We start from the raw sequence: 108681 nt of genomic DNA on the forward strand, positions 1-108681 counted from the left end.
CCGGACGGCGCCAATTTCGAATAGGACTGTGTGGGAGCGGCGCATGCGCAGTTCCCACACAGACGCCGTACACGGCAGTCAATGGGATGGGAGCCGTTCGCAGTCCCTATGGGACTGTGGCTGCCGTATTCCATGTCTGTGTGTGTCGTTAATCGACACACACAGAAATGGAACAAAAAATGGCAGCCCCCATAGGGAAGAAAAAGTGTAAAAATAAGAAACAGTAAAACACAAACACACAAATGAAAATAAACGTTTTTATTAAAGCACTAACATCTTTAACATATAAAAAAATTATTTGTGATGACACTGTTCCTTTAAAGGTAGTAGAGGAAATGCGTGAAAAAAAACCTGAAGGAGCATTTCTCTGAGGATAACCAGGAGTCATGGTGGGGAAACACCTTTCCTCCCTCAATCTTGCAAACTGGTTTAAGGGCCTTGCAGGCTGAATAATGGCTATAAGTACAGTCTGTGTTTCAAATATTGCTGCTCTGTCTTGCGGTCTATGTATTAATAAAATATGTACTTGCATGCACTCCATATATGCTTAAAAAATGTAAGAAAGGAGCTTCAAAAGTAATAAGGGTGGTTAAACCTAGAGAACCCCCTTATGATGATGTATAGCCTTTGGAACATAAGACACCTACCTATGTTTCTCTCAGCCCTAACCAGGAGGAATGGAGTGAAGGAAAGTCCTGTTTAGAAACTAGTTCTAGGCAGGTGAACATAAAATTATTCCTTATTGAGGCAACTTGAGAGATGTACTTGGGTAAGGGTGATCGTATGAATGAAATAGGGGAAATGTGAGATAGTAGGGTTAATGTGTTCATGTCATCACATATACAGCGTTACATCAGTTAAAGTAAATGTTTAATGAGTTAGCCTAAATTCCCTAAAACCAGTTTTAGACTGGTTGTAGTCCATGCTCCAGCCATATAGGCATTCCCTTTCTATGGGGGATTTCAGCCTTATTGGGTTAATGTTGATTGGATCATTCCGGATAGCCAATAGAAGTTTAGAATGTGTTGTTGCTTTGTAATAGGTTAATGTTTGAGTCCTGCTATGTTAATGAGGAAGCATACAATGGGTATAAAGTTACAGGGTGACGGCTCTTCAGAGCAGACACTTTGACAAACTATCAACTTTGCTCTGTGTTAAAACTCTCCAGCACGTGATGGTGACCAAAGCATCCTTGCCGGACGTTGTGGGCTCCATGGGGAACGGCTCTGTGAACTATTCATGGAGCTGGCCCGATGGCTCAGTTCGTTCTCGGGTTGACTTTGTGTTCACCTCCCAGGCAGTCAAGCAGCATGGGCACTCTATGGTCCTGTGCTTCTTCTCTGTCCACAGGGCCATTCTCTTCCAGGGTGCCATCGGCTACAGTTTTCCTCCTGGCCCTGGCTCTGGAAGCTGAATTTCACCCTGCTGGAAAAGGAGGAAGTACTGGCAGAACTTAGGGACGGCTATATGGTTTGGCAGAAAGACAACGTTTTCTTTAACATATTCCCACCAGTCACAGGTTTTGTTAAAGTTGAATTTCATTGTTTCTTTCAGCCAATAAGTCAGTAACAGGCGTGTGAGAGGAAGAGAGACACATCAGAGAGATGCAGCATCAGCCGCGATCCCTGCAAGACCTCCTTCAATGTGGCTGGAACGTCAGGAAGGAGCTGGAGGCCAAAAAGGGCCTGAAAAGGCACAGAGGAGGAAACCAAGCGAATTGTCTTTCGTTCCAAGGTGGAGAACCCGGAGAAGGGTGAGAAACGTAACTCGTTCTTTCAGGAAACTCCATGCCGGCCATACACCCCTGAAGGAACTTCGAGATGAGAACGGAAACATGCATTCTGTGGAGGTGGTGATGGGAGTCGCCATAGACTACTACCGAAGCCTCTACTCCCCGAAAACCACAGACCCTGAAGCTGCCGATAAATTCCTGTCAGGTATCACTAATCATCTTGATCCTGAAGGTACGGAGGCTATGGATATCCCTCTGATGGTGGAGGACCGGCTCTCTGCCACTAAATCCTTCAGACTCAGCAGTGACGGTCTCCCAGCAGAGCTCTATGTAGCGCTGCTGGAGCTCTATGGGTAGATGGTGGTGGAGGGCAGAATGCCACCATCATTGAGGGAAGGCATGATCACGATCTTGTATAAGCAGAAGAGATGGGACGCCAGTTTTTCAGGTCACATCTCTCTCCTGAATGTAGACTACAAGATCCTCGCTAAAGTATTGGCTAACAGACTGAAGCTTGTCATCAGACGGATCGGACCAAACCTGCGGTATCCCTGGCCATAGGGTGGCCGACTGTCTTGCCCTTGTGAGAGACACGGTGCAGTAGATGCAAAGCTGCCGTACACATGCGGCCCTGGCCAGTCTTGATCAGGAGAAGGCTTTTGACCGGGTCTCTCACTAATTTATGGGCAAGGCTCTGCGTAGGCTGGGGCTTGGCAGGATGTTCTGTTTGTATGTTAACCTGATGTATTCTGATATTTACAGCACGGTGTTGGCGAACGGCTGGAAGACTGACCCCTTTCCTGTCCTGTCAGGGGTTAGACAAGGCTGTCCTCTTTCCCCCTCCTTTTTATTTGTGTTATAGAGCTCTTCGCAAAGGCTATCGGGCAGAATGGAGAGATCAGAGGGATCACCGCACCAGGTCCAGGACACTTCGAGGTCTAGTGCTTGCTGTACATAGATGATGTGACCGTCTTCTGCGCTGACCAGCCTTCAGTGACTGCACTCGTCCAGACCTGCGAGGAGTTGGGACAGGCATCAGGGGCAAAAGTCAATTGCGGGAAGTCAGAAGCTATGCTCCCTAGGAACTGGCACCGGTCTTCCTCTGCCCCCTTCCCATTTACCATCAAGACGGACTTTACCAAAATTCTAGGAGTCTGGATCAGGAAGGAAGGTGCAACCCTGAAGTCGTGGGAAGAATGCTTGGTCAAAGTCAATCAGAGAATCAGATGGTGGAGCCTCAGACAATTCACTAGAGGGCAAAGCACTGGTTCTGCGTAACGAAGTCTTGCCATTGCTACAATACACTGCGCAGGCATGGCCCCCTCTTGACCCTGTCTCGAGGGCCATTACCTTGACTGTGTTTCGCTTCACCTGGGGCTTGAAAATAGAGAGTAAAGCGGACTGTTATGTACAAGGAGCCCCGCAAAAGTGGGAAGTGTATACCCGACATCCCCGCTCTGCTGTGGATTGCCTTTGTATGTGACGGTATTTGTAGGACTCTAAGGACAGCAAACAGCTCTGCGGGCAAGGCCATGTCCCATCTCCTCCTCCTTCCCCTGTGGTGAGGTTTTGGCTGGGACAAGTGGGACAGCTCCTTCCCTTACCACTGGCACACTCCCCAGTTATATGGAGATGTTGGCCAGTTTGTGAGTGAGCATCAACTGGAGGTTCTTAAGCCCGACTTTTGGAAACCTAAGACGATCCACAAGCACATCAGAGCAAAGGACTTGGCAGAGTCGGTTACAGGGCTTCATGCCGACACGTTGGAAACGGTTTGGACTAACGTGTCATCTGTCAGGTTGACCAACGGGCACAAGGACATTTCATTGATGGCCATCCAGGGCGGACTGCCTTAGGTCATTCATGCACGCCCCCAACCTGTGCAAGACCCTGTACTGCCCCAGGTGCCCCTTCACAGAGGAAACATCTTTGCACATTTTCTGGCAGTGCCCCTTTGCACAGGGTCTGTTGAAAGACTTGGAACACTAACTCTGTTGCAAGGAACAGACTGTCGTACCTCTCGGTACTTTATGGAATATATCCTGGGATTAACACTGATGGATCAACCCTGGAGGCCTGGCGCCTTATGGACTGTTTTAACCCTTTCAGGACCAAGGGTCATCAATGTCTCAATAACCAGCCCCTATTTTTTCAAATCGGACATGTCATTTTATGTGGTAATAACTCTGCAAAGCTTTTGCCTATCCACGCGATTCAGAGATTGTTTTCTCGTGACATATTGTACTATGTTAGTAGAAAAATTGTCAATAAATTCATAGCTTATTTGTGAAAAACACCAACATTTAAAGAAAATTTGCAAAAATTATAATTTTTCTAATTTTAAATGTAATCTACATGTAAAACAGATGGTAATACCACACAAGATTGTTGCTAATTAACATCCCCCATATTTTATATTTGCATGTTTTTTTTTAACATGATTTTATTTTTCTAGGACTTTACAAGGCTTAGAACTTTAGCAGCAATTTCTCATTTTCAAGAAAATTTCAAAAGGCTATTTTGTCAAGGACCAGTTCAGTTCTGAAGTGGCTTTGAGGGCCTTATGTACTAGATAGACCCCATCACCCCATTTTAAAACTGCACCCCTCAAAGTATTCAAAACCGCATTCAGAAAGTTTATTAACCCTTTAGGCGTTTCACAGGAATTAAAGCAAAGTAGAGGGGAAATGTACAAATTTCATTTTTTTTGCCTAAATAAATTTGTAATACATTTTTTTCTGTAACACAGAAGGTTTTACAAGAGAAATGCAACTTAATATTTATTGCCCAGATTCTGCAGTTTTTAGAAATATCCCACATGTGGCTCTAGTGTGATAATGAGACAACCTAAAAAAGCCTCACACCAAAAATATGGCGTATATTGGGGTCCCTTATTGCAGGTAGACAACCTAAAAATGAACCATAAAGGGACATAGCCCTAAGAGAAATAGTATACTTAAATAATATACAAAAATGCAAACAAAATTCTTTATTGAATATAAATAGACAATTACATATGATGAAAAGAGAATGGGATACGTCATACACAGAAATACAAACAACAGGGTCAGATGGAATGAACCATGACAACAGAGTCAATCATCAAAAAAATTGACCAGACCACGCTCCAATAGTGCATATAGCAGAATTATACACCTATAAATATAGGTAGTAAAGTCCACACATGATATAGTGCTACCAGCTAATAGCGATATACAAAAGTAGACAATGGATAGTACCCATGCCCACTATAGCCTGCAGAATATGTAGTTATACATGAGAAGATGAGGTGTCCAAAAAACTCAAATAGTATCAAAAAATAGCCAGAATATAGACTTTAACAACGACTAGGACACAATCATGTGAACAGCTAGCACATACCCTGGGACATGATGCAGAGCACAGGTGGTCAGGAAAGATGAATGGCTGAATGAACGCCTCGACGCGCGTTTCGCCCTGTGACCGGCTTCCACTATTGGAGCGTGGTCTGGTAAATTTTTGGGATGATTGACTCTGTTGTCATGGTTCGTTCCATCTGACACGGTTTGTATTTCGGTGTATGACGTATCCCATTCTCTTTTCATCATATGTAATTGTCGATTATATTCAATAAAGAATTTTGTTTGTATTTTTGTATATTATTTAAGTATACTATTTCTCTTAGTGCTATGTCGCTTTATGGTTCATTTTTAGGTTGTCTAGTGTGATAATGGACTGAAGCACCGGCCTCAAACGCAAAGGAGCACCTAGAGGATTTTGGGGTCTCCGTTTTTTAGAATATATTTTAGGCACCATGTCAGATTTGAAGAGGCCTTGTGGTGCCACAACAGTGGAATCTCCCCAAAAGTGGTTTTGGAAACTACACACCTCAATGAATTTATCTAGGGGTACAGTTAGCATCTTGACCCGACAGGTCTTTTGCTATATTTATTGGAATAGGTCTGTGAAAATGAAAAATGTTTTTTTTTTTTCAGAAAAAAAGTATGTAATTTTTACAAGGGATAAAGAATAAAAAGCACCCCAAAACTTGTAAAGCTATTTCTCACGACTACGGCAATACCCCATATGTGGTAATAAACTGCTGTTTGGACCCACGGCAGAGCTCAGAAGGGAAGGAGCGCCATTTGGCTTTTGGAGCGCAGATTTTGCTTGGTAATAGTGCTGTTTGGGGTTTTGCTGGTATTTCAGTTTCTAACGTGGTGGCATATGTAAACTTGGCAGAGTACATCAGGGAATAATAAGAGGGTATAATAATGGGATAAATAAATAATTTATAGATGTGTGGCCGGTGTCGCACTGATAAATGGTGCCAAATATTATCCGCTTTTGGACACTCTGCAAAATTTCTGTCACTATATACTGAGCGACAGAACTTTTTTAAATTTTTTCTCCACCGCGCGAGGGCTTATTTGTTACGTTGCAATCTGTCGTTTTCATTGGTACTATTTTAGGGTACATGTGATTTTTTGATCACTTTTTATTCGATTTTTTGGCAAGCAAAGTGACAAAAAAAAACCATACATTTTGACAATGTTTTTTTTCTTTTTTACAGTAATCACTGTGCGCTATAAATGACATTTTACTTTATTCTGCAGGTTGGTACGATTACGGCAATACTATATGTATATAGTTTTTTTTATTTTTTGGCGTTTGCGCAATAAAATCACTTCTCTATATAATTATTTCTTTTTTGTGTCACCATATTCTGAGAGCCATAATTTTTTTCTTTTTCAGTCAAAAAAGCTGTGTAAGGGCTTGTTTTTTGTAGGACGGGTTGTGGTTTTTATTGGTATTATTTTGGGGTACATGTGAATTTTTGATCACTTTTTATTCTATATTTTGGGAGGGGTGTGACCACAAAAATTGTGATGCTAGTATTGTTTAATTATTTTTTGCGTTGTTCACCGCACGGTTAAAATACTATAGTTTTATAGTTAAGGTCGTTACGAACGCTGTGATACCAAATATGTGTACTTTAACTTTTTTTTTTCCTATAATAAAAGACTTCTTAAAAAATAATTTTTTTCCTATGTTTTTGTAACTTATATCTTGTTTTTACACTTTTATTACTTTTTTTTTTAATTGTTTTATTTGAAGACCTGCAGCACTGATGGCTGCTATAATACACTACACTACCTAGGTAGTGTAACGGGTTATATATAAAAAAAACGGTCAGTGTGACGTTGACAGTCACACTGACAGGAAGCCTATGAGGACCAGCTGGTCCTCAGTCTTCCGTGAATGGCAGACCCGGTATGGCCTCCGGTTTTGCCATGCAACCGAAGGCAGCACCCGCAATCAGTCCTCGGAAGTTTGTTGTAGCAACAAACTTTCCAGTTTATTGCTACAACAAACTTTCCCTGCGATCACATGATCGGGACCTGAACCAATCAGGTCCCGATCATGTCTCCGGGACCAGAGGCAGGGTTTAACAGCGCGATCCGGGTGTTAGCACTACACAGACACCCAGATCGCGCTTTTAACACCCACTGCGAATTCACATCGGTGCTGCACAGAGCCCAGCAAGCGCTGACGTGAATTTACTGTGGGCGATCAGGAAGCAGTTAATAACTGTGACCATATTTTCTGTAGCCGAACCAATCGGTTTGGCTGTCAGTGAGCAGGTTGCTGGGGAGCCGGGGACACTGACATAGCCGGCGTCCGAGCGCTTTTCACAGCGCTATGCTGGCTAGAGCAGAGATCTGTATATTCACACCCTGGCAGCACGGGGTATGTGCAAAAAGGACGTGAATCTACATATTGTCTGCATGAAAGGGTTAAGGACACTATATTTTCCAAGGAATCGTTTAATTTTGAGGAGTTTGTCCGTCCAGGACTGCCGCAGGCTGAGCCACAGCCTGCTGAGAGACTATTCCACCTGGGACAGCCCGGACTTCGATGAAGAAGAGGACTGATCCTCCCCTTTCGCCCCACTTGTGCGTAGTCTCAAAGCTTCGGGCCTGTGCTTTCCCCTCCCTATCAACTTTCCCACTCCCTCACTTGTCTGTAATGCTTTGTTGATTGATTTTAGTGAATGGAAGAATGTTAGTGTAGCATGTGGTGTGATGTATAGCATAGGTTAGCCTGTACTGTGTGTCATACTATGTTCGCGATTATTATTTACGGCTTCATGGCCTGCGCTGCGTCACAGTAATGTTTGTATGATGACGACTGTGAATAAAGCACTTTCAATAAAAAAAAAACAAAAAAAAAAAAAAAAAAAAAAAAAAACTCTCCAGCACGCTGAACAATTTGGAATATCTGACCGACTCGGACTTAGGGTATGTTCACACGGCCAAATTTCAGACGTATACGAGGCGTATTATGCCTCGTTTTACGTCTGAAAATAGGGCTACAATACGTCGGCAAACATCTGCCCATTCATTTGAATGGGTTTGCCGACGTACTGTGCAGACGACCTGTTATTTACGAGTCGTCGTTTGACAGCTGTCAAACGACGACCCGTAAATTTACTGCCTCGGCAAAGAAGTGCAGGGCACTTCTTTGCCACGTAATTTGAGCCGTTCTTCATTGAAATCAATGAAGCACGGCTCAAGGTTTACTAGCGTCTCAGACGCCTCGTAAATTACGAGGAGGAGCTTTTACGTGTGAAACGAGGCAGCTGTTAACAGTCTGTCTTTTCACACGTAACTGCCTCTCAGCGTGTGAACATACCCTTAGATAGCCGTTGTCCATCACTTAAAAGGAGGATACTCTAACAGTATATAATTTCGCAAACCACTTATGAGCACAACAAAAATGGTTTAATTAAATTTTGTTAAAATATTCTATGTAAAACTAGGTGTCAAAGTTCATGTTTTCAGAAGTAATCAAATGGCACCCTACAGTTACTAATAATAATAATAAAAAGACAATTATTTTAAATCATTAAATTTATTTGTTATTTAGACAATCAGTGGATCATGGTGATATGTACCTGGATTTAAGGGGACAGGTCTGGACATTAATGCATTTTGTAGATCAAACATTCTATTTAGACTTAACAAAACCCATGATATCCCCAGTTTGTGGATTCAGTCCACTATGTTGAAGTAGCCATTTTGTTGGTTGAGAAATACATTAAGAAGCCTTAAAGCCAACTTGTGGACCTACGTGATCTTACCACTGACAGAGCAACAGACCACATGTGACTGATCAAAACTCCTCATGCTCATACAACAGGTGCTCATGAGCACGGAGTTCAAAGCGGCAGTGACTGGCAGATTGACGTGGAAAAAGAAATACACACAAGCATACAGAGCTGGGTTGATAAAAGCAGAACAATGTGTTCAAAAAGATGTCCCATGCTCCACATTCCCCACCATAAAGGACCTTCTCTCTTAAAATTTCCCTAAAGAAAGGGCAAATTAAGAATGGGGGGTGAAAAGGTGAAAAAAAAAAAAACATTAGATGGTAGTGCGAGTTGGTGTACTTGGCTGACGCAGACCCAATGTTTTGCACAGCCAGCCAGCAAAATCAACTTCTTGGATTTCAGCACGCTTAATGAATGTGTGGGCCTAGGAAAAGAAAAATAGAAATAAGTTTGTGGCAAATCTCTGAAATGATGAATCAATTAGTACATCTGCAAACACAGAATTAGGGTATGCTCACACGCAGTAACCAAAAACGTCTGAAAATACTGAGCCGTTTTCAGACGAAAACAGCTCCTGATTTTCAGAAGTTTTTGTAGCAGCTCGCCTTTTTCGCGGCGTATTTTACGGACGTTATTGGAGCTGTTTTTCAATGGCTCCAAAAACGTCCCAAGAAGTGCCGTGCACTTTTTCGCGGGCGTCTTTTTACGCGCCGTATTTTGACAGTGACGCGTAAACTTACACCTCATGGGAACAGAACACCGTAAAACCCATTGAAAGCAATGGGCAGATGTTTGTAGGCGTAATTCGAGGCATAAAATGCCCGAATTACGTCTGAAAACAGTGCGTGTGAACATACCCTTACTGTATATCAAGACATATAAACAATATGTGCTGTGAATACCTGAAAGAACATGGTATGTGCTGTTTATCTGAAGTTTGTAAATTCTCATATCCATATATCTGGTGCCAATTGCTACTACCGTGCCTTTTTATTTAATAGGGTCACTTTTTGTCATACTTTTAAGTATATTAAATTATGAATATTCATATTACACTTGGTCAATATGTATGTTTTTGAGATGTACTTGCCATGATTAACTGTATTGTCTCTGGGGAGGGATTCCTTATTATGGGCATAACCAGTATACTATGCACGTGTTGAAATTATGTTTTAGCTTGCATGGATTATACATAAAAAACACTGATACAATTTTTAAAATGTGTGTGTGCAATGAATATGGTGTCTAATTCCTTTTTTAATGCATTTTGTGAGGACACCACCGCATCCCTTGTTCTATCTGGCGGCACCCATCCACTCCCTTTTAATTTTACATTAGAATCATCTTGACTACCAAATTTAATGTATTGGTATGAAGTAAAATATTATCCCATCCAATCACAAATTGGCCAAAATATTGTGTTGGCTATTTTATGAAATTTTCCATATTTGTGTATAGCAGAAACAAGATCTCTCACCATCAGCATCTTCAGGTCTGCTCGCTCAGCTGGATTCTTTAGAAGACTGAGGAAGAGAGAATTTGTTAAGTGTGCACACACACACACACACACACACACAAAATATAGCCTCTGGCAGGGCTTCAAAAGGAGACTGTCAGTATAGAGAGATACTGGAATACAGTAGTATTGCAGTATATCATGCAAGTGATCCAATGATCACTGGTTCAAATCCCCTAGGGGGACGAAAAAAAATAATAAAAATAAATAAATAAAGTACAAAAAAATAAAATATGTGATCAAAAAGTCACATGTACCCCCAAAATGGTATCAGTAAAAACTACAGCTCGCCCCGCAGAAAAATTACATGGCTAAATGGACTGAAAAATGAAAAAAAAAAAAAAAAAAAAAAAAAAGTGTATGGCTCTCGGGATAGAGACACAAAAAAGTTATTTTTTTCTATAAAAGTGGAAAAGATAAAAAAAAAAATATATATACAAATTTGGTATTGCCGTGATCGTATCAACCCCTGGAATAAGGTGAACATGGACAATGTAAAAACAAAACACCCCAAAAAGTGGCATAATCGCTGTTTTTTGCCAAGGTCACCCCACAAATATATATTTTTTCATCTTCCCAGTACATTATGCGGTACAATAAACGGTGCCATGAAAAACTACAACTTGTCCCGCAATAAACAAGCTCTCATATGGCCATGTAGACAAAAAAATAAAATAAAAAATGTATGGCTTTTGGAAGGCAGGGAGGAAAAAAAAACCGAAAGAAAATACGTAGATTTACCGTATACTTAAGGAGTTAAAGAAGTACATATCAGAAATGGAAAATTTGACTTGGACACAGGGGCATCAATGACCCTTGGTCACAAAAGGGTTAAGAATAAAACAAAGGTAATATATCTTTCTTTATAAATAAATTACCAAGGAATGTATATTTCACATTTACATATTTTTTCTGAATTCTTTACAATAAGAATTGTAATATCTAACGTTTTTAGAACAATGTAGTTCTATGGCCATATTCACACAGCCGTGAATACTGGCCGTCAAAAAAATAGGACATCCTATTTTTGGCCGTTTTCACGACCAGACGGTACCCATAAAACTAGTTTTTAAACGCATCAGCTGTTACAAACTGATCGTAGCCAAGAGGACTGCCAGGGCACAACGCTACTTTAAGCGCTGAGCCTGGGGAAGCCCTTGATGTCACTCCCAGGAGCCCCAGCCAGAGAGTAGTCGATGCTCTGGCCAGGGATTCCACTCCTGGAGGAGCCCCTGGCGTCACTATCCATATATGTTTAGAAACTCAAGCACTCCTTTAGGTGAAATATGAAAATATGTGATTTATAAGTTATTGTTTAGAGAAAAGTAACGTGTCGGCCACAATCCGGCCTTGGTCAAACTGTGCAAATGAACGCAGAGACTATATATTACAAGACAATCATGTACAAGAGCAAAAATGAAGGTCACATGAGCATTGTAATGTATAACAAGTACGAAATGCAGAAAAATAGAAGGGCCACACATGACCCTATACGTGATGATTTATGTGGCCTAGGAAAAAGGAGAACATAAGACAGTGGGATAAAATAGTCGAATAGCTGGCTGGGGTGAAAATGAAAACGCTTTGCTAAAAACAACCAAAGCCAAGAAAATTACTGCATATATTTAAGTACTCTGGTCCCTCTTCTCATGGCCAAAACTTTACTTTTCTCTAAATATTGGCTTATTCAAATAAATCACCTTTTTGCATATTTCAAATGAGTGCTTGAGTTCATCTTCTAAACATTTACTGGGTGGGAACCCTACCTACAGCACCCGGACAACCTGCAGAGTGCAACAGATTTGATCTACTATTCATATATGGACAGTGACGTCAGGGGATCCTACTGCAGCGGAATCCCCGGCCAGAGCGTCTGCGACGCTCTGGCCGGGAATTTCGCTCCTGGAGTGAGCCCCAATAGATGGTGGGGGGATGTCGTGTGGCACTAGTTACGTGGGGCCACTGTTGCGCTATGTTGGCACTATCTACACTGGGCACGGACTATCTACAGGGGCATTGCGGCAAGGTCTACAGGGGGACTGTGGTGTCTTCAGGGGGTTTAGACAAAAAAAACAAAACCCTGGCAAATTGAATCCATCAGTTTTTTTTTGTTGTTATTTTAACGGCCATTAAAAAACAGACGGACGAACTGGTAATGGATGAAATCTTGGAGACACTGATGCAAAATGGCCATGAAAAACTGACAGTCTATTAGTTTTTAATGGCCATTTATTTTCACTATTGTGTGAATGTAGCCTTACGCCTCATGCACACGACCGAGTGTGCCGTCAGAGTCCCGTCAGTGATCGGAAACATGTCCTATCTTTCCTCGGATCGGAGACTCTGATAATTTTTCACGGACCCGATTCACCCGCTAGAGTGAATGGCGAATCGGGTGCCACTCTGATGCCATCAAAAATGGCCAGAGTGGCACAACGGTCATGTGAATGAGGCATTATTGTACATAATTTGAAAAAGCAAAATGAGTTCCAAAAAACAAAAACCTCTCAAATGAGTGACACTGGAAGCAAGATTTTACTGCTGCTGACAGTACATGAAGGCTACATTCACATGACAGTGAAAAAAAAAATGGCCATTAAAAACTGATCAACTGTTCGTTTTCCATGGCCATTTTAAAATCAGTGTCTCCAAATTTTCATCCATTTCCTGTCCGTCTGTCCGTTTTTCATGGTCATAAAAAAACTGTTGGATTTAATTTGTCAGGATTTTTTTTGTCCAAACCCCCTGAAAACACTGCAATGCCCCTGTAGAGTGCCACAGAGCCCACATACATAGTGCCAGAGCCCACATAGTACCCATGTAGATAGTGCCAGTGTCCCCTCTAGATAGTGCCCATGTAGATAGCGCCACCAGACACGCGGCCCTGTAAACAGCTACGCCAGACACCGTCCCCTGTAGATAGCGCCGCCAGACACCGCCCCCTGTAGATAGCGCCGCCAGACACCGCCCCCTGTAGATAGCGCCGCCAGACACCGCCCCCTGTAGATAGCGCCGCCAGACACCGCCCCCTGTAGATAGCGCCGCCAGACACCGCCCCCTGTAGATAGCGCCGCCAGACACCGCCCCCTGTAGATAGCGCCGCCAGACACCGCCCCCTGTAGATAGCGCCGCCAGACACCGCCCCCTGTAGATAGCGCCGCCAGACACCGCCCCCTGTAGATAGCGCCGCCAGACACCGTCCCCTGTAGATAGCGCCGCCAGACACCGTCCCCTGTAGATAGCGCCGCCAGACACCGTCCCCTGTAGATAGCGCCGCCAGACACCGTCCCCTGTAGATAGCGCCGCCAGACACCGTCCCCTGTAGATAGCGCCGCCAGACACCGTCCCCTGTAGATAGCGCCGCCAGACACCGTCCCCTGTAGATAGCGCCGCCAGACACCGTCCCCTGTAGATAGCGCCGCCAGACACCGTCCCCTGTAGATAGCGCCGCCAGACACCGTCCCCTCCATTGGGGCTCCCTCTAGGAGTGGAATCCCCAGCCAGAGCATCAGCAATGCACTAGCTGGGGATTCCACTCCAGGAGGATCCCCTGACGTCACTGTCCATATAGGGCCAGTGATGTGAGGGGCTCTCTCTAGGAGTGGAATCCCTGGTCAGACCATTGCGGACGCTCTGGCCAGGAATTCCAGCAGTGACGTCAAGGGCTTCCCCAGGCTCAGCGCTCAAAGTAGCGCTGTACCCTGGGAGTCCTCTTGGCCAGGATTAGTTTTTAACGGAAGTCAGTAGGATTGATTCCTGAAAAACGGTGGTTATAAAACTGATTCAATGAGCTCTATGGGGGCAGTCTGGCAGTGAAAACGGCCAAAAATAGGAAATGTACTATTTTTTGACAGACCGTATTCACAAGGCATTAAAAAAACGGCTGTGTGAATACAGCCATAGAACTACATTGTTCTGAAAATGGCCGTCGTTCACGGTCGTGTGAATGTAGCCTAATAAGTTTACATTGTTAAAAGGGAATGTATAATGCATGTGGAGGAAAAAAATTAGATAATTGAAATTAATACTATTTATTTTTTAGCCTTATTAGATTTTTTAATTATTAATCATATTCCAATAATGAGCCTGGAGGGCAGAAAAAACAGAAACCCATGCTGTGTAGCAAATCAACTAAAGACTGCTATACACCATGGGTCACTCCTCTCTCACTGTAACAGAGAAAGACTTACCTCCCATCAGGTCACACAACAGGAAAAAAACAGTCTCATAAATGACAGAGTAGGACTGCGCTGGTCAACTCAAAAACTGAAAGAGGGGAAGGGAAAGGATGCCAACATAGAATAGGACCCCTAGAAGAGAACACAATGCTACAAGGACTATATAAAAGTCACTATTTAGAGAGTCCGGGAATACACCCCCCACTGTAGATGGCACCACACACAATCCCCTGTAGATACCGCAAATGCCCCTATAGATGGCAATCCCCCTGCTGTAGATAGCATCGCCCCCACCCACTGAAGATAGCGCCATCTAAACCCCTTCTAGGAGTGGAATCCCCGGTGTCAGATCGCACTGGCTGGGGATTCCGGTTCTAGAGAGCGCCCCTGCCGTCACGGTCCATTTGGACAGTGACGTTAGGGTCTCTAGGAGCGGAATCCCAGGACGACACTCTGGCCGGGGATTCCGCTACTGGAGGAGCCCCATGCGTCATTATCCATATATGGACAGTGACATCAGGGGCCAACTCCTGTAGCGGAACCCTGCTTCGGCAGGGGATTCCGCTTTTAGAGTCAACCCCGGACATCACTGTCCATATATGGACAGACATCAGGGGCCCCCTGTAGGAATGGAACACCCGGCCAGAGGGATTCCGCTCCTGCAGGGGGACGGACAGGACGTTGCTATCTGCAGGGGGACAGGACGACGACGATATTGCTATCTGCATGGGTAAAATGGCATTATATGGGCACTGCCTACAGGGGACATTGGCGCTATCTACATGTGCACTGTGTGGCACCATCTACAGTGGGAACTGTGGCACTATCTACAGTGGGAACCGTGGCACTATTTACAGTGGATGCTGTGTGGGCACTGGCACTATCTATGTGGGCAATGTGGCACTATTTACAGTGGGATTGCGTCACTATCTACAAAGGCACTGTGGAGTTGGGGAAAAAAAATAAATATATAAAATATTAATTGTTAGTTTTTCTTTTTGTCCCAACTGCAGTGCCCATGTAGATCGTGACGCAATACCACTGTAGATAGTGCCAGTGCCCATAGACAGCGCCCACTGTAAATAGTGCCAGTTCCCACTGTAGATAGTGCCACACAGTGAACATGTAGATAGCGCCAGTGTCCCCTGAAAGTGGTGCCAATAGAATGCCAGATAGCAATGTCCCTCCCCCTGCAGATAGCAACGCCCTTCCCCCTCTGCAGGAGCGGAATCCCTCTGGCCGGGGGTTCCACCCCTACAGGGGGCCCCTGATGTCTCTGTCCATATATGGACAGAGACATCAGGGGCCCCCTGTAGGAGTGGAACGGTTTATGGTATTTTGGACTGGATCAAAAATTATTTTTGAACAAAACCAAAAAAATAAAACTATAGAATAAAATGTTTTATATTGCTCATCTACGCTACTGATAATACAATTAAAAACAGGACACATTCCCTTTAGGCTGGGTTCACACGACCTATTTTCAGACGTAAACGAGGCGTATTATGACTCGTTTTACGTCTGAAAATAGGGCTACAATACGTCGGCAAACATCTGCCCATTCATTTGAATCGGTTTGCCGACGTACTGTGCAGACGACCTGTCATTTACGCGTCGTCGTTTGACAGCAGTCAAACGACGACGCGTAAATTGACTGCCTCGGCAAAGAAGTGCAGGACACTTCTTTGCAACGTAATTTGAGCCGTTCTTCATTGACGTCAATGAAGAGCAGCTCAAGATTACAAACGTCAAAGACGCCTCACATATTACGAGGAGGAGCTTTTACGTCTGAAACGAGGCAGCTGTTTTCTCCTGAAAACAGTCTGTCTTTTCAGACGTAAAAGCCTCTCATCGTGTGCACATACCCTTAAAGAGAAACCCCTTTGAAGGTTTTAAGACTGCTATGGATGAGAAATTGTGTTGTAATATCCTTTCCAACATGATAAACGTTGACTGGGTAGCCACCTTCTCAGAATTTAACACATTTAAAAAACATACTGTGCACCCTTCTTACCATTTATGTACAAAGTCTTGAAAATCTGCTGTAAACACTCCAGATGGGAGCTTAGGAGGGGGCTACATAAAAAAAACAAAAAGACAGAAGATAAGACACGTAGTAATTAAAAAGGCACATATTTAGTTTTTTAGTTTTGACAGAACTTCTATATATAGGCTGGCCACTTTAGGCTTATTGTAATAAATGTGTCGGAAATACCACTATACATTATGAAAGTTAGTAATAGAATTCCGCGCTAAATGTCTAGTAAGAATCTAACGTTGTTAAGCCATGCCCCCTTGTTAATCAAAGCCTTCTCCACAGACCACACGGCACTCCCGTCTTGAAAACGTCCGCTGATGGATGAACCTGTGACCTGACATGTCAATCAGCAACCTTCGTTGAAAAACATTGCACACATGTGCAGTGTTTTTTTTAAACAGAAGTTGTTGATGGACGTGTCTGCTCACAAGTCCATCCATCGGCGGACATTAAGATGGAAGCGCCATGCGGACCATGGAAAAGGCTTTGCCTAACAAAGATCGAAAGAGAGATAGAGATGATTGTCAATTAACCCCTTAAATGCGGCGATCGATTGCGATCACCGCATTTAGGGGGTTTGTAGCACATCGGCAGCCCCCATGCAATTGTGGAGGTTGCCGATTGTTGTGATGGCATTCGGAGGCCAGACAACGGTCTCCGAGTCTGCCAAGTATGGAAGGCTATGAGGACCAGCCTTTGGCTGGTCCTCATAGGCTTACGGTCAGAGTGACTGACGTCACACTGACAGTTGGAATACATTACACTACTAGGTAGTGTAATGTATTCTAGCAGCGATCAGAGATGCAGGTTAAATAAAAAAAGTGTAAAAATTAAAAAAAAAAAGTTAATAAAAATATTTTACAAAAAGTGTAAGAATAAAAGCTTCTTTTACTAGAAGTCTTTTATTATAGTAAAAAAATGAACACATTGCAAAACAGTACACATTTGCTATCACCGCGTCCGTAACGACCCAAACTAGAATGTTATTTTTTCCCGCACGGTGAACACCGCAAAAAAAAATAAACTAGAAACAATGGGAGAATCACTATTCTTTAGTCACCGCCCCTCCCAAAATATAAAATAAAAAGTGATCAAAAAGTCATATGTACCCCAAAATAGTACCAATAAAAACTACAACCCATCCCGCAAAAAACAAGCCCTTACACAGTTTTGACGGAAAAATAAAAAAAGTTATGGCTCTCAGAATTTGGTAACAAAAAAAAATAATATTTATAAAAGTAGTCATTTTATTGTGCAAATGCTGCAAAACAAACAAAACGATATACATATGGCATCGCCGTAATAGTGCCGACCAGCAGAATAAAGTAAAACTGTCATTTATATAGAGCATGATTAACGCTGTAAGAAATAAAAGAATTTAAAAACGCCAAAATCCTTTTTTTGTCAAGTTAGCTCTAAATAAAACGTAATAAAAAAGTGATCAAAAAGTTGTATGTACCAAAAAAAATTGTACCAACAAAAACTACAGCTCGTCCCGCCAAAAATAAGCCCTCACACCGCTCAATTGACCAAAAAAAAATCAAAACGTTTTGGCTCTCAGACACAAAACATTTTTTTTTAACAGTTTTTTTCTTTGTAAAAGTAGTAAAATATAAAAAAAAAAAACTATATATATTTGGCATCACCGTAATCGTATTGAAACGCAAAATACGTTGTAAAAAAAAAATAAAAAAAATAAAAAACACGCGCAAAGAATTTTATTTTCGGTTTCCCAGTACATTATATGGTACTCTAAATGGTGTCAATAGAAACTACAACTCTTCCCGCAAAAAATAATCCTAATTCCATTGAATTCTGCAAACAACCAGTGGGGTCAAAATGCTAACTATACCACTAGAAAAATTCCTTGAGGGGTGTAGTTTCTCAAATGGGGTCACTTTTGGGGTGTTTCCACTGTTTTGGTCCCTCCAGTGCATTGCAAACGAGATATGGCACTGAAAACTATCCCAGCAAAATCTGCGCTCCAAAATCCAAATGGCGCTCCTTCAATTCTGAGTACGGATGTGGGTCCAAACAACAGATTATTACCACATATGGGGTAATTCCATAATTGGGAGCAGATGCTTTACAAATATTGGGGTGCATTTTATTCTTTATTTCTTGTAAATATTAAACATTTCTATGTTTTTTCAGAAAAAAAAGTGTAGATTTTCATTTTCACAGAATAACTACAATAAACATAGCAAAATACCTGTGGGGTCAAAATGCTAACTATACCCCTAGATAAATTCCTTGACGGGTGTCGTTTCCAAACTGGGGTCACTTTTGGGGGGGTTTCAACTGTTTTGGCATTACAAGACCTCATCAAACCGGACATGGTGCCTATAATATAATCTAAAAGAAAGGAGGCCCCAAAATCCTCTAGGTGCTCCTTTGCTTTGGGGGCCGGTACTTCAGTCCATTACCACATGTGGGATATGTCTAAAAACTGCAGAATCAGTTACAGGGAAAAAATTTATTACAAATGAATTTCGGCAAAAAAAATTTAATTTGTAAATTTCCCCTCTACTTTGCTTTACTTCCTGTGAAACGCCTAAAGGGTTAAGAAACATTCTGAATGCGGTTTTGAATACTTTGAGGGGTTGTTTTTAAAATGGGATGATTTATTGGGGATTTGTAATATATAAGGCCTTCAAAACCACTTCAGATCTAAACTGGTACCTGTAAAAATAGCCTTTTGAAATTTTATTGAAAATGTGAGAAATTACTGGTAAAGGTCTAAATCTTGGAACGTTCTAGAAAAATAAAAGGATGTTCAAAAAATGATGCAAACAAAGTAGACATATGGGAGATGTTAACTAGTGACTATTTTGTGTGGTATTACTCTGTTTTACAAGCAGATCCATTTACATTTAGAAAATTGCAAATTTTGGAAAAAGTTTGGTGTTTTCACTAATAAATATTGAATTTATCGCCCAAATTTTTCCACTAACAAAGTACAATATCTCACGAGAAAACCATCTCAGAATCGCTTGGATAGGTAAAAGGCCTTCCCAAGTTATTACCACATAAAAAGTGACACGCCAGATTTAAAAAATAAATAGAAAAATAAAAAATAAAAATCGGCTGTGCCACAAGGCCAAAACAGGCTGCGCCCTGAAGGGGTTAAAGGCAAAATATAATAATGAGGTAATAATAGTCTACAAATGTATTGAACAGAGACTATTGCAGAAAATACCAATTTATTAGCTTTCATCTCTGAAAATAGTTTATAGATCCAGATTATTTTTGTCTAACACCCTGATCAAATTAAATTAAACTGCCCCCAGTGTCAGAATAAAAGGATATTGACATGTAAATTTCCTGGTTATAGCTCAGAATTTCCATAGTACTCGAATATATTTTGTTTTAAGTAATAAAGCTTTTATATGTGCAACTATACTTATCGGTGGTCAATACATATCCTTAAATGGGTTATTCAGGTTTAAAAAAAAAAACGCCCACACTCACCTTTTAAGGGCGTATCTCATAGGCAGGAAGGTAAGTCAGTAGCCAAGGACATAAGCATGACATCCTTGCCACAAAAAGCTCTAGCTCAGACGGATCACAGCTAGAGCTGTGATCTAGGTTAGGTCTTGGTTTAAAAGATAAGATTCTTGGTGCTCTAGCACCCACCCACATTATCAATCAGAGAGAATACTTGCTTTAGGATTAGAACATAAGGGGAGACAGGAGGAGGGGGGGGGGATTGGTTTCTCTTTTTTTTTCAGAAAAGGAGTGAGAAGATCAGTAACTTATCTAATCACCCTCTGCCCCTAATTAGGCCATTTATTGGCTCTACAACCTGGACGTTTACCAGCGTTCGAATCGTGGTGTCAAATGCGCAAACATGGATAAAGTTTACACATTTTACACTGTCCATATCTGATCTTAAGCATAAAATCTGCTGACCACTTCCCTACTAGCAATGCCAGTTACACACTTTAGTCATAACAATAACGATCATCACTAGAGAAGAATGTCTAATACATTTCCGATGGATGGAAAATATTTTCGTCAGTCAGAAAATAGTATTCCATTTGCCGTTGGTCGCCATGAACAATTCTTAGTTAACGCATTAGATTGGATTCCGGGATTTGTGATTTGGCGGTGTTCCAATGTTGCGGTCAATTTGTTTTTGAGAAAATCACAGCGCAATGACTGCGCCGCAAATAAAGCATTAGAGAGTTTGTATAGGAGATGGAAAATCATATACCTATATAAATCCCCAATTTATTCTGCATGCAAAAATCGATTGGTGCGTTCCTGCAGTCTAGGCTTTTTTTTTTGTATGTATGTATGTATGTATGTATGTATGTATGTATGTATGTATGTATGTATGTATGTATGTATGTATGTACTCTTCACATCTTCGTTTTTGCAGAGTACATTTTGTTTGCATGAAGGTCTCCTTGAATACACATTTTAGTTAAAGTTAAATCTTCGGGAAATTTTTGATTAGGATCACTGTTTGATGCAAAGTTGCATGAAGGCAGTTGTGTGTAAGAAATAAAGTAATTTTTACACAGCATGCTATGCGCTATAAAAAAAAAATATATATAATATCGATTTTGGGAGCATAGTACCAGTGTATCGTGTGCAGTATATAATTTTAACACATTGGATGACAAACAAATAATGCATGGCCTCTGTTACAGCGTTTTTGAGAGCACAAGCTCTTGTTAATTTAGACGTTTGTGATATAAATGAACTTCGCACACCTTCGTCTGTTATTTTTACATAGTTTTAGTTTGTAAACCTCTGCTTGAAGGAGTTTGAGGCACAAACGTATGTTTATAATTATAATTCCGGTTTGTCACAAAGTTCCGTGAAGGTGGACATAGCTGCCAACAGCTCGACAAGACAACTGCAATCGTCAGGTTGGCTGAAGCTAGTGATTTCCGACTATGAATAAGAAAACAGCATAGCTCACTGTAGTTATGGAAACAGCGTAACTCACATGCTACGCTGCTGCCTTAACTATCATTTCACTATTATGGGAGTTATGGAACCAGCGTAGCTCAGAGCTACGCAGTTTTCTTCTTAATAGTCGGAAATCAGCTGGAACAGAGGTAGAAAAGGGTTTAGGGGCCCCCGTTCCAGACATAGGTGTGGGTCCCAGAGCTGAGTCCCGTACCTATCTGACATTTATGACCTATCCAGTGGATAGGTCATAAATGTCCCTGATGGGGAAAAACCCCTTTAAGTAAGTCGGAACAACCTACTGCTGCCAGCAGTTCTTTTCAAAACGTACCATTGCAAAGAGTCGACCGCTCCAGACTGACCGACGCAATAGCAACATCATCAATACCGACTAACATCACACGGCTCACCAAAGAGAAGCATTTCCAGCCATCACATTAGGGGTCAGTAATTAGAGGTTTGACCAAATATAGCAGGGTAACTTTTAAGTTGATAATTTTGTATTGCCCGCGAATGGGGTTATAAATATCCAAATGGCCTTTGGCAGAAAAAAGGTTCCCCACCCCTGGCATAGACTATAATGGTGTCCGTTAAACAGATACATCTTGAAAGTTTGCGATATAAAATTCTCTTATGGGATTCCATTGTATGGAATAGCGTAGTCTACAACGCTATTCCATACCAAAACGACGGAGGCCAAAAAGGACACTATTTTGGCCTCAGTGGAGCGAATAAAGTCATATGTACACGTTTAGCATGTACGCCGGGAGTTTTCCCAACGTACATGCTAAATGTAGTTCAATAAAAAGATGTGAATTAAGCCTTATTTGTACATGCCAAGAGTGTGAAAATGGTCCTTTCTACCAGAGACTCCGGCACTGTCGGTCCAGGTTTACATTGGCTAAAGCTGTGACATACCATACCAGAAAGTGTTCAAGCACATCACTAGGCATACTTACGGAGATCACCAAAACAGTCAGTGATTGGTAGCAGCAGTCACTTGTCAGTGTGGCATCACAGCTTAAGTCAATCTAACCAGTGACTGTCAGGGGCCACAGATCGACAGGGAAATTAAAAAAGGGAGTGCTTTTTTTTTTTTTTTTTCTAATTAAAAGCTATGAAACCCTTTGCACCCATTTTATTTAAATTGCTAATTGGTAATTATAAACATTTTTCAAATTTACATTTAATAAAAAAACCTGTTTTATCGTTTGAGATGCAGCTTCTATGTACAAAGAAACTGCATCATAGAACGAACGGCTCACCTGAGCGAGGCTCTGGTGTGTCTTCAACATACAGGATAACCCTAATAAGCGATCACATCATAGTTCATTGCTATTAGGCTGGGTTCCCATGTAACAAACACTGCAGAATTTCCACAACAGAGTTCTGTGCGGAAATCCCGCAGCATTTAGAGTACCAATAAAGTGAATGAGATTTAGAAAACCTCGTGCCCAAACTGTGGGGGGGACAAAAAAACGCAGAAAAGTCATGCAGAAAGTGTTTTGCAGTGCAACTTAATTCAACGGGGAGCATAAATTCTGATATAAATTTGTTTTTTTTTATAGTGTTAACACATATACAGCACCATTCTATAAATCAAGGATTAAAGATAAATCTGCAGGCAAAAAACTGTTTCCGCTGCAATATGCTCTGTAAAAACACACTATTTGCTACGGACAAAGATATGTACAAAGAATAATATCAAAATATTCTTCAAAACTTCTAAGCATTTACAATACTATACACATATTCCAAGGACACTTGCCTCATTTACAATATAATCCAACAGTTCGAATATAGCCATAGCTGGTCGGCTGTCCATACAATGACCTATAAAAAGAAGATTGAGGGCTATGTGAGAGAAAGGGCAATTTTTTACATAATATAATAAGCAAAACAGTAAACTGGGCAATTAAAAGAGAGAAACAAAACCGAAACTCAGCGCAGATAACCAAAGCTATATCGCACATTTTTTTTTTTTCAAATCTTTTTTCCCCAGTTTCGAATGCATCTGTATAGTAGAATCCAAATGGTAAAGAAGGGAGCCGGAAGCTCCCTTCTCAACCATTTACTATGCAACACTGGCGGCCACTGCTAGGCACAGACAGGTGCAATGTCACTGTCTCATGCCGGTCTGTGTTGAGGTGTAAGCGGCTCAGCAGAGAATGGCACGTGTCAGTGACATCGAGCCAGTCTGCGCCAAGAACACAGACCGGAGGAGCAGAGGTATCTCCTCCACTTCTGGTTTATACTGCACGGGTCAGCTATGGGGGCATTATACTGCGTGGGGGCAGCTGTGGAGAATTATACTGCGTGGAGGCAGTTACTGGGGGCATATTATATACAGTAGTGTACAGCAGGCTGAGGGGATATATGTTAATTCCATGGCGTGGCATGCAAAAAGGTGTGGTCTAAAAAAAAAAATGTGTTTGTTAATCGTAATTGAGGTTACATGTTCAATCAATTATGATTTTGATTTAAGTCAAAATCGGCCAGCCCTACTGTGAATGACAAGCTTGCAGAAGCCAGCCTACCACTAATTGGTCTCCCAGGAGGCCTTGGACGAGGAGAAACGCTCTGAGCTTCTCCATCAGCTCCATCCAATACAGGGCGCCCAAATATGGCTTCCAGCTCTTTGCCATCTGGTGGTGGTATAGGATATCTTCCTATTGAAAGTTCTACCAATGACAGACCCATGCTCCAGACGTCTGACTGTACAGAATAATGGGTACCCTGCAAGCGTTCTGGCTAAAGACAAAGAAAATAAAATGTTATACAATAACGCTAGTTTCATTAAAGAAAGGCTAATAACCTGTAAAGCATCCAAAAATTAGGAGCTCTTTCTGCACAAAGTTCTTATTTTAAAACAAACCCATACTTACAGACATATAGGACCTGGTCCCCACAAAGGAGTTGGCCATGGAGTCAATGAGTTGTCCACTGACACCAAAGTCACACAGTTTGATCTCTCCCCGGGAATTCACTAGTATGTTGGAGGGTTTCACGTCTTTAAAAAAAAAAAAATGAAAAAAAAAAACTTAACAGGATAAACGGGACAAAAAAATAAACACGTCTGACATAAATGTAATAGCAAACTCCTTAACCCCTTCCCGATATTGGACGTACACTTATGTCACAGCTGTGAAGGGAGAGTATGTAGCGTGCTGAGGCTGCTGCATAGCAAGGGGTCTCGGCTGTATACTACAGCCGACACGTCATCAATGGGAGCAGAGATCACACCTATCCCAGGCGCTAAAGTACGCAGATGCCATGGTATTGATGTTTTTAGAAAGAGGGGGGAGGGATGGGCGGAGACACACACACACACACCACCCCCCCCCCCCCACACACACCTCAACATTGAAATTGCAACACCAAGGAGGAAAAGTTTTGGAATTGTGGAAATCACTGGATTGGTAGAAATGTTAAATGATTTATAGGAAAAAAAAAAAAAAAGGGGAACAGAATATTCTAAACATTCTGATTTATTCAGTATCGAGTAGGAGCGCCTTCAGAAGAAATACAAACACTTACATGCCTTGGTCTGCTATCATTGGGGTTAATTAATGGTTGTGTGAGGAATGCTATGCCACGCAAATCAAGATTGGCTGCTGCCAGCTCCCTTTGCAATTGCTGACCAATGACGTCCCAGATGTGCTTAATGGGAGACAAGTCCAGAGATGCTGCAGGGCATGGTAGCACATTTAGGCCACGGAGACTGCTCTCCATAGCACGAGCAACACGCGGCCTGGCGTTGCCCTGTTCAAAAACCGCTTCTGGGACACTTGAGAAATGTCTGTCGCACTGGTTCCACGACCAAATCAAGTTAACGCCGAGCTGCTCGTATACCTGAAAAGAAGACTAGAGGGGTCCGGCTACCATATATTATGCCACCCCATACAATAATCCCGGGAGCAGGACCGGTGTGACGTTCCCTTGTGAAGGCTCTTCATGTCGTTGCCCACGCGGCCTCCAGACCAATCTCCGGTTATCAATGCGTCCGAGACAAAAGCTGGACTCCTAGCTTAAGAGGAAAGACCTTCATTGCCGCATGCTGTGCACCATGAAAGCCTTTGAGAGTGGCAGGTGGATAATGGAACACCTGTACCTAGACATCTGGCTCGTAGCCCATTGTCGTGCAATCACCTTCTGATGGTTTGTGTCGACACTGGTTGCTGCCCTAGGCAATACAATATACCACACACACACACACACACACGTATTACAAACATACATCACACATACAGAACACACAAAAAAATAACATTTTTATTAAAAGTTCAGAGAAAACAAAAAACAAAAGAACTCCTTATTTTTCCCCTAAAGTGACGTAAAAGAAAAGCTCAACTTTAGAAAAATAAATAAATAAATAAAATAAACCCTTGAAACCATTATATCACCTCGGTGCATGATCTGGTGTTTTTCTCTCAGGTAAGCTAGGCCCCGTAGAACTGCAATGCTGACTTTTCCTAGAATTTCCTCTGGTATACGGCGGGCTTCTTTAAGAACTTGGTCCAGAGATCCTCCATCCTGTCAGCACACATTTTTTTATTATATTAGACAAATGATAAACACACAGTTCTGTGAAGAATGATTTGCCACTCATCACATTTCTTCTATTTTTGCTTGTCACATTTAATAATAATAATCTTTATTTATATAGCGCCGACAAATTACACAGCACTTTATAATTTAGAAGGAACCTGAAACAAATAATATCAGACATTACATAGTGACAAAGTTAATTTACAACTCAAACCTGAGGAGTGGGGACCCTGCTCGCAAGAGCTTACAATCTATGAGGAAATAAGGGAGACACAAAGTGTAATAGTGTTTGTTCAGTACAATAGTCCAGCCATTTTTATATACATGGGGTGGTGCACATAGAGGTGCATGAGCCGGTCACCAGCCAGTATCCGTGTATGACGGACATGAAGAGGAGTGTGAGGGAATCTTATTCTGATGACTAATCTAAAAGGAGGGCCATGGAAAGGAGTCAGATTAGGGAATGTTATAGGCCTGTCTAAATAGATGTGTGTTCAGGGCACGTTTAAAACTGTGGATATTGGGAATTAATCTGATTGTCTGGGGTAGCACATTCCAGAGGACTGCTGCAGCACGAGAAAATCTTGGAGACGGGAGTGGGAGGTTCGGATTATGGAGGATTTTAATCTAAGGTCGTTAGCAGAATGTAGAGCCCGAGTAGGGTGGTAGACATAGATGAGGGAGGAGATGTAAGGAGGTGCAGCACTGTGGAAAGCTTTGAGGGTGAGAGTAATAAGTTTGAATTTTATTCGGAAGGGGATGGGCAACCAGTGCAGTGACTGGAACAGATTAGAGGCGTTGGTGTAGCGGTTGGTCATGAAGATGAGCCTGGCTGCTGCGTTGAGGATATATTGGAGAGGGGAGAGTTTGGTGAGGGGAAGACCGACTAGTAATGAGTTACAGTAGTCAAGACGAGAGTAAATCCAAGCAACAATGAGAATTTTGGCGGTTTCCTCAGTAAGAAAAGGGCGGATTCTGGAGATGTTTTTGAGGTGAAAATGACAGGAGCGTGAAAGTGATTGAATGTGAGGAGTAAAGGAAAGATCTGAGTCAAAAATAACCCCGAGACAGAGGGCATGCTGCTTAGGAGTTATGATAGTGCCACACACAGATATGGAGACATCAGGTTTACGGAGGTTGGTAGATGGTGGGAACACAAGGAGCTCAGTTTTAGAAAGATTCAGTTTTAGATAGAGAGAGGACATGATGTTAGAGACAGCGGACAGACAATCACTGGTGTTCTGTATTAGAGCAGAGGTGATGTCATGGGAAGAGGAATATAATTGGGTGTCATCAGCGTAGAGATGGCACTGGAAGCCAAATCTGCTGATGGTTTGTCCAATAGGGGCTGTGTAGAGAGAAAAGAGGAGCGGACCTAGGACTGATCCCTGAGGAACCCCGATAGCAAGTGGAAGAGGAGAAAAAGTAGAACCAGCAAATGACACACTGAACGAGCGGTAAGAGAGATAGGAGGAAAACCAAGAGAGCCGTGTCCTTGAGGCCAATAGAGTGGAGCATGTTAAGTAGGAGTTTGTGGTCTACAGTGTCAAAGGCTGCAGAGAGATCCAGAAGAATCAGTAGAGAGGATTTACCCTCCGATTTAGCCGCCAAGAGATCATTTGAGATTTAATGCTTTCAGATCATCCAACTAATTTTAATATAAGATAAAGACAAACACAAGTAAACACAAAATGCAGCTTTTGAACGATCATTCCATTTATGAAGCATAAAAATGTATTCAAAACATAACACCTATGGAAAAAGTAACTGTCCCCCTAACCTAATAACTGTTGTGCCACCCATAGAGAGAGTAATAACTGCAGTCAAACGTTTGTGATAGTTTGCATTGAGTCTTTTAGATCGCTGTGGCCTACTCTTTGCAGAATTATTTTAATTCAGTTACATTGGAGGGTATTAACAGGGTTTTAGAGTTATAAGAAATTGATGGCCTATCCTCAAGATAGGCAATTGATACCTGATCAGCGGGGGTCAGACTCTGCACCCCCACCGATCAGCTGTTTTGAAGGGGCCATGAGCGCTTCTTCCCCTTTATTTCTGCAACTGCTCGTACTGTGAATCGCCGACACACTTGTAGCTGCAGATCACAATTACAACCTTCTCCCATTCACTTGAACAGCAGGTATAGAGCGAGTTGGACCACCACTGATCAAGTACTGATGGCCGATCTGGAGGACAGGCCATCAATTTCTTCTAACTAAAAAACCCCGTTAAAACCCTCCAACATAGCCGATTAAAAATAATTCAGCAAAGGATCGGCCAAAATTCACCAGTCAAAATTAGTTAGGAAACAAAGCGGCACATCGCTCACCCGAGCACTTCTGCCGCTGCGTTTTAGGGATCGTGGGGGGGGGGGGGGTTTCTCCATGCTCAGACCCCCACTGATCAAAACGTCTGACATGTCACAAGTTTTTTTTAAAGTTTAGTTAGTCCTAGTTCACACATAGTATTTTTGCAGGCAGAAAAAAATCTGCCACAACATTCCTTCAGGATTTTGAATTGGCAATGTTTGAGGGTTTTTCTTTCACGCTTTTTCCCTGCGGTCGTTGAATGTAATGCATAAACCGTGGGAGAAAAGGTTTTTTTCTGCCTCCCATTGATTTCAATAAAAAGGTCAGAGGCGGAAACTGCTCGAAGAAAGAGCATGCTGCTTTTTTTTTTTTTCCCCCGCGAGCGGCGTAAAGCCGCCCAGGACAAAAATATGCCTCTGCCTCTCATTGAAATCTATGGAGGGCAATTTGACCCATTCATTAGGTCTGATTCAGACGCAATCGGCGCAAAAAAAACTGAACTGACCCTTAAAGGGCTTTTCAAATCAGAGACATTTATGACATATCCACAGAATATGTAAAATGTCAGATAGATGCGGGTCTCTAGAATGCAGCCCCCTAAACCCAGCTCTACTGCTCTGTGTTGTGGCCAAATCGTGTGATTTCTGACCATGAATTACGGAAACTGTTTCCAAAACCCCTCGAGTAGTAAATGGCAGTTACAGAGCTACGCAGTTTCTGTAACTACCATTCAGTTGTATGGGACTTATAGAAACCGTGTAGCTCAGCGAGCTATGCAGTTTCCGTAATTCATGGTCAGAAATCACATGATTCAGCCACAACAGAGCAGTAGAACTGGGTTTAGGGGACCCCGTTCTAGAGATAGGTCTCACCTTTGGGACCCACACCTATGTGACATTTATGACATATATCCACAGGTTGTCATGAATGTCTCTGATGGGAAAACCCCTTTAAGCTTTAAGTTCTTGCCACAGCATCTTAAAATATTGACTTCAATCCCATTTAACGTGGCCATTCCAGAACCTTAATTTTCCTTTCTTTTGAACCAGAGGTAAACTTGCTTGTGTGCTTCGGATTATTGTCCTGCTGCACATTGGTGCTTGAGCTTTAGGTCACAGAAGGACAGGTGGACATTCAGGATTTTTTGATAGCCGGATAGCGTATAGTTCCATTAGTTAAGACAGGTAGACAGGTCCTGAAGAAGAAAAGCAGCCCCACGCCATCACGTTTGACTGTTGGTATAAAGTTCTTATGGTGAAACGCGGTGTTAGCTCTCTTTAGATGTTAGTTTGGGTTCTTTTGTGACCTCCCAGATGAGTCGCCAATGCGCTTTTGGTGAAATTTCGGTAGGCCAGACACTCCTGGTAAGGTTCACCCCTGTTCAAGTTTTCTCCATTTGTGGATAATGGATCTCACTTATACAATGGCTTTGTAACCCTTTCCAGACTTGTAGATTTCAATGAATGTTTGGCATCTGTATTAGGATCTCTTTAAAACGTGTTTTAGCCTGTTGTGGACCTGCTCCACAATAGTACGGCACATGCTGCTTATTGAAGCAGCCCTGCGCCGTACTATTGCGGAGCAGGAATAAACGGTCACTATGTGAAATCACATAGCGATAACACAGAGAGGGCAGCGGTCATTGATAGCCGAGTTACCGGGCTGGGGACCAATCAGCATGTCCCCATGCCAGCGATTGGTCAGTCTTCAGAGACTGACCAATCACAGCCATCTGACAGTCTACAGGAGAAAGCTCCTGTTGCCGTCTCTGAACTCATTTCTGTGAGATCGGTGAGGAGATCAGAGAAAGACCTACAAGTGGAAAAAAAAAAAAAAAAGTCTTTATTAACCCCCTTCCCACAAATGGGCATACAGCAACGCCCTGAGGATGAAGCGGGCACAGAAGGAATATAAAGCAGACATCCCACTGCAACAACAGCGATCACAGCTTTCCATAGCGACAGTGGCATTTAAGTGATTGACACAGAGAGAGGAGGCTCCCTCTGCACCCCCACAAAAAAAAAACAATCGCGGGGTGCCGATGGTTGCTATGGCAACCCGGAAGCCTAGCAACGACTTCCTGGTCAGCCAGGTACGGAAGCCTATTCGGTCCTGCCCAAGGCAGGAACTAATAGACTGACTGTCAGTTGTAAAATGGCAGTAACAATACACTGCACTACATAAGTAGTGCAGTGTATTGTACTGGGGATCAGAAGATCAGATCTTCAAGTCCCCTAGTAAATGTAAAAAAAAGTTTTAGAATAAATAATACATAATAGTTATCGCCACATTCGTATTGGCCTGAACTATAAAAATATATTTATCCCGCACGGTGAACACGGTAAAAATAGACAGACAGAAATTATTTTTTTGGTCACGTGGTTTCCAAAAAAATGGAATAAAATGTGATTAAAAAGTACCCCAAAATGGTACCAATAAAAAATTGTTTGTCATGCAAAAAATAAGCCCTCACACAGCTCCTTCGACAATAAAAAAAAAAAAATTTGAAAAAATAAAATAAAATAAAAAAGTTATGGCTCTCAGGATATGGGGACACTAAAACATTTTATTTAGTAAAAAGTGTTTTTATTGTGTAAAAGTAGTAAAACATTTAAACCCTTTATAAATTGGGTATTGTCATAATCTTATTGAACCGCAGAATAAAAGTAAACATGTTGTTAATACTGCACAGAGAACGCCATTTAAAATGTATAAAAACCAGTGAGAGAATTAGTCTTTTTGGTCTCTTCACCTCCCCAAAAAATTTAATTAGAAGTTATGACCCTCTGAATGCAATACGACGGCCCAGACTAATTTATATGTGCAGCAATTCTTCGCCTAAAACCCCACGTCATCATTTGCAGCCCCCACTGGTAGACCCTGTAAATGCAGCGGAGAAAATGACATTTTGGGGTCTGTGCTACATATGAGGCTAGTGAAGAAGTCAAATGTTAGTCAATACTGGAGTATGGATATTTTGTACAATACCACGGACACACTTTAGAAGCCCGAATCATGACCCCGAAAAACTGGTCTGTGAATAAAAGATTGGTTCAAAGCATACGTCACTATAAATGGATAATTAATTTTATTATTAATTTACCCCATTACAACATAATCCTATTATGACCTGATGCACTCCGCCCAGATTACAAATGCCCCCTCATTATAAACTGAAACACCAGTAAACCACTAAACAAAACTACTACCAAGCAAAATCTACTCTCCAAAAGCCAAACTGCGCTCCTTCTAGGCCTGGCAGTGTCCAAATAGCAGTTTATGACCACATATGGAGTATTACTGTACTCTGGAGAACCGCTTAACAATTTATGGTGTGTGTCTCCAGTGGTACAAGCTGGGCACAACACATTGGGCACTGAAATAGCACATCTGTGGAAAAATGGCAATTTTCAATCTGCAACATCTAATGTGTACTAATTTCTGCAAAACCTGTGGAGTCAAAATGCTCACTACACCTCATGATACAATTCCTTAAAGGGGTGTAGTTTACCAAGTGGGGTAACTTCCCGGGGGCTTTCACTGTACTGGTACCTCAGCGCAACGAAACATGGTGTCAAAAAACACATTTTGTAAAATCTCCACTCCAAAAACTAAATTGCGCTTTTTCCCTTTAGATCCTTGCCATATGTCCAAATAGCATTTTTCAACCACATGTGGGGTATTTCCTTACTCAGGAGGAATTGTGTAACACATTTTGGGGTGTTTTTTCTCCTGTATTCATTGTGGAAATTAAAAATTGAGATAGAACTACATCTTATTGGGAAAAAAACTATTTTTTCATTTTCATGTCCCAATTCTAATAAAATCTATAAAACACCTAAGGGCTCAAAATGCTCACTACTCCTCTAATTTATTTGTTTGAGGGGCATAGTCTCCAAAATGGGATCACACCTGGGGAATTTCTAATGTACTGGTACATCAGGGGCTCTGCATATGCGACATGGCCCCCAGAAACCAATTCGGGAAAATCTGCGCTGCAAAATCCAAATGGCGCTCCTTCCCTTCTGAGCCCTGCCGTGTGTCCAAACAGCAGTTTATTACCACATATGGAGTACTCCCGTTATCAGGAGAAATTACTTTACAAATGTTGGGGTGCTTTTTTATCTTCACAGACTAATTCCAATAAATTAATTTAAAAAAAAAAAACACCTGTTGGGTCAAAATGCTAACTATACCATTAGAAAAATTCCTTGAGGGGTGTAGTTTCCAAAATGGGGTCACTTTTGGGGGGTTTCCACTGCAAACGCGACATGGCACCGAAAACCATTCCAGTAAAATCTGCGCTCAAAAATCCAAATGGCGCTCCTCTTCTGAGCTCTGCTGTGGGTCCAAACAGCAGTTTATTACCACATACGGGGTATTACCGTAATCTGGAGAAATTGCTTTACAAATTTTGGGGTGCTTTTTCCCCTTTATTCCTTGCAGAAATTAGAAAATTCTAGAACTTTTCAAGAAAAAGTCAAATCAATTTAGCAAAAATATGTGGGGGTCAAAATGCTAACTGTACCCCTATATGAATTCCGTGAGGGGTGTAGTTTCAAAATGGGGTCACTTTTGGGGTCACTTTTGGGGGGTTTCCACTGTTTTGGCACCACAAGACCTCTTCAAACCGGACACATATTACAATAAATTGTTTCAATCCATTAGCACGCTAGGGCCACATGTGGGATATTTCTAAAAAACTGCAGAATCTGGGCAATATTAAGATGCATTTCTGCAACCTTCTGTGTTACAGGAAAAAAATATTTTACAAATTAATTTTGGCAAAAATGAAATTTGTAAATTTCACCTCTTGATTCCTGTTGAACACCTAAATGCTGTTTTGAATACTTTGAGGGGCGCAGTTTTCAAAATGGGGTGAGTTTTGGGGGTTTCTAATATATGGGCTCCTCAAAGCCACTTCAGAACCGAACTTGTCCCTGCAAGAAAAAAAAAATTTACATTTTCTTGAAAATTTGAGAAATTGCTGCTAAAGTTCTAAGCCTTGGAACGTCCTAGAAAAATAAAAGGACATTCAAAAAATGATGCCAAACCAACATAAAGTAGACATAAGGGAAATGTTAGCTAGTAACTATTTTGTGTGGTATTACTATCTGTTTTACAATCAGATCCATTTAAAATGAGAAAAATCATAATTTTTGCAAATGTTCTCTAATTTTTGGTGTTTTTCACAAATAAGCAATGAATTTATCGACCACATTTTTCCACTAAAAGTACAATATGTTTTGAGAAAATCTAGAAACGCGAGATCACGCTGTGCCGTCACTTAGGGGGGATTCACACGAGCGTGATTTGGCAGCGTGTAGACCGCGTGGTTTTCGCGCGGCACGCAATGCCCTATAGAAGTCTATGGGGCAGTACACACAGTCCGTGTATTTTGCGCAGCGTTTGTTCGCTGCGCAAAATACGCGACAGGTTCAATAACTGCGTATTTCACGCATCACGCACCCATTGAAGTCAATGGGTGCGTGAAAACCAGGCAGGTCGCACGGAAGCTCTTCCGTGCGAACTGCGTGTTTGCGCAACCGCTGTCAAAAGGATGAATGGAAACAGAAAAGCACCACGTGCTTTTCTGTTTCCAAGCATCCAAACGGAGTGTCTTTGCGAGGAGCGAACCCCGACAACCGAAGCTAACTTCACCGGGTTCGGCCAAACTCGTTTTGGCCGAACCCGGCAAAAAAAATTCCGGTCCGCGACGTCGGAAGACATTCACTGTGCATGGTGCTGAAAGAGTTAAACTGTTTCAGCACCATGGACAGTGACTTGCGATCCCAAAATACATGAACCTGTAAAAAAAAAAAACGAAGTTCTAACTTACCGATTACTCCTGTCTCCTTCCTGCAGTCCGACCTCCCGGGATGACACTTCAGTTCAAGTGACAGCTCCAGCCAATCACAGGCCGAGCACAGGCTGCAGCCAATCACAGGCTGCAGCGGTCACTTGGACTGCCGCGTCATCCAGGGAGGTGGGGCCCGATGTCAAGAGAGAGGCGCGTCACCAAGGACGCGTCACCAAGGACGCGTCAACAAGGCAACGGCCGGGAAGTTCTCGGTAAGTAGGAACTTTATCTTTTTTTTTTTACAGGTTTTTAGCTGTTGTGTTCGGCATTCACTGTCGAGGGTGCTGAAAGATTTAGCTCTTTCAGCACCTTGGACAGTGACGGGCGTCGACAAGCCTCATCTCTATGATGCCGGCTGCGCGAAAATCACGCAGCCGCGCATCAGACACGCATGACACACGCAGCTGTCAAATGGTTTTTGCGCTCGCAAAACGCCGCGTTGTTTGCGCGCGCAAAAACGCAACGCTCGTGTGAATCTGCCCTTACTCCCAAAGTTCCTTCACCGGAGCAACGGGAGAATGACCAGACATAGGCGCCGGCTGTGGTGCCAGGACTGCTGCTGAGGAGGGTAATTGTGCTGGCACGGCTGACAGCCGATGTCTGGTCATTAGATTTGTGACAGAGCTTCTGTAATGACACATAAAAGCATTCCCAAGTTATTACCACATAAAGGGACAGGTCAGATTTGAAAAAATGGGTCTGGTTCTGTAGGCCAAAATGAGCTTCTAGTCTGCTTCACGTAGCCAGACAGGTTATATGTAAGTGATCTTTAGATTCAACAGGTAAAGCAGTAATTATGCCTGGTTGTGGCTAGTGAAATTAAAAACTCAATTGTCAATTGAATTTGGGTAACCGGTTGATTTAGTAGCAGGGAGGGAAAATACTTTTACATAGGGCTGAACAGAATTTTTCCTTAACCCCTTAGTGACCAGGCCATTTTAGGCCCTGATGACCAAGCTATTTTATTAGTTTTTCTATAGTCGCATTCAAAGAGCTATAACTTTATTTTTTCGTCTACATAGCTGTATGAGGACTTGTTTTTTACGGGATTAGTTGTACTTTTTAATAGCACCATTTTAGGGTACATATAATCTTTTTATTAACTTTTTTGGGGGGGGGGGGATTATAAAAAAAATAAATAAATGAAATTCCACCATTGTTCTATGCGTTTTTAAATTGACGCCTTTCACTGTGCAGCGTAAATAACATGTTACCTTTATTCTATGAGTCGGTACGATTACGGCGATACCACATATGTAGAGGTTTTTTTATGTTTTACGACTTTTGCACAATAAAAACACTTTTGAACTAAAATTATTTGTTTTTGCATCGTTGCTTTCCAAGAGCCGTAACTTTTTTATTTTTCCATCAATGTAGTGATTTTTTCGGCTTGTTTTTTGCGGGACGAGACCTAGGTTTTGATTGGTACTGTTTTTGTGTGCATGGGACTTATTGATTCATTTTTATTATGTTACACAGGTTTTACCAGAGAAAACACAACTCTATTTATTGTCCAGATTCTGCAGTTCTTAGAAATATCCCACACGTGGCCTTCGTGTGCTAATGGACTAAAGTACAGGCCTCAGAAGTAAAGGAGCACCTAGACTATTTTGGGGCCTCCGTTTTATTAGAATATATTTTAGGCACCACGTCAGGTTTGAAGAGGTCTTGTGGTGCCAAAACAGTGGAAACAATCTCAAAGAGAGACCATTTGGTAAACTACACCACTCAAAGGAATTTATCAAGGCGTATATTGAGCATTTTAACCACACAGGCTTTTTGACGAATTTAGTGGAATTAGGCTGTGAAAATGAAAAGCTAAATTTTTTCCAATAAAACGTAAAAAAATAAATAAAATAACTTCTGCAAAAATAAAGGAGAAAAAGCACCCCAATAATGGAAAAGCAATTTCTCTTGATTATGGCAATACCCCAAACGTGGTAATAAACTGCTGTTTGGACACACGGCAGGGCTCAGAAAGTAAGGAGCACCATTTGGCTCTTGGAGTTAAAGTTCTGCTGGAATGGTTTTCTGGTGCCACGTCGCATTTGCAAAGCCCCTGAGGGACCAAAACCACGGAAACCCCCCAAAACTATACCCCTCGATAAATTTCTTGAGGGGTGTAGTGAGAATTTTGACTCCACAGTTTTTTTGGGCTGAATTTAGTGGAATTAGGCTGTGAAATTTATATTTCTAAGGAATAGAAGGCGAAAAAGAACCTCAACACTTGTAAAGCAATCTCTCCCAAGTACGGCAATACCCTATATGTGGTCATAAAACAGTTTGGCAGGGCTCAGAATGTCAGGAGCACTATTTGGCATGCAGACTTTGCTTGATTGATTTTTGGGCACCATGTCACATTTGGTACCCTTGAGGTACCAATATAGGCAAAACCCCTTGAAATGTGGCTCCATTTTGGAAACTACACCCCTCAGGGCAATCATTTACCTGGACATATGACAGGACTTAGGAGTGAAAGAGCACAATGCGCATTTGAGGCCTATTTTGGGGACTTTGGCAGCATTGGCCTACAACTGCAGGGCTCTGAGGTAAAGTAGTAAAACAAACCCTCATGTAGTGACGCCCAATTTGGAAACTGCATCCCTCAAGGTAAGGGGTGTAGTGAGCATTTTGACCCCACAGGATTTTTTTTTTTTAATAGAACTTAATGCGCAGCAGATTGTGCAAAGTGAAAACTGCAATTTTCCACTCATATGCCATTTTAGTGCACAATATGTTGTGCCCAGTTTGTGCCACTGCAGATAAATACTTAATAAACCGTTAAGCGGGTTCTCCCAGGTATGCCATATATGTGGATGTAAACTGCCGTTTTGGCACACTGTAGAGCTCGGGAGGGAGCACAGATTTTGCTTGGTAGTTCTATTTGGGGTTTTACAGATAGTTCAGTTAATAACGTGGTGGCTCATGTAAGGCTTTGTTCACATCTGCGTCGGGCTTCCGTTTATGGGTTCCACTGGAACTTTCAGTCATTGGCACCCATAGCTTTCTGTTTGAGTTACCATTGATTTCAACTGTAATTATTCTGTTGCAAATGGTTTTAGTTGGTCTCCGTTCCATAAGGCTTCCGTTTTTTTTAGCAGAAATGGCGTAGTAGACTGCGCTATTGTTTCCGCCAAAAACAACGAAAACCTTACGGAACAGAGACAAATGGAAACCATTTCCAATGGAAACATTGCCACTGAAATCAATGGTAATGCAAACTGAAAGCTCTGGTTTCCGTTCATGGGTTCCCCTGACCGAAAGGTCTAAAGGAAACCCATGAAAGGAAGCCAGATGCAGATGTGAACGAAGCCAAAGCTGGGTAGAGCACATCAGGGTATAATAATGCGGTAAATAAATAATCCACAGAATTGTGGCCAGTGTCGCACTGATAAATGGTGCCAGATCTTATCCCCCTTTTGGAACACACACACTGCACATCTTTGTGTCTCTATATTCTGAGAGCCAGAACTTTTTTTTTTTTTTTCGCCAATGGAGCTGCGTGAGGTCTTATTTGTTGCGGGATAATCTGTAGTTTTATTAGAACTATTTAGAGTTACATGCAACTTTTTGATCACTTTTTATTCCTTTTTTTGGCAAGCAAGGTAACCAAATCCCCAAAAATTGACAGTGTTTTTTTTTGTTTCTTTTACAATGTTCACCGTGTGCTATAAAATGTTTACTTTATTCTGCAGTTCGATACGATAGTTTTAGGTTTTACAGTGTTAGCACAATAAAATAAAAAATGTAAAAAAAAATGTCGCCATATTCTGAGGAGACTTAACTTTTATTTTTCCGTCCAAGAGGCTGTGGGAGGTCTTTTTTTGCAGGACGGGCTGTAGTTTTTGGTAGAATTTTGATGTACATGCAACTTTTTGATCACATTTAATTCTATGTTTTGAGAGGGGTGGTAAATAAAAAAAAAAAAAAAAACAACCGATTCCGGAATGTTTTTTACGATGTTCACCATGCGGAAAAAATAAACGTAATATTTTTATAGTTTGGGTGGTTACGGACAGGGCGATTAAAAAAAAATAAAAAATGCATTTTTTTTTTTTTAAATTTTTTTTTTTTCCCCCTATAATAAAAGACTAATTGGTATAAAGGTGGCTATGGTTTTGTTAACGTGAATCTGGTTTGTACATTTTTGTACAACATTTTCATAAACATTTTTTTATTGTCCCACTAGGGGACTTGAAGGCATGAAGCCCTGATCGATATTCTAATACACTGAACTAGCTACACAGTGAAGTGTGAGTGAGAGAGATTGTCCAAAACCAATTGAGATTTTATTTTTAGGCCTGCCTCCCAGCGATAAAAATTACCATTTATGTTGCAATCAGAAAAAAAAAAAAAACTGAAAAAAAACAAAAACACAGGATTTTAGGATTTGGTTGAACGGCATTAAAAATAATGATGGTGCTTCTGTCAGGTCAATGCCAATTTTTGATGGTCCCAAAACAAGAAACTAATTGCAAACCAAGGACAACATTTTATTGCTCAGACTGTGAGGAGTCTGTTGTAACCTTATCCTTAAAATGTATCTTGACTATCGTTCCCTGCTTCAGAAACTAATGGAAGAGGTCTGTATTACACTGCACTGTACATTTATACTTGAATAAAAACAAAAACAATTTTGGGGACATTTGTAGGATACTTAAAACGGAGATAGACTGTAAAATACCTGACTGTAGATGACCTAGATGAGCTGGCAGAATAGGCAAAAACAGGTCAGATGAAATTTAAAGTTGATAAATGCAAAGTAAGGCAACTAGGCCGCAATAACCGTTATGCTGAATGTACATCAACTCCTTCCCAACATTTGACGTCTATTTAGCTAGAAAAATGGCGTGGGCTCATGGGCGTCTGCTGTATGATACAGCAGACACATCATTGTAGTGAGCAGGTGCCCACTTATTTAACCCCTTAGATGCTACTGTCAATAGCGACCGTGGCATCAAAGCAGTTAGAAAGAGGCAGGCGGAACCATCTGACAGCCAATCGGCCCCCCGCAACCTGAATGCGGTGTACCGATGGTTGTCATGGCAAACTGAGGGCCTAATGAAGGCCCCCAGGTCTGCCACCTTTGTACGGCTATTAAAGAGCCTCTGTCACCACATTATAAGTGGCCTATCTTCTACATAAGGAGATGAGCGCTATAATGTAGGTGACCGCAGTGCTTTTTATTTATGCTAATGAGTTGCTTAATGCCCAAGTGGGCGTGTTTTTACTTTAGACCAAGTGGGCGTTGTACAGAGGAGTGTAGGACGCTGACCAATCGGCATCATGCACTCCTCCCCAGTCATTTAGTCAGTGCATAGGGATCCTTTTAGATCACTATGTGCTGTCTTATACGAACACATTAACAATACTGACAGTGAAACAGTACTTCTTTTCTACGTATGTTCTACGTATGCACCCATGTGAAAACCTTATGCTTTCCGAACCTTGTTCCATTTACAGAGGACCAGGGACATTCATTATGTGTGGAGTAAAACCGATATAGACATCAATATAGGAAAGGGTACTTTACAGTTAGAGTAATCAAACAATGTAATACCCTACTCCAAGCGGTAGTAATGGCAGATACTATGTCAGCATTTAAAAAAAGTCTGCAATCCTTCTGGCCACATTAAAAATACAACAAAAATTAAAAATTAATGCAAAGATAGCTCAAGTTCCTCAGAGAATACATTATGTTAGATGTTATATTTGCTACTATTATTTTGTTGAAAAGCATTATAAATTAGCATTACTTTAGAACAGTCAAAAAATAAATAGTAGCGTCTCTTACCATGTGCTCCATGCAGATACTGATCTCTCCATCACTGTAAAAAGCACCATAGAACCCAACAATATATGGAGAGTTACACTCATGAAGGACTTGTAGCTCTCTAATAATCTGATTTCGAATTGCAGGCTTTATTTCTAGGTGAATCAGCTGTTAGAAAACAAAGAAGGTATAAAATGTGGCTGGAACATGAAAGGAAAGTATCAGTAAACCAAGAACAAATTAAATTAGAATTTGTGGTTGTATGAAGGAAAAGAAGCCGGGAGAAACTAGAGCCAGCCACACAATTTGGCCACTGCACTTCGTGCTGGCCATTCCAACGTAATGCATGTATGGCCCGGCTCTGCACGAAGGCCCCACGCACACGACCTTGAAAATTCTCCGTAATTGCAGAACATAATACGGTCCGCAATTATGGACGAAATCGCTTCTTTTGGCCGCGGACACCTTTCCATATCGCTATGGATAGGAGTCCGTGCCATAGAAGTGTACTGCAAAAGATAGAACATGTCCTCTCTTTTGCCTTTTACGGGCCGTGCTCCAAAAACGTCGGCGGCAGGCCGTGCCCGCAATCGCCTTAGGTCCAATGCACACGTCCGTAAAAAAAAAAAATCTACGTAAAAATCTCCGTAATTGCGGACCGTATTAGGGTCCGCAATTACGGACCCGTTCACTTCTATTGGCCTCGGAGACCTTTCCGTATCGCTACAGATAGGTGTCCGTGTCGTAGAACTGTACCGCAAAAGATAGAACATCCTCTATCTTTTGCGTTTTACGGGGCGTGCTCCCATACTTTGTATGGGAGACCGGTCCGAAAATGCGGGCTGTGGCCGTGCCCGCAATTGTGGAGAGCATTTCTCCTCATAGAAAGGTCCCAAGCCGAGAATCCTCCTCTATAACGTCCATATGCCCTAATAGTGTATACGGGAAGAGTTTTCACGGTGCTTTAACCTCTTACAGAAGAACTCCCGGCAAAAACACCCCCCCACGTACTGTGGTCAGAAAACTCACCTTTGGCTTTATCTTGTAGTTTCAGCCACTGCTGCAAGCTGCCGTTCGGTCACATGACCCTCACTGACTAACTGAATCTTACATCGTGTGTTGTGTGGAAAGGATGGCAGTCTTTATATTCATTCCTACGAGAGCCTCTATGTGAGCATCACAGAAATAAATAGACTGACTTCCTGTCCATACAGCAGACACCGTAAGATTCAGTTAGTCAAAGCGGTGGTCATGTGACCGAATGGCAGCTACGACAAGAAAAAGCTGTTCCCGTGCAAGCAGTAGCAGGAGCCTGACTGATAGGCAGTCGGGTCTGTGCTGTAACCGCTGGAATCAGGGAATCCTCTGATCCCAGCCATTAACCACACAGACGCAGAGGTCAATAGCGATAGCAGAATCTAAGAAGCTTGACAGAAGGATGACTTATTGTGCAAAATTACTAAAACAATCAAAACTATATAACATGTGGTATCGCTGCATTCGTACTCAGTAGCATAAATATGGCATGTTCTTTATATCGCACAGTAAACCGCATACAAAAAATAAACAGAACGAAAAAAAACAAAAATCATGAATTCCTGTTGGTTTGTTTTTTCCCAATCCCCACAGCAAAATTTTTAGATTAATACATAAATTATTTGTACCCTAAAATGGAGACCATAAAACTCATCTAAAAAGTTACCCATAGCAACAAATCAGAGCTAAGCTATTATTTCTAAAACTGCTCTGGAAAAATCAAAGCTGCACAATGATTGGCTGCTATGAGCAACTAGACCAGTTTTTTGTTACGCAAAGACAAAGAAGTTCCACAGCACTGGACCAAATGTGGGTGCACCCCTCTCCAGGACCTGATCCACGGCCCCTTGGAGTGGGCACAGAGAAAAGACAGTGAGGCAGCACTGCCAAAATTAAATAGCTTAAAGAGGCTCTGTCACCAGATTTTCAAACCCGTATCTCGTATTGCAGCAGATCGGCGCTTCAATGTAGATTACTGTAACGTTTTTTTTTTTTAAAACGAGCATTTTTGGCCAAGTTATGACCATTTTTATATTTATGCAAATGAGCCTTTCTTAAGTACAACTGGGCGTGTTTAAAGTTACGTACAAGTGGGCGTGTATTGTGTGTGTACATCTGGGCGTTTTTACTTGTTTTACTAGCTGGGCGTTGTGAATGGAAGTGTATGATGCTGACGAATCAGCATCATCCACTTCTCTTCGTCAACACCCAGCTTCTGGCAGTGCACAGACACACAGCGTGTTCTCGAGAGATCACGCTGTGACGTCACTTCCTGCCCCAGGTCCTGCATCGTGTCGGACGAGCGAGAACACATTGGCACCAGGCGACAGAGGCTACAGTTGATTCTGCAGCAGCATCAGCGTTTGCAGGTAAGTCGATGTAGCCTCTGTCGCCTGGTGCCGATGTGTCCTCGCTCGTCCGACACGATGCAGGACCTGGGGCAGGAAGTGACGTCACAGCGTGATCTCTCGAGAACACGCTGTGTGTCTGCACTGCCAGAAACTGGGTGTTGACGAAGAGAAGTGGATGATGCTGATTCGTCAGCATCATACACTTCCATTCACAACGCCCAGCTAGTAAAACAAGTAAAAACGCCCCGATGTACACACACAATACACGCCCACTTGTACTTAACTTTAAACACGCCCAGTTGTACTTAAGAAAGGCTCATTTGCATAAATATAAAAATGCACATAACTTGGCCAAAAATGCTTGTTTTTGAAAAAACCAAAACGTTACTGTAATCTACATTGCAGCGCCGATCTGCTGCAATACGAGATAGGGGTTTGAAAATCTGGTGACAGAGCCTCTTTAATTTACCTGTGCAACATTTCAGTCCAGCAGGACCTTTCTCAAGCATAAAAAAAACCACACCAAATGTCAAGTATATAAGGACTCACAGAATCATTCACAATTAAATAACCAATACAAAAATGCACAATATTATGATGGGACATACAGCAACAGTGTCTCAAACCCACATATATCTGTAATAAGCGATTATACATAAAAATATAGAAAATTACAGGACTAATACCAATAATAGACAGTCCAATATGAATATAAAGATTAAGAGTAATAATCAATCATTCGTGTGCGTGTAACAAAATCAATTATACTTTCATATCTGTAAAGAAAGGATGGACCAACTCCTCGTGGGCTACGGCGTCGTTTCAGCGCTACTGCGCACGTCTCAATGTAACCAGGGAAGGAGTCAACACACTAGACCCCCAACTATCTACCGCGCATGCTCCAAATTCCAAAATCTCGCAAGACGACTGTCATGCCCGGCCAAACGCGCGCTTGCGTACACGACTATAGTACACAAAACGCCATTTTAAAGTAGGGCAAATTTAAATCTGACCGTGTTATAGGCGGAAAGGGATTAATAGTAATGGTATTAAGGATAAGTGGGTGGAAAAGAGGGAATACTCTACAAAGCCCCAAACAAATATACCTTGTCCGGAGGAAGATCCCCAAGTGTCACCACCCTGATCTAGTGTGCAACAAATATTGCGGATCTAGCAAATATATAATGCCTCTACAATAAATAACTTTTAAAGAGACAGTGCCTCTACTTTAAAATGGCGTTTGTGTACTATAGCCATGTACGCATGCGCGTGTTTGGCCAGGCATGACATAGCGTCTTCTCGTGAGATTTTGGTATTTGGCGCATAAGCGGTAGATAGTTGGGGGGTCTAGCGCGTTGACACATTCCCTGGTTACATTGAGACGTGCGCAGTAGCGCTGGAAGCAACGACACCGAAGCCCACGAGGAGTTGGTCCATCCTTTCTTTACAGATATGAAAGTATAATTGATTTTGTAACACACTTGGGTGAGTGATTCATTATTACACTATTAGTCTTTATATTCATATTGGACTATTATTGGTATTAGTCCTGTAATTTTCTATATTTCTCTGTATAATCACTTATTACAGATCTATGTGGGTTTGAAACATTGTTGCTGTATGTCACATTATAATATTGTGCATTTTTGTATTGATTGTTATTTAATTGTGAATGACTCGGAGTCCTTATATATTTTGCATTTGGTGCGTTTTTTTATGCATGAGAAAGGTCCTGCTGGACGGAAACGTTGCACGGATGAATAAAGCGGCTATTTCATTTTGGAAGTGCTGCCTCGCGGTCTTTTCTTAGTTTTCTTGTTAGACTTTTAAATGTGGCCCAATGTCTAGATATTCACCGACTATTAAAAATCTTTACCTTGCGTGCCATGATAAGTCCAGATGGCCTATGACGAACTTTTGTCACCACTCCTCCATTGCCTGCCCCAAGCTCACATATTCTTTCAAAGTCATCATCTTTTAGCTCTCCAACCTTTGCTTTCTGTGTAAGAAAAGCTTCCAGACGCTTCTTCTGTTGATCATCAAGATCCAACTCCTCTAACTTTTTTTGGAGATCTACAAGATTTGCCCTATACAAGGTAAAAATCTTAAATTACATGTCAAATATTTTCATGTGAATATGTATCTGGTCTTACTTCATGTAACAATCTCACAGAAAGAAAAAGAGATTCTAAAAGGTGGCAGTGGAAGGGACAATCAACCCCCGAAATGACTAGTGATACAATATATCTTTTCTATTGGGACGCTAGCTTCTGAAGTGGCATCCATTCAAGATCTGCAACAATAGGAATGATTTTCAATCTGGAAAATCGTTCCCACTGTTGTATTCTTGGACTACTGAATACGTAGTACGATACTTTATTATGACCAATCGAACAATGTAACATATTCATAGTTTTCAACATTGTTTTAGCGACTGTGAAAGGGAGCAAAATTTGTTTATGCAACTCCATTTTGTATGAAAGAATTCATTTTCTTTCAAGAATCATTGCTGCTTTAAAGTGTCTGACTAGTTATATGTTTTTATTCCTTAGCGAATGTTAGGATTCCTTGTTATGGAGAATATAGCTAAAAATTTACCAGTTCTTTCAAGCCTGCGGCCCCATAACATCTGGGAATACAGTTTGTTTACCATTTTGTTATGGGCAATAGACTGGTGATTTGGCAGCTGTGGGGGGGTCAATATGACCCAAAAGTCTGTGACGTTGCATGTTATGGCAAATTGTAGTCTTACATTTAAAGAGTCTTTCATGCTCGCGATTGGTTCAGCACGACCAACTACCCATTGTACGCTATTGGCTGAACCAGAGTCAACCTCAAATTGTAAATGATTGGCTAAAGTTCAAGCCTACACCACTTTTGAAAGATATCGTAATTGCATTTTTTTTTCAATAAAGAGAGAAGGATATTTTGGGTGTACAAAGCATGGTCTGTGTCTCTTACTTCTCTCCAATAGATCGATGTAACTAATGGATTTGGATCTGGATAAACGTACCGGACAGGTGTCAGTTGACACTCCCACACAAACCTTCAGTCTAATATATATTGGCCAGGACTGCGTCAACTGTAAGGGCCTGTTCACATCAGTGTTGCCCTTCCGTCGAGGGGTTCCGTTGGAGGTTTCCATCGGGTTAACCCCTCAACAGAAAGGCAAACGGAAACCTTAGCTTCCGTGTTTGCATCACCATTGATCTCAATGTTGACAGAAACTTTGCTAATGGTTTCAGTTTGTCACCGTTGTGAACGGGTTCCGTTGTGTTGATGGAATAAATAGCGCAGTTGACTTCCAGGCAATGTGATGACACAAAGGTGCAGGGCTTGTTACAGTATGTGTATCACAGCTGTGTCTTCTAATAATCCCAGCACCTGAGAGTCCACCACATGACCATAATTTGATTCACTGGAAGTAAACAAACAATGAAGGTTCCTACTGAATAAAAACAAGCAGAGGTTTTGAAAACTGTGGAATTAATACAGAAAGTATATCAGAAAATTGTTAACCTAATTATACAAAACAGTACCTCAATTTGCTGAAACTGGATTACCCCTTTAGTCTTTATACAGTGGCAAGAAAACTTGTTTACTTTGATCCTAACCCTTGCCTGTTCTCTTTAACCCCTTTAGAACTGAGCCTGTTTTGGCCTTGTGGCACAGCCCATTTTTTCAAATCTGACATGTGTCACTTTATGTGGTAATAATTCCAGAATGCTTTTACCTATCCAAGCGATTCGGAGATTGTTTTCTCGTGACATATTGTACTTTATGTTCGTGAAAAAATTTGGTCGACAAATTTAATATTTATTTCTGAAAAACACCAAAATTTAGAGAAAATTTGCAAAAAATAGAATTTTTTAAAATGTAAGTGTATCTGCTTGTAAAACAGACAGTAATACCACACAAAATAGTTACTAGTTAACATTTCCCATATATCTACTTTATGTTTGCACCATTTTTTTTTTTTAACATACTTTACATTTTTTAGGACATTACAACCATTAGAACTTTAACAGCAATTTCTCACATTTTCAAGAAAATTACAAAAGGCTATTTTTTCAGGGACTAGTTCAGTTCTGAAGTGACTTTGAGGGCCTTATATATTAGAAAGTCACCATAAATCACCCCATTTTAAAAAAACTGCACCCCTCAAAGTATTCACAACAGCATTCTCAAAGTCTCTTAACCCTTTAAGAGTTTCACAGGAATTAAATCAATGTAGTGGTGAAATTTTAGAATTTAATTTTTTTGGGCTGAAATTCATTTGTAATAAAAAAAAAATTCTGTAAAACAGAAGGTTATACCAGAGAAACGCATCTCAATATTTATTGCCCAGATTCTGCAGTTTTAGAAATATCCCACATGTGGCCCTAGTGTGATAATAGACTGAAGCACCGGCATCAGAAGCAAATGAGCACCAAGTGGATTTTGGGGCCTCCTTTTTTTTTTAAATTATATTTTAGGCACCATGTCAGGTTTGAAGAGATCTTGTGGTGCCAAAGCAGTGGAAACCCCCCAAAAGTGACCCCATTTTGGAAACTACACCCCTCAAGTAATTTTTCTAGTGGTATAGTTAGCATTTTGACCCCACAGTTTTTTTGCAGAATTTAGTGGAAATAGACTGTGAAGATGAAAATCTACTTTTTTTCTGAAAAAAAATTTGAATTTCTACAAGGAATGACAGGAGAAAAAGCACCCCAACATTTGTAAAGCAATTTCTTCCGATTACGGCAATGCCCCATATGTGATTATAAACTGCTGTTTGGACCCACGGCGGGGCTCAGAAACTAAGGAGCGCAATTTGTAACACAGATTTTGCTGGAATGGTCTTCAGTTGCCATGTTGTGTTTGCAGAGCTCCAGTACAGTGAAGTGACCCCATTTTGGAAACTGCACCCCACAAAGAATTTATGTAGGGGTGTGATCACTTTTATGACCCCCATAGTATTTCTGGCTTGCAAAATAAATTGTTACATTTTTTACAAATGCGCCATTTTTTTGGGCAGATTTTTCAGACACAACATATAAGTGAAGTAAAGTGCCTCAATATTTATTGGGGTATTTCTTCTGACTTTAGAAATACCCCCAAAGTGATCTAAATATGTTATCTGGACACATAGCAGTCCCTGGAAGTGAAGAAGCACCACAAAAATTGAGGCCTTATTTTTACTTAGATGATTTTTAGCCACAAGCATAGGCCTAAAAAAATTGTGCAGCTCATACACATATGTTATAGTATTAGGTATTCATCTAGGGGTATAATGAGTGTTTTTAGTTTTGTCACACTTTTTTTTTTTTTTTTTTTTTTTTTTTAGAGTGTCCAATTTTAAAAATGGGTAAAAGACCAGAATGATAAGGGTTGTGTGGGGGTTTCAAAAGTATAATTTTTTTTAATCCAGTGAGGTGTGGAAGATGCGGAAGCAGTTCTTAATGCAGAGTCCGGGTTTTGATGGACAGGTGTCGCACTGATATATGGTATCCTTACAGATACCCTTTTTTGCACAGACACGGCACCTTTTCTGTGCCCGCCGTTTTTTTGGTGTTGCAGGCACTTCACTTGGAAAGTGCTGCCCAGGAACGATACGGCAAGAACTACTTGAAGCAGCAGATGTTTCCCCCACCTCGTCTCCAAGCAATAGAAATGTAATAATTTTTTCTTGGTACTCCAAGTAGGTACCCGGGTGGCCAGCTTTATGGAAAATTGAAAATGAATTGTACAGATGGCACTGTACAGGGTACACTCACAATCTTTTGTACCAAATTTAGCTTTTCCGCATGGCATTATACGGTTTTAACACCTGGTCATTCAGGTCTACCCCCCCCCCCCCATTAATTTTTTTTATATGCCCGAATGCACACAGGCTTCATTGTGGACGTTGTGAATCCACGTGTGGGGACAGGGGTGCAGCTGGCATCATGCATAGATGTCAGCATGCATACATCTTTTTTATCCCGGTATTTCAAACAGGACCCCATCCTGCACCAATGCCCTGCTTTCTCCAATTTGCAGGGATTGGCCGATGATGGTCTTGGGCAGGTGCTGCTGTTTTTTTCGGACCGTCCCACATGCCACTGTTTTTTTTGTCTTTTAGACATTTGAACAGGGGTACACTTGTGTACCAGTTGTCCAAGTACAAGTTGTACCCCTGATCTAACAGTGGGTGTAGGAGGTCCCACACTATCCCCTATTGTGGACAGTATGGGGGGGGGACAATTTGGGGGCTGTATTGTCCTGTCCTTCCCCTCATAGATCCGGAAAGCATGTGTGTATCCGGTCTCAGACTCACACTGCTTATAGACCTTGATCCTGTACCTGGTGCGCTTATTGGGCAAATATTGGCGAAACTTCAGCCTACCCTTGAAGTGCACCAGGGATTCATCAACTGAAATCTCTTTGTCGGGGATGTAGATTTCGGGAAACTTTTGGGGAAAAAAGTTTATGAGGGGCCGAATTTTAAAAAGTTTGTTGGAATTGGGGTCATCTGGGGTGGGGGGCATAGGGAGTTGTCACTAAAGTGCAGAAATTTTTGGATTGCCTCAAAGCGGGGTCTGGTCATTGTATTGCGGTACAATGGACAATGATAAAGATTGTCCGTGGACCAGTAGGATCTCACTTTGGGCTTTTTAGTGAGACCCATGTTGAGGACTAACCCCGAATATTTTTGCATTTCTGCACAATTAGTTGGTTGCCAACGATTGGGCTGGGCATAAAATGAGTTTGGGTGTTCGGCTATAAATTGGTGGGTGTAGAGGTTGGTTTGGTCCACCATAAGCTCTATCAAATTGTCGGTAAAGAACAATTTGAAATATCCAATTACAGGCAGTCCTTCCGTCTGCACATGAATTCCTGCCACAGCAGTAAATTCTGGGATTTGGGGGGTGACCAATCACTGCTGGAAGTACCAGGGTCAGGCAGAACGACAGTTTCAGGGTCAGGTAGAACCTGGGCACTAACCCTCCTGCGACTACGAGGAGGTTTCTCGTTGTCACTAGGAGGATGAGAGAAAGAACTCTGGTTCCTCACCACTCGCGGAGTCCGTATCGGATGTGATCATGGCATACCGCCTCTTCAGCGGTGTAGTAACGCTTCGCAGCCATTGTGTGTGTGTATATATATATATATATATAGTTTATAAACACGTAGCTGTATCAACGTTACGTTGTATAACAAAAAAAATGTTTACGTTTTTCACACTAAAGCACTAAACACTAACTAACACGAATAATTTTTTTGGGGGCTTTGTTTTTTTTATAACACTTAGTACCACTTACTAACTGACACGAATGCTGACTGCCAAGTGACGAGACTGACCGCTACGGATTGACGCCAACTGACGCTACGGATTGACGCCAACTGACGCTTAACGCTTCAGATTGACGCTAACAAAATCGGATGAAAAAAAAAAAGAAAATCTCCCTTAGGGTATGTTCACACGCCCCATTTACGGACGTAATTCGGGCGTTTCACGCCTTGAATTACGTACGAAAATACGGCTCCAAACATCTGCCCATTGAAATCAATGGGGTTACGATGTTCTGTGCATACAGGCTTTTTTTTTTTACGTAAAAAGACGCCCGCGTCAAAGAAGTGCATGTCACTTCTTGAGACGTAATTGGTAAGCAGTTTTTCATTGACTCCATTGAAAAACAGCCCCAATAACGTCCGTAATTGACGCCGCGAAAAACGCGAGTACAAGCACTGATCTCTCCAACTTCTCTTCACCTACTAAGAGATCAGAGCCTGTATCCGGTATTTTTCACCCACCCTGGGTGAAAAACGCACTGATAGGTGGGTCTAAACAGACTCACCAATCACCACTGATATTGGTCCATTGCCGGTCACATGGGGCATGGGACATGGGGGGAGGGGGGGGTCCCATAGTAACGGTTTCTGGACTCATTTCAAGTCCAGAAACAGTTTTCAACACTTTATTAGCAGAAGCGATGTAAAATCGGTGGATCTGTCAGATCCGCCGATTACATCGATCGCCGGCATTGGACCGTTTTTACGGGTCCAATGCCGGTGACTGGGGAGTGTCAGCTGTTGGGGACAGCTGTCCTCCCTGTTCCCGGTGCAAACTGCCACCGACAGTGTGCACCGGGAACCACGTCCTTGTGCGCGAAGACACTGGCCGCTGGGACGTACAGTTGCGTTGTGGTGCGCCTAGGGGTTAACAGACACCTACAAAGTGTCAACAGTGCAGACCAGATCACCAGCTTCTGACCTCGCTATTCTAGTCACATGCTACATCATATTTTGAAGTGGTGGATATACTTTTGTGATTTTCAATAACACGTCATGTCTTTTTATGCTCTCTTACTCAGATGATCCATCATTTGTTGGTGAAGGTCCTTCAGCTATTGTTGGGGCTATGTTCAGCGCAGGTAAAATCGGCTTCTTTTTAGCTGGCATGTTACCACCTATAAAAAGACAATTATCACATTATAGCTTGTTTGTTGTCAGTTTCGTTTTTATGTTCAATACATTTCTAGTAAAGTATTTTTGTATGTTTCCTTTTTACAAAAGATATTTAGTGCAGAAATAAATAGTTTACACGAAGCCACATAATACAGTAAGTAGCAGTGCAGTCACTATTAGTATCTAGTTTCTCACAGATTTTATATGATTCCTGTATGCAATCGTACAGAGGTACAGTGTGGCAGGTCTTCAGATGGCCACTAAAATCTACCAAAAAATATAATTTGGCTCCTTAATTTTTACACAAGGTTTGTATGTAGTCTGTAACCACGGAGACACATAGGTCTACAAAGGAGGGAACTACACAAAACGCTAGACGATCTTTTTAACCAAGACTACTTGTAAAGTTACTTAACTCCTTCAGGACTGAGCCTGTTTTGGCCTTAAAGAGACTCTGTCACCACATTATAAGTGTCCTATCTCCTATATAAGGAGATCGGCGCTGTAATGTAGGTGACAGTAATGCGTTTTATTTTAAAAACGATCTTTTTTCACAACGTTAGGAGCGATTTTGGTTTATGCTAATGAGCTTTCTTAATGCCCAAGTGGGCGTACTTTTACTTTCGACCAAGTGGGCGTTGTACAGAGGAGTGTATGATGCTGACCAATCGGCATCATGCACTTCTCTCCATTCATTTACACTGCACTAGCGATATAGATATATCACTATGTGCAGCCTCATACACAAGCCCTAACATTACTAGTGTCCTGATAATGAATACACATGACCATCCAGCCTGGACGTCATGTGTACTCAGAATCCTGACACCTCTGACTCTTTTTTGTGAGATTCCGGCAAATGAAACCAAATCTCGTTTAGCTCCGTAATCTCGCAAGTGGTGACAGAGCCTCTTTAAAGAAGAGTCGATTTTTTCAAATCTGCCAAGTGTCATTTTACGTGCTAATAACTTGGGAATGCTTTTACCTATCCAAGCGAGTCTGAGATTGTTTTCTCGTGACATTGTACTTTATGCTAGTAAAAATATTTGGTCGATAAATTTTAATGTATCGGCTTGTAACAGATAGATATACCACACGTCTACTTTATGTTGGCATCCTTTTATTTTTCTACAACGTTTCTACGACGCCAAATTGTAAACAGAAGCAGAGATTTCTAACATTTTCAAGAAAATTTCAAAAGGCTATTTTTACAGGGGCCAGTTCAATTGTGAAGTGGCTTTGAAAGGCCCATACAATACAAACCCACCATAAATCACCCCATTTTTAAAAACTGCACCCTTCAAAGTATTCAAAACAGCATTTAGAAAGTTTCTTAACACTTTAGGCAATTCACAGGAACTGAAGCAAAGTAGAGGTGAAATTTACAATGTTTTATTTTTTATGGGCAGAAATTCAAGTTTTAATCCATTTTTTCTGTAAAGCCATGTTAAGATGTGGCGGAATTTATCCACTGCAAATGTTGGTGCAGATTCGGGGCAATTACGCAACAAATCCGCACCAACATTTGCATATTTGACAGGTAATTCAGACGTTGCGGATATCACAGCAGACTTGCCACAGATTTCAGTTTTTGCATTGCAAAGGCTGAAATCCGCAGTGAAATTCCGCTTCTTCTCCGCAACATAATGAGCATGCTGCGGAGGGAAAATTCTGCACCACAGCCTAATTTCCACAGTTATTTTCCGCAACGTCTGAATTAAGTTTCCTAAAAAAGTGTATAGAAACAAAATGTAAAAAACGGCTGCTGCAGAATTCCACTGCAGACTGTCCACAGCGGAATTCAACAGCAATTCCACCACGTCTGAATGTGCCCTAATACGGAAGGTTTTACCAGAGAAATGCAACGCAATATTTATTGCCCAGATTCTGAAGTCTCAAAACCTCCTAAGGTACCAGTACAGTAGAAATTCCCCAGATGTGACCGCATTTGAGACTTTACCTCTCGGAGGAATTAAATTAGGGTTGTAGTGAATATTTTGACCCCACAGGTTTCTTTGTTTTATAGATGGTTAGAATTGTGCCACGAATATTTTAATCTGCATTTTTTTCCAATAGGTCTTTTCAAAGCAACAGGCAACATTTTTCATTTTTACAAGGAATACAGGAGAGAAGAAAAAAACACCCCAAAATTTGTCATGCAATTTCTCCCAAGTGAGTGAATACCCCATATGTGGTCGGAAACTGCTATTTGGAAACACAGCAAGGCTCTAAAGGGAAGGAGCTCCATTTGGTTTTTGGAGTGGAGATTTTACAAGATTAGTTTTCTGACACCATGTTGAATGGAGCGAAGGTACCACAGTAAAGTGGAAAGCCCCGAAAAGTTACCCCATTTTGGACACTACATCCTTCAAGGAATTTTATCATTTAAGCATTTTGACCCCACAAGTGTTTGGCAAAAGTTAGTATACAATAAATGTTGCAAATTTCAAATTGCCATTTTTCCAGATATGCCATTTCAGTGCCCAATGTGTTGTGCTCAGCTTTTACCACTGGAGACACACACCCCATAAATTGTTAAGCGGGCTCCCCAGAGTACAGTAATATTCCATATGTGGTCAAACTGCTGTTTGGGAACACTGCCAGGCTCAGAAGGAGCACCATTTTGCCTTTGTAGCGCAGATTTTGCTCGGTAGTTTTGTTTGGGTTTTATCCTGATATTTCAGCTTATGTGGGGGTATATGTAAGCTGGGCTGAGTGCACCAGGGTATATGTAAGCTGGGCTGAGTGCACCAGGGTGCATCAGGGTATATGCAAGCTGAGGGGGGGGGGGGGGGGAAGAGTGCATCAGGGTATATGCGAGGGGGGGGGAAGAGTGCATCAGGGTATATGCGAGGGGGGGGGGGGGGAAGAGTGCATCAGGGTATATGCGAGGGGGGGGGGGGAAAGAGTGCATCAGGGTATATGCGAGGGGGGGGGGGGAAAGAGTGCATCAGGGTATATGCGAGGGGGGGGGGGGAAAGAGTGCATCAGGGTATATGCGAGGGGGGGGGAAAGAGTGCATCAGGGTATATGCGAGGGGGGGGGAAAGAGTGCATCAGGGTATATGCAAGCCGGGCGGGGAGTGCATCAGGGTATATGCAAGCCGGGCGGGGAGTGCATCAGGGTATATGCAAGCCGGGCGGGGAGTGCATCAGGGTATATGCAAGCCGGGCGGGGAGTGCATCAGGGTATATGCAAGCCGGGCGGGGAGTGCATCAGGGTATATGCAAGCCGGGCGGGGAGTGCATCAGGGTATATGCAAGCCGGGCGGGGAGTGCAACAGGGTATATGCAAGCCGGGCGGGGAGTGCAACAGGGTATATGCAAGCCGGGCGGGGAGTGCAACAGGGTATACGCAAGCCGGGCGGGGAGTGCATCAGGGTATACGCAAGCCGGGCGGGGAGTGCATCAGGGTATACGCAAGCCGGGCGGGGAGTGCATCAGGGTATACGCAAGCCGGGCGGGGAGTGCATCAGGGTATACGCAAGCCGGGCGGGGAGTGCATCAGGGTATACGCAAGCCGGGCGGGGAGTGCATCAGGGTATACGCAAGCCGGGCGGGGAGTGCATCAGGGTATACGCAAGCCGGGCGGGGAGTGCATCAGGGTATACGCAAGCCGGGCGGGGAGTGCATCAGGGTATACGCAAGCCGGGCGGGGAGTGCATCAGGGTATACGCAAGCCGGGCGGGGAGTGCATCAGGGTATACGCAAGCCGGGCGGGGAGTGCATCAGGGTATACGCAAGCCGGGCGGGGAGTGCATCAGGGTGTATGCAAGCCGGGCGGGGAGTGCATCAGGGTGTATGCAAGCCGGGCGGGGAGTGCATCAGGGCATAATAGGATGATGTAATAATGGGGTGAATGAATAATGGGGTGAATGAATAATAAAATTAATAATCTATGGATTGGTGTAGTACGCTTTGAACCAATCTTATGCACAGGCCGGGTTTTTTGGGTATTGTACAGAATATCTGCGCTCCAGTATTGCCTAATCTTTGACTTCTTCACTAGTCCTATAAACAGCACAAGGTCCTAAAGTTTCCTCATCTCCGCTAAATCTACAGGGTCCACCTGTGGGGTCTAGCAAATGATGATGTGAGGTTTTTAGTGAAAAACTAAAGGACCTAAAAAACTAGTCTGGGCCGTCATTTAGCATCATTGCGTTCTGAGAGTCATAACGTTTTATTTTTCCATTGACGGAGCTGTGTGAGGGCTTGTTTTTTGTGGAACGAACTGTCATTTTTATTGGTTCCATTTTGGCGAACACGCGATTCGATTTTATCACTATTCCATTTTTGGGAGACCAAGAAACCAAACTCTAGCACGGTTTTATTTTTTCCTTTTCTACAGTGTTCACCGTGCAGTATAAACAACATGTTAACTTTATTCTGCGGGTCAATACGATTACAGTGATAATAAAAAAAAAAAAAAAAAAAAAGTACACATTTTGTACGTTTTACTACTTTCACACTATAAAAATACTCTTTTCTAAAAAATAAAAATCATGTTCTAGTGTTGCCATTTTTTGACAGCCATAAAGTTTTTATTTTTCAGGTCATATGGATGTGGGAGGGCTTGTTTTTTGCGTAACCAACTGTAGTTTTTGTGGGTACTTTTTTTTTTTACATTTTTATTTAGACAAGATGACCAAAAAAAGAAATGCAGTGAGTGTTTTTTATGGTGTTCACCATGCGGAAAAAACAACATGACATTTTTATAATTCAGGCTTTTCCGAACGCTGCGATACCTATTATATATAGGTTTTTTTTTCCGTTATTTTTCAATTTTAACCCCTTCAGTACCCAGCCTGTTTTGGCTTTCAGGACATAGCCGATTTTTTCAAATCCGACATGTGTTAATTTATGTAGTAATAACTCCGGAATGCTTTTACCTATCCAAGCGATTCTAAGAATGTTTTCTCGAGACATGTTGTACTTTATGTTAGTGAAAATATGGTCGATAAATTTGGTATTTATTTTGGAAAAACACCAAAATGTAAAGAAAATTAGCATGATTCTAAATTTAAACGTATCTGCGTGTAAATCATAGTAATACCACACAAAATAGTTACTAATTAAAATCCTCCATATGTCTACTTTACGTTTGCATCGTTTTCTGAACGTACTTTTATTTTTCTAGGACGTTACAAGGCTTAGAACTTTAGCTGCAATTTCTCATATTTTAAAGAAAATTTCAAAAGGCCATTTTTTCAGGGACCAGTTCAGAAGTGGCTTTGAGGGCCTTATATATTAGAAAATCCCCATAAAATCACCCCATTTTTAAAACTGCACCCCTCAAGGTATTCGAATCAGCATTCACAAAGTGTTAACCCTTTAGGCGTTTAACAGGAATTAAAGCAAAGTAGAGGTGAAATTTAAGAATTTTATTTTTTTTGCCGAAATTCATTTCGAATAAAAAAAATTTTGTAAGGCAGTAGGTTTTACCAGAGAAATGGAACTCAATATTTTATTGCCCAGATTCTGCAGTTTTTAGAAATATCCCACATGTGGTCCTAGTGCGCCAGTGGACTGAAGCACCGGCCTCAGAAGCAAAGGAGCACCTCATGGGGTCATACATTTTTTCATTAGAAATGAATTAACCCTTTCAGGACTGATCCATTTTTTGCTTTCTTATTTTCGTTTTTCACTCTCCGCCTTCCAAGAGCCATAACTTTTTTCTTTTTCCGTCAGAGCGGTGTGAGGGCTTATTTCTTGCGGGAGGCGTTGTAGTTTCTATTGACACCATTTAAGGTACCATAAAACGTACTGGAAAACATATTTGCGGGCTGAAACTGGAAAAAAAAAAACAAAAAAAAAAAAATGTTTTTGGGGGGTTTCATTTTTACAGCTTTCGCCGTGCGGTAAAAACGAAAGCTTTACTTTATTCTGCGGCTCTATACAATTACGGTGATACCAAATTTATATCATTTTTTTAAATATTCTACTACTTTTACAAAGAAAAATCTAATTGTTTAAATAAAAATTGTTTTGTTTCACCACATTCTGAGAGCCGTAACTTTTTTATTTTTCGGTTAATTGAGCGGTGGGAGGTCTTATTTTTTGCGGGACGAGCTATAGTTTTTATTGGTACCATTTTTTGGAAACATAAAAAGTGATAAAAAAGTTGTGTTACATTTTTTTTTGAGAGATAAGGTGATAGCGATTTTGGCGGTTTAAATTATTTACGTTTTTTATGGTGTTCCCCGTGCAAGTTAAATAATGGTATATTGTAATAGTTGGGCCTTTTACGGACGTAGCGATACCAATTTTGTTTATTTTTTTACATTACTTTAGAAGAAAAAGGGGAAAAGGGTTTTGTTTTTTACTACTACTACTACTACTACTACTACTACTACTTTTAATTCTTCTACACACTTTATTAGTCCCCTTAGGGGAATTGCAGTATATTGTTATTTTTACAGGCTTCAGTAAAAGCACGATCGCTGTTCCTGTCCATTAGTCCAGGGTGTCCGCTGTAATACACAGCAGACACCCGCAGCGTATGGAGCGAGCTCAGCACGTGAGCCCGCTCCATATATAAACCCCCACACCATGACGTGCAATTAAGTCACAGTGCGCAAAGGGGTTAATGTACAGCGGATGGTTTAAAGTGAATATTGCAATTTTCCACTGGTATGCCATTTTAGTGCATAATATGTTGTGCCCAGTTTGTGCCACTGAAGACAAATACCTCATAAAACGTTAAGCCGGGTATGGTGATGCCATATATGTGGACGCAAACTTCTGTTTGGGTACGCTGCAGGGGTCAGAAGGGAGGGAGCGCCATTTTGCTTTTTGAGCAGATTTTGCTTGGTAGTAGTACTGTTTAGGGTATTGCTGGTATTTCAGTTTATAATGTGGGGACATATGTAAGCTGGGCAGAGTAGATCAGGGCATAATAAGAGGATATAATCATGCGGTAAATAAATAATAATTCAGATATGTGCCCGGTGTCGCACTGATAAATGGCGCCTGATCTTATCCGCTTTTTGAACAATCTGCACATTTTGCATCGCCATATTCTGAGAGCCCGAACTTATTTATTTTTTCTCCACCAGAGCTGTGTGAGGGCTTATTTGTTGCGGGACAATCTGTAGTTTTCATTGGTACCATTTTGGGGTATATGCGTTTTATTAAATTTTTTTTGCAAGCCGGGTGACCAAAAATTCTGACAATGTTTTTTAGTTTATTTTTTTGCGGCGTACACCGTGCGCTATAAATGACAATTTTACTTTATTCTGCGGGTCGGTATGATTACAGTGATACCAGATGTATATAGGTTTCTTTATGTTTTGCAGCGTTTGCGGAATAAAATCACTTTTTTATAAAAATAATTTATTTTCTGTGTCACCATATTCTGAGAGCCGTAACTATTTTATTTTTTAGTCAAAAAAGCTGTGTAAGGGCTCGTTTTTTGCCGGATGGGTTGTAGTTTTTATCGGTACTATTTTCGGGTACATGCGACTTTTTGATCACTTTTTATTCTCTATTTTGGGAGGGGTGGTGACCAAAAAAAAATAGCGATTCTGGTGTAGTTTTTTTATTGTTTTTTTTTGGGGTGTTCATCGTGCGGGAAAAATAGCATTATAGTTTTATAGTTGGGGTCGTTACGAACGGGGTGATACCAGATATGTGTACTTTTTTTTAACGTGTTCATTTTTTTCCTATAATGAAAGTCTTATTATAGGAAAAAATGCTTTTTTTGTTTATATAACTTATTTTGACACTTTTTTGAAAACATTTTTATTACCTTTTTTTCACTTGTCCCACTAGGGGACATTTAGACTTCTAATGTATTCTAACAGTCATTGTGAAGTGACAGTCACACTGACAGGCAGCCTCGGAGGACCGGCTGGAGGCTGCTCCTCCGAGGCTTCCGTACATGGCAACCCGGAGGTCATTGTCTGGCCTCCGATTGCCACAACAAGCATCGGCAGCCCCCACAATCACTTTGTTGGGGCTGCCGATGTGCTTCAAACCCCTTAAATGCGGCAATCGCAATCGGTCGCCGCATTTATAGTGTTAATTGCCTAAATCAGCGGCGATGGTCCGCTGACCGGCAAGACTGGAGTGTCAGCTGTTGGGGACAGCTGACCTCCCGGTTCCCGGACACTGTCCGTTAAGACAGTCTACGCCGGGAACACTTAGCAACTGTACGTCCTGGTGCGGGAAGCAAACCCTCTGCAGGACATACAGTTGCGGCGCAGAGCGAGAAGAGGTTAAAGAATTGGATCAGGGAAACGGGGCAATTATTGTTTTTATAAAAGTTTATTTATTTATCTTAAACATTTTTTTTTACACTTACTAGGGGACTTGAAGAACTGGTCTTCGGATCCCCGGTACAATACACTACACTACTTATTTAGTGCAGTGTATTTTAACGGTCATTCTTCATCTGACAGTTAGCCTATGAGCCTATTAGGTCCTGCCTTGGTCAATAAGCTTCTATACCTGGCCAACCAGGAAGCCGTTGCTAGGCTTCCTGGTTGCCATAGCAACCATCAGCGCTCGCAGGGGGGGTACAGAGGGAGCCCCCTCCCTCTGTCACAAATGCGGCAGTCGCTATTGATTGCCGCATTTAAGGGGTTAAACGGTGGCGATCTGCAGTAAGTGCGATCGCCGCCGTTGCAGCGGGATGTCAGCTGTGTATTACAGTGGACACCCACTGAAGATGAAGCGAGCACAGCTCCTGTGCCCGCTTCATCTTCAGGAGGAGCCCGTTATGTCAGATTGCACTAAGTTACTTGCAATACCGATTTAATTTTGCGGGAAGGGGTTAAAGGTTAACTAAGCCTTCAGAAAACTTCTGACATGTCAGTCTTTCTATTGGGCCTGTAGACCAACTGCTCGGATTTTAGGGTATGTGCACACGATAACTGGCTTTTACGTCTGAAATTACAGACGGTTTTCAGGAGAAACCAGCTCCGTCGTTTCAGACGTAAATGCTCCTCCTCGCATTTTGCGAGGTGTCATTGACGCCCGTAATCTTGAGCTGTTCTTCATTGAATTCAATGAAAAACGGCTCAAATTAAGTTTCAAAGAAGTGTCCTGCACTTCTTTGACGAGGCAGTAATTTTACGCGTCGTCGTTTGACAGGTCGTCGGCACAGTACGTCGGCACACCCATTCAAATGAATGGGCAAATGTTTGCCGACGTATTGGAGCCGTATTTTCAGGCGTAAATCGAGGCATAATACGCCTCGTTTACGACTGAAAATAGGTCGTGTGAGCCCAGCCTTATTGGAGAACAAGCGGCTCAGCACTCACCCGAGCTCTTCTGCCACTTCATTTTCACGATCGTGGGGGTCAGAGTGCTCGGACCCACACCGATCAAAACTTCTGACACGGCACTATGACAGGTAAGTTGTATTGTATGAATGTATGTAAAAAATGAATATTTTTTTGCTACATGAACATGGCCTAAAAGGGGTTTTCCAAACTTGTAAAAAAAAATAAAAAACACAAGAAGGTACCTATTAGGTGTCTGAATTAGGCTGGGTTCACACACCCTATTTACGGACGTAATTCGGGCATTTTAACCTCGAATTACGTCCGAAAATACGGCTCCAACGCGCCGGCAAACATCTGCCCATTCATTTGAATGGGCTTTACGATGTTCTGCGCCGACGGTCATTTTTTTAACGCGCTGCTGTCAAAAGACGGCGCGTAAAAAAGACGCCCGCGTCAAAGAAGTGCCTGTCACTTCTTGGGACGTAATTGGAGCCGTTTTCCATTGCTTCCATAGAAAAACAGCTCCAATTACGTCCGTAATGGACGCTGAGAAAAACGCCTGCACTTGCCTTTACGTCTGAAATTCCGGAGCGGTTTTCTCCTGAAACCAGCTCCGTAATTTCAGGCGTATCAGACGTGTACGTGTGAACATACCCTTAGGGTTGGGCGATTTTGCCCAAAAAAATAAATAAATAGATTTATTTTTTTTTACCATCTGGGCGTAAACGCCTCCAAAAAAAGCCTACTATGACCAGACGGTGCCTACTGTAGACAGTGCCCATATATAAAGTGTTTCACAATGACCATGCAGATACTGCGACAACCCGCCATATAGTACAACACCCCCCACCACTGTAGCACCCTCTAGGAGCGGAATCCACAGCCAGAGCGTTGCCGACCCTCTGGCCGGGAACATCCATATATTGACAGGGATGTCAAGGGCTTTCCCAAGACAGGAGTCCCCGGCCAGAGATCTTGGGATGCTCTGGCCAGGGACTCCGCTTCTAGAGGGAGCCACTGAAGTCACGGTCCATATATGAATAGCGACGACAGGGGCTCCTCCTGGAGCGGAATCCCCAGCCACAGGTCGGCACCAACACAGCTACAAAGGCATGGTGGTGCTAGCTACAGGGGGTGTCGCACTATACTAGGAGTCCCTGCTTCCCCATGGAACCGTCGTTCCGTTTTGAAAAAAACATGTAACATCTTCCTGCCGCCAGATGCCAACGGAAAGGCAAGACAACTTATGTCATACTGTCACACCGTGGCGGAAGACTTCTCTAACGCCCCTGCCCTGCCAGAACTGGGTGGACTTATCACCAAGTTCCAGCAGGCTTTAGGGCTCCATGAGGCCCAAATTTCTGGCGCGGTCTCCACCGCCACCCAGAGCCAACCACTTACCACTCCTGCCCCTTACCCAGATCCTCCCCTGCCCACTACTGGTGCCCAATTTTTTCATTCCTTTTTCCCATACCACCCTACCACCTCCCCTCGTTACTACAATTTTTAGTTTAGCTCTGTGTGGGCTCGTTTTAAAGACATTAATAAAATAGGGGTAAATTATGGTGGGTGGGTAATAAGGGATCCGTTGATTGTTTTTCGTTTTGTAAAAATTATTTTTTTATAATTTCGGTACATTGTGTGTGTGTATTTTTTTTCCCGTTCATTTTCATGGGGTTTTCACACTAAAGGCATTTATGACATCCACAGGATATGTCATAAATGTCAGGTGGGGGTCCCAGAGTTTGGACCCGCATCTATCCGTCTCCAGAACGGGGCTCCCTATACCCCGTTCAGCCACTCTGTGTTGCGGCTGAATGAGGTTAATTTCCGTCCACGATATAGGTTATATGGTCTTGAGTTACGTAAGCAATGCAACTCCCTGAGCTACGCTGTTTACGTAAGTCTCATAGAAGTTAATGGTAGTTACAGAAACAGCGTAATTCACATGCTACGCTGCTTCTGTAACTGCCATTCACTACTATTGGAGTTACGGAAACTGCGTAGCTCAACAAATTACGCTGTTTACGTAACGCACGACAATAAAACGTTTTTCATGGTTGGAAAACACCTTATTCAGTGGCTGAATGGGATTTAAGGGCCCCGTTCTTGTGATAGGTGCGGTTCCCAGAGTGGAGACCCGCATCTATCTGACATTTATGACATATCTAATGGATATGTCATAAATGTCCCTCATGCGAAAACCCCTTTAAGGGATACATATCCCATTAGCGTAAATCCACTCTATTTAACCCCTTAATGACCGGGCATGTTTGTACCTTAATGACCAAGCCAGATTTGTCAAATCTGGTATGTCTGACTTTATCAGAGAATAACTCTGTGAAAGTTTTGAATATCCAAGTAATTCTGACATTGTTTTTTCGTCACATGTTGTACTTTATTTTAGTGGTAAAAGTAGACTGATACGATTTGCAGAAATTAATAAAAAAATAGAGAAATTTTAGAAATTTTGTAAAAATTATCATTTTTACCTATTTTTAACTGCAATATGTCACATATGTACATATTTTTCTAATTAAAGAGGCTCTGTCACCAGATTTTGCAACCCCTATCTGCTATTGCAGCAGATAGGCGCTGCAATGTAGATTACAGTAACATTTTTATTTTTAAAAAACGAGCATTTTTGGCCAAGTTATGACCATTTTTGTATTTATGCAAATGAGGCTTGCAAAAGTACAACTGGGCGTGTTGAAAAGTAAAAGTACAACTGGGCGTGTATTATGTGCGTACATCGAGGCGTGTTTACTACTTTTACTAGCTGGGCGTTCTGATGAGAAGTATCATCCACTTCTCTTCAGAACGCCCAGCTTCTGGCAGTGCAGATCTGTGACGTCACTCACAGGTCCTGCATCGTGTCAGACGAGCGAGAACACATCGGCACCAGAGGCTACAGTTGATTCTGCAGCAGCATCAGCGTTTGCAGGTAAGTAGCTACATCGACTTACCTGCTAACGCCGATGCTGCTGCAGAATCAGATGTAGCCTCTGGTGCCGATGTGTCCCCGCTCGTCTGACACGATGCAGGACCTGGGGAAGTGACGTCACAGCGTGATCTGCCAGAAGCTGGGCGTTCTGAAGAGAAGTGGATGATACTTCTCGTCAGAACGCCCAGCTAGTAAAAGTAGTAAAAACGCCCCGATGTACGCACATAATACACGCCCAGTTGTACTTTTACTTTTCAACACGCCCAGTTGTACTTTTGCAAGCCTCATTTGCATAAATACAAAAATGGTCATAACTTGGCCAAAAATGCTCGTTTTTTAAAAATAAAAACTTTACTGTAATCTACATTGCAGCGCCGATCTGCTGCAATAGCAGATAGGGGTTGCAAAATCTGGTGACAGAGCCTCTTTAAATATATATTTCCATCTCTTTACTCTATTTTGGCAGCACTTTTGAAAATAAAAATTTTTTTTGCAGCAATTTGGAAGACTTACAAATTTAGTAATCATTTTATACATTTTGAAGTACATTTTGTTTTCCTGCACCAAGCCCGGTTTTCAGAGGCTCATAGGTGTCAGAATGGTGGAAACCCCCACAAGTGATCCCATTTTGAAAACTACACCCCTTAAGGTATTTATTAAGGGGTGTTGTAAGTATTTTGACCCCACAGTTTTTTTGTAAGAATTCATGCAAAGCAGGCGTAAAAAAATATAATTTCACTTTTTTCATAAAAGTATCACTTTGAAGATCGATTTCTTTGTAAAGCGACTATGAGAATGAAGAAACACACCCCAAAATATATCACCCTGTTTCTCCTGTTTTCAAAAATGCCCCCATTGTGACCCTAATGCATTGCTTGGACACACAACAGGGCCCGAAAGGGAGGGAGCAACCGGAGGCTTTCAGGACTCATATTTTGCTTGAAAATGTTTTAGGCCCCACTGTACATTTGGAGAGGTTTTGAGCTACCAGAGCGATAGAATCTCCCCATAAATGACCCCATTTAGAAAACTAGACCCCTTAAGGTATTTATCTAGGGGTGTAGTGCGTACTTTGACCCCACAGTTTTTTTGCTAAATTTAATGCATAGCAGGTGAAAAAAAAACAACAAACACTTTTTTCATAAAAGTATCACTTTGAAGACCGATTTCTGTATAAAGTGACCATGAGAATGAAGAAACACACCCCAAAATATATCACCCCGTTTCTCCGGTTTTCAAAAATGCCCCCATTGTGACCCTAATGAATTGCTTGGACACACGACAGGGCCCGAAAGGGAGGGAGCACCCGGAGGCTTTCAGGACTCATATTTTGCTTGAAAATGTTTTAGGCCCCATTTGGAGAGGTTGAGCTGCCAGAACGATAGAAACTCCCCATAAACGACCCCATTTAGAAAACTAGACCCCATAAGGTATTTATTTAGGGGTATAGTAAGTATTTTGACCTCACAGTTTTTTGCTAAATTTAATGCATATCAGGTGAAAAAAAAAATAATTTCACTTTTTTCATAAATTTGTTTGAAGACCAATTTCTTTGTAAAGCGAACATGAAAATGAAGAAACACACCCCAAAATCTATCACCCTCTTTCTCCTGTTTTCAAAAATACCCACATTGTGGCCCTAATGCGTTGTTTGGACACACGGCAGGGCCCCAAAGGAAGGGAGCACCCGGAGGCTTTCAGGACTCATATTTTGCTTGAAAATGTTTTAGGCCCCAATGTACATTTGGAGAAGCTTTGAGCTGCCAGAACGATAGAAACTGCCCATAAACGACCCCATTTCGAAAACTAGACCCCATAAGGTATTTATCTAGGGGTATAGTTAGTATTTTAACCACACAGGTTTTTCGCTAAATATATTGGAATTAGTCTGTAAATATTACAATTTACTTTTTTTCTGAAACATAGAAATTTTTATTATTTACAAGGAATAACGAAGAAAATGCACCCCAACATTTGTAAAGCAATGTCTCCCGATTACAACAATACCCCATATGTGGTAATAAACTGCTGTTTGGACCCACAGCAGGGCTCAGAAGGGAAGGAGCGCCATTTGGATTTATGATTTTGCTGGAATGGTTTTCGGTGCCATGTCGCATTTGCAATGCACTGGAGGGACCAAAACAGGGGAAACCCACCAAAAGTGACCCCATTTTGGAGAAACCTTCAAGGAATTTTTTTAGGGGTATAGTGAGCATTTACACCCCACGGGTCTTTTGCAGAGTTTATTAGAATTAGGGCGCGAAAATTAATATCAACATTTTTTCCACTAAAATGTTGCATTTTCTCATTTTCACAAGGGATAAAGGAGGAAAAAAACAACCATTTTTTATAAAGCAATTTCTCCCGAGTACGGAAATACCCCACATGGGGTCATACGTTTTTTCATTAGAAATGAATTAACCCTTTCAGGACTGATCCAGTTTTTGCTTTCTTATTTTAGATTTTCACTCCCCGCTTTCCAAGAGCCATAACTTTTTTATTTTTCCATCAATAGAGCGGTGTGAGGGCTTATTTCTTGCGGGAGGAGCTGCAGTTCTTATTGGTACCATTTTTTGGTACATAAAAAGTGATTAAAAAGTTGTATTACATTTTTTTTTTAGAGCGAAGGTGACAAAAAAAAACAAAAAACTGCGATTTTGGCGGTTTCAATTATTAAATTTTTTTAAGGTGTGCACTGTACAAATTAAATAATGGTATATTGTAATAGTTCGGACTTTTACGGACGTAGCGATACCAATTTTTTGACATTACTTCAGAAGAAAAATGCGAAAAGATGTTTTGTTTTTTTAACTTTAAAAAAAAAAAATTCTCACTACTAATAACTATAATTCTTCTACACATTTTATTAATCAATCCCCTTAGGGGACTTGATCCAGCGATCATTGGATCGCTGGTACAATACACTGCAATACTAATGTATTGCAGTATATTGTTATTCTTACAGGCTTCTGTAACAGAGCGATCGCTGTTCCTGTCCGTTAGTACCGAGGGGGCCTGCTGTAATACACAGCCGACACCCACAGCGTATGGAGCGGGCTCAGAACGTGAGCCGGCTCCATACATCAACCGCCGCCCCATGACGGGCAATTAAGTCCTAGTGCGCAAAGGGGTTAATGCGCAGCGGATGGTTCAAAGTGAAAATTGCAATTTTCCACTGATATGCCATTTTAGTGCATAATATGTTGTGCCCAGTGTGTGCCACAGAAGACAAATACCTCATAAAACGTTAAGCGGGTTCTCTCGGGTATGGCGACGCCGTATGTGTGGGCGCAAACTGCTGCTTGGGCACGCTGCAGGGCTCAGAAGGGAGGGACGCCATTTTGCTTTTGGAGCGCAGATTTTGCTTGGTAGTCTTTCTGTTTTGGGTTTCGCTGGTATTTCAGTTTATAATGTGGGGGGCATATGTAATCTGTGCGGGGTACATCAGGGTATATGTAATCTGTGCGGGGTACATCAGGGTATATATAATCTGTGCGGGGTACATCAGGGTATAATAAGAGGGTATGATAATGGGGTAAATAAATAATAATTCATAGATATGTGCCCGGTGTCACACTGATAAATGGCGCCCGATCTTATCCGCTTTTGGAACATTTTGCATCGCCATATTCTGAAAGCCAGAACTTTTTTATTTTTTCACCACCGGAGCCCTGTGAGGGCTTATTTGTTGCGGGACAATCTGTACTTTTCATTGGTACCATTTTGGGGTACATGCGATTATTTTTTTTATCACTTTTTGTTCCATTTTTTTGCAATCCTGAGCAAAAAACAGGAATTTTGACACCGTTTTTTAGGTTTTCTTTTTGCGGCGCTCACCGTATGCTATAAATGACATTTTTACTTTATTCTGCGGGTCGGTACGATTACGGCGATACCATATGTATATAGGTTTGGTCCTTTTTTTTAGCGTTTGCACAATAAAATGACTTATTTATAAACAAAAAAAATTTTTGCGTCACCATATTCTGAGAGACATCCTTTTTTTATTTTTTAGTCAAAAAAGCTGTGTTTTTTGCGGGACGGATAGAAGTTTTTATTGGTACTATTTTCGGGTACATGCGACTTTTTGATCACTTTTTATTCTTTATTTGGGGAGCGGTGGTGACCAAAAAAATTGTGATTCTGTAGTCGTTTTTTATTAATTTTTTTTGGGGTGTTCATCGTGCGGGGAAAATAACATTACAGTTTTATAGTTGGGGTCGTTACGAACGCGGTGATACAAAATATGTGTACTTTATTAACGTGTTCATTTTTTTTCTATAATAAAAGTCTTATTATAGGAAAAAAAGCATTTTGTGTTTATATAAAACTTATAACTTTTATTTTGACACTTTTTTTAAAATATTTTTATTACTTTTTTTACTTGTCCCACTAGGGGACACTTAGGCTATGTTCACACGGGGTCTTTTGCCGAGTTTTTTGACGCGGAAACCGCGTCGCAAAGCTCGGCAGAAACGGCCCGAGAACGCCTCCCATTGATTTCAATGGGAGGCGTCGGCGTCTTTTTCCCGCAAGCAGTAAAACTGCCTCGCGGGAAAAAGAAGCGACATGCCCTATCTTCGGGCGCTTCCGCCTCCGACCTCCCATTGACTTCAATGGGAGGCAGGAGAAAGCGTGTTTTATGCCCGCGGCGCTCAATGGCCGCGGGCGAAAAACGGCGCGATAATTGCTATTCACACGGAGTATTTTGGGGGAGGAATATCTGCCTCAAAATTCCGTTTGGAGCTTTGAGGCAGATATTCCTCCCCCAAAATACTCCGTGTGAACATAGCCTAAGACTTGCAGCTTTGATCGCTGCTAGAGTACATTACACTACACATGTAGTGTGATGTACTCTAACTGTCATTGTGACGTGACTGTCACACTGACAGGAAGCAGAGGAGGAACGGCCGGAGGCTGTTCCTCCGAGGCTTCCGTACATGGCAACCCGGAGGTCATTATCTGACCTCCGATTGCCGTGGCAAGCATCGGTAGCCCCCACGATCACTTCGTGGGGGCTGCCGATGTGCTTCAAACCACTTAAATGCGGCGACGGCAATCCGTCGCCGCACTTAAGGGGTTAACTGCCGAAAGCAGCGGCGATGGTCCGCTGTCCGGCGAGACTGATGTCTCAGCTGTCTAGGACAGCTGTCAGCGAGCGCCTGTCACTCTGTGTTTACACAGAGTGACAGTTTGAAATGCGGACGAAAATGCACGTCCTGGTGCGGGAACTAGCAGCCGACCAGGACGTGCATTTTCGTCCTTGGTCGTGAAAGGGTTAAGCTTCGTTCACATCTGCGTTGGGGTCCCGTTCTGACGTTCCGTCTGAGGTTTCCGTCAGAACAGGACCCTGAGCAGACACAAACTGACACCGACCAGAGGTTTCCGTCTCCATTAACATTGATTTCAATGGTGACAGAGCCGGTGCCCATGGTTTCCATTTGCCTCTTTTGTGCACCGGGCCCGTAGACTACGCTTTTGCTTCCAGCAAAATGACTGATCCGGTGCACAAAAGAGGCAAACGGAAACCACGGGCACCAGCTCAGTCACCATAGACGGAACGTCAGAATGGGACCCCAACACAGATGTGAACGAAGCCTTAGGTGCATTTCCGCAAGCACAGAACTGTAGAGTGTCCTGGTCAGACTTGACCAGAAAAGACTTGGCTTGACCATGACACTATACCTTATATGGCTGCATTATTGGACCAGTTTTATGAAGGCCTAATCCCTAGTTTAGGCCTTATTTACACGTCCGAGGTGCATCCGTGCTCTGCGGGATGAGATGTCTCGCATCCCCCATAGATGAGTCTATGGAGGGATGCGTGACGTGTGAAAAAAATAGGACGTCCTATTTTCCCACGGACCCTTCTTCACACGTATCATATCAAGACAGGTTACAGGCCCTCTTTAAGGTGATTAAAGGGGATTTCCTACCTCTAAAAATTATTAAAATGAAAAGTTATAATCTCTGCAATCTGTCCACAGCGATGACACTGCTGTGGTCAGTCATGACTAGGGTTACCACCGAAAAAATGTATTTATACAGGCAGTTTTTTTTATTTACACGATTTTGCGCAAATCGCAACAAAAAAAACACCATAAAACCGGCACATAACTACACCCCAACATAGCTAAAGCGTGGATGTGGTTTTGAAGGTCTGACTTCACACGTGAAGATTTGACGATAATGTCTGGGAGCCTCAGATAGACAATAACTAATTTTAAGTCAGCATTCTGCTCCTCCAACTTGCGCTCTGGACTTTTAGGGCTGGGCAGGCAGCGTGGACGTGTCCTGCTGATGAATGCGAGTGTCTCTGGCTATCTGCTGCCTTGCCTACTGCAATCTCCAGTCGGCACCAATCTCACACTTGACCTAGCCCAGACGCTGCTGAGATTCCTAGGGCCTAGAAAAGGAGCATCATCATAAATATTAAAGGGGTTGTCCAATCCTCAAAAAATTTATGGCCTATCCTCAGGATAGGGCATCAATATCTGATCAGTCGGGGTCCGACTCCCAGCACCCCCCCATCACATGTTTTGAAGGGGCTGCAGCGCTTATATGAACGCTGCTTCCCCTTCATTTCCCTTACTACTCACACTGTGAATCACAGACACGACTGTAGCAGCACTTTAACAGGATAGGCCATCAATTTTTTGGGGCTGGACAATTTGACCTTTTAACAATCTGACCATAAATGGTATGTCTATGGTAATTATTCGTTTCAGACCTTAAAAGGTAACTAAACATTCAAACGACGTCTGACATGTCTTAATATGTCAGAAATTTTGATCAGTGGGGGTCCGAGCACGGAGACCCTCACCAATCGCTAAAATAAAAGGGCAGAAGCACTCGTGTGAGCGCTGAGCTACTTAGTTTCTGTTCGAATTTTGTCGGAAAGCCGATGTAGCGGCGTACGGGCCCATAGGCTTTCTATGAAGTCCGTACACCCCTACATCGGCTTTCCGAGAAAACCTGAACAGAAACGAAGCAGCTCAGCATGAGCGAGTCTGCAGCTTCGTTTTAGCGATTGGTGAGGGTCTCAGTGCTCGGACCCCCACCAATCAAAACTTCTGACATATCACTATGACCTATCAGAAGTTTGTTGAACGTTTAGTTACCTTCTAAGAAATTTGATCTGGTCTATAACAAGTCGCACGATTTACATTTTTCTCAAGCATTTCTGGTTACAACAACAGCATTTATGCTGCTATACCAAAGTACAGGAACAAGAACGATGAGAATACACGGAAAACCACTCCCATCATTGCAAATGTCGCTTTAGTGGTCATTATCCCAATAGAAAAAATAACTGTTTGGATGAAGAGAATATTTTCTTTTGTGGCTCACGATTGGTAATTTGAAGTGACACGGTCCCTGGCTTGTCGCAGGAAGAAGACTGTCCCTGGCTTGTCGCAGGAAGAAGACTGTCCCTGGCTTGTCGCAGGAAGAAGACTGTCCCTGGCTTGTCGCAGGAAGAAGACTGTCCCTGGCTTGTCGCAGGAAGAAGACTGTCCCTGGCTTGTCACTTGCAGCCAAAAAGTTGTTCTGCCGTGGGTAAAAAAACTGCAAGTAATTGCTCAGAAACAAGATACACAGTGTGCATGGAGCCTTCATAATCTGGATACCAATAAGGAGATGGACAGTTTATGAATTATTCGGTAAATTAGAAAGTGTGACTATGGTGATGGCCCAGGGAAAGTCTGGTGCCATGTATGACATGAACAGTCAGTCCCTCACACCATTTTGAACAATGACACCTCCCGTTATGCTAGTAGTGCTTCATATGAAGAAAGACTGAGGTAATACCCGTTTAATAACGTCCATATTCCTACCATCCAGTCACCACAGAGCAGATAATTGCACATATGCGGCTTTCCCTGCGCTCCTTATGAGGAAATCTATGTATGCGCTTCCATTACATACAGAACACAGGAATGCCTGAAAGCGCTCACCCGGGCTGCTTCTTCTACTTCCGTGTCAAGCCACGTCCATAATCCGCCGACTAGATAAGGCCGCAACTACAGGCCGTGGCTCAGAGGCCTGCTCGGTCCAGACACAGCAGTGTAGAGCCAAAGTTGGTTACCTGACGATATAGATGTGTGTTTCCATCTCACTCGGGGGCGCGCACGTACTGTCGGGAGCTTCTTCCGGCTTCTGGGTCCTAGTGCGTGCAGCTATAATGGCGCCTGCGACCACACAGATACGTAAGAGAACCAGTTCTATTGACGGCATTTTCTTCAAGCTCTCGTGTGTGAATGTCTGTCTATAAGACTGCAGTATGAATACAATAGTTAATGTTGACTTTTCTTCCTTAGCCTAATATTATTATTATTCTGTGCTGTGTATTACAAATGGCCCCTCTGTAAATATACAGTATATGGACTGTTATAAAATACCAAGGTCACATCTCAATTACACTTCTGTGTAGCCATGAAATAAATTACTGATTTACTTATTACCTGGAGTTTATATACATACACTACCACACTAGTACCGGATTTACTGGTTTTCAGAAGCTTCTAGGCCAGGAGTCTCAAACTCGGGCAAGCAAATGGAAAAAATGGGAAGTTGACAGGCCGCATTACTTTCAAATTTGAAACAATACAAAATTATTGTTAATAAATTAAGTTGTTTGAACTTCTATAACAATACTACATTACTATAATAATACTACATTACTATAATACTACATTACTATAACAACACTACATTACTATAATAATACTACATTCCTATAATAATACTACATTCCTATAATAATACTACATTACTATAACAATACTACATTCCTATAATAATACTACATTACTATAATAATACTACATTACTATAACAATACTACATTACTATAATAATACTACATTACTATAACAATACTACATTCCTATAATAATACTACATTACTATAATAATACTACATTACTATAACAATACTACATTACTATAATAATACTACATTACTATAACAATACTACATTCCTATAATAATACTACATAACTATAATAATACTTCATTACTATAATAATACTACATCACTATAATAATACTACATTACTATAACAATACTACATTACTATAATAATACTACATTACTATAACAACACTACATTACTATAATAATACTACATTCCTATAATAATACTACATTCCTATAATAATACTACATTACTATAACAATACTACATTCCTATAATAATACTACATTACTATAATAATACTACATTACTATAACAATACTACATTACTATAATAATACTACATTACTATAACAATACTACATTCCTATAATAATACTACATTACTATAATAATACTACATTACTATAACAATACTACATTACTATAATAATACTACATTACTATAACAATACTACATTCCTATAATAATACTACATAACTATAATAATACTTCATTACTATAATAATACTACATCACTATAATAATACTACATTACTATAACAATACTACATTCCTATAATAATACTACATTACTATAACAATACTACATTCCTACAATAATACATTACTATAACAATACTACATTACTATAACAATACTACATTACTATAATACTACATTACTATAATACTACATTACTATAATAATACTACATTACTATAACAATACTACATTACTATAATAATACATTACTATAACAATGCTACATTACTATAATAATACTACATTACTATAATAATACTACATTACTATAACAATACTACATTCCTATAATAATACTACATTACTATAATAATACTACATTACTATAACAATACTACATTACTATAATAATACTACATTACTATAACAATACTACATTACTATAACAATACTACATTACTATAATACTACATTACTATAATACTACATTACTATAATAATACTACATTACTATAACAATACTACATTCCTATAATAATACTACATTACTATAATAATAATACCACATTACTATAACAATACTACATTCCTATAATAATACTACATAACTATAATAATACTTCATTACTATAATAATACTACATCACTATAATAATACTACATTACTATAACAATACTACATTCCTATAATAATACTACATTACTATAACAATACTACATTACTATAATAATACTACATTACTATAACAATACTACATTACTATAATAATACTACATTACTATAATACTACATTACTATAATAATAATACCACATTACTATAACAATACTACATTCCTATAATAATACTACATAACTATAATAATACTTCATTACTATAATAATACTACATCACTATAATAATACTACATTACTATAACAATACTACATTCCTATAATAATACTACATTACTATAACAATACTACATTACTATAATACTACATTACTATAATACTACATTACTATAATAATACTACATTACTATAACAATACTACATTACTATAATAATACATTACTATAACAATGCTACATTACTATGACAATACTACATTACTATAATACTACATTAATATAAGGGCAAAGCCCCACGTGGCGGAATTGCTCTTGAATTCCGCTGCGGACACTCCGCAGCGTTAATCCGCAGCGGACCCGTTTCTCCATTGCCTTCCACTTCTTTTTAGTAGGCTTCGTTTAGACGAGGCTGAAAATTCCGCTGCGGAGCATAGGCTGCGGTGCGGAATTTGGTGTCCGCAGCATACAATGGATGTTGCGGACTGGTTGCGGACTCATTGCGGAAGTTCTCCATTGACTTCAATGGAGATTCTAAATTCTGCAATGAAGTCCGCAGATGTTATGCACATGTTATGTGTGCTGCGGATGCGTATTGCTTTTTTACATGACATTTCTTCATTCTGGCTGGACCTATGTATTTCTAGGTCTACAGCCAGACTGAGGAAGTCAATGGGGCTCCCGTAATTACGGGTGACTATGTGTGTGCACCCGTAATTACGGGAGTGTTGCTAGGCGACGTCAGTAAATAGTCACTGTCCAGGGTGCTGAAAGAGTTAAGCGATCGGCAGTAACTTTCAGCACCCTGGACAGTGACTACCGATCCCAAAAAAAATAGAAGTTCATACTTACCGAGAACTCCCTGCTTCTTTCTCCAGTCCGGCTTCCCAGGATGACGTTTCAGTCTAAGTGACGGCTGCAGCCAATCACAGGCTGCAGCGGTCACATGGACTGCCGCGTCATCCAGGGAGGTCGGGCTGGATGTCGAAAGAGGGACGCGTCACCAAGACAACGGCCGGTAAGTATGAAATTATTTTACTTTCACTAGGGAAAGTGCTGTCCCTTCTCTCTATCCTGCACTGATAGAGAGAAGGGAAGTACTTTCACCGCAATACGCAGCAGCTAGTCCGCATCAATTTACTGCACATTTTGGGCAGATCCGCCACAGAATCTGCAACGCAGATTCTGTGCGGCATTGATGCGGACAGTTGCGGAGGAAAACCGCCACGTGGGGCCATGCCCTAACAATGCTACATTACTATAATACTACATTACTATAATAATACTACATTACTATAATACTACATTACTATAATAATGCTACTTTACTATAACAATACTACATTACTATAATAATACTACATTACTGTAACAATACTACATTACTATAATAATACATTACTATAACAATACTACATTACTATAACAATTCTACATTACTATAACAATACTACATTACTATAATAATAATAATACATTACTAGAACAATACTACATTACTATAACAATACTACATTACTATAATACTACATTACTATAACAATACTACATTACTATAATACTACATTACTATAATAATACTACATTACTATAATAATACATTACTATTACAATACTACATTACTATAATACTACATTACTATAACAATACTACATTACTATAATAATACTATATTACTATAATAATACTACATTACTATAATAATAATACATTACTATAACAATACTACATTACTATAATAATACTACACTGCTATAACAATATTACATTCCTATAATAATACTACATTCCTATAATACTACATTACTATAATAATACTACATTACTATAATAATACTACATTACTATAACAATACTACATTACTATAATAATACTACATTACTATAACAATATTACATTACTATAATAATACTACATTACTATAACAATACTACATTGCTATAACAATACTACATTACTATAATAATACTACATTACAATAACAATACAATAACTATATTACTGCATTGCTTTAACAATACTACATTCCTATAATACTACATTACTATAATAATACTACATTACTATAACAATACTACATTACTATAACAATTCTACATTACTATAACAATACTACATTACTATAATAATAATAATACATTACTAGAACAATACTACATTACTATAACAATACTACATTACTATAATACTACATTACTATAATAATACTACATTACTATAATAATACATTACTATTACAATACTACATTACTATAATACTACATTACTATAACAATACTACATTACTATAATAATACTATATTACTATAATAATACTACATTACTATAATAATAATACATTACTATAACAATACTACATTACTATAATAATACTACACTGCTATAACAATATTACATTCCTATAATAATACTACATTACTATAATACTACATTACTATAATATTACTGCATTGCTTTAACAATACTACATTCCTATAATACTACATTACTATAATAATACTACATTACTATAACAATACTACATTACTATAATAATACTACATTACTATAACAATATTACATTACTATAATAATACTACATTACTATAACAATACTACATTGCTATAACAATACTACATTACTATAATAATACTACATTACAATAACAATACAATAACTATATTACTGCATTGCTTTAACAATACTACATTCCTATAATACTACATTACTATAATAATACTACATTACTATAACAATACTACATTACTATAATAATACTACATTACTATAACAATATTACATTACTATAACAATACTACATTACTATAATAATACTATATTACAATAATACTACATTACTATATGGCCCTGTTCACACTGAGTATTTTGACGAGTTTTTTGGCGTGGAAACCGCTCCGCAAAACTCGTCAAAAAACGGCCGAAAATGCCTCTCATTGATTTCAATGGGAGGCGGGGGCAGTTTTCTCCCGAGAAAGAAGGGACATGCACTATCTTCGCGCGTTTACGCCTTTGACCCATTGACATCAATGGGAGGCAGAGAAAGCGCATTTCGCAGAGTTTTTTGCCCGTAGCACCCAATGGGCTAGAGCGAAAAACGCGGCGAAAATCGTGGCAAATGGCGTGCAGAAATTATAACTTTTTCCTACTGCAAATGGGGGTAAGGAGAAGACAAGTGAGCCCTAATCTACCCGCCACTCAGTCCCTGCCTACTTGCAACGACCCGCCCTAGGCGACGGGGTACAACTGGGCGACAGTCCCTACACTCAATAAGTGCACAACAGACAAGGGTACACAGAGCTAGGGGGAGAAAGGGACAGTTGCCCACGGCAACACCGTGAGCAACAAGTGAAGTAAACAAGCCGAGTCAAACCAGGAGTGTATGAGGTACCAAACGCAGAGCAGGAGAGTAGTCAGCAAGCCAGGGTCAATATGAAGCAAGGACAATAGTACAAGATGCTGCAGCAGGGCCAGGAAACCAAACGAGAAGAATCACAAGCAAGGAGGAACAGGAAAGGCAGGTATAAATAGACAGAGGGCGGAGCTAGCTCCGTCTGGCCAGGCTGTGATAGGCTCTCCCACTCTTAAGCCTGCCATCCTGAGTGGTGGAAGATGGAGTCAGTCTCACAGACATAAAAGCAGGTGCAGACTGATTACCTATGGGCGTAGATACAGAAGCTGTGCCTGGCAGATCCTTAACAGTACCCCCCCTTTTATGAGGGGCCACCGGACCCTTTCTAGATGGACCTGGTTTATTGGGGAAACGAAGGTGGGTATATTGGGGAAACGAAGGTGGAACCTCCTGACCAATACCCCAGCGTGAACATCCCGGGCGGGTACAAAAGTCCTCTCCTCAGGCCCGTATCCTCTCCAATGGACCAGGTGCTGGAGGGAGCCTTGGACCATCTTGCTGTCCACAATCTTGGCCACCTCTAATTCTACCCCCTCAGGGGTGAGAACGGGGACAGGAGGTTTCCTCGAGGGAGCCAAGGACGGGGAGCAGCGTTTAAGGAGGGAGGCATGAAACACGTTGTGTATTCGAAAAGATGGGGGCAACTCCAGTCGGAAGGAGACAGGATTGAGGACTTCAATGACCTTGTACGGCCCTATAAACCGGGGAGCAAACTTCTTGGACGTGACTTTAAGGCGCAAGTTCTTAGACGATAGCCACACCAGATCCCCGACCATAAACAAGGGGTTAGCAGAGCGTCTTCAATCTGCCTGAGTTTTTTGTATGCTCTGGGACGCCTCTAGGTAATTCTGAACCTGGGCCCAGACTGTGCACAGTTCCCGATGAACGACCTCTACCTCGGGATTGTTGGAACTACCAGGTGAAACGGAGGAGAACCGTGGATTAAACCCAAAATTACAGAAAAAGGGGGAGACCCCTGACGAGTTACTGACCCGGTTATTAAGGGAAAATTCGGCGAGGGGAATGAATGAGACCGAAAAGCATATTCTAGATGAGGCCTCGCTAATGCTTTGTAAAGTGGTAATATTACATCCCTGTCCCGCGAGTCCATGCCTCTTTTAATACACGACAATATCTTGCTGGCCTTTGAAGCAGCTCATTGACATTGAATGCTGTTATTTAGTTTATGATTTATAAGTACACCCAGATCCTTCTCAACAAGTGAATCCCCCAGTGTAGCTCCCCCTAGGACATATAATGCATGCAGGTTGTTGGTACCCAGATGCATAACTTTACATTTATCCACAGTAAACTTTATTTGCCAAGTGGACGCCCAAACACTTAGTTTGTTTAAATTCGTTTGCAATTCACGAACATCTTCCATAGAATGAACATTACTACATTGCTTGGTGCCATCTGCAAAAATAGAAATAGTGCTATTAATCCCATCCTCTATATCATTAATAAATAAGTTGAATAATAGTGGTCCCAGTACTGAACCCTGTGGTACACCACTTATAACCGGGGACCATTCAGAGTAGCAATCATTGACCACAACTCTCTGGATACGGTCCTTGAGCCAATTCTCAATCCAATTACAAACTATACTTTCTAAACCTATAGTCCTTAAAGGGAATGTGTTGCCAGAAAAACATGTTTTTTTAAAAAAAATTAAACATTTAGTGTGTGGGTGATTAAACATTGTTCAAATTTTTTTTTATTTTTTTGCACGAGTCCAGGAAATATTATAAATTATTTCTAATTTATAATACTACCCATTTTTGGTCACTAGATGGAGCTGTTCCCAAAATTGCAGCATTGCAACATTGGGTTAAAAGCCCTCGCTCTAGTGAGCTCTCAGCATTCCCCCCTCCTTTATCCTGGCTAGTGCCGGGATAAACGAGCTGTTTGAACGATGTAACCTCCTACACTGTGTGTCGCCATTTTTTGAGCTAACCCACAGTGTAGTAGGTTTACATACAGTAGTAAACACACACAAACACGAACATACATTGAAATCTCTTACCTGCTCCTGCCGCCACGGCTCCCTCCGGCCCGTCCGCTCCGTTTGCTGCCGCTGGTGCAAGTGCACAAATCCGGAAGCCGCGACCGGAAGTAGTAATATTACTGTCCGGCCGCGACTTCCGGTCCACAGGAAAATGGCGCCGGACGGCGCCAATTTCGAATAGGACTGTGTGGGAGCGGCGCATGCGCAGTTCCCACACAGACGCCGTACACTGCAGTCAATGGGACGGGAGCCGTTCGCAGTCCCTATGGGACTGTGGCTGCCGTATTCCATGTCTGTATGTGTCGTTAATCGACACACACAGAAATGGAACAAAAAATGGCAGCCCCCATAGGGAAGAAAAAGTGTAAAAATAAGAAAAAGTAAAACACAAACACACAAATGAATATAAACGTTTTTAATAAAGCACTAACATCTTTAACATATAAAAAAATAATTTGTGATGACACTGTTCCTTTAATTTCCCCATTAGACGTCTATGAGGGACAGTGTCAAATGCCTTTGCAAAGTCCAAAAACACTATATCCACAGCAGCCCCTCTGTCTAGGCTTCTGCTCACCTCTTCATAAAAACAAATCAGGTTAGTTTGACAACTTCTGTCCTTAGTAAAACCGTGCTGGCTGTCACTTTTAATACTATTTTTTGTCACATAATGCTGTATATAGTCCCTCAATAGCCCCTCAAACATTTTCCCCACGATGGATGTTAAGCTTACTGGTCTATAATTACCCAGAGAAGACCTAGAACCCTTTTTGAAAATAGGCACCACATTTGCCCTGCGCCAGTCCCTTGGCACTATACCAGTCACTAGAGTATCTCTGAATATTATGAAGAGGGGGACTGAAATAACTGAACTAAGCTCTTTAAGAACTCTATGGTGTAACCCATCTGGCCCCAGGGCATTATGTACATTTATTAATAACTAATTCATAGTACTACATTACTATAATAATACTACATTACTATAACAACAATACATTACTATAATAATACTACATTACTATAATAATACATCACTATATTAGTATAATTACACTACATTACTATAATAATAATAATAATACATTACTAGAACAATACTACATTAATAATAATACTACATCACTATAATAATACTACATTATAATAACAATACTACATTACTATATTATATTACTATAACAATACTACATTACTATAATAATACTACATCACTATAATATTATATTACTATAACAATTCTAAATTACTATAATAATACATTACTATAATAATACTACCTCACTATAATACTATATTACCATAATGACACTACATTACTATAATAATATTAATACATTACTATAACAATACTACATTACTATAACAATACTAAAAAACAGGAGGAAACCTCCGGCTCACTAACAGGGTGTCTCAGTCCAGACTGCGCTCGGATCCTTCGTGACTGCATACAGCAAGATAGTAGAGGAAAAGAAAGCAAGAAGCATTTGATCCAGCGCTAAGGTATCTTTAAGAGGAAACAGTGTTCCAAGTTTATTCCAAACAAAATTAAAATACCAATGTGCACAGAGGTGGTTGCAGTATAAATTGGCCTACGCGTTTTGGACAACGCTCTTGTCCTTATTCATGGCTTGTGTCAAATGATTGTGCAACATGCCGTAGTTTATATCCGGTCAATAAAAGACGAGGTGCATGTAACATATATGATAAGCCGGAAGTCCACCAAAGATCATAGCGTTATCAAGGTATATGTACATAAAAATATATCAATTTCTTAGTTACAATGTTTTTATATTGGAGGATATGTAGTATTGAAAGAAAATATATTAACTTTAGTCTGTTATATGTAGAATCAGGATCAAGATTTTATCCGGTCTTAGACTTGATCCCGATTCTACATATAACACACTGTCACACAATGCCCCTTTTAGATAGTGCCAGACAATAGCCCTTGTAGATAGTGCCCTACAGTTCCCCCTTGTAGATAGTGCCATACCCCCTGTAGATAGTGCCACACACCCCCCTGTAGATAGTGCCCCACACCCTCTTGTAGATAGTGCCCCACACCCTCTTGTAGATAGTGCCACCCCCCCTGTAGCTAGTGCCACACCCCTCTTGTAGATAGTGCCACACACGCCTCTTGTAGATAGTGCCACATACCCCATGTAGGTAGTGTCACGGTGCCCTCTGTAGATAGTATCCCCATTAGGAAACAGTGCTCCATGTAGATAGTGCCAAACTCACCCCCAATAGATAGTGTCACCCAACCCCCTTGTAGATGGTGCCACCCACCTTTGTAGATATTGCCACACACCCCATGTCGATGGGGTGCATCAGTGACCAATCAGCTTCATACACTTCTCATTGTTCCAGCATGATCCACAGCACAGTGTGATTGTGCAGTGAAAGAAGCTGGGCTGGAACAATGAGAAGTGTATGAGGCTGATTGGTCACTGATTGGTCAGCGTCATACACTTCTCTCCACAACGCCCACTTGGTCAAACGTAAAAACACGCCCAGTGGTCTATTAAGAAACGAATTAGCATAAATCTATAATTGCTCATTACTTGCTCAAAAATAATTGTTTTATTAAAATAAAAACCACTGTTGTTATCTACATTACAGCGCCGATCAGATTATGTAGGAGATAGGGCATTTATAATCTGGTGACAGAGCCTCTTTAACATCCTCCATAATCCGAACCTCCCACTCCTGTCTCCAAGACTTCTCTCGTGTCGCACCAGTCCTCTGGAATGCGCTACTCCAGACAATCAGATTAGTTCCCAGCATTCATAGTTTTAAGTGTACACAACCAATGTGGAGGACAACCTAAATACCCCTTTTAAATATCACGAAGTAAATTTCTTCAAATGATATGTCATTTATAGGGTAAGAGCATAAAGTAGAATTAATGCCCATGACTACTAGTAACACTAGCGGTGACTCCTAAAGTGTATTAGAACAACAACCTAAAACACCGTTGTGTGACGCCAGACAGCAGTGCTATACAACATGGGTAAGCTGCTAACACTAAGCTGCATATGTTTTTTCTAATAATGACTTATGTGAGATAGGTGCTAATTTGCACCATTGGTTATAATTACATACCACGACCTGGGACCCTATATAGTTCTCTGAACAAATGAATATTTACTGACGGTTGTCCGGGTGCTATTTATTAATTTATGCACTCATTTATTATCTCTCTCATGCATATGCCACTACATAGCCCATCATGTATAGGTGTCTGGCTTCCATTTTTTCCACACTGTGGTAGTCATCTTTGATTTTAACATGTGAGTGTTTATATTAATTTTTGTTTTGTTATGTACCAATAAAAATGTACAATTTTATCAGCAATAGCTTGGTTCTGACTCCATTTTTAGGTTGTTGTTCTAATAGTTTTAAGTGTGTCTTGAAAACACATAATTGTAAACAGATTTAATTTCCTAATCTGACTCCTTTCCTTTGCCCTCCTATTACATTAGTCATCAGAACCTGACCTTTTCATTCAACATTATCTCCCACACCCCTTGCACCCTAATGCACTTTATATCTGTCATACACAGATACTGGCTGGTGACTGGCTCATGCAGCTTTATGTGTACTATCCATGTGATATATAAAAGCTGGCTGTACCATTGTACAAAACAAGCACTTATTACATTTTGTGTCACCCCTTTTTCCTTATAGATTGTAAGCTCTTGGGAGCAGGGCACTCACTTCTCTTGTTTGAATTTTTAATCCACTTTATTAGGACTCATGCACACGAACGGAAAAACGCCCGTAATTACATGCCGTAATTACGGGCTGTAATTACGGGCCCATAGACTTCTGTTGGCCACGGGTACCTTCCCGTTTGCTTACGGGAAGGTTGCCGGGCCGTTGAAAAATATGGAACATGTCCTATTTCAGGCCGTAATTACGGCACAGGCAGGCCCATAGAAGTCTATGGGGCTCCCATAATTACGGGTGTGCAACCATAATTACGGGAGCGTAGCTAGGCGATGTCAGGGGATAGTCACTGTCCAGGGTGCTGAAAGAGTTAACTGATCAGCAGTAACTCTTTCAGCACCCGGGACAGTGACTACCGCTGGAGTTAATAGTATTAAAAGTTAACTTACCTGCTTCTTCCTCCAGTCCGGCCTCTCGGGATGACGTTTCATCCCATGTGACTGCTGCAGCCAATCACAGACCAATCACAGGCTGCAGCGGTCACATGGACTTTCCGCGTCATCCAGGGAGGTCGGACTGGATGTCAAAAGAGGGATGCGTCACCAAGACAACGGTACGTATGAACTTCTTTTACTTTCAATCGCTGCGGAAACTCTGCCCGAAAGGGCTGCCCCTTCTCTTTTTCCAGCACTGATAGAGAGAAGGGTCTGCCGATTAGTGCAGAGAAAATGGGTCCGTAAATATGGGTGGAATACTGGTGACACTGGACCCGTATTTACGGGCACGGGTCCGTAAATACTGGTGGAATACGGGTCGAATACGTGTGACAAAGGACCCGTATTTACGCCAGTATTTACGGGAGGAAAAAAATACGTTCGTGTGCATGAGGCCTAATGTCTCATTTTGTCTGTACATGTACCCCCTGCAATATCAGAAACAGCTCATGGACAACACAGATGCGGTTTCTGGAAAAAAGTAGACTCTTTTAGCAAAGTTTATCGAGAAATTTAGCAAAGTTAAAGCATACCTCCGGTAATAAATACAAGATCTCTTAGATCCTCATGTGCTGTACCTTTGTGAAGACTTTCCATTCAATGCTCAGCCTTTTGTGTTGCAGACCTCTCCTAAATCACTAACTGGATCTTGCTATCATTGCCAAGTTAGGCTTCGTTCACATCTGCGCCAGGGTCCCGTTCCGTCTGAGCTTTCCGTCGGAACGGGACCCTGACTGACACAAATGAAAACCAAAGGTTTCTGTTTCCATCACCATTGATTTCAATAGTGTCGGATCCGGTGCTAATGGTTTCCGTTTGTCTCAGTTGTGCAAGGGCTCCGTCATTTTGACGGAATCAATAGCATAGTCGACTACGCTATAGATTCCGTCGAAATGACGGAACTCTTGCACAACTGAGACAAACGGAAACCATTAGCATCGGATACGTCACCGTTGAAATCAATGGTGATGGAAACGGAAACCTATGGTTTCAGTTTGTGTCAGTCAGGGCTCCATGCTGACGGAAAGCTCAGGTGCAGATGTGAACGAAGCCTAATAGATACAGTGGAGCTGCAGCTTTGTCACTTTCTACAGGACTGCTAGCTCACATTACACTTGCCATTCCTCAAACTACAGAGAAATAGTCTGCAGGCTTGAATCAGTGCTCAATATAAACATGCTAGTGTGATCACATGACTTCATTATCTAGAAAGTTCTCTCTACAGACAGACAGGCAGCTAGTAGTTCTCTGGGTGAAATATTCATATTGCAGTTTAGCTGTATCACTATCTTTCTCAGTAATTCAAGTGTCCTACTCTGCCACATTGTTGTTCCCGCGGCCACTGACCGCCGGCATGTCCCACTTACCGGCAGCCGTGACCGCAGGACTGTTTCTTCATGCCGGCATCTCCCAGAGACGCAGGCACACTCGGCTGCAGAATCTCCTCTGTGTTCAGTAGGGCGCGCGCGCTCGCTCCCGGTCTTAAAGGGCCAGCGCGCACACATGTAAAATCCTCCCTACCCAATCTTTTTTCACCCTGGACTATAAGAAGGGCTCTGCCCTTCCTCCCCTTGCCTGAGCGTTGCTGTTGTCTTCCCATGTTAGTTAAGCAAATGGCCCCTTTGTTGTATCCTGTTCCCGTATCCTGCTTCCTGTATCCAGTAACTGTTTGTTCCTGAGGTGAAGTCTAGTGTTGGAGTCGTGTGGGAGTCATTATACAACCCCCATAGAAATCCATGGGACCAAATTGTACCTATGTATGCCATAGCACAATATGGCAGTACACGGAGTGTTTACAGAGTGCCTCTGTAGTATGAAGCCGTAGGGACTTTTTGTGACACTTTACAGGGCCAGTCCCAGTGTAGGTCTAGACGCGACATCTGCATGCCTGTGTCCTACTTACAGAAGTAGGCAACAAAGAAGAAAAACATCCTGAGGCCCATATTAGACCCTCTTGCTCATGCAGTGTAGTCCCCAATGTTAGGACATGACAGTAAGTTCTGGTACCCAGACAGAAACAAGCACATCACACACCTCTTGTAATCCCTTGTCATGCTTTATGGAAGTGTACAGAGATATGATGTCAAAAGAAACAAATAGATTATCAGAGGGGAAGTCAGCTTGTTGCAATCTTAACAGGAAATTCATTGTGTCCTTTATGTATTAGCTGTGGTAGCAAATTAACGTAATATTTTGTATAAACCCCCCCCCCCCTGCAATATTGCTAAAGGTGGAGCTACACTGTGATACAATTGGATGATTTGGGGGATATTAAAGGTCTCCAATCTTTTTGAATGCAAAAAATAGTGCACGTCTTTATTGGCAAATGCCCAATGGTATTTGAAAAACATAATTATGCTGCAAGCAAAAATAAGTAGAGGTGACGACTTCCGGAGGCAGGGCATCGCGTATGGCTGCTTTTACCCGCGGCTCCTAATGGCCTCCGCAATCTACCTTGCATCGGAGGCATCCTGACCCCGGAGACCACATGCGGGACATATCTGGGTCGGCGGTGAGTGGGGGTGATGAAGGAGCCCCTCCATTCTTAGCCCCTGGGCCGCAGGCGGTGTCACGCTGAGGACGAAGCGGCGGCAGTGCCTGCTGCCGCCATCTTGAGCAGCCGCGGGACGGCGACGATTGTCCTCAACGTCCCAAAGTGAGTGGATCTACCCTGGGTAATCAGCCCCAGAGTCCTGGTGAGCCCCATCGACCCCTGGCAGTTGAACCTGGCCAGAGATTGCTGGAGGAGGTGCGGGAACAGCCGACATCCAGCTAGGCTGCGGGGCGGCCTCTCCCCCCCATACGCCTGGGTGAGTGGACCCCTACAGGGGAGGACCCCATCTATCCCCCTGGGCCCTGCAGTTTGGAGAGGGGTACAAGTCCTGCGAGGGATCACACCTCCCCTGCACACCTGGAAATATTGACGCCCCAGAGAACTCCGGGCACCCTCGGTGCGTCTCCCTGAAGACCACGTTGCTCTCCCTGATCTCACGCTGACCACACTGCATGGTAGACGCCCTGCGTACTGCCCACCTCTCCCCTCACTGGTGAACGGACGAGGGTGACTGCTGGCCCTGCCTCATATTGCTCCGGAAGCTGGCCTCTGGTGGAACACTAATGCTTTTTTTGAATCCTAATGTCTTCTGTCTGGATCATATAGCCACTGATGTTTTAATGATTGTCTGAATGCCGTCGAACGACTCTCTGTTATTCTGCTCTAATACGCTCTTTTGACGCCTTACCCCTGACTTTGGGAATTGTGTCATGGACAGATATCTCAAAAAATCGTTAAAAGGAAAGTCTACTCTCAGAACGCCCCAGTACTGGACTCCCCGCGCTCCTTCACCATGCATAAAACTAAGGGAAACGCTAAAGGGGAAAATTCATCTAAACTCGCACCCACTAAAGTGCACTCTCCACAACTTCAATTCTCTCCGGAGCTACTTACAGGAGATTAAATGAATCCCCCTCCCCCAGCTGTCCCCACAAAACAGCCCTCAACACGGCTCTGCCATAGACTCACTACAGGCCACTCTGGTGGTGCAGGAGGTCTCAAAGTTGTTGATGCCCCTCTTTGATAAATGCCTGGATGTCCAAAACACACGTCTATCAACTCAGCGTTAGCCCAGATCACCTCCAACTCCCAAAAGATCGCTGATTTGGAGACCAGGTTCACCTCCTCTGAACACACCATATCAAATCTGGAGGATACCCTGCGCCAGAGCCAGGCCACAACACAGGCACCGAGGGACAAACTGGAGGATCTGGAAAACCGGTATGGACGCAGCAACCTAAGATTTGTGGGTGTCCCTGAAACGGTGACGGCTGATTGCTTGACAGACTATCTCAGCAAAATCCCTCCTACAAGCGCTTAACCTAGATCTTGGGGGTGACCCCCACATGATTGAGAGAGCACATAGGCTGGGCCCTCCTAGGTCCAATAGAGAAGTGGGTTACACTAGACCACGTCCTGTCATAGCCAAGTACCTCCATTGGGCAATTAAGGAAAAAGTTCTGAGATCCTATAGGAATCAGAGGGAATTATTGATCAACGGCTCCAAAATCCTGATTTTCCAGGACTACTCGGCAGCTGTCTCGCAAAAAAGAAAAGGGCCAGTACGCGTCCAGCTGTCACCAACCAATAATTAGCCAAAATGGCTGCTGGACTATAAAAAGGGGCTCTGCCCACTTGTTCCTCGCCTGAGCGTTTCTGTATACCTAAGTTTGCCTTGCAAATAGTTTCTCAGTGTTTTCCAGTTCCCAGTGTTACCCGTTCCTGCTGCCTGTACCCTGTAACCCGTGCTATCGTATCTGCTGAGAAAGTCAAGTCGTGTCTTCCGCTGCATCCAAGGTGCCACCTGCTGAGAAAGTCAAGTCGTGTCTTCCGCTGCACCCACGGTGCCTCCTGCTGTGAAAGTCAAGTCATGCTTCCACTACTGTCTACATTGCCTCAGGTACCCGTTTTGAACTATAGACATTGTTTTGTACCTTGTTAGCCAGCTACTACCCCGCTACGCGGTACGGCCCAGTGGGTCCACACCCCACGCCGTGACAACTTCGCTCCTGTTTGCAGCTTGCTTAATGAGAGGAACACTCGCTTTCAACTTTTATTTTGGCAAAACTGAGAGTTCAAGATGGCGAACGCATCTGCATTTTTGAAGATCCGGTTCTGGCTCGGAGACAGCTTCACCTGGAGGACCGCGATGCCGAGTGATATGCACCTATGTTACCAGGGAATATGCCCGACTTTCATTGGACATGTGCACATTTCAACCACGGTTGCGAATTGATGCAGACAAGCTTGCTTTATTGACAGTAACCTTGCTGTTCTTGGCTTGGATTACTGTTGTTCATCTAATTGTTCACCTGTTTTGCCTTTATTGCTGTTATTGCTTGTCTTTGATGTATTCTCTCCTCTTTCAGACCCCCGGGTGCACGACTTGCTGTCACCTCTCTATTTAGGCTACACATGCAGCGTGGACCGCGTGGAGTGGCGACTGGTTTACAACTCTATTGATCCAGAACTTCCTACTAGATGCAGGATGAGTACCTCACATACACTGACACCTGACACTTATCACACACCACCACATTTAAAATTCCTCTCATGCAACGTTGCAGGCCTAAACACGACTCTGTAGAGTCGGAAAGTGCTTAACCACCTCAAGAGACTCTCCCCAGATATCATATTTCTGCAGGAGACTCACTGGAGACTGGGCGCCCCCTGGTTGGGCGAATTTCATTCCGTCTTGCACTATTTTTCTTCAAGGGGGATGGCAATTCTTTTTAGAAAAACCCTACCATTCAAGTTAGAACAATCCATTAATGACCCCCAAGGCAGATACATTATCTTGCGAGTCACGGTGGAAGTCACTCCCTATTTATTGGTTAACGTATACGCCCCTAATCAGGACCAACACGTATTTTACACGGAGGTTCTTCAGGTAATTCTTTGTCTCCCGTGCTGTGACTTAATCATTGGCGGGGACTTTAATCTAGTACAAAATGTCTCTATGTATCGCTCCCCACCAAACCCTCAATCCCAAATCGCTGCGTTGACCCTTTTAATTTTTCGTTGACTCTCTTAATTTGTGTGACCCCTGGAGAGTAGTTGACACTGGGGCTGTAGCGTCCATGGCCACGGGCCGTCGGGTTTTCTCACCTCCCGACGCCCGCAGCCATGGATCCGTGAGCGCTGGTCCCCATCTCCTTCCTAGGAGACGCCAGCGCTCACTTCCGCTCCGGTCTGCTGTGGCCCTTTAAGGCCGGGCACGAGCGTCCGCGCACAAAAGAAATCGTCATCATCATCAACGGCCATGATTTCCTGGTCTATAAGAAGGCCCCAGGCCTTCTGATCCTTGCCTGAGCTTTGTTAGTTTAACCCGGTCTGTCTTGCAAATGGTCCCTTAGTGTTTCCCGTTCCAGTTGTTACCCATGCTTTGTTACCTGTTCCTGTATCCCGTGCTGTTCTTGTTCCTGTGCCTACTAGTGTCGGAGTCGTGTCACGTCCTGTGTCATCTGCCACGTCCGGAGGAATCCGCCACGTCCTGTGTCATCTGCCACGTCCGGAGGTATCCGCCACATCCTGTGTCATCTGCCACGTCCGGAGGAATCCGCCACGTCCTCTGTCATCTGCTACGTTCTGTGTCATCTGCTACCTCTGGCGCAACCTGCGGCACCTGTGTAATCCTCCACGTTTGGCGTTACCCGAGGTCCTGCAGGGGATTTTTGAATCTATGCCTGATCCACTTCAGACTACATGCCAGGTCCTTCTCTTCGGATGACGTCAGGATCGCCTTCATCATCTCTCTCCTTACTGGCAAGTCCCTGGCATGGGCTAATCCTCTGTGGGAACATCAGGGACCAGAGACCCGTGACTTGCAGTGCTTCTTCACAGACCTTCCGTTCGATCTTTGAGGAACCTGGGAGAGTTTCTTCGACTGCTGCATCCTTGCTGACCCTACACCAGGGAGACCTCTCCGTGGGCGAATATGTCATTCAGTTCCGTATCCTGGCTGCTGAATTGACCTGGAAAAACGAGGCTTTGGTGGCCACATTCTGGCAGGGTCTGTCTTCAGGGATTAAGGACGAGCTGGCTGCTCGCGATCTGCCATCTACTCTGGACGATCTTATCCTACTCGCCATCCGGGTTGACATGAGGATCCGGGAGCGTTCCCAAGAGGTTCTCCGGGAGAGAGAACTTCCTAGGCTGTGTCACAGACACAGGGTATGTGGACCCACTAGGCTGCTCCGCCGTAGCGGGGAGGCAGCTGACCAGGTCACAGTCTACATGAAAGTCAATAGCAGATAGCAATGCTTGGGTACCTGAACTAGTCCAGACGGTGGCTGTGGCTTCAGCACGGATGGAGGCCAGTGCGGCAGGTAGCGCCAGACGTGGCGGGCAGTATCCGATGTAGCAGAAAACACTGGACATGGCAGAATTCACTGGACGTGGCAGAAGACACTGGACGTGGCAGAAGACACTGGACGTGGCAAACGACAGCAGGTGCAGTAGACACGACTCCAACACTGGTAGGCACAGGAACAAGAACAATACGGAACATTGGAACGGGCAACAGGGCACGGGTAACAACTGGAACGGGGAAACACTAAGGGACCATTTGCGAGACAGACTGGGAAAGACTAACAACACTCAGGCAAGGATTAGAAGGCCTTGGGCCTTCTTATAGACCAGGAAATCGTGGCAGTTGATGATGATGACGACTTCCTATTTGCGCACCCTACGGGACACAGCAGAACGGAGCGGAAGTGAGCGCTGGCGTCTCCTAGGAAGGAGATAGGGACCAGCGCTCACGGATCCATGGCTGCGGGCGTCGGGAGGTGAGTAAACCCGACGGCCCGCTTCCATGGACGCTACAGGCTGGATTCTGCTTTCCAGCAATCCTCCTCAGTCGTCCCACCAGAGGATCCTATGCAGAGTAACTATGTCAAATTGTCTACCCAAGTAGAAACAACGCAGACGCACTTCTGGACTTTGTTTGTATTGCGGCTTCGGAGGCCATATTGTGCGTCTATGTCCCCAGAGGCCAGAGAGATCCCATTGCCTAGGATTGGTTGGAGAGACAACCCTAGGTGGAGCGGTACCTAATAAAGCATTCTGTTCCAAGTTAACTATTCATGTGACCCATGTATCCGGCGAGAGGACGAATCTCAAGTTTCTGCCTATCTTGACACTGGTTCTGCTGCTAACTTCATCCAGAAAGAGCTAGTGGATCATCTTCAGTTTCCCACAGTTCCCCTAGAGATGTCTTTGGCTGTTGTCTCAGTTAATGGACTGCCTCTGCCTGATCCCATCGTTTCTAAAACCAAGCTGTTGAAGCTCCAGGTTGGAGTCCTTCATTTTGAACTGATTTCTTTCTTTGTTTTGCCCAAGGCCATCAATCCTGTTCTGCTGGGCCTGCCTTGGCTTTGACTACATGCCCCAGTCCTGGACTGGAATTCTGGAGAGGTTCTCCAATGGGGCTCCAAGTGCCTTGGTCGTTGTCTGTTGCAGATCCATCCTGTCAAGCCTCCTCTGCCTCAGTCATTGGCAGGACTGCCTCCCCAGTTTTCTCAGTTTGCAGATGTTTTCAGCAAAAGGGAGGCTGAGACGCTGCCTCCACATCGGACTTATGACTGCCCCATTGAACTAGTTCCTAATGCCTCTCTTCCCCGTGGTCGAGTATATCCTCTTTCCTTGCCAGAGTCTTTATCCATGTCGGCCTATATAAAGGAGAGTCTGGAGAAGGGTTTCATACGTATGTCTTCCTCCCCGGCCGGGGCTGGATTCTTCGTTAAAAAGAAGGACGGAACCCTTCGACCCTGCATTGACTACCGTGGTCTCAACCAGATCACGGTCAGTAACAAATACCCATTGCCTCTTATATCTGAGCTGTTTCATCACATACGAGGAGCCCAAAAAATTTCTAAGCTAGACCTACGGGGGGCTTATAATCTAGACCGGATTCGCCGGGGTGACGAATGGAAGACTGCATTTAACACCTGGGATGGGCACTACGAATACCTAGTGATGCCCTTCAGACTGTGTAACGCTCCCGCAGTGTTTCAGGAGTTTGTTAATGATATCTTCCGAGATCTCCTCTATTTCTGTGTTGTTCTTCATGTCGATGATATTTTGATTTTCTCCCCAGATCCGACGACTCATCGGAGGCATGTCCGTCAGGTTCTACTACGATTAAGGGAGAATCATTTATACGCCAAGCTGGAGAAGTGTGTCTTTGAGAGGAGTTCTCTGCCCTTCCTGGGCTACATCATCTCGGATCAAGGTCTCAAGATGATCCTGAGAAAGTGAAAGCTGTCCTGGAGTGGCCACGTCCTCAAGGCTTAAGGGCCATACAGCGGTTCCTGGGATTCGCCAATTTCTACTGACAGTTTATCCCAAACTTCTCATCTCTGACGGCTCCCATCTCTACCCTTACCAAGAAGGGTGTGAGCGCCAAGGTGTGGACTCCGGAGGCAGAATCCGCATTTATTAGCCTCAAGGGAGCCTTCACTTCAGCTTCGATCCTCCATCATCCTGACGTATCTCGGCAGTTCTCACTGGAAGTGGACATTTCCTTTGTTGGTGCAGGTGCACTTCTGTTCCAGAGGAGCTCCGAAGGAAAGGCAGTAGTATGTGGCTACTATTCTAGACTTTTTTCTCCTGCTGAGCGCAATTACTCTATTGGAGATCGGGAGCTACTGGCCATCAAATTGGCTCTGGAGGAGTGGAGACATCTTCTAGAGGGCGCTGCTCACCCCATCCTGATCTTCACCGACCACAAAAACCTTACCTACCTTCAGTCTGCTCAACGACTGAATCCCCGTCAAGCCAGGTGGTCGCTGTTCTTCACCCGTTTCCAGTTTGTGCTTCACTATCGTCCCCCGGACAAGAATGTGAGGCAGATGCCCTGTCCAGATCGTTTGAGACGGAAGACACGGTGGAGTCCCTCCAGACCATCATAGACCCGTCCTGCATTGTCACTGCTAATCCTCTGCAGGTTAGAGACATCCCTCCTGGGAGGACTTTTGTTCGGTTGACGGACAGGAGAAGGATTCTCCGCTGGGGAAATAGTTCTAAACTGGCTGGGCACGCTGGTGTCCGTAAAATTCGAGACCTGATTGCTCGTCACTTCTGGTGGCCCACCCTACCTAAAGATGTTCTGGACTTTGTCTCTTCTTGCACGGTGTGTGCTTCTAACAAAGTTACTCACTCCAAGCCTGCCAGCCTGCTTCAACCTCTGCCTGTACCCAATGCCCCCTGGCAGCACATTGCGATGGACTTCGTCACAGACCTTCCCCCCTCAGCAGGATGCAACACCGTCTGGGTGGTGGTGGACCGGTTCTCTAAGATGGCACATTTTATCCCGTTGACCAGCCTGCCTCATGGTCCTCGACTGGCGAGTCTCTTCATTCTACACATCTTTTGCTTGCATGGCTTGCCTCTTCACATTGTGTCCGACCGGGGGGTTCAGTTTACTTCAAAGTTCTGGAGAGCCCTCTGTAAACTCCTGGATGTGAGATTGGACTTTTCCTCAGTTTATCACCCCAAGTCCAATGGGCAAGTTGAGAGGATCAATCAGATCTTGGAGAATTATCTCCGCCACTTCATCTCTTCACAGCATGATAACTGGGTACAGCTTCTTCCATGGGCCGAGTTCTCATACAACAACCACACAAGTGAGTCCACCTCTTCCACTCCATTTCACATTGTGTACAGTCAACATCCTAGAGTCCCTCTTCCAGAGTCGACCACATCTCGAGTACCCGCTGCTGACTCTGCATATGAGGACTTTTTGCAAATCTGGCAACAGACCCGGTCCTCTATTTTGCTGGCAGTCGATCGCATGAAGCGAAAAGCAGATACTAGGAGAAGAGAGCCGCCTCAGTATCTTCCGGGTACCAAAGTCTGGCTATCCTCTCGGAAGATTCGTTTGAGGGTGCCTTCATACAAGTTTGCACCCAGGTTCCTTGGTCCTTTCGAAATTCTGCAACAAATAAACCCTGTCTCCTATAAGCTGCGGCTGCCTCCTGCACTCAGAATCCCCAACTCCTTTCATGTGTCCCTCCTGAAGCCAGTGGTCCTGAAACGCTACAGCAAGAATTCTAGTTCCACAGTTGCTCCCAGTGGTTCTTCTGATGTGTTCGAGGTGAGGGAGATCCTGGACTGCAAGAGGGTAGGAGGACTTTCTATTTGGTGGACTGGAGAGGGTTTGGTCCTGTGGAGAGGTCCTGGGAGCCAGAAGAGAACCTCAGTGCCCTTGCTCTTATAAAAAAATTCCTCTCTCGCTCTGGCCCCAAGAAGAGGGGGCATAAGAGGGGGGATACTGTAGCGTCCATGGCCACGGGCCGTCGGGTTTACTCACCTCCCGACACCCGCAGACATGGATCCGTGAGTGCTGGTCCCCATCTCCTTCCTAGGAGACGCCAGCACTCACTTCCGCTCCGGTCTGCTGTGTCCCATAGGGTGCGCGCACACGCTCGTGCCCGGCCTTAAAGGGCCAGCGCGTGCACAAAAGAAATCGTCATCACCATCAACTGCCATGATTTCCTGGTCTATGAGAAGGCCCCAGGCCTTCTATTCCTTGCCTGAGCGTTGTTAGCTTTCCCAGTCTGTCTTGCAAATGGTCCCTTAGTGTTTCCCGTTCCAGTCGTTACCCGTGCCTTGTTACCTGTTCCTGTATCCCGTGCTGTTCTTGTTCCTGTGCCTTCTAGTGTCGGAGTCGTGTCACGTCCTGTGTTATCTGCCACGTCCGGAGGAATCCGCCACGTCCTGTGTAATCTGCCATGTCCGGAGGTATCCGCCATGTCCTGTGTCATCTGCCACGTCCAGAGGAATCCGCCACGTCCTGTGTCATCTGCCACGTTCTGTCATCTGCCACGTCTGGAGGAACTCGCCACGTCTGGCGCTACCTGCGGCACCTGTGTCATCCGCCACATTTGGTGTTACCTGCTGTTCCCTTCTCCATCTGTACCAAAGCTGCGGCCACTGTCTGGACTATCCAGGTACCCTTGTGTGGGACATTGTATTGCTGGGGTTTCCTGTTGTTAGGCCAGCTGCCTCCCCACTACGGCGGTACGGCCTAGTGGGTCCACTAACCCGCTCCGTGACAGGGGCTAGGGAATAATCGTGTCACTCGACTTCACACGGCACATTTTCCAGAATAGACTATTTCCTAATCTCCCTAATCTCCACCTCATTGTTTGATTCTCATATTAATTCCCGAATCTATCCGATTACTATTTCGGACCATGCCCTGATTACCTTGACTATGAAGAAAAGAAAGAGATCTTTGATCCTACGCTGAGAAGATTTTTAAAAGGAAACAATGTTCCAAGTTTATTCCAACAGGTAAAAAAGATTCCAAAAGTTCACGGGGGTGGTTACAATTGAAATAGCCTACGCGTTTCGGACAACACTCTTGTCCTTATTCATGGCTTGTGTCAGTTGGTAGTGCAACAAGCCAAGGTTGACTCTCTTATTTTGTGTGACCCCTGGAGAGTAGTTGACACTGGGGCTAGGGAATATACGTGTCACTCGACTTCACATGGCACATTTTCAAGAATGGACTATTTCCTAATCTCCACCTCATTGTTTGATTCCCATAATAATTCCCGAATCTATCCGATTACTATTTCGGACCATGTCCCGATTACCTTGACTATGGCCTTGTTCTCCCCAACTGAGAGATCTAAATTTCGGAGATTTCCTGCCTACCTGATAGATTCTTTTGAGTTCCAGCAATACCTTCAAATACACTGGGGTAATTACTTGGATGACAACATCTCAGTAGTAGGATATCCCTTTATTGTTGGCTGCATCGAAGGCTGTGATGCGGGGACTTGTCATCAGTTATCCGTCTCGGAGGCGGAAATTGCGGATAGATCGTTTCACTGTCTTACATAACTCTCTGTTATCGACTCAAAGGACCCATGCTAATGATTCTACCCCGGAAAGTCATCTAGCGTATCAGACAGCTAAGCACCTCTTGGACTCCTTTATCCATGATGAATCTCACTGGCAGGTAAGAAATACAGACAATAAGTTTTATAGGTGGGGTAATAAGATAGGCAAACTCCTGGCCGCTCTTACTAAACAAAGACACCCCTTTAACCCCTTCCCTCTTTAGCCACTTTTGACCTTCCTGACAGAGCCTCATTTTTCAAATCTGACATGTTTTACTTTATGTGGTAATAACGTCGGAATGCTTTCACCTATCCAAGCGATTCTGAGATTGTTTTCTCGTAACACATTGGACTTTATGTTACTGCCAAAATTTGCTCAATACCTTCAGTATTTAAAGAGGCTCTGTCACCAGATTTTGCAACCCCTATCTCCTATTGCAGCAGATCGGCGCTGCAATGTAGATAAGAGTAACGTTTTTTGTTTTTTTAAAAACGAGCATTTTTTGCCAAGTTATGACCATTTTTATATTTATGTAAATGAGGCTTTCTAAAGTACAACTGGGCGTGTTTAAAGTTAAAGTACAACTGGGTGTGTATTGTGTTTGTTACATCTGGGCGTTTTTACTTCTTTTACTAGCTGGGCATTGTGAATAGAAGTGAATGATGCTGACGAATCAGCATCATCCACTTCTCTTCGCAACGCCTAGCTTCTGGCAGTGCAGACACACAGCGTGTTCTCGAGAGATCACGCTGTGACGTCACTCACTTCCTGCCCCAAGTCCTGCATTGTGTCGGACGAGCGAGGACACATCGGCACCAGAGGCTACAGTTGATTCTGCAGCAGCATCAGCGTTTGCAGGTAAGTAGCTACTTCGACTTACCTGCAAACGCCGATGCTGCTGCAGAATCAAATGTAGCCTCTGGTGCCGATGTGTCCTCGCTCGTCCGACACGATGCAGGACCTGGGGCAGGAAGTGAGTGACGTCACAGCGTGATCTCTCGAGAATACGCTGTGTGTCTGCACTGCCAGAAGCTGGGCGTTGTGAAGAGAAGTGGATGATGCTGATTCGTCAGCATCATTCACTTCTATTCACAACGCCCAGCTAGTAAAAGAAGTAAAAACGCCCAGATGTACACACACAATACACGCCCAGTTCTACTTTAAATTTAAACACGCCCAGTTGTATTTTAGAAAGCCTAATTTACATAAATATAAAAATGGTCATAACTTGGCCAAAAATGCTCGTTTAAAAAAAAACAAAAAACGTTACTCTTATCTACATTGCAGCGCCGATCTGCTGCAATAGGAGATAGGGGTTGCAAAATCTGGTGACAGAGCCTCTTTAATGTGAAAAACACCAAAGTGTAGCGAAAAATTGCAAAATTTTTTATTTTTCTCAATTTAAATGTATCTTCTTGTAAGACAGGCAGTTATACCACACAAAATTGTTGCTAATTAACATCCCCCATATTTGGCATCGTTTGTTGAACATCCTTTTATTTTTCTAGGACGTTACAAGGCTTAGAACTTTAGCAGCAATTTCTCACATCTTCAGGAAAATTTCAAAAGGCTATTTTTGCAGGGGCCAGTTCAGATGTGTAGTGGCTTTGAGGGCCTTATATATTAGAAACCCCCAATAAGTCACCCCATTTTAAAAACTGCACCCTTGAAAGTATTCAAAATAGCATTTAGAAAAGTTTCTTAACCCTTTAGACGTTTCACAGGAATTAAAGCAAAGTAGAGGTGAAATGTACAAATGTTTTTATTTTTTTTTACAGAAATTCATATTTTATCCATTTTTTTTGTAACACAGAAAGTTTTACCAGAAAAATGCAACTCAATATTTATTGCCAAGATTCTACAGTTTTTAGAAACATCCCACATCTGGCCCTAGCATGCTACTGGACTGAAGCACCGGCCTCAGAAGCAAAGGAGCACCTAGTGGATTTTGAGGCCTTATTTTTATTAGACTATATTTTAGTCACCATGTCAGGTTTAGAGGGCTCTTGCGGTGCCAAAACAGTGGATATCCCCCAAAAGTGACCCCATTTTGGAAACTACACACCTCAAGGAAAATATCTAGGGGTATAGTGAGCATTTTGACCCCACAGGTTTTTTTACAGAAATTATTGGAAGTAGGCAGTGAAAATTAAAATCTAAATTTTTTTCAAAGAAAATGTAGGTTTAGCGATTTTTATTTCTCATTTCAACAAGGACTAAAGGAGAAAACGCACCACTAAATTTGTAAAGCAATTTCTCCCGAGTAAAACAATACCCCTCATGTGGTCATAAACGGCTGTTTGGACACAGGGCAGGGCTTAGAAGGGATGGAGCGCCATTTGGCTTTTGGAGTTCAAATTTAGCAGGAATAGTTTGCGGAGGCCATGTCACATTTACAAAGCCCCTGAAGGGACAAAACAGTGGAAACCCCCCACAATTGACACCATTTTGGAAACTACACCCATTGAGGAAATTACCTAGGGGTATAGTGAGCGTTTTGACCCCACAGGTTTTTTGCAGAAATGATTGGAAATAGGCCCTGAAAATGACAATCTAAATTTTTTCAAAGAAAATGTAGGTTTAGCTAATTTTTTCTCATTTCCAAAAGGACTGCAGGAGAAAAAGTACCGTAAAATTTGTAAAGAAATTTCTCCCGAGTAAAACAATACCCCACATGTGGACATAAACGGCTGTTTGGACACACGACAGGGCTTAGAAGGGATGGAGCGCCATTTCGCTTTTGGAGTTCAAATTTATCAGGAATAGTTTGCAGAGGCCATGTCACATTTACAAAGGCCCTAAGGGGACAAAACAATGAAAATGAACCAAAAAAGTAACTCCATTTAGGAAACTACACCCCTTGAGGAATTCATCTAGGGGAGAAGTGAGCATTTTGACCCCACATGTGTTTCATAGAATTTATTAGAATTGGGCAGTGAAAATAAAAACAATCCTTTTTCTTCAATAAGACGTAGCTTTAGCTCAAAAATTTTCATTTTCTTAACAAATAAAGGAAAAAAAGAACCCCAACATTTGTAAAGCAATTTCTCCCGAGTACGGCAATACCCCATATGTGGTCATAAACTGCTGTTTGAGCACACGGCAGGGCTCAAAAGGGAAGGAGCGCCATTTGGAGTTCAGATTTTGCTGGATTGGCTTTTGGGCGCCTGTGGGACCAAAACAGTGGAAACCCCCCAGAAGTGACAACATTTTGGAAACTACACCCCTCAATGTATTCACCTAGGAGTGTAGTTAACATGTTAACCCTGCAGGTGTTTTGTAGAAATTAGTGTGCACTCGATGTTGCAGAGTGAAAATGGGATTTTTTTCCATAGATATGCCAATATGTGGTGCACAGCTTGTGCCACCATAACAGCTCTCTAATTATTATGTGGTGTTTCCCGGTTTTAGAAACACCCTACATGTGACCCTAATCTTTTGCCTGGACATTCAACCGGGCTCAAGAGTGAAAGAGTGCAATGTAAAATTGAGGCCTAATTTGGCGATTTACAAAGTATTGGTTCACAATTGCAGAGGCTCAGATGTGAAATAATAAAAAGAAAGTGACCCCATTTTGGAAACTACACCCCTCAAGGCATTTATTAAGGGGTGTAGTGAGCATTTTCACCCCACAGGACTTTTCCATAAATGAATGCGCTGCAGATGATGCAAATTAAAAATTAATATTTTTCCCTAGATATGCCAATTCAGTGGCAAATATGTGTTGCCCAGCTTATGCCACTGGAGACACACACCCCAAAAATAGTTAAAAGGGTTCTCCCGGGTATGGCGATGCCATATACAGTATGTGGAAGTAACTGCTGTTTGGGCAAACTGTAGGGTAGAGCTATAGTTTTTATAGGTACTATTTTTGGATACGTGCGACTTTTTGATCACTTTTTATTCCGATATTTGTAGGGAAAAGTGACCAAAAAAACGGAAACTCTGGTATAGTTTTTTAAGTTTTTTTTTTACGCTGTTCACCGCGTACAATAAATAATATTATATTTTTATACATCAGGTCGTTACGGTCGCGGCGATATCAAATATATATGGTTTATTTATTTTTTTCAATAATAAAGGACTTGATAAGGGAACAGGGTGATTGTGTTTTATTTTATTATTTGAAACTTTTATTATGTTTGCACTTATTTTTTTCACTTTTTTTTACACTTTTTTATACTTTGTTTTTTTACACTTTTTTTTCAAGTCCCACTAGGGGACTTGAAGGTCCAACTGTCCGATTTTTTTTTTCTAATACATTGCGCTACCTACTTATAAACATATGTCTCAACAGGAAAATGGTTATAAGGGCTAGTTCACCAGCATGTGCGGATTTAAACCTCCCTTTGTCAGAATAGAAACTCCAAAATAATTATGGAAAACACTAGGAACAGAAGGAGTCATGCACTATTATAATAAAGTTTGCCAATGGCATAGAAAAATAATTTTTATTGGACAATACAAAATACATAGAGTTAAAAAAAGACTACAAATCTGAAGACTGTACACCTCCCAAGTGGTGAGGATGAACCTAAAGGAACCACTCCTTATATTGTCAGTTGCAGGAAGAAAAAGCTTATCTGACAGATAGTAAAATACTAACTAGGACTAGGGCAGAAAATACAATAAAGTAGTACTAGGCATAGAAGTCAGGGTATGTAAATTTAAGTAAGTAACATCATACATACAGCCAGAGTCGCAAAGCTAACGAAGGTAAACATTGTGAGTGGATTCCAATCAGAGCAAAAAGTGCTCACAGAGAATCCCCACAAAGCAGACAAGTCTTCCCAGAGTATTATCGCCACAGGAAAGGAGCAAGTAAAATATGTAAAGCACAGCATAAAGTGTTACTAACCCATGTGGTTCCTGCAGTTCAGTATCTTCCCGAGTACGGAGAGACCCCGACGCGCGTTTCGCGTGGATGGCTTTTTCAAAAGGGGTATACTTTTTTAACTCTATGTATTTTGTATTGTCCAATAAAAATTATTTTTCTATGCCATTGGCAAACTTTATTATAATAGTGCATGACTCCTTCTGTTCCTAGTGTTTTCCATTGCGCTACATACGTAGTGCAATGTATTAGATCTGTCAGTTATTCACTGACAGCAAGCCGATTAGGCTTCGCCTCCCGGCGGGGCCTAATCGGCTTCCATAATGGCAAAGCAGGAGGCCATTGTTTCTCCTGTTGCCATAGCAGCAGTCGCCTGTTCTGATTGCCTGTCAGGGCTGGCGATCTGCTAGCAACCGCTAAGATGCAGCGATCGCTTTTGATTGCTGCATCGAAGGGGTTAATGGCAGGAATCGGAGCTAGCTCCGGTTCCTGCCGTTACAGGTGGATATCAGCTGTAACATACAGTTGACTTCCACGGCTGATCAGCTCACGGCTGACATACATACATACATACATACAGCTGACTTCCACGGCTGATCATGCAGTTGACTTCCACGGATCAGCTCCTGAGCTGGCGCCATCCTGCCTCTGGCTACGGAAGCCGTTCAGGCTCCACCGCCGGGTGGGGGCTGAAAGTTTTCCGTGCTAGGCAGACCGGGAGGCCACTATTAGGCCTCCGGTTGACATTGCAGCCACCGGAACCCCCGGAAATTTCATTGCTGGGGTGCCGATGAGCTGCAAACACCTTAAATGCAGCGATCGCGTTTGAGCGCTGCATTTAAGGGGTTAATGGCGGGGATCGAAGCTAATTTTGGTGTCCGCCATTACAGCCGGAAGTCAGCTGTAAGATACCGCTGAGATCCGGCGATGATAGCACCGGCTCAGCTTCTGAGCCTGTGCCAAGCATTTGGCGTATGGATACGGCAAAATGCGGGAAGTACTAGCTTTCCATGGCTTACCCATACGTCAAATGTCGGGAAGGGGTTAAACCTATCCTCTCCTTGCTTAGCCCTTCCACGAAAACCATTTCCAAAGACCCTACTGAGATTGCACAAATTTTCACGGAATACTATGAGGATCTATCTTTCATACATAATAAGCCCATTGACCGCTTCACAGAATCTCGCACAGTGCTTATACCGAAACCAGATAAAGACCCATCCTTACCCCAAACTTATCGCCCGATATCACTATTAAATCAAGATGATAAACTCTTGGCTAGAATATTGGCGGATAGACTCCAGTGCTTTCTCCCCGATCTCCTCTGCGAGGCCCAGACTGGGTTCACGAAGGGTAGGGCAGCATTAAAAATATTAGAATGGCAGTGGCTTCGACTGTTTTGGCACAGGACCAGACACAACCGGTCACCATGCTAACGAGCCTGGATGCCGAAAAGGCCTTTGATACAGTGGCATGGCCATTTTTAGACGCGGTCCTCTCACAATTACAATTTGGCACGGTTTTCTCTCAATTTGTACAGTTTCTGCACCTTGACGCGATAACATGTGACGGTCAATGGGCTGAATTCCCCCCTTATAGATATATTTAGGGGCACAAAACAGGGCTGCTGTCACGAAGCGGGTTAGTGGACCCACTAGGCCGTACCGCCGCAGCGGGGAGGCAGCTGGCCAAACAACAGGACACCCCAGAAATACAATGTCCCGCACAAGGGTACCTGAGTAGTCCAGATGGTGGCCGCAGCTCTGGCACAGATGAGATGGGTGCAGCAGATGGCGCCAAACGTGGCGGATGACAGGAGCCGCAAGTTGCGCTAGACGTGGCGGATTCCTCCGGATGTGGCAGATAACACAGGACGTGGTGGATTCCTCCGGACGTGGCAGATTCCTCCGGACGTGGCAGATGACACAGGATGTGGCGGATTCCTCCGGACGTGGCAGATGACACAGGACGTGGCAGATTTCTCCGAACGTGGCAGATGACACAGAAAGTAGCGGATTCCTCCGGACGTGGCAGATGACACAGGACGTGGCAGAATTCTCTGGACGTGGCAGATGACACAGGACGTGGCACGACTAGATACTAGGGCAAAGCACGGGAAACAGGAACGGGGAACAAAGTACGGGTAACAACAGGAACGGGAAACACTAAGGGACCATTTGCAAGACAGACTGGAAAAACTAACAACGCTCAGGCATCGAACTAGGGGGCTGGACCCCTCTTATAGCCCAGGGTACTCACGGGTCAAAGGTCGTTCAAGCTGTCCGGTGCGCGCGCTGCCCCTTTAAGAGCGGGGACGAGCGTGCGCGCGCACCCTGCGGGCTCCGGCGGAGGTGAGTGGATGCAAGCGCTGGCGTCTCCTGAGGAGGAGGCTGGGGCCAGCGCTTGCCGACTCATGGCTGCGGCTGTCAGCCTGAGGCTGGAGCTGACAGCCCGCAGCCACGGACATTACAGTATCCCCCCTCTTACGCCCCCTCTTCTTGGGACCGGAGCGAGAGAGAAACTTCTTTAGAATAGTAGGGGCATTGAGGTTCTCCTTTGGCTCCCAGGACCTCTCTTCGGGACCAAACCCCCTCCAATCCACCAAATACAAGGTCTTTCCTCTCACTCTCTTGGTGTCCAAGATCTCTTTAACCTCAAAGATGTCCGAGGAGCCGCTGGGAGCAACCGCAGGGCTGGGAGTCTTGGAATAGCGGTTTAGGATCACAGGCTTCAGGAGAGAGATGTGGAAGGAGTTGGGAATCCTGAGGGTAGGAGGCAGCCGAAGCTTGTAGGCGACAGGGTTGATCTGCTGCAGGACCTCGATTGGTCCAAGGAACCTGGGAGCGAATTTGTATCAGGGCATCTTCAAGCGAATGTTCCGAGAGGACAGCCAGACTTTAGTCCCCGGAAGATACTGAGGCGGCTCTCTTCTCTTAGTATCTGCCTTTCGCTTCATGCGATCTACTGCCAGCAAAATAGAGGACCGGGTCTGTTGCCAGATTTGCAGGAAGTCCCGATATGCAGAGTCAGCAGCGGGAACCTGGGATGAAGTCGACACAGGAAGAGGGACTCTGGGATGTTGACTGTAGACGATGTGAAACGGAGAGGAAGTGGTGGACTCACTTGTGTGGTTGTTGTAAGAAAATTCGGCCCATGGTAGAAGCTGTACCCAGTTATCGTGCTGTGAAGAGATGAAATGGCGGAGATAATTTTCCATGATCTGGTTGATCCTCTCAACTTGCCCATTGGACTGGGGGTGATAGGCAGAGGAAAAGTCCAATCTCACATCCAGGAGTTTACAGAGGGCTCTCCAGAACTTAGAGGTAAACTGAACCCCCCGGTCGGACACAATGTGAAGAGGCAAGCCATGCAAGCGGAAGATGTGCTGGATGAAGAGACTTGCCAGACGTGGAGCAGAAGGTTGGCCGGTCAGCGGGAAAAAATGAGCCATCTTAGAGAACCGGTCTACCACCACCCAGACAGTGTTACATCCTGCTGAGGGGGGAAGGTCTGTGACGAAGTCCATCGCAATGTGCTGCCAGGGGGCATTGGGTACAGGCAGAGGTTGAAGCAGGCCGGCAGGCTTGCTGTGAATCACTTTGTTAGAGGCACACACCGTGCAAGAAGAGACAAAGTCCAGAACATCCTTATGTAGCGTGGACCACCAAAAGTGACAAGCGATCAGGTCTCGGGTTTTACGGACACCGGCGTGCCCAGCAAGTTTAGAACTATGTCCCCAGCGGAGAATCCTTCTCCTGTCCGTCAACCGAACAAAAGTCCTCCCAGGAGGGATGTCTCTAACCTGCAGAGGATTAGCAGTGACAATGCAGGACGGGTCTATGATGGTCTGGAGGGACTCCACCGTGTCTTCCGTCTCAAACAATCTGGACAGGGCATCTGCCCTCACATTCTTGTCCGCGGGACGGTAGTGGAGCGCAAACAGAAAACGGGTGAAGAACAGCGACCACCTGGCTTGACGAGGATTAAGTCTTTGAGCGGACTGAAGGTAAGTGAGGTTCTTGTGGTCGGTGAAGATCAGGATGGTGTGAGCAGCGCCCTCCAGAAGATGTCTCCACTCCTCCAGGGCCAATTTGATGGCCAGCAGCTCCCAATCTCCAATGGAATAATTGCGCTCAGCAGAAGAAAACAGTCTAGAGTAGTAGCCACATACTACAGCCTTTCCTTTGGAGCTCCTCTGGAACAGAAGTGCACCTGCACCGACAGAGGAAGCGTCCACTTCCAGTGAGAACTGCCGAGATACGTCAGGATGATGGAGGATCGAGGCTGAAGTGAAGGCACTCTTCAGGCTATTAAATGCAGACTCTGCCTCTGGAGTCCACACTTTGGCGTTCACACCCTTCTTGGTAAGGGTCGAGATGGGAGACGTCAGAGAAGAGAAGTTAGGAATAAACTGCCGGTAGAAATTGGCGAATCCCAGGATCCGCTGTATGGCCCTTAAGCCTTGGGGACGTGGCCACTCCAGGACAGCCTTCACTTTCTCAGGATCCATCTTGAGGCCTTGATCCGAGATGATGTAGCCCAGGAAGGGCAGAGAACTCTTCTCAAAGACGCACTTCTCCAGCTTGGCGTATAAATGATTCTCCCTCAATCGTAGTAGAACCTGACGAACATGCCTCCGATGAGTCGTCTGATCTGGGGAGAAAATAAAAATATCATCGAGATAAACAACAACACAGACATAGAGTAGATCTCGGAAGATGTCGTTAACGAACTCCTGAAACACTGCTGGAGCGTTACACAGTCCGAAGGGCATCACCAGGTATTCGTAGTGCCCGTCCCGGGTGTTAAATGCCGTCTTCCATTCGTCACCCCGGCGAATCCGGACTAGATTGTAAGCCCCACGCAGGTCTAGCTTAGAAAAATTTTTGGACATCTCGTATGCGATCAAATAGCTCAGAGATGAGTGGCAACGGGTATTTGTTCTTGACTGTGATCAGGTTGAGGCCCCTGTAGTCAATGCAGGGACGAAGGGATCCATCCTTCTTTTTAACGAAGAAGAATCCAGCCCCGTCCGGGGAGGAAGATTTTTGTATAAAACCCCTCTCCAGATTCTCCTTTATATAGGCCGACATGGATAGAGACTCAGGCAAGGAGAGAGGATATACCCGTCCACGGGGAAGAGAGGCATTAGGAACCAGTTCAATGGGGCAGTCATAGGTGCGATGTGGAGGCAGCGTCTCAGCCTCCTTTTTGCTGAAAACATCTGCATACTGAGAAAAATGGGGAGGCAGTCCCGACAGCGACTGAGGCAGAGAAGGCTTGACAGGATGGATCTGCAACAGACAATGACCATGGCACTTGGAGCCCCATTGGAGAACCTCTCCAGAATTCCAGTCCAGGACTGGGGCATGAAGTCGAAGCCAAGGCAGGTCCAGCAGAACAGGATTGATGGCCTTGGGCAAAACAAGGAACGAAATAAATTCAGAGTGAAGTACTCCAACCTGGAGCTTCAACGGCTTGGTTTTAGAGATAATGGGATCAGGCAGAGGCAGTCCATTAACTGAGGCCACAGCCAAAGATGTCTCCAGGGGAACTGTGGGCAGCTGAAGATGATCCACAAGCTCTTTCTGGATGAAATTTGCAGCAGAGCCAGAGTCAACATAGGCAGAGACTTGATGCGTCCTGTCGCCGGATACCAGGGTCACAGGAATAGTCAGTTTGGAAGCGAATCCTCTGTTAGATTCTGTTCCACCTAGTGTTGTCTCTCCAACCAATCCTAGGCAATGGAGTCTCTCCGGCCTCTGGGGGCACAGACGCACAATATGGCCTCCATGGCCGCAATACAAACAAAGTCCAGAAGTGCATCTGTGTTGTTTCTCCTGGGTAGACAATTTAACATAGTTACTCTGCATTGGGTACTCTGGTGGGACGACTGAGGAGGATTGCGGGACAGCAGAATCCAGCCTAGGAAGTTCTCTCTCCCGGAGAACCTCTTGGGAACGTTCCCGGATCCTCATGTCGACACGGGAGGCGAGTAGGATAAGATCGTCCAGGGTAGATGGCAGATCGCGAGCAGCCAGCTCGTCCTTGATCCCTGAAGACAGTCCCTGCCAGAATGTAGCCACCAAAGCCTCGTTGTTCCAGGTCAATTCAGCAGCCAGGATACGGAACTGAATGGCATACTCGCCCACGGAGAGGTCTCCCTGGTGTAGGGTCAGCAAGGATGCAGCAGCCGAAGAAACTCTCCCAGGTTCCTCAAAGATCGAGCGGAAGGTCCGTAAGAAGCACTGCAAGTCCCGGGTCTCAGGTCCCTGATGTTCCCACAGAGGATTGGCCCATGCCAGGGCTTTGCCGGTAAGGAGAGAGATGATAAAGGCGATCCGGACGTCATCCGAGCAGAAGGACCTGGCATGTAGTCTGAAATGGATCAGGCACTGATTCAAAAATCCCTTGCAGGACCTCGGATCTCCGTCATAGCGTGGAGGTAGTGGCAAGAAACACAGGGGGTTGGTACCGGTACAGACAGGAGGTGTAGCAGGCGGAACCGCAGGAACGGGTGCGATGATGACTGTGGACGGAGCAAGCAGCCGATGGGCTATGGCGTTCACCGACAGGAGGAGCTGGTCTTGTCGTGACTGGAGATCCTCTATCTCAGCCAGCATGGCTTGTGTAGTCAACGTCTCAGGTTGACGAGCGGGGTCCATGGCCTGAGCGTACTTTCACGAAGCAGGTTAGTGGACCCACTAGGCCGTACCGCCGCAGCGGGGAGGCAGCTGGCCAAACAACAGGACACCCCAGAAATACAATGTCCCGCACAAGGGTACCTGAGTAGTCCAGATGGTGGCCGCAGCTCTGGCACAGATGAGATGGGTGCAGCAGATGGCGCCAAACGTGGCGGATGACACAGGAGCCACAAGTTGCGCCAGACGTGGCGGATTCCTCCGGATGTGGCAGATAACACAGGACGTGGTGGATTCCTCCGGACGTGGCGTATTCCTCCGGACGTGGCAGATGACACAGGACGTGGCGGATTCCTCCGGACGTGGCAGATGACACAGGATGTGGCAGATTCCTCCGAACGTGGCAGATGACACAGAAAGTAGCGGATTCCTCCGGACGTGGCAGATGACACAGGACGTGGCAGATGACACAGGACGTGGCATGACTAGATACTAGGGCAAAGCACGGGAAACAGGAACGGGGAACAAGGTACGGGTAACAACAGGAACGGGAAACACTAAGGGACCATTTGCAAGACAGACTGGGAAAACTAACAACGCTCAGGCATCGAACTAGGGGGCTGGACCCCTCTTATAGCCCAGGGCACTCACGGGTCAAAGGTCGTTCGAGATGTCCGGTGCGCGCGCTGCCCCTTTAAGAGCGGGGACGAGCGTGCGCGCGCACCCTGCGGGCTCCGGCGGAGGTGAGTGGATGCAAGCGCTGGCGTCTCCTGAGGAGGAGGCTGGGGCCAGCGCTTGCCGACTCGTGGCTGCGGCTGTCAGCGGGAGGCTGGAGCTGACAGCCCGTAGCCACGGACATTACAGCTGCCCTCTTTCCCCTTTACTTTTTAATCTCTCTATCGTGTCCCTTTAACGTCATCTGGTGCAAATTCCGATTTTTCAGGGAATTGAATCACACAATATAGAATTAAAGGTAGCCGCATTCGCGGATGATATCTTGTTAGTAGTGTCGGATCCCAAGTGGGTGCTGGCTCCACTCCTTCGGGATCTGGATAGACTGGGGGGATTGTCCGGCTATGAATTGAATGTGAACAAAACGGAATCTCTTTTACTAAAGGGACCTTCTGTACCGCTGTGGTCCTCGGCTTTCCCGTTTCGGTGGCAATCTTCAGCGTTATCATATTTGGGGGTACAAATCTCCAAACATCCGGGTAAATTATATAGGCTTAACATGTCCCAATATATTTCCCAATTAGAGAAGAGATTAAGCACTTGGAAACACTTCCCTATCTCCTATTTGGGGAGGGCGAATCTGCTAAAGATGTCGGAATTTCCTAGACTCCTCTATCTCCTACACACGCATCTAATTTACCTCACACTAGCAGATGAAAAACAGATTAACTTCCTTTATAGGACTTTTATATGGGGAGGGAAAAACTCACGTATAGCCTTCCACATCCTGCAGCAGCCGAGGGCTAATGGGGGGATTAATTTCCCTAATATCAAACAATATAACTTGGCGGCTTTGCTTAGTTTTGTCTCTGACTGGCTCCATGACACCTCATGTTACATGTCGACCCCTCTTGACTCTAGTCTTTTCCCAGATCAGGCTCTTGCAGCTCTTCTACACTTTCCTTACAATCAGTTATCAACTGACACTAGAAGCAACCCTTTACTCTTTAACAACTGGCAGGCATGGCAAAAAATCAGAACGCATTTTCAGCTCTCCCCCTAGCTGTCTCTCTACCTGCAATTGATATGCAACCCTACTTTTCAGGATGGCAACCCTCATGGCATCTTTCATGGGTGGCATGCACTGGGTCTGACCTCAATAAAACACTTTGTTCACATATTGGAGAGGAGGATGCTTACGCTGTCTGAGATACGGTTGAAGTTCCCGACCGTACCCATTGATCCCTCCACTATTCACAAGCCAAAAGCTAGATCACAAATATCTTGAAACAATTGCCAGAGCGGGAATGGAACCCCTATCTTCTCCAAGGCTTCTCTAGATGAGACATACACAAAGGTCAAATAACCAGG

General features: G+C 43.1%; 1 protein-coding gene across 3 annotated transcripts; it reads right to left on the minus strand.

Moving 5' to 3' along the window:
* Positions 1-8607: 8607 nt before the first annotated feature.
* On the minus strand, positions 8608-71129 carry MAP2K2 (mitogen-activated protein kinase kinase 2). Of its 3 annotated transcripts, none has more exons than XM_075864240.1 (11): positions 71044-71129; positions 50690-50789; positions 44234-44444; positions 39992-40138; positions 25884-26013; positions 24366-24490; positions 24018-24231; positions 23249-23313; positions 16534-16595; positions 10303-10348; positions 8608-9249 (listed from the first exon to the last, which is right to left on the minus strand). In XM_075864240.1, exons 2-11 carry the CDS (start codon positions 50779-50781, stop codon positions 9139-9141), a joined length of 1203 nt encoding a protein of 400 aa, XP_075720355.1. In that variant the 5' UTR covers positions 50782-50789; positions 71044-71129; the 3' UTR covers positions 8608-9138. The 3 variants fall into 3 exon arrangements, with proteins under 3 accessions (XP_075720355.1, XP_075720347.1, XP_075720363.1); XM_075864232.1 differs by having other exon boundaries at positions 70913-71097; XM_075864248.1 differs by lacking the exons at positions 39992-40138; positions 44234-44444; positions 71044-71129 and having other exon boundaries at positions 50690-50756.
* Positions 71130-108681: the final 37552 nt, after the last annotated feature.

This window comes from Rhinoderma darwinii, chromosome 1, assembly GCF_050947455.1.
Source record: "Rhinoderma darwinii isolate aRhiDar2 chromosome 1, aRhiDar2.hap1, whole genome shotgun sequence".
NCBI lineage: Eukaryota > Metazoa > Chordata > Amphibia > Anura > Rhinodermatidae > Rhinoderma > Rhinoderma darwinii.

Excerpts from the sequence above, each read along its gene's own strand:
- MAP2K2 (XM_075864240.1), bottom strand. The coding sequence starts at position 50,781 with ATGCCAGCTAAAAAGAAGCCGATTTTACCTGCGCTGAACATAGCCCCA. Across the intron at positions 44,445-50,689 it reads ACAAATGATGGATCATCTGA|GGCAAATCTTGTAGATCTCC; the intron begins GTAAGAGAGCAT and ends TACCTTGTATAG. Across the intron at positions 26,014-39,991 it reads GTATCTGCATGGAGCACATG|GATGGAGGATCTCTGGACCA; the intron begins GTAAGAGACGCT and ends GTGTGCTGACAG.